Raw genomic sequence first — 144,179 nt, 5'->3', positions numbered from 1 at the left:
CTAGGTGTCCTAGGATTCCTTGGTCAGTGGGCCTTATTAGGGTACAGGGAAAAAGCTTGGATTCAAAATGGAGGTGACTGTCATGGGTTCCCATCATAAACTTAAAGGTCCACTGCAAGTGTTAGAGGAGGGCTCAGTTTGCCTGGGAGTTAGAGAGCCAATCAGCAAGCCCAAGCCATGCTGGGTCGAAGGGAGAAGGGATCTGCTGCTCTACTCATAATATCCTTGGATACAGACAGGCTGAAATCCACAAATACTATTTGTCGTGCACTGAGATATTTGGCTTTTTCAAGGAAAAAACAGATGATGTACACACTTTCTAAACACAATTGAAATCACAGAAACAAATTAAGCAGTTTCCTAAACACAGTCTGGTTAGCCACTGAAGTGTGTGTAGCCTTTTTTCTTAAAAAAAGAGGGGGGCTTGGATTTATGCAGTCTTTTTCCACAAACTAGGAGGGAAATTTCAAACATTCATGGCTAAAGAATAGCAGTTTACAATGACCAAGCTGCATGAAACTCAGGGAGCCTACAGTAAATAGCACAGGAAGCAGTACAAAATACTTTTTAACAAATAACAAGATTTCCCAGAAAGTCTGGGGCTCCTTACCTAGGTGTCCTAGGATTCCTTGGTCAGTGGGCCTTATTAGGGTACAGGGAAAAAGCTTGGATTCAAAATGGAGGTGACTGTCATGGGTTCCCATCATAAACTTAAAGGTCCACTGCAAGTGTTAGAGGAGGGCTCAGTTTGCCTGGGAGTTAGAGAGCCAATCAGCAAGCCCAAGCCATGCTGGGTCGAAGGGAGAAGGGATCTGCTGCTCTACTCATAATATCCTTGGATACAGACAGGCTGAAATCCACAAATACTATTTGTCGTGCACTGAGATATTTGGCTTTTTCAAGGAATAAACAGGTGATGCACACACTTTCTAAACACAATTTAATTAACAGAAACAGATTAAGGAGTCTCCTAACCACTCTCTTGTTAGCCACAGAGGTGTATGTAGCCTTTTAACATAAAAAAGAAGGGGGTTGGCTTTATGCAGTCTTTTGCCACAAACTAGAAGGGAAATTTCAATTGGCTACAATAAACAGCATTTGAAAAGGGTCAAGCTGCCTGAAACACAGGGAGCCTACAGTAAACAGGGATGGGAAGCAGTACAAATCACTTTTAGCAACTACAAAGATTTCCCAAAACATCTGTTGCTCCTCACCTAGGTCTCCTAGATCACTGGGCTGCATTAGGAAGCAGGGAAAAAGCTGGGCTCACAAAACGGAGGTGGCTGTCTTTGGGGTTCACTCCACAAACTTGAAGGCCCAGTGCAGGTAATAGAGGAGGACTCAGGTTGCCTGGGAGTTAGAGAGCCAATCAGCAAGTCCAGCCCCTTTAGGAAGGATAGGGCTGCCTCTCTATTTAGAATTTCCTTAGATACAGACAGGCTGAATCCACACTTCCAAGCTACTAGAGTCTACTTTCCAGGTAAGGGAGAGATTGTAGAACACTCAAATACTGCTTGTCGCACACTCAGATATTTGGCTTTATGAAGGCAAAAATAGGTGATGCACATACTTTCTTAACACAATTCAAATCACAGAAACAGATTAAGCTGTCTTCTAAACACACTCTGGTTAGCCACTGAGGTGTATGTAGGTTTTTTTCTTTAAAAAAACAGGGGGGAGGTTGGCTTTATACAGTCTTTTGCCACAAATTAGGAAGGAAATTTTAAACAGTCACAGCTAAAAAATGTTTTTAAAAGGCCAAGCTCCCTGAAACAGTAGACTCCCTGTATTTCAGGCAGCTTGTAGATTGGAATCTGAGGCTTAAGTATAGAATTGGTGTTGTAGGTGTTTGGTAGAGGATAATAAGGACTTTGTTTGGCTAAGTGTTTTTTTCTTTTTTAAACAATTCAAAGATAAACCTTCGGGCTGCTGCTTTAAAGGTATATGTAATAGTTGGGGAGTTATATTAGAATCTGTTAACTGTAAAAGAAATCCTCAGCAAAAGAAGCAAATGACGTAGAAAAAACTGGATCAAGTGAAAGTGAGTTATTAAATCGCCATCTATTTGACTTGGGATGCGCTGGAATTAAATATACATCTGCATTAACTAGAGCCTGGTCTGAAATAACAATTGATTTGATAGTAGAGTAAATGAGATTATGTGTTAATGAGTTACTAAGAAAGATGTGATCTAGGCGTGAAAGGAAATTGTGTGAAGAAAATAAAAATAAAACTCTTTTGTAATAGGATTACATAGTCCTCATGTGTCCACTAGTTGATTTTGGGAAATAGTAGAGTTACATTGTTTTTGAGTTCTATGTGGAATAAATCAGACTTCACATTTATATATTGAAGGCACTTCTTTGAAAGATTAGGCCAGAATGGATAAACAGTTACGTGAATGGCATTTATAATTAACCCAACAAGCAATCATCTACCGTCAGAGACTATTTCTTGAGTAATGACAATGCATTTCAACTTTTTGTGACATGAAATATAATTACGCCATTTTTTTAATTTGATGTAGGAGAAATATGAACCAAACCCACTGAATTTCGTTTAAGCTTTACGGCATTCTTCTCCGTAAGGTGAGTCTATGGTAGAAGTACTCAATCTGGATTACAGGAAGCGGAATTTAATATACAATAAAATAATCACAGAACAATATGGAGAAAAGGGAGTAAACGGAGATAATAGATGCATGAGATAATAATCAAAGGGAAAAAGAAGGGTAAGGGGATGGATGAATTAAGAAAAAGAAAAAGTAGCAAATAGAAGAAGAGAACAGGAAGGAAGAAGAGGGTGGTGACGCACAGGTGAAGACCCCACAACCAACAAAGGGCAATGCATGAAACCGGAGCATTACAAAGAATAAAATTAAGCAGGTACGGATGGAGTCACGATGACCTGCAGGGGGAGTAAAGAAAAAAACATTATGTACATATAATGAACAATCAAATTAAATAACTTGTGTATAAGTCAGTAAAGAATTGGAGATCCAATAAAGCACTGCATAAAACATCAAAGTGAGTAAGAAGAACCAGCAATGTCCATGGAGGACACCTACTAAGAATTAATAAACTCTCTAAGTTCAGCTGGGCCTTCAAAAAAGGATGTGTTGTTCTGAAACATGCCTTTGAATGTAGATGGATGAAATAAGCTGTAGCGGGCACCTGAAGATTGCAATGCAACAGGAAGATCAAGAAAGTCCTTCCATCTTTTCGCTGTAGCCATAGATACATCCTGAGAAACAAACATTTTTGCATCAGGCCACATTACTTGTTTTTTAGATTTGGATGCATTCAAAACTTTCAAGAGGTCTGTGAATTCTAAGAATAAAATGATTACTTCTCGAGGTTTGGTTAGAGCAGTTGAACGTTTAGAATGGTGGACGAAGACAAGTCTAGAAGTTTCAACAGAATCGAGGTGAAGAAAGAAACACATGATTATCACCTTCAATACTTTCTGGAAGACCATATAGGTGTCAATTATTGCACCTATTTCTGTTCTCAAGATCTTCTCTATGCTTTTTCAACAAAATGACCTCTTTTCCCAGAACTGCTATTTTGGTGGATTTATCCTATCGCTAACTCAATGCTGTACCACTGTAATCCTAGACTCCGTATGTAACCATTTCTCATCAAGGGCTTGATTAGGGCTGTTAGTTTCCTCAATAAATGGTCTTAAGGCACAAATTTCCTCCAATACTGTTTCCAAAATAATTGGCGACATAGGCCCTCATTATGACCTTGCCGCCCGCCAAGATCTGACCACCGGGCGGCCGCCAAAGTGGGCGCACTCCCGCCGCAGTCATTTTGAGATCCCCTCTGGGCCGGCAGGCGGAAACCTGGTTTCCACCCGGCGGCCCAGCGGGGATCTCGGCCGCAACACAGGAGCCGGCTCCAAATGGAGCCGGCGGTGTTGTGGCCGTGCGACGGGTGCAGTTGCACCCGTCGCACTTTTCACTGTCTGCTATGCAGACAGTGAAAAGCTGCATAGGGCTCTGTCAGGGGGCCCCTGCACTGCTCATGCCAGTGGCATGGGCAATGCAGGGGCCCCCAGGGGCCCCGCGACTCCCCGTACCTCCAGCCTTTTCCTGGTGGCTCAAACCGCCAGGAAAAGGCTGGCGGTACGGGGACTCGTAATCCCCTGGGCAGCGTTGCAAGCAGCACTGCCCTGGCGGATTATCACCGCTGGGGCAAATGTGGCGGGAAACCGCCAGCCCCGGCGGTGCGACCGAGGCGGTTTGCCGCGGTCGTAATGACCTTTGAAGCACCGCCAGCCTGTTGGCGGTGCTTCCGTCAAAACAGCCCTGGCGGTCTTGGACCGCCAGGGTTGTAATGATCCCCATAGATTCTTCAGGAGAAGGAGGGTACCAGAGTGAGCCATGCTGAAAAAAGCTCCTGAACGATCCATTAAGAGTACTGTAGAACATAAACTAGACTCCAGGTTGGCAGTATGATGTGCCTAAGTTGATTGGAAATATTTTTTAGTTCTACCCATATAGAGTTTGACCCTCTAAAGGAAGCAGGGTAGAAAGAATTCAGCAAATAAAGTTAGCAGCTCCTTTTGGGTAAAGTTTGGAAAACAACAATTGTAGAAAGTTGTCACATGTTGCAAAATTAACAACAATGTGCACCCATAGGATAGCCGCAGAAAATATAAGTGGCAATAGAGGAGAACAATACAATTTCCCAAAATTGAGAGTCATATTAAAGAAATAGTACAGGAAAATTATTTATGATCATGCCATGTGTATACTTCAAATTTCCTTGAAACGCTGAGGAGAAATTCTTAAATGCAGTAAATTCAAAATGACAGAACAGCTGTGAGGGTGACAGAACTTGCTTGTAATGTGGGCAAAACCCATCTGTCCAGGCTTAAAGCAATGTCAAGAAAGTGCAGTTAGCTTAAGAAAGCACGGCGGGAAATGCACTTATTAATATGGTGATTCCAGCACAGCACAGAGCTCTGATACTATGTGTCCATCTTGAGTGGTGTCCTTGCTACACCTCCTAAGCCAAAAACTTTGCCATACATTTTCACAGATGAACTGCAGCTTGGGAAAAAATTAATGCTTTTTCCTCAGTAACATAGGGCAAAACTTAAAAGAGAAAATCATAGCGCAATGATATGTATGCATGCATGCATACATATGTGTCATGATTGTATGGATCATGTTTCAGTGGCACAATGCCACTGAAACAAAAGAAAAAGATAGTACTCTGAATGTGAGCCACTGAATGGTAACAGTTATCCACTCAAAATGATAGTAAAGAGGCTGGGCTCCAGTGGAGGAACAAACACAAGAAGAGGAAGGAAAGCCATTTAATAGAAAGCAAGCAAATGACAGTGGCAAGACAGCTAACAAATAGTAATAGTAAGCAATGTGGAACCTAAACCCACTGTAAGCTTTTGGTACGGTCCCCAAGAGTTATTTGCAGAGAAATAAAAGGTACTATGAAACAAGACCTACAACAGTAGCTACTCGAAGAGTGAAATCACTAAGCTAATAGGTTCAGAGTCAACTCCAGGGTCACTTATTTCTGTTGGCACTCTCATCCAGGTTTAGATAATTAATACTCTAGATAGTGAAGGCCCTATACATCACCTATAGGGGTTTATTTACAAGGCCTTTGCGCTACCAGAGTGTCACTTTTTGTGGCAGGCCAGCGGCGCTGTGCTCCTCTCCATATTTACAATGGGTGTTAAGCCATTTCTCATGGCTTAACACGGCTTTGTAAGTACGGCCCTCCTGATGCAGTTTTCTGTGGCAAAGGGGTGAGCAATGGTTATTGCTCTAGGCATGCACATGCAACACTCATTGCTTTTTGACACTGCCACAAATTTACAAGGAAACATAAATCTGAGGCAGCGCCAAAAACTCATGCCTCCCCACGGGTGGCGATAGAATAATGCAACAAGAACAAACACTTTTATTTCTCCTCGTTTTTGGCTCTTTCTATTTGTGCTGCATTCTGCAGCACACATAGAAGGAGCAAAATGCCATCAATGATTTTTTGTGTGCAGGAAGGTGTCCCTACCTGCACAAAAACAATCACCCCCTCAATGCAGGCATCCTTGAACTGTAGTGCAAGGGTGTCTGCATTGCATTGTATTGTATTGTAATCGTATTTATATAGCGCTTGCTACCCCTGACGAGGCGTCGAAGCGATTTTCGATGAGTAGCACGCTACTCCGGAACCCAACAAGAATTAGTGATGGATTAGTATCGTTAAATAATGAGTATAGTTTTAGTATTATTATGAGTTAATTTGAGCCGCGGAAATGAGAGTTTGTTAGTTAGATTGACTGGAGTAATGGAGGGGTGGAGGAGGAAAGAAATCCAGAAGTGTTAATTGGGAGTATATCCTTCATTTACTCAACCCAAAGGCTTGGGATGAGTAAAGGGGGGAGGGGGAAGAGTATGTGGAAGGGTTAGGGAGAGCATAGTAGCAGGGTGAGATGAATGCAGGAGAATTTAGAAGGGTTGTGTGGGAGGTCACAGAGGTAGAGTGAGGTTTGGTGAGTTAGATGTGGAAGTGGAGGGAAGAGCTTAGGCAGAGATATTTAGGAGATGAAAGTGGTAGAAGGGATTTGGGATGAGTCAGAGTGAGAATGGAGGATAGTTTGATAGAGACATGACATAAGAGTGGTGAGTAAATAAGTGTGATAAGATGAGAGCAGGAATTCATAGATATCTAGTATAACATCCCACCCAGCAGCCATGCAATGATCCACGAACATGCCAGGCATAGAAACAACATATACACATACATACATGTATATATATATATACACACACACACACACACATGAATACACACACATATGCACATACAATACATAATTATAATCATGGGTAAAAAATACTTAGTCAGACAGGTTTAAAGAGTGTGTGTGTATTTTATTGTTATGACATAGTAGCAATACATATTTTCCAAAGAAACTATAAATAAATAGAAATATACATATAATCTGAAAAAACATTTATCCACATAGGCATATGCAGTTCATAGTTGTTTGAAAAAGGTGGTTATGAAGGAAAGAGGCAACTCTTGAGTAGTTTTCTGAAGACAAGAAAGTTATCTGAGGCTCTTATAGTTAGGGGTAATGAATAAAGCCATAGTTTGGCTGCTTGGACGGAGAAGGATGTACCACCTATAGTCTTTTTCTTGTATGGTGGTGTTCTAAGGCGGGGTGCAAATCTTGAGCGGAGGGTTCTTTGGTGGATGTATTTGGTAATTTTCTTTCTGATAAAAAGCAGTCCTGTTCCATATATAGATTTGTGGGTGATACAAAGCAGCTTGAAAGTGCATCTTCTGGCAACGGGTAACAAGTGTAGTGCTCTCAAGGCAGGGGAGATGTGGGCTTGCAGCTTTATATGTAATAGTAGCCTGGCTGCGGAATTCTGGATACGTTGTCGTTTTTTCATAACAGATAGCTATGATCCATGGTAGAGGCTATTGGCATAATCCAGTTTGGATAGTACAAGCGAGATAGTAGCTTGCACCTTGTGTGGAAATCCGAGGTGGGGGAAGATGTGTTGTAAGTCTTTAAGGTGATGAAGCTTGTGCGTGCTAATTTGTCTACTTGGGCATTCATAGTTAACTTGGAATCCATGGTGATTCCTAGGTTTTTAATTTCCTTGGATAATTGAGGAGGTGGTCCGAGATCGTCAGGCCAGACGCACAGAGGGTCATAATGTTTCCAGTCACCACATATGAGTATTTCTGTTTTGGAGGTATTTAGTTTGAGGTGGCTCCAGGTCATCCACTGATCAACGGCTTTGAGGCAACTGAAGATTTGTGAGTTTTCAATGTTTTTGGGGCCTTCATATTAAAGTAGTATTTGTGTGTCATCTGCATAGTTGTAGCATGTGAGATGGAAATCATTGATCAGTTCTGGTAAAGATATCATGTAGATGTCGAAAAGCAAAGGTGAGATGATTGACCCTGGGGGACCCCTGCTTTTGTGAGGTAGGGTTCGGACAAGAAGGGGGGCGAGTGGATGATATTCGCTCTTTTTTGAAGATAGGAAGTAATCCAGTCGAGAGCAATCCCTTGTTGCCGGCTTCGTGGAGTCTTTGAGTTAGGGTGTCATGGTCAACCGTATCAAAGGCAGCTGAAAGGTCCAAGAGAAGTAGTGCAGCAACTCCATTTTTGTCGACTGTGTTTTTAAGATCGTCCCAGATTGCCATGAATGCCGATTCAGTGCTTCTTCCTGGGCGGAATCCAGTTTGGAAGTCTGAAAGTATAGAATTGTCTTCAATGAATTGTGACATCTGGGCGAATGCTGCTCTTTCTATCAATTTTCCCAGGAAAGATCCATTTGTGATTGGTCTGTAGTTGTTGGGGTCTTGCGGGTCTAGGTTTGTTTTCTTTAATAAAGGTTGTATGTATGCCTTTTTCAGGTCTGCAGGAAAGGTACCTGAAGTTAAAGAGTTGTTGATGATTCTTCTTACAGGTGTGGTAGCAGAAGTAGATAGCAGGATGTTCTTGAAGATTTGTGGTGGGCAAGGGTCAGAAGGGCAACCAGAAGGTCTGCTTGCTTTGACCAAATCCATAAATTCATCCTGGGATATTTGTTTGAAGGACTGCAGAGGTTGGGATGGTTTATTCTTAAAGGGTATTTTAGGAAAGAGGTTGGTGCTGATGGTTTTCTTCTGTTTTAAATAGGAGTCCAATGTGTCTGCCTTGGTTGTGTAGTGAGTTGCCAATTTGTTTGTGAAATCTTGAGTGGTGGGATGACTTCCATGCATGTAGGTTTTCGAAATTCATTGAGAATTTTATAAAATTGCTTGGTTGTAGATTGAGCATTTTGAATTCTGTCTGAGTAGTATCTTTTTTTAGCTTTTTTGATTGATGATTTGTATATCCTGTTAAGTTTGTGTAGCTGCAGTTTGTCTTGACTGTTGTTTGTTTTGAGCCAGGTCCGCTGCAACTTTCTGATTTGTTGCTTTATCTTTTTAAGTTCTGTGTTTCTCCAAGGTGATGGTTTTCTTTTGTTGTGTTTAGTTTTTCTGAGTGGTATTAGGACATAAAAAGCTTTCTGTAGCCACTCATAAAGTTTTGGTACAGAATGAATTGTATCTAGATCTGTGTTTGCTGTTAGTTGTGTTTCTAAGTGATCCAAATTGAGTTTGCTCCATGGTCGATAGGTGTATGTATGTAAGTAGTTGTGGGGTGTGTTGATTTCTGGAGTTGTATGTTGGAAAGTTATCATCTGGTGGTCTGACCAGGTGGTTGGTGTGATGCTATGTATAGTAACGAGTTCAGGCTTAGCAAAAATGACATCTAGGATGTGACCAGCGATGTCGGTGGGATTGTGTACAATCTGATGCAGGTTCAATGCGAGTAGGCCAGTGGTGATAGCTTTTGGATGGGGCATATTGGGTTTGTCAAACCAAATGTTTAGATCCCCAAGAAAGCATAGATTGGAGTATAGCGTAATAAGGTTTGAGACTGTGTCAAGAAAAGCACCTGGGAAAGTAGAGTTGTTAGGTGGAGGTCTGTAAAGGAGGAGAAAGTTACAGGAGGAAGTTGGAGTAGGGTGGCATCTGGTAAGGAGGACTTCACAACCTTGTATGGAGATGTCTGTTTTACTGAGGTTCATTGCCTGTTTGAATATAATAGCTAGTCCACCTCCTCTCTTGCCTCTACGGTTTTGTGTGATGGTTTGATAGCCTGGAGGAACGGCTTCGTGCAACACTGGTGCCATGTCATCTCCCAACCAGGATTCAGTAATGAATAGTAAGTCAGGTTGTGTGTCTGTGAGCATGTAGATGTGGTGCTTGTTTTTTGAGAGTGATTGAGCATTTATGAGCTGGCAGTTTAGAAAAGGTGTGTTAGTGGTAGTGTTGTTTTGTTTAGTAGAAGGGTAAGTAGTGTAATGTGAGCTTGAAGCAGGAGTGTTGCTAGTTGTGATAACTGTTTGAGGCTCACAATAGTCTTGCTTTTCAATATAGTGTTCCTCGTCCAGCAGGTTAAGGAGGCATTTTGTTGGGTCTGTGTGTGTGGGTGGTGGACTTGGTGGCTGAGAGAGCCATGAGGAGTGTAGTGTTTTTTGTAGGGTAGTTTTATTATGTAACAGACAAGGGGATACGAGGCTGCTATGAGTGGCATGTTTATTATTTTGTTTGTATTTGTTTAGTGTGGAGGGAGTATGGGTTAGGGGTGGTGGAGGAGCATGTGGATCATGATGTAAGGCTCTAAATTGTACAATGGAGGAGAGGCGAGTGAATGAAAGTTGCTGGGTTGGGGTGTTTGTGGTAGGTTTTTGTGAAGAGTGGGGGGGTAGGGGTGGAGATAGGATGGAATTTGTATTCTTTGTGCAGTCCTGGGGGTGGGAGTGGGTATGACGATGAGTGTAATGTAAGTTTGTGTTGCTTTGATGTGCTAATGTTTGTGGTCAGTATTGTTTTTGTGGAATAATGAGAGGGGATATTGGTGTAGTTGTTTTTGGTGAGGGATTTGTATGTGAGTTAGTGCTGCTAAGTGGAATTTGAGTGTTAGATGGGGTGTTGATGTGTTTTGGAGATGAATGTATGAGGTGTGTAAGAGGTGATGGGTGTGTGTCAGGGAAGTAAGTATTAGTTGTGATGACTGGAAGAGGTAATATGTGTGGTGGAATGAAATGTGGGGATTGTATGGTTGTGTGTAATTGGTGAAGAGAGGGGAAGAGTGTTTGTAGATGATGTGTTTGAAGGCAGGGTTTGGGCATCGTTGTGATGACAGGTGGTCTGTGTGGAGCGAACAGCGGATAGTGTTGTTGGTTATTATCAGCAGGGAGTGTGTATCTGGGATACTGAAACTGAGAGAAATGTATGTTGTAGTTTTGTATTGTCTGCATGGTGGCAGGTTGTGTTAGTGGGAGTGGACAGAGTAGTGTTTGCTGTGAGAATGAAGGTGTTTGACTGTAGTAGTTGTGGGGGGTATGTGTATATGTGTTGTATGTAGGGTATTGTGTTGGGTGATGGGGCAATGCATAATGTCTGTGGTCAGTTTGTGATGCATGAGTTGGATACCTTTGTAGAATATGTGTTTGCATGTTGAGGGATGTGTAGGGGCTGACACCATTCATGGTCATATGTGAATTATGTGAATTGGGCAGCATTTCTGGCCCTAGTCCCTACCTGTCCCGAACAGGCCCAAACAGACAACTGCCCTTGTCCTCTCTGCCCTTACAGGCCCAAACAGACAACTGCCCTTGTCCTCTCTGCCCTTACAGGCCCAAACAGACAACTGCCCTTGTCCTCTCCGCCCTTGCAGGTCCAAACAGACAACTTCCCTTGTCCTCTCCGCCCTTTGCATCGACGCCCCGGCTGAGACGCCCTGAATCCTAGCCTTTTATAGCCCTACTGGCCTATATGAAGCCAGTCCTAACCCTAGCCAATCCAATTTCAATCTTTAATTTAGCCAACTAATGGGAGACCCAGCCCTAATCACCAGTCATAGCCCTATTCCTGACCACCAATCACAGCCCCAGCCCTAAAACCAACAGCCAATCAGAATCCCAGCCCTATTTACCAATCACAGCCCTAGATCCAACAGCCAATCAGAATCTCAGCCCTATCCACCATTCATAACTGCATCCCTGGAGCTAGCAACCAATGAAACCCTGTCTCCCAACAACCTATCACAACAGCATATGCAACAACCAAAAGGAACTTATATAAGGAGCAAGTTAACTGAACTCCAGTCCCTGTGGGCAGGGGGAAAGGCAACTGCTGCTCTATTCAGAATCTCCTTGGATACAGACAGGCTGAATCCACACTTCCAAGCTAGCAGAGTCTACTTTCCAGGTAAGGGTGAGATTGTTTAAGAGACAAACACTGCAATAGTGCTGGGCGCACACTCTAAAATCGGGCTTCTTTAAAGGCAAAAATACAGGGGGGCAGACAGTTTTTAAGCACAATTTAAATCACACAAACAGATTAAAACAGTCTCCTAAAACCACACTCTGCAAGATGTATGTAGCCTTTTTACTTAGAAGAGGGGGAAAAAAAGGGGGCGGAGAGGGTGGTGCCACAAACTAGCAAGGGAATTCACACAGTCACGGCAAAAATGATTTTTTTTAAAACACCACTTTAAAAGAGGCCAGGCTGCCTGAAACACAGAGAGTCCACTGTAAAACAAACACTTTTGAACAAATAATAATATTTACCCAGAAAATTCTTTGGGCTCCTTACCTAGGTCTTTTTACAATCCTTGAACACTGGGCTGTATCAGGACACAGGGGAGATGCACAGAGGAACACAAAATGGAGGTGCCTGTCTTGGCCTTCCCTCCACAAACTTAAGGAGCCAGAGCAGGTGGGGGGGGCGGGTCTCAGGTGCAGCAGAGACTCAGGGAGCCAATCAGCTAAGTCCAGTCCCTGTGGGCAGGGGGAAAGGCAACTGCTGCTCTATTCAGAATCTCCCTGGATACAGACAGGCTGAATCCACACTTCCAAGCTAGCAGAGTCTACTTTCCAGGTAAGGGGGAGATGGTTTAAGAGACAAACACTGCAATAGTGCTGGGTGCACACATGTTCCACTTAGGTTTCATAAGGTTGCAGAGGATTAACAGTCACAAAACAACAACAATGGAATGCAATAGCATTGTTTTACATATCGGAATTAAAGGCTTAGACTTAAACATGTATTTCTACATCAATGGATCTATTAAAGATACCAAAGCAGGAGAACATAATTACAAGCAAGAAACCTTTTCCTAGTATTAGGTGTGGGTCACAAGGAAGGTTAAAAAAAATCCATACTCTTTTACATCTCACCTTTTGTTCATGAGGCAGCAGAGAATTCATGATAAGTGGGGTTCCATTCAGGTAACTGTCAAACACAAGCACTAGGCATTGCCACTAGGCAGCTGATTTAGCACCAACGCTGGGGAAAACACAGGAAAGTACCATATTCTGGTAAATTTGGTGCATCACTGTGTTTTGGAAATGATGCAGCTCGGCGCAGCAAAATTGCTTGTGGTGTCACACTATGCCATTTAGTCGTAGATGAGGCCCATAGTTTGAAACCCAAAAGATTTTTTTTTTTTTTTATCACACATGTACGTTCCTCCTGCTAGGAAGCATCGTGAGGTAGGACTACTCATTGATCATGCTTCATGAGTTGTTCTTTCATTCATTCACACATGCATTTGTTGCACTAATCACAAACCACATCTAATGCCAAGGTGTGTTGACGTTTGCACTCGATCACTTAAAAATAAAAACCTGTTACTGAATATTCTTCCTTCATACATTTTGTTTTGTTCCATTTTACATCATTTTCAGCCAATAACCAATAGATCGCTAAACGTTGTAGTATGGGGTCACCTTCAATAATAATATATGTTCCCAAATTTTGGCACACAGATATATAAATAAACTCTCTTATTCATGCAGTTTGTCTATAAAACTGCTTGAAAGAAAACACATCAAAGCCCTCACACTGCTGCCTCTTTAAGATTTGTACAATAGGCTACCAATTAGTCTGAACTTGAGCTGACCCAAGAGCCAGGGGCCAGGTATGACACTTTGTTAAAGATATTATGGTAGGGTTACATTTTTATCTCAGAAGAACACCCTTTGAAATAAAATGCTTTATCTAAAATTATACTTTGCAACCAAAGTTTCTCAAATGAACAGTTCAATAATTGCATTAAATTAGCATTGCATTTCTAGAATGCTTATGTACTTAACTAATTGCATTTAGAAAGGTAACAGCGACAGCGCCTGCTAGTGAGCAAATGTTGGCACAGAATTCCTTCTATAATGTGTCCTGTGCAGTTGTGAGGTATTTGTTCAAGGACATATTATTTAATAAAATAAAAATAAAAAAACAGTTTGAAATATTTTGAGATTCCTGAACTGTTTTTTGTTTGAAACTGAGGATAAATGAAAGATAAGAAGTCACTATACTGAAGTAAATATAAATGCTCCACAATGCGACAACGAAAGTGGATTGTGCTCGCACAGAATAAGTAGAGAATATTGTTAAACGTTTCATAATGCACCATGTTCCCCGGTAATCAAAATGATGCATAAAGATTCAAAGGGATGAAATGGTTGAGGTCCATGCTTCTCGTTTTTTTGTTTGTGGCAATTACATTGAATTGTAAAGAAATGGTAAAATACCCAAACACTGGGGGGGGGGGGGTCTTAAGCATTGAACGTGCTATAATATTCCCCTCTCAAATACAACAAAAATCTTTGTTTTAGGTTCAAAACATTAGCCACATCCATCAATGATGATGCACTCTCTTCTCTACAATTAAGCTGTCATTTACAGTGTCCTGCAATATCATGGTCGTATCTTGATGCAGTAATTATGGGCCGGATGTTTTTTTCATATGTACTAATCCTATGTTAAGACTCTGAAAAACTTTTCAGGTTTTCAAAATGGCTTTTCCAACCCAACCCTAATCAAAATCTGGAAGGGGTGCTTCCAAGACATTTCCAATGGATAATATAGACAGGTTTTTTGCTACCCCAGCGGCTCCCTATTTTGCAAACAAATCTATTAGAACTTACATCAGTTGGCAAAGTTTGATTCAGGTCACAAAATGTTGGTGCTCATTTTGCAACCACTGTTTTGGAAACAAATCTTAGTACATCTAGCTGTCATTTGTCTGATACAGGATCATCAGTGTGACAGTTATGTAGTGTTTTCTTCAATTAACTTCAGAATAACATGTGTAAATTATGTTTACCCCAGGTTTTATGTATTTGAGTGCAAATTGACTACATGAAGTTTTCTATTATTATTTAGGAAACCTTTTGTGTGATGGAATGTGGCATGACCAATTTTAGCTGGGCTGTAATAGGCAATATTGTAAAGAATGCTGTAATTATGTTGTGGTCTGATTGCAGCATTGTCGGTCATATTTTGAATCTTTCTCGGAGCACTTAAAATGCACAATTATCTGTTAAAGAAAATAAGCACCATCACATAAAGATAGCACTGAATGTGCTAATTTAAGACTGGTCCATGCTACATGAGTGGGACTCTGTGAAAGACTAATCAACTCCTTCCTCATCAAAACATAAGAAGAGATGAGTACAAAGATTAAACTAAACCCTCAGCCCGAGAACTGTTTCAGTGATGTTGTGAAGTTGCTAACCCGTACAACTGACTCATGGGATTGGTGGGTGTTTCTATTTGTCTTTTTATTCATCTAACAGCACAACCAACTTGTGAGTGAACAGCTGTTCTCGTGAACTGCAAAACAATTGCAAAACAGCTTCTTAAGCTCTTAGTACTTGTTTTGTCCTCCCAATCCATCACTACTGAATGCGGGTGGAACCAAGTAGTGGAAGCTGCTGTTAGGGCAAAGTGGTGAGGTGGGGGTCACAAAACAAAAGTGCAACAAAAATAGGAATTAAAAAACAAAACAAAGAAAACTTAACTCTCGCATGCAGCCGAGTCGCACTGCATCATAGTCTATTGCACTCACTGCAGGCTCCCAGCCTGTCATGCTGTCAATCCTAACACTGCTTTCATGCTACTGGCCGCATGAGAGCAGCATTAGGATTGGCCTGAGTGCCCTTGCTTTGAGCTCCCAGGCAGACTGGGAGTCTGTGCCTGATGTCTCCAACCCAGCAACACAGCTCGGGTGGGAGAGAGCTCAGTATGCATGTGTGTTTGGCCATCCTGAGACGGCCAGCCAAAAACATGTGAACCAAGGGGAGTGCACATCACTCCCCCTTCCTGCTTGTCATCCCCAAAGGCCCTGCTCCTTCAAAAACAAAACGATAATAAATGTTGTTTATTTTCATTTTATTTTTCAATTTGCATCTGCTGCGGCTGGTGGTGTGGGAGAAGTGCTCCTCTGCCGTAGCAGATGAGCTGCCGCTGGAAACAAGAGGCACCAATAGATCAGCAATGTAAGTTTTTATTAATGTACTGGGTATTCACTATATTGTTTAAAATGCATCCTTTTGCATGAACTGTTTTTACATAATATAAGTTAAGTATATTAATTGGGGTACCATTTCCAGAATGTTTTTCCAGTGTGGTCTTTCCCCATATTATCGTGTGCAGCTACCGGGCAAATATTAATTTTCCCTCACAAGAAAAAGAGATCCGTGTTTTATTCCCCGGTGATTGTCTGGTTTGATTTCTGTCTGGCCACCAGCACCACTTCAGCAGAACAATGCAGGGCACTGGCTCTCCCCTCACCTTGACCTACCTGTAAATCCTGTCTGTGTGAGTGCAACGGACTCGCCTTGACCAGCTATTGCTAACAGTTACATAAACTACAAATAACGGTTTCAACTACTTAGCTCTGGCCATAACTCTTGCGATGGACTGCTGCAGAGAGGAAATCAGGTCCTTTCTCTATCAGGGAGCTGTGTTACATCAACGCCGTTTGTCTCTGTGTTCTCTGCCAGTGGGTGTTCTGGTCCATGTTTTTCCTGTATTTCCTGTGCCTCTTCTTTGATTGGTCTCACTCCCCCACCATGCTACATCTATCTCGCTCTGGTCATTGTTATTGCTGACTCTTCTATCACTGGAATCTCCTTGATCTTTTCCTCCTCAACTCTGTGTTTCTCCTCTTTCTTTGTTGCAACAACATCCTTCTCACACTCCCCGAGCTTAGAACTTTCCATCTGGGTTCTGTCTGAATACAAGACCTTGAAATATGTTCTACATCCTCCACTAGATCACGACCCTTGGCTCATGCATGGGACTCTCCAGCAGCCATCTCAGTCTTTTTGGGAATGTGTCAGATTTCCTGTTATGAGAAAGTGTTTTACTAGCTGGGGTAGATTGAGTTCCATTGTAAATAACAAAGGCACTGTCTTGTTAGGTCCATTTAAAGGTTTCAGTAATTTAAACCTGAGCTCAACTCCGGGAAGCTATGGCACAGAACAGGCGGGCTTAACTTACAGAACATCAGTAGATCATATAGAAGTGTTAAAATACATAAAATGTTAAAAGCCCAACGCAATAAAAATTCTGCTTCAATTTATAAAATTAGTGTAATAATAAATGATTTAAATGATACTAATATGACAAAAATCCTATAAGGGGAACCGGACAGATGAACGTTTAAATTTTCAAGTGAAAATAGCACCAGAAAGTGCACAGCGCCAACACTAGACAATGGTCGCAGTAGAATGTGGCCTAGATTTGTGGTCAACCGTGATGGAGTCTGGGTCAGATACACCAGCCTGATTTAGCCTTGTCTGATGTTTTACCTAGGACTTAGGGCCTGATTTGCACTTTGGAGGGGAGGGTACTGCATTTCAATGATGATGGAATAGCCTCTCCACCAAAGCAAAGTTGCAGTGCTTAATTTAGAGTCATAAGGAATGTCAGTATATAGATGTGAGAGACTACTTTGTATTTTCTTGCCTACGTACACCTCTGATGGCCCAACGGAGTAAGGACTTCCAGATGTTTGGATATGTGTTCACCTGCCCTATTTAGAGTGAGCGAACACATGGCCAGTTTTCTCTGGCTTTAAGAGCCGACCTAGCTATGGTTGTGCATATTTTTCCTTGTTTACATTTTAAGAAGATTGCAGTGTTGTGCATCCATAACACAGTATGTTAGCATGGTTGGGATTTGCCTGCCCAAGTGAAATTGTAAATAGAAGTGAGGATAACCTTGTGCTTTTGCACTTCCTGGGCCCTACTGATCTGTGTGTACCTTACATGAGAGTATGGCCTACAACACCATGCCCGCCATCAAATACAAACCACTGACAAAATGTTGGTCCTGTTATATTGGTGATAATTCTTGCCATAACATTGACATCCATTATATTGAGGTGTTCATCCTTGGCTTACTCCAGCCCCGCATAATATGTGGAGTTCATGGCATGTTGTAGACCTCTGTGGCATGAGAAGGAATGGTCTGTTATAATGCTTGCCCCTGACATAACTGTTAACTAAGTATGTTTCATTAGTTTATTATTTTTAAATTATTTCTATACAATCTCCCAATTGTCACTTAACATTATTCAACCAAGTCAAATACTATGTTAAAAGATCACACAATTGTCCACATAATACATATTACCATGTTTCCTTATATGTCTCATCGTTTCTTTGTGCAAATATGACTATTTATAAAAATTGGTGGTAACATTTATCCATGCTCCTTGGCCAGAGCAGTAAAAATGAAATATATTGTGGACACCAGTTTGAACTATTTATATGGAAATTCGGAATGGCCTCTAATGTTAAGAAATATTTATCTAAAAGATCAGCTTCCCTACTACAATTCCTTGTCCATAATTTTATCTATATCTTACAACCTTGGTTGCCCATGATTATTTGCCTATTATTATTCCCATTTGGTTCAGGATTCAAACTTCAGTTGAAAATAACATGCCATGTGACTCCTCATCAAGAGAGTTTTTAGTGGTGTGTCTTATTGTTTCTGTGAACAGGCGGGCAGAAGTAAGGTTTTGGAGGCTTATCTGCGGCTGATTTGCGGATGACATTTTATTGAAAACAACTTGAGTAAAGAGAACAGCAAAAACAATACAGAAGTCTCTGGTTGCAGTCTTCAGCTTGTATACAGATGTTCTTTATTGATGAATGAGTCATCCCATAAATCGTATATTTTATCTTCCCTTTTCAGGCTTCCCTAGATCGTGCCATCAACTCTTCTCGGGAAAAAAGAACACCCAAGAAGGTGATTGGTATTTCATTTATATTCGCTCTGGTTTAACCTTTCTGATGTCAGCACCGTAAGTAGATGAAGTGTTCCATCCACTGTGCTTCACCTTTGAAGTAAGGAGAGGCCTCTTTAGTATTTCCACCACATATCGAGAGCCTCATTCCTCTCTGCCTTAACTCGGTTGTATTTGTCAATGGCATACTCTTGTTGTTCTACTAAGTTACAAAAACTTGTGACTCTAGTTTGCATGACATTCCTCCATCATCACCCCAGTGCACAATGATGGCAATTACAGCGGTGTTTCCTACTTAGAATGTAAAACAAGGGAGATATGAAGGAAGAATAAGAAAGAGAGAGAAAAAATAAAAAATCACATGTCCACAATCCAAAGCCCTAGGTGGTCTCACCCAGGCAGATACAACCCTCCTGGGTTGTGGCAGGCTATTCAGCATTTGTTGGTGGCAACTACCACTCCGCTGTCAAAGTTTCTTCCTCCTTCTCCTCTCCAACATTTTTTTCTATTTCATCTGGTGCCTGGTCTCTTAGTCTCCTCTGAGGTGCTGACTAATGGCTTACTGCCTCCTCCGCTGCTTCTCCCCATTCCACTGACTCTAACTTTCTCCTGTCTCTTGCTCTTTCTCTCCACATTCTTCCTACTCTGTCCTCTCTTTTTTCTCATGTTTTTTTCAATTTTTGGCACTGCCTCCTTCTGTTGTGACAAAGCCTTCCTTCATTTCCATCTTTTTTCCGACTCCACCCTGTCTCCACCCCTCTTTTTAACCCAAGTCCTTCTTCCCTTTCTAAGACTTCCTGCTCCCTTTCGGAGCTCAACATCATGGGACTCCCTACTCATGTCCAGATAAGTCAATTATTTTTCCTTTTTTCTTACCGTTCCCTATTCTGCCCAGTCAGCTTGGTGTAGGTAAGAGAAAAACCTTGCATTTTATTTACACCTAATTATTATTATTCATAGCTCTAATCTGAATGACGAGTTTGGAAACACCTTGCATAGTAATAACCACATTTTCCAAATGGACATGTCTGCTACCTCAAGACTTTCAGGTCTCCAAGCCAAAGTTTAGAGCCACAAAGCAGGAGGCTCACGAGGTTGAGTTAATGTGTAGGTAATAATGGTACAACTGATCTTCGAAGAGCTTCAACTAATAATTTATTTTAAGCAGACAACCACCTCTTTGATATGGCCCATCACAAATAGATTGCTTGCAAAGTTTACCCTCAGACATGTAGAGTTGAGTAGAATTACCAATTCTTTACAATCTAACCCTTTTACATTCTTCAGATTAAATATACCTCTTCCTAAATGTCATGCCTTTGTATTTTCTTAGGTTTTCTTGGCGGTAATGATGCAATCAACTCAACGATATCTGGTCAGATCAAATATTATAGGACCATCTTTGCAGTAGCTACAAAGTATCACTTCCTGTTCCAACCTTTGTTAGCAGCTTCTCACTTTACTAAGATTACTTCAGCATCAGCAATATAGACTGTGCCAAAATGCACCACTTAAAAAGCCCATCTGGATTTAATATTTTAATACCAAGTCTCTATTTTCCACAGCTTTATCCTAGCCCATGATTCTTCATTGTTAGAAGGTGTATTATTAGTAGGGGTAAGTACACACCTACAACTAGAATTAAGGCCACCAATCCTATGTCAGGTGCAGGCAAATACTCAAATCATGAGCCCCTTGCACCACCCCTTGCACCACCCCTGATTGCCTGATGGCAATGAGCAGGGAGGCTTATCTTAGGAGACAGGTATGTAAACCATTTAAATACACCAATACAGTAAATATGTAAAGCATAACACACAATCAAAATCCCACACCAATTTAGAAAAATAGGAAATATTTCAATCTTTACAATGACACCACAACAACAAACTTCCAATATAGGGAACCGGAGCTATGAACTTAAAAAAAAACCAAAAAAAAAAAGTTATCTAAAGTGCTTAGAAATCAATACCTCCAAATGGGAACATCTGGTCATGCTAGACCTGGACCAAGTCACAATTTGAGGCTGACCATGGTTGAGCCCTGCTCAGATTTACTGGGTGGTTGGTCTCGGCCAAAATTTTACGATCGCACTTAGTAAATTTTCTGGAGCTTTGCTCTCTCAACGTTGGGCAGTCCTCTCCAGCATGCCAATTTTCATGCAAGGTCATCAGATTGCTTTTTTGCTAGGCCCCACTCAAATACTGGAAGTCTGGAGCACCAGAGCTTTCAGAGGAATGAACCTGAAATTCAGGCCTGTTTGCGGTTGAATGTAGTTGGCTTGACTCACGATGTTGGGTCGGTCTACTTATGGAGCTTTTTACCAAAGTTGTTCCATATGTCTCCAAACTTCTGGAACTTCTTCCTTACATCCAAAGTGTCCCAAATACAAATCCAAGGGTCTAGCAACTCTGAGATGGTCCTTGGAAGTTTAGGGCAACAATTCTCACAAGGCACCTGGCCAAATCCTTAAGAGTCCACAGGACGCACTCCAGGCTGGGGGCTTTTGTGACAGTTGGTGTAGGCAAGCTCTGTTAACCTGTTGCTTTCATGGTGTTCAGTCAGTCCTTTTTAAAGCAAGTCATAGTCCTTAGGGTGTTTGTTCCAGTGTGTCCTTCTGAGTGCAGTCCTTTGGGTTGCAGACCACAGTTCCAGCAGGGCCGTCTGCCTTCTTCATGTTATTTTAAGCAGCAGATCTTAGTTACAATGCAGCTAAGCCAAATTTTTCCAATAATCTTGGGTGATCAGCAGAGAGACACCCCTGTCCAATGAGATGCAGGGTAACACCCAAAAGCATTATAGTTTCCTACAAAGTGTAGCATTTTCTTGTTCCACAAAGCACTGAACTGTAAAATCCAAGATGGGCAACTTGTCCTAGAGAACTAAGACCTAGCTAAACTACCCTACTGGTGTTGCTCATTTCCATTAACACTCCCACTCTAGACTATCTTCAAATTCCTTTCATGGACCTGCTATCTGTTTGTGGAGTCCAGGGTGAGAGGATAGGCCAGGCTGGCTTCACTTTCTGTCCTGCTTCCTTTGAAGCCCATTTTGATTTACCCATCCCCTTCCTGGACTGGCCTCTGTAGCTGCAGAACTCCCCCCTCCCCATCAAAGCAGCCTTGCTAATCCAAGGCTGACCAATCAGGAGAAGTCACTAAAAGGCTGGACTTTTGCTTTCAGAAACGAAAGTCATGTAACTTATTTTCAGTATTAATTATGATAAATTCAACAGTGGTAGGTTGTGGATTTATCATTACCAAACTTTTGAGTCCTTTCATAATACACTTACCTCCTTCCTAGCAATATTTATCCTTATGTGAAATAGTCCCATGTTAGCCTATGAAGCTAAGTGCCATAAATGGGGAACATAATAAAACATATTTTATAATGACCCTCCTTATAGTTACATGGCACCCCACACCCTAGGGCATCTAGTGGAGACCTTAGGAGTAACGTATATGTAAAAATAAGGTTGGTTATTACGTTGGAAGTACCTTTAATTCCACAGATGAATTTGCACATATTTTACTTTTTAAAGACAGTCTGCAAGGCAGGGTGGCCTTTAGAAATGGCAGCAGTCAACACAACAGTGCACACTCCAGTGCAGGAATTCTATTGCAATTCTAAACTTCCCTGCCCTAATATATACTAGCGACTTATAGGAAGTCTGAATCCCCCTTGTCCTATTATATACCAGGGACTTACAGGAGTCTGTCATTGTCGATTGTAACTATACCACACTACCATATACCTTTTGAACAAAACACTGGCTCTGGGCCTGGTTAACAGAGCCCAGGGCACAGTCAGGGTCAGTTATCACCAAGATCAGTCAGAAAAATGGAGGCGAACATGCTAAAAGGATGATACTCTCACATTCATCATATCTCATGATTAAGATACAATCTAGGGATTTCCCACGCAGGTATCTTTGAATCTAACCATTCTCTATTGATCAAGTCAGTAGTGATTGTTATATGCTAAATACAATGGAGCCTTTTTTGCGAACAACATATATTCCACAACCTATGCAGCAGCATACAACCATCAGTAAGTGAGCAATTATTCTTGAGTACTGTGTGTTTCTTCAGGGCAACATGGTTTTCCACAACCTATGTTTTAAGGAAGCTCAGATATTCATCAGGTCAATCATTCTATAGTTTTGGGGTTATCCATTTTCCCTTTGTATAGATAGAAATTCTGATGACTACTTTCCAAGAAGCTGGAACAATTCCCTAGTTCATAATACTTTTAAAACATTGTTCCTATAGAGTGGTTCATTGGCTTGGATTTTCCCAAACCTCCAAATGTCCATAAGCTTTCAAAGGACTACCACCTGGATTTATGGTATTTTCCAATTGAAAATTCATTTCTTCTCATGGAGGTTAAGCATCCATAATTGTCATGTCCCAGAGGTATTAGTTTTGTAACTTCAATATTTATTTTATTTTGCATATCTCACATTTGTTAAACCATCAACATTTGCAGGGCATAGCTGAACCAAATCCCGCTGATTTATAATTTGACAATGGTTGTGCTCTCATTTGCTGTGTAGTTGTGATTACACAGTTACCTTCATCCTCAAATCCAGCTTGCATGATACTTTTAATTGCTTGCCCTATTCCTGGGAGGATATCTATGCCATAATATTAAATGATGGGAACTGAACAAATAAACACTGTAGTTACCTCTTCAGGATAAAACTATTCTATTGTTTTGAGTTTGCGTCTTGTGGAGTAGTTTTAGTGAATATCCCTATTCTTTAATATCAGTATTGATAATATCTATGTGTAAAGTGTCAAGCATTCTTTTCTTCAGAGAGGTGCATTAAACTCCATTTCAGTTGATGTTCTTGAGCAGCAGTCAAAGGGTTGTAAGCTGTTGTGTTTGATGAGGAATAATTTTCCACCTTTTCCCTTCCCTCATTTTCTTCTTTTTTTTTGCATTCTCACGATCCCCAAGAGTAAGTTGTCTGTTATCTCCTGTTGTAGATTATGTGGTGCTGCATGTGTTGCTTTCATGCTGTGTTGTTAGGTTACTTACAGCTCTAGGCAGTGGCAGTGCTAATAAATATTTAATTCTTGGTATTCTCTTACGGAAATCTACTTTCACATTAGTATTTCCAAATCTACAGTGGATTACAGAGCTGATGAGTTCATCATCTGTACCATTCTAGTGTGTTTTATTTATTTATTGATGACTGTATGCCTAAGTAGATCTTCACCTTCTACCTCATACCCTACTTTCAGAAACATACCCAATGTTTATGATAGATTGATGTTTTGTGTCACCCCTTGTTCCACCCTTTGGGGAAGCTTTAATGCCATTTTTCTTCCTACATAAGAGTCCTGTCAATCTATAAAGTGCCTAATTCATAGGTCACCATGATGGTTTTTAATGAATTAATTTCGGAAGCATAGTGATTAATTTTAACTATTTCTTGAACTTTCATAGGTGTACATGTAGTGTAGTCCTTTTTTGATCCTTCGTTTTTGGTGTTTCCTCTAATTCATTATCAGCTCATAATATGATAACTTTTGAAGTCTTTTGAGCCTTTCATTATCCTTTTTATTTTTACATTATTGTTGAGTGTGGATTTAGTTAAATCATTGCTTAGCTTGTTTATTTGTGCATTTTCATACTCAAGATCCCATCTTCACTTTCCTTCTAGTCCCGATGTCCCCTCCCATCTACTAGAATGAATATAAACTGTTGGTAGATACATAAAGAGTACTGTGTCAGCCCCTGGACAATATTTGATTACACATCTATCACTGCAAAGCCTTTAGAGACAGCTTAACCTACTTTGTTCATCAGTACATTATTACTTGATGTTTCTAAAACATGATAGAAATAGCATCAAACTTGTTCAAAAGCCCTTACTATATTGTCACTGACCTGTTGAAGTATATAAAGAAGACAAAACTAATAAACTACACTGCTGCTAAATTCAATGCCATAGCCCTTCTACAGGACACGTCAATTCCCCATTAGAATCTAAAAAAGAGAGGAGAGAATAAATTGGGAAGGTGATCAGTAACAGCAGAACATCTTCAAAATAACCTTTCCCTCCAATTGCTACTATGTGATACAAGAAATGTGGGGTTGCATTCCTTTCCCAAAATGTGTACACTGTAAGAATTTTAAAAACTTGGACTGATCCAGAAAGCAGTATGCATTTTCAAACCACAACGTTCTAGACTGATGTTGACTTTACTACATGCAGTAAATGGCACATATTCTATCTTTTATGTTCCATGGTCAAGACTGTTTAATGAACTCAGCAGATCATGCATCATTGTTGATGTAAACTGGAATATTGCTTTATACGGATTTAAGGCTCAGTCAGGAAAACCAGACACCGCTACAGCTGAGAGGGCTTTGCTGAAAGACGTGATGGAGGACCAGGTTTTGTTTAAACCCTGGAGATTGCACACCTGTGTTTTAAGCACTACACATTTGTTTAATGTGTATACTAAACTTACTTATAAGGATAAACTTATTTGTACACTTGAGACCTTTGTTGTCTGGCATATCCTATGGCTCAATAATTGAAGTCGTGATATCTGACTACTCCCTGATTCAGCTAGATTTTGATCAGGATCATGTGTCGCTTGATAAATAGATGGATGTTGACTTCATCTCTCAACTAACTGCTTGTAGAGAAAGGGGCTATATAAACTATTATAAAGTTGTATCGTGATAGAAATGGAAGGTATATGGATTTGCACACAACAATGTAGGTGCATGGCAAGTTCTTCCTAAGACATAGGGGGTTATTCTGACCCTGGCGGTCATGGACCGCCAGGGCCAACGACCGCGGAAGCACCGCCAACAGGCTGGCGGTGCTTCCGGGGGCATTCTGACCGCGGCGGTAAAGCTGCGGTCACAAAAGGGAAGCCGGCGGTTTCCCGCCGGCTTCCCGCTGCCCCAGGGAATCCTCCACGGCGGCGCTGAGCCGCCATCGGGATTCCGACCCCCTTCCCGCCAGCCTGGTTCTGGCGGTTTTCACCACCAGAACCTGGCTGGCGGGAACGGGTGTCGTGGGGCCCCCTAACAGGGCCCCACATTGATTTTCAGTGTCTGCGTGGCAGACACTGAAAACGCGACGGGTGCAACTGCACCCGTCGCACACCAGCAACTCCGCCGGCTCCATTCGGAGCCGGCATCCTCGTTGCTGGTGCTTTCCCGCTGGGCGGGCGGGCGGCCTTTTGGCAGTCGCCCGCCCGCCCAGCGGGAAAGCCAGAATTACCGCGGCGGTCATTTGACCGCGCAGCGGTATTCTGCCGGGGGAACTTTGGCGGGCGGCCTACGCCGCCCGCCAAAGTTAGAATGACCCCCATAGTATGGTGAGGAACACAGTCGTACCCCAGAAAGAACAAATTGATAAACTAAAACAGTTTTCAAGACACTATGACATACGCTGGAGGTGGGCAAATTAGATTCAATGATTTACTAATTTTGCTGACTCAATGTGGAGACACAATGAGCATGACAAAAGGCAGAACATCATTTGCTGACCGCTTTCAATGAGAAGTCATTTTGGCATATCCTACAGTACAAGACAAACGAGGGACAAGACAAACTACATTTCCCAGAGTGCATTCATTGACCTCTCAAGATTTGCAATGATGGTGGCCTTATTATGTAGATGGTGACTCCACATCATGCCATGGGATGAGTGCTGCCTCAGAGAAATGTAATCACAGGATGGGTACACCTTGTGGTATATTTTTCCAGGACCTTTCCACCAGTGGGTTTGAATTGCACTATTACAAGGAACCTTACACATTCTAGAAATCTTTTGAAGAAGAGAGATATGATTTATTACTAGGCAAGTATACAATAGAGGTATACTTACCACTGCACTTAATGATTTTGAAGTACACCAGAGCACTTTCTTTTTCATTGTTAGGATGGTCATCACTTTTATTGATTCTGTTTTTTTGATTTATTATAAACCTTGTCCCCAGAATGATAAGCTGTGTAGGAAAGTCTTCCTTTTTGCCCTGGTCACCCCCACACTTTTTGGACAGGTACTGGTGGTTACTGACTCTTGGCTGTGCCCTGGGTACTGCTTATCAGTCCTAGGGGCAGTGCTCTGTATAAAATGGATATGCAAATTAGGCTAATTATAATTGGCTAAGTTAACCTACCTATAAGTCCCTAGTATATGGTAGGGCATGTAGGTTTAGGGACCACAGCATAGGTACACTAGTCGCCAAAAAGGAGTTTGCGCCAGGTGCTTTCTGGGATTTGTAGTCTGTACCCCCAAGGATCATCTCAGAGCTTCTGGGCCCTTGGGGTGAGCTGTGGACCCCCAAAGAACCTTAAAAGAACATCTGGGAGAAGCCCCAGAAGTTTTGAGAACTTTTGAAAAAAAGCTCCATAGAGGGACCGACCCGCAACCCGGCCTGATTTGCAGGTTCGTCCCGGTAAAGAAAATCTCCAAAAAAGAGACTAAGTGGGTCATTCTGACCTTGGCGGTCCATGACCGCCATGGCGGAGTGCAGCGGAAGCACCGCCAACAGGCTGGCGGTGCTTCCTGGGCGATTCTGACCGCGGCGGTAAAGCCGCGGTCGGAAAAGGGGAGCCAGCAGTTTCCCGCCGGTTTCCCGCTGGCCCAGGGAACCCGCCATGGCGGCGCTGCTTGCAGCACCGCCATAGGGATTCCGACCCCCTTACCGCCAGCCTGTTTCTGGCGGTGTCCACCGCCGGAACCAGGATGGCGGGAACGGGTGCCGTGGGGCCCCTGGGGGCCCCTGCACTGCCCATGCCACTGGCCCTAACAGGGCCCCACAAAGATTGAAAATCGCGACGGGTGCCACTGCACCCGTCGCACCCCTTCAACTCCGCCGGCTCCATTCCGAGCCGGCTTCATTGTTGAAGGGGCTGTCCCGCTGGGCCGGCCGGCGGTCTTCTGACAGTAGCCCGCCGGCCCAGCGGGAAAGCCGGAATGACCGCCACGGTCTATTGACCGCGGTGCGGTCTTTCGGCGGGAACCGCTTGGCGGGCGGCGACCGCCGACCGCCGCGGTCAGAATGACCGCCTAAGTCCTAAGGTAAAAAGTTGACCGGGACCTCCCAGCCAGCGTATCCGAGGAGGGTCCAGGGATGTCAGATCAAGATCCAGGTTTACCCCGGTCGAAGGATTTTCACATCGAAAAAACAACTAAGTCTGAAGGTAAAAATCCCCACCGAGGGTTCCCGCGATGCGTATCCGGAGAAGGGCTCCAGGAGGTCAGATTGGAAGGGCAGGTTCGTCCCACTGAAGAAAATCTTCAGAAAAACAACTAAGTGTGAAGGTAAACTTTTGACCGAGGCCTTCCGCGGCCTGTAGCTGAGCCGGGCTCCATCACGGTCGGCCTGAAACGTTGACTTTGCCCCGGTCGAGGTGCAACCAGTTGACCCGATTGCCGCTTTTTGTTTCTAGGCGCTAAAAAAACAATAATTCTTTAAAAAATCATATCTACAGTTCCCCTTATCCATTTTTTATTTGTTTTTGTGTCATTTTAAAGATAAATATATAATCTATTTTTATAAATTGGTTTTGGATTTTTAAACTGTTTCCTGTGTTTTATTTAATTACTGTTTTGTGATATTTGACTGCTTTACACTCTGTCTCCTAAGTTAAACCTTGTCGCTCATTGCCAAGCTACCAAGGTTTGAGCTGGGTTTAATTTACTGAGACCTAACTGGACCTAAGTGGAGGTTAGTGGCCTATTGCTAAGTGTAGGTACCTACCTGCCCTTACCAATAACCAATTTTCCAACAGGCTGAATACTTTATCTAGGAATAATCAAACTAAAAATAAGAATAACATTGTTTTTACCCTCACCATTTGGATCTCAGGCCAGTCATTCTATAGCCCCAATCAATGTAGATGCCATGCCGGGGTCAAAGCATGACCCACGGTTCACTCCACTGCCTCCCTAGCATCCTGCATTGTACAGTAGGAAGGACACCCTAAACACTTACCTGCAGCCTGGGGAGTGCTGCAAGGGACCACAAAGGAACATTCTTTATCTCACTTCTCAGGTGGGTTGGAGACATTCTTCTTCTTAGTGGCCATATTCTTGCTCTCTGTAGTTTCTTCTTATCAGAATTCCTTGGAAAGGGTTTTTACTTAACCACTTTATCATGAAGATTTGATTGTGTATTTCTGCCAGCATTTCCCAATACATCTTCACTCTATCTTCATTTCTGCAGGTGTACTCACTCTCCTACTGGTGTAACTCAACTCCTGCTGGTGTCTCCTTGCCCCTGCTGGTGATTCTTGCTCCTGTTGATCCTTTTTGAACCATTAAATTCTTATGGTTCCTGGCATATCTACAAGCCTTATCTGTCCCTTCCGATCCTTGTTGCAGTTCTGATCTTCTACCACCTGTACTAGTCCTCATCTGCCTTCCTAGAGTCTCCATTCACCATCAGAGGTGTTTTTTGCTTCAGGGTTTTTCTTCTCAGGGACTCCTTCTGGAGGGTACTATTCGGTTAGACGTTCCATTGTCAGTGACATTGTAGCTATCAGAAGGGGTCGTCCCTTCCTTTGGCAGACAAAGACAGTCAAAACCTGGGGTAGCAAATATTCCTACTTCCCTGAGGCTGAAAATAGAGATCTGTCCGCTGAGGAACCTGACAGATTGCAACATCCAGTTTCCAACTCGGACCCCGGAAGCATGGAAGCTTCTCAAGAATTTCCTCATTCAGGGCAGGTGAATCATGTTCAAGCTTTGTTTCAGACTGTTCAACAACAAGCTCAAGAATTGAAACAACTGTGAATTGAAAACTTGGCCCTATGTTAAGGGCTTCCTGTCAAAGCATCCAATGTTCCATACATTTCTCCAGCAAGCCTTTTATATTTTTCTAGGGATCCAAATACACTTAAAGAATTTCTAGATTCCCTGACAGTATTCTTCACCTTCCATCTTGGCCAGTTTAATTTTGGTATAGATAAAGCGAGATATCTGATAAGTGTCCTATCTGGCCTAGCATTAGCATGGGTGACCCCTATGGTAGCCACGGAAAACTGGAGCCTTTCTGACTATAAAGTATTTCACACTGCCTACAAATGGATAGTTGAAAGACCTTGTTTAGAGACTTCTACTTACTCTCTTTCATCAGGGCTTTCATGAGAAAATAAAATATGAACTGGTACATTCTCCCTGTGCAGAAACAATGGCAGCACTGAGGGATCAGGCTCTGTCCATTGAACACAGACTCAATGAACACAGATATGAAAGACTCAATGTCCAAGTTCTGCAAACCACACGGATGGCATGTCTCAGTGCACAAAAGATTGACTCTCCTATTCTTAATAATCCTTCATCTTCAGGAGAAGAGCCCATGAAGATCGGGATAGCTCACGGAGCCTTGTCTGAGGCAGAATGGGACTATGGAAGAAAGCAAAGATCATGTATGTACTGCTGCTCTTCTGGTAATTTAATCCACAATTGTCCCACACGTCCTCAGACAGTTCTGGAACTTGCCGGATCCCATCCTCTATAAGAGGGGGGTGGATAGAAAAGTCAAGAAACCCTTCAATGTGTTCCACTAGAGAACTGGTCACTTCCCTTTCCTCTTGCCAATGCTTCTGGAACTTCTTGATGGACAGAATCCAAAGGTGTTGGCCTTATTGTGCAGGGGGCAAGCGGGTTATACTTGGATGAATAATGGGCACAAGAAAAGCTAATACCTCGTGTCCCCAAGGAATCCCCTGAACAGTAGACAGAACACCATTGGTCTCTGGACCTGTTAAAGAGATGGCCTCTCCTTTGATGATGACCTTTGAAAAACATCAAGAGATCCTATCTATTTACCTTATGACCTCACCCAACTACATTATGATCTAAGAACTTCCTTGGCTGATCAGACACAAACTGTACATCAACTGAAAGGCTCAAACCATATCAATATCTTCCCAATTCATCACTAATTTTGTTATGTTATAGATAACTTCTGAACCCCTAAGAAAACTTCATAACCAAGGAAACTAAATGTGGTACCATTAGCGTCATATAGGTAGTCCCAGCTCATTATCAGAAGTGGGCATGTATATTTCAGCAACCTAAAGAAACCTCCTTAACTCCTCACTGTGAATTTGACTGTTCAATTTTCCTTAAACCCGGTACCACGGTTCCGTTTTGGAAGAATGTGTATACTATCGGAAATCAAAAAGGATACTCTAAGGCAGTATCTTGAGGAGAATCTTCAAATTGGACTCATCACATGCTCCTAATTTTATGCTGGTGCTTCTCTCTATTTTGCACCCAAGAAAACCAAAGATATATGGCCAGGTATTAATGTCAGAGGACTGAATAGTGTAACCATAAAAGACAATTATTCCTTACCATTTTTCAAGGATATTAAAGGGTCAGTCAGAGGAGTCCAAATAATAACTAAGTTAGGCTGTCAGGAAGCCTAACACCACTTTTGTATCAAAGATGAGTCGAAGACCACTTTCAGAATCCTCTACGCATTTTGAATATTGCGTTATATCTTTTTAGGTTAAGTAATGCTCCATCCACTTCCCAACACTTCATGGATCACATGTTTGCAGAGCTGTTAAACCAGAGTGTCAGATGACATCCTAGTTTATTCATCTGATCCCTCTTCTCACCGCAGTCATATTTGTAAAGCCCTTCACAGACTATGCCAGAATATAGTGTTCTGCAAGCCTGAAAAATGTGAATGTGATCAGCCTGAAGTGGAATATTTGGGTTACTGCCTAAATAAAAAAGGAATCACCATGGACCCCCAGGAAGTTTCTGCCATTCTTGAATTGCCTTTTTGTTTCTCTGTTAAAGAGACTCAATGCTTCATTCAGTTGGAGAATATCTATCTCTAGTTTACTAGACAGAACAAGCTAAAACAGCCTTACAAAACTTGGACATAGCCTTCACCCAGAGTCTGATTCTACATCATCCTGATACATCCTAAAAGTTTATAGTCAAGATCGACACCACAGATGTAGCAGTTGGGGCAGTCTTACTTAAACAACAAGAGCACCCTATTTTGTACCTGTCACATAACTTATCCAATTCAGATAAGAACTACTCAGTTCTGGAATAGAAACTATTGGTCATGAAATAAGCCTTTTGTAAGTGGAGGCATTCCCTAATAGGAACAAAACAACCTTTTGAAATCAGGACTGATCAGCAGAACCTACAGTGCCTTCTCAACATACAATGTGTGAGCAGCCTCCAGACAACGTGGGCCTATTTTTTAAATGAATACATCTTCATTATAACATGTATTCCGGGATTTCAGAAAGTAGTTGCTGATGCTCTTTCCAACAATATCCAGAGAGTGCATCTAATTTTCAGCAGAATATCCTGGACCCACAACACATAATTGGAACAACTCAGTCTTTTTTTTAGATCGAATCCAGGCAGGATACACATCTCTAGCAATAAAGGACTGGAATTTGTTACTTAACCAGGTCCATAAACAAGACAAACATTACTATGAGGACAAGGCCTTATTTCTTCCAACAAAAGAATTGCAGCTTGAGGCCCTTCAGAAGTACCATGACTCACCTATAGCTGGTCAAGTCTACAATAGAGTTGATACTTTGATCTTTCTGTTGGCCATCTGTATTTGAAGGTAATGAAGTATATGTCACTTCTTGCCCAATCTGTGCTCAAGCTTAGTTTTCTCATGCCAGGACTTTAGGACTGTTGCATCACCTACTGGTTCCTCCAGCACCATTGCATTGAGTATCCACTGATTTAATTTGATCTTTACACCCTCCTGCAGGAAATTGTGTCTAAATGGTGGCTGTAGACTCTTTTTCTACCTTGGCACATTTCATCATTTTCCGAACGTTGCCTTCTGCTAAAGAATTGGGGAAGATTTTAAATAGTCCATCGGTCTTCCTCAAACCATTATCAGAACGAGATACTTAGTCCATATCCCACTTCTTGAAACATTTCTGTAAATGGTTACACATCAAGGTAGCTTTATCTTCTGGATTTCATCTGCAAACCAATGGTCAGACCAAATGCCTAAACCAAAGTCTAGAACAATACCTTTGTTGATTTTATAATTCAACCCAAAGTGACTGGACAACTTTTCTGTTGCTAGCTGAATGTTCTTATAACAATGCAGTTCACAGCACCTTAAGAACAAAACCCTTCTTTTGTATTTATACAGATAACACCCAAGAACCTTCCCATCAGGCTTACAGGACTCTACTTCAGTTCCATTTGAGTACTTTATCCTAACACCTCCGAAAGAGAAGACAAAAGTTTTCCTTAATCTACAGGGCCTTTTAAGATAGTGCACATCATAAACCCAGTGACGTTCTGATTTCAGTTGCAACATTCCTGGAATGTTCATCCTGTCTTTCATACCTCTTGATTGAAGCCATACATTTATTTTCTCTAACACTGTCTTTTCTCTCAGCCTCCACCCCTCCTGGTGGATGATGTTTCTGAATATGGGGTTCATTGTACTGTAAACTGTATATAATTTTTGATTCATTGTAATTGGAAAAGGTATACTCCTAGCAACAGTTCTTGGGACGATGCTGCCTCTGTTCATGCTCCTATCCTGGTTCAGCATTTTTTTGGCAATTCTCTGAAAAGCCCAGGGACTCAGGAGGTAGGCATACTGTCACGCTGCAGGTCACAGCATGACCAACTACTCACTCTACTTCCTCTCTGGAGTTTTGCGTCATACAGCAGGCTATGGAGGGCCATTTTTCGTCTCACTTTTTAGGTGTGCTGGAGGCGTTTCTCTTCTTGGGGGCCATATCCTTGCTCTCTGTGTTTCTTCTTTCCAGAATTCCTGGGAAAGGGTTTCTATTTATCCAACCCATCAGGGAGGTTCTAGTATGTTTTTCTGACAGCATTTCACAATCCATCATGGTGGCCTCACTTCTTACTTATGTCACTTTCTGTTTTTCGGTATATAAAGAGCAGAACATTCTTTTTCATTGCTTTGCAACAGTCCTCACCCATGCTGGTGTATTTTCACTCCTTCTTGTGTATCATTGCTCCTGCTGTTGTAGCTTCATTCTTGCTGGTGTATTCTCCCTTTTGGTGGTGCATCTTCACTTCTGCTAGTGTCTCCCTGCTCCTACTGGTGTATCTCTGCTCCTGTTGGTATCATCAGATCTTGCTGGTGATTCCTAATCCTGTTGCTTCCATTTTGAACCTTACATTCTCATCAGTCTCTTGGGAGTCTGTAATTGCCATCAGTGTTTTTTTTTTGCTTCAGGGTTCTTGCTCCGAATACATTCTGAGTCCTGTAATGGTTCAGTTAACATTGTCACTAACTAGAAAGGTTCATACTGTGTTTCATGCCTCTTCAGTAAAGTCTTGTTATGGGAAGACATGTCCTGTTCCAACTCCTGCTTCTATTCAGGTAAACATTTAAAATCAACATTGAATAGAAAGATTGTATATGCATGTATTGTTAGAAGGTGTAAGGAATCTGCCTTTCCTGTCCGGTCATTGTAAGTACTGGGCTCACTGTAGGTGCCATCTACTTTTTGCCCCCATGTAGACTACTTATGCTGTTGTTTTTGACCTGAAAGTGCACTGAGACCTGCTAATCAGACCTCAGTGCCAGTGCTCTTTCCCTTTAATTGTACTGTGATTTTGTAAACCCACTTGGCAAGGTCTTTGCCACCCCTGTTACACCTTAGTAAATGATATCAGTGGTACCCAGGTTAGGAATTGTAAAGGGGTCACCAGCACTGCTTGTGCCACCCTGCTTAACCAAGTAAAAGCAAAACCTGCAGAGTTTCCATGACAGCCTGGACAAGCAGCGTGTCTGCTCGAGATTGACTCTGCCCCCACCAAGTGCTGGCAGAGTCCCAGAACTGAACCTAGCACAGGTCAGATACCCCTAAGGCAGGTCTCCTGTAGCCCATAAGGCAGAATTCACTGTGTTATGAGTGAGGACATATATGCACGAGCATATGTGACCCTGTGATTTTAAACTTAATGCTACCGCAAGTGACCAGCAGTCCATAGGATAACATGGGCTGGCACCCAGGCAAACTCTAGTTGTCCAGCTCCATGAAGGCCCGACCAATTCCCCCCATGTTTGGTGTCAGACCGAGTGATTTTTAACCCTGAGCATGATTCTCGTGCCAAGGGTTACCTAGCATCCATCCTGGTGGTGTTCTAGAGGATGACTACCAAGATGGCAGCTTTATCTTGCATTGTGAGGCTCCTCTGATCCATTTGCTGCCAAGAAAAGAGTCTCCCTCCTGCTGGTTGAGGTAGCACTTCCCACAAGACAGAGACAAAGGACCTGGGCATAAAGGAGATCACAATTCCACCCTTCCAGGATGGCTAGTGTTTACTGTAATCAAGGTGGTGAGCCTCAAAGGCTTTGACCATCCTTGATATGTAATCTGTTGTCCCCCATTCAAGGACAATGCCCTTCCAGCCCTGTCCAGGCTGACAGGCAGGCAAATTAGTTATGTAGGAGGCTTACACCTCCAAGAGGCTAGCCACATCCATATGATGAGTTAGGAGGTCTGAACATCCAAGGAAAGGTCCTGCCATCTTGGCAAACCCTGAATTACTGGGTTCTGGGAAGAAAAGTGATGTGGTCCCACAGGAAGTGATCACCTCAGGGGTAGACTAGCTGCTGGGACCAGCCGCCCATTGGCCACTGTCCTTACACCCTTAACGCCTACCAAACTAGGATTTAATGGGCTTCCTTGCCACCAAACCTCAGTTCTGACTTTGAATCTGAGAATAGGTACACATAAGACACAATCACCGACAACAGGAGTTTAGACTGCACAACAGCTCAAAGAGAGGACACTTAAGTGCCCTGAGGAGACCATATACTTGAACTGTGTGTTTGACCTGTGCTCCTTGCCACCAGCCAGAAGGACTCCATTGGACACCAAAAACTGAAGCAGACTCCCCTGCCTAGTGGCATCAGCCAACTGCAACCTGCAGAAGAATCCTTGTGCTGAGTCACAAGAAGTGTAACATGTCAGGCCCCTTTTGAGTGAGCCCAAAGAAAATCAGTGACCTGCACCCAGGGAGTGGTAGTGAGGATCACACCAAGTTTCGAGCCACTACACTGCTCCAATCGACCTCTAGCCAACAAAGTACCCGTGGATTTATTTTGCCACTGCCAAGGCATGGTGGTCACCAGCACGGTAACCAACCATACTGCTGAGATCCTGCACCCTGAGAAGGTGACTTCAACTAAGTGGCAAAACATCTTTGGCATGACCATTCCGTGATTGACAGCTGCAAGTCTACCGCTACAGACTTTGGACATGGTGGCGGAGTGAGAGCTCTGAAATCCAGGTCCTGGGACCTCAAAGGCCTCTACTGTCTGAGGGTAAAGTGTAACTCCATCTACAATTGTGGGTTTGCAGAGTGTTGCAGAGTGTTGCATCTTTGATTGACAACACTCACAGTTACCAGTCTTTTCTCAAGACAGCAAGGCTACCTCTGCACCAAGACTCCCTGTGTAAGGTAAAATGGTACTGTCTATGGAAATATGGTCTAGGGGCCCCTCAGACCTTAACTCCAGGTGGCTTCCACAGGACTCACTCCATAAGTAACTGATTACACAGTGTGCTTCCTCCTTCCAACTTCAATAATATTTGTTTGACAACTAAATGTGCTTCTGTTTTGAAACGCTTCAAAAATCCACAATTCCAGTTGTGCGTAAGATACAAAGTTCATTTTGGTGTTTAAATTAAGAAAAATATCTAGTTTATTTTTCTAAATTGGTGTTGGATTTCTTTCAAGTTGTGTCAATTACTTATCGCCCATATTGGTGTTGTGAAATGCTTTACACATGTTCCTCTGAGTAGCCTGAATGCTCTTTGCCACTGTTAGAAATGGGGTCAGTTGACACCCTGTCCAAGTAGGGACGCTCACCCTAGTCTGGGTAACGGAGTCGCACATCTATTAAAACCCCTTGGTAGCTTGGTACAAGCAGTCAGGCTTATCTCAGAGGCAATGTGTAAAATATTTGTACATAAACCAAGTAACACAGTGACAACATCACAAAAGCACTCAACACCAGATTCGAAGAATAGCCAATATTTATCTGAGTGAAACAAGATCAAAACAACAAAAATCAAACATACACAAGCAAAGAGATCACTTTTTAAAAGATTTAAAAGAGCCTTAATCCTGAAAAATCAGTGGTTGTATCCTTATAATACACAGTACCTTGGATGCATCAAAATAAAGATGATGATGGCCACAAAGGAGGAGATGCATTGGGAAAGCAAGTGGTGCATTGATTATTTTCATGCTGGACAGGTGATGAGTGGATTATTTTCCAGCCCGGCTGGTGATGCATCGATTCTTTTCCCACCCAGCTGGCAATGTATGGATTCTCTTCCCACTGGACTAGCGAGGCATCGACTCCAGGTTGTGGAACAACTTTGATGAAAAAAATGACGCTCAGGCATGAAGTGTGGAAAATCTGGACAAACAGCGATGATGGATCCACACTGAAGCTGACACGAAGCTGATTTTTGAGCCGTGGTGCAGGCAATGTGTTGATTTTTCTACCACAATGGCCTCAGTGAATGGATTTTCACTCAGGTGACCAGCTTCCATTTCTAAGGGCTCAGGGACTGGATTTGGCACCACTTAGCAAGAAGTTAGGACTCTCAGCAGAAGAGGCTAGGCACTTGCTGATGAAGTCTTTGATGTCCCTGAAACTTCACAACAGGAGGCAAGCTCAGTTCAAGCCCTTGGAGAACCTTGGAAAGTAGGATGTGGAAAGAAAGTTCAGTCCTTTCACTGTCTGGACAGAAGCAGCGAACAGCAGACCAGTAAAGCAAGGCAACATGCAGACTAGCATTTCCTCCTACAGCATCCAGCTCTTCTCCTTGGCAGAATATTCACAGTCCAGACGTGTTCTAAAGATGTGAGTCAGCAGTCTAATACCTATACTCATTTCTGCCTTTAAAGTGGCAACTTCAAAGGGAAGCCTTTGTAGTGCACAAGACCCTGCCTCTCCCTGTCCTAGCCTCAGGCACACTCCACAGGTTTGAAGACTTCTCTGTGGTAGGACAGGCAAAGCCCTATTCCTGTGCAAGTGTCAACTCCTCCTTCCGCTCTAGCCTGGGAAGACTCATCAGGATATGCAGGACACACCTCAGCTCCCTTTGTGTGACTGTCCAAAGTGACTTCACAAACAGCCCAACTGTCACTCTGACCCACAAGTGTATTCAGCAGCCAGGAAGAGACAGAGAAGGCTAAGCAAGAAAATGCACACTTTCTAAAAGTGGCATTTTCAAACTCACAATTTAAAAAAACATCCTCAACAAAACATGTACTTTTAAGTTATGAGTTCAGTGGCCCCAAACTCCAAATCTCTATCTGTTCCCAATGGGAAACTGCACTTAAAAGATACTTCAAGGCAATCCTCATTTTACCCTATGAGAGAGATAGGCCTTGCAATTGTTAAAACCAAATTTTGCAGTATTTCACTATCAGGATAGTAAACCATACTAGTACATGCCCTACCAATTAAACATACTGCACCCTGTCCATTGGGGCTGCATTGGGCTTACCTTAGAGGTGACCTATCTTTAGTAAAAGGGTAGGATTGGGCCTAGAAGTGTTTCCACTTGCCAGGTTGAACTAACAGTTGACAGCCCAAACATACACTGCAATGGGAAGTCTGAGACATGTTTACAGAGCTACTCAAGTAGGTGGCACAATTAGTGATGCAGGCCCACTAGTCACATTTGATTTACAGGTCCTCGGAATACATAGTGCACTTTACTGGAGTCTTATCAGTAAATCAAATATGCTAATCATTGATAAACCAATCACCAATCCAATATAAACAGAGAGCATTTGCACTTTACCACCAGTCAGCAGGGGTAAAGTGCCCAGAGTCTTAAAACCAGCAAAAACAGAGAAAATAGGAGGCAGAAGGCAAAATGTTTGTGGATAACCCTGCAAAAAGGACCATTTCCAATAGCCACTGTACCAGGACTGAGCTAAGGTTTGCTGGTGTGAACCCAAGTCCACTTCTGGGTTAATATGTTAGTATTACATGGTAAGATCCTCCAGTCATACCACGTAATACTGCCACCTGGCTGCCAGATATCCAGTTTTTTTCACATTTTGTTGGACCCTATATGTTTGCTGGATTTAGAACTTTGTGCATCTTATCCCTACTACCCTTTAGTAATGTGCCTGTGCTCCCTGTCTAAGCATGGTTGAATTGGCATATTTCTATTTGGTTTATGTATGTTACCTATGGGTCCCTAGTATATAGTACAAAGTGTAACACGGGCAAAGAATTTAAAAGCCACTGGTGTACTGCAGCAACACCTATTGTGCCATCCACTACAGTGGTATTGTAAACATGGCTTTAGGCCTACCCTGTTTCACTTGAATGTTGCATGCAAAAAGTGTAATTCTGTCTGTCAAAATAAACCATTTTGAAAGGTCAAATTCTCTGTTTTAAATTATAATAAGCAACCCCCTATGTAGTCCATAAAGCAGGGTACATTGTATTTAAAAGTAGGACATGTAGAAATTTAAAGTTAACATGTCCTTACACAGAGTAGCACCAAAAATCGAACTAGCTAGAAAAATTATTAAAGTACTATTTTAAGAGTTATCAAACATCCAATTCAATTGTGAAGTTGTATTTTTAATAAATATTAAGGGAAAGCAATTTTTAGAACCAGTCCCTTTCTTTGCCTGAAGTTTACTGAATACTAATTTGCACTTTGTCATCCTACTTCGGCCAGCCGTAATTAGCATTTAAATATATGTGAATGGGTGTGAAATATCTCCCAAGAGCAAACAATAAGATGAGATGAGTGGACAGGGACAACTTCTCTGAACCTCAAGTCATATGCAGGACAGCGGACAGGGCTATGGGCATCTTTTTGATATCACAGTGGCAAATCCCACTTGACAGGTCTGCTGTGGCAAATATAACACTTGAAATGGGGAGCATGCCAAGGCAATTCTAGTCTATCCAGTGTCTTGTTGCTGAAAGATCCTGATTTGTCCTACTAGTTTTCTTTTATGGATGTATTGCTGGCACATTGGCTGATTCAAACTGAATTTAGTGTTAGATATAAGAAGACAATAAGATTACCACAACACACTCTCCACACACAAACCAGCACTCAGAGCCCAAGTGTGGTTTGACTGAAGACTTTTGCCATCTTGACAATGCCTAAAGTATATAGAGGTGGTGTTGGGAAATGACCCACACTGAGGGGTCAGTCCAAACTCTTTTGCCTACCTCCTCCTCTTGTTATGACCCCGTTTTTATAGGCTTTAGGTCTTGGGCACTATACCACTGCTAAAGTGCATGTGCTCTCACCTTAAAACATGGTAACATTGTCTCATACCCAATTGGCAACTGCAATTTACTTGTAGGTCCCTAGTAACATGCACTACATGTCCCTGCGGCCTGTAAATTAAATACTATACAGGGCCTGCAGCATTGATTGTGCCACCCACATAAGTAGCCCGTTAACCATGTCTCGGGCCTGCCATTGCAAGGTTTGTGTGTGCAGTTTCAACACCACTTTGACTATGCATTTAAAACTACTTGTCAAACCTTAAACTCTCCTTTTATTACATGTAGGTATCCCCTAAGGTACATCCTAGGTAGCCTACAGGGCAGAGTGCTATGTAAGTAAAAGGCAGGACATGTACTTGTAAGTTTTACATGTCCTCATTGTGAAAAACTCCCAAAGCCATTTTTCACTACTATATAGCCCCCTCCTCTCATAAGCCACAATGAAATATTCCTTTATATACTTTTATGTGATAATTTCTGATCTGAAAGGAGTGGCATTGTCATGTTTGGTATGGTTGGAATGTTAGTGATAAATCTTCCTTACGGGTAAAGTTGGATTTAACATTAGTATTTTAGAAATGCCACTTTTTAGAAAGTAGGCACTTATCTGCACTTACTGCTTTCTGTGCCTCACAGCCTGTCTCCAATCCATGGCTTGCCTATGCTGGTTGACACCTCCCCTTGTGCATTCCATCCAGACAGACATAAACATGAGGCACTCAGCCGCATCTGCATTCATCTGTATACTGATGGGTCTTCCTGGGTCGGAAAGGTGGAGAGGCTCTCACTTACACTTCAAAGGCAAGTAGCCTGTCCTCATACAGAGGGCTGAAAATCCCCTCCCCACCAACTCAGGGCTCCTGGCAGAGAGGACTGGGTTAAAAGGAGAACATGTGCACCTCAAGACCCCTCTTTGAAGTTTCCCTCACTTCAAAGGCACTTTTGGGTGTATATATACTGGGTCTATGACTCACCAAATGAGACACTCCTAGACCTACAACTGGACTCTGTCAGACAGAGTGCCATGCTGCCCAAAGGACTCATCTGGACTGCTTTGCTGAAAGGACTGCTGACATGCATGTTGACCTACTGCCTGATGGCTCCTGACTCTGGTGGAAGGATTCTGCCTTCCCCCAAAAGTGCTCTCCAAAGGCTTGGACTGAGTTTGCCTTCTGTTCTGAAGTCACAGGGCCTTTAAAGACTTCACGAAAGAGAAAAAAATCCAGCATGTCAGGCAATTGACGCAATGCCTGCAAACTTTGATGCAACGCCTGCTGGATTGATGCAGCGGCTATCTCATGGCTTTAGAATCGCTGCATCATCTTCCGGATCAATGTGGCACCTGTTGCCTCTACACAGCATGTTCTGAATTTTCCATGCATTCTCCCTGGACATCAAAATGTCCACGCACCACAGTGAGGAACCAAGGCTTCACTCCCAGAAACTGATGCATCATCTTGTCTCATGGAAAGAAACAATGCATCACCTTTGCTGTGCCAGAAAAACTGACGTATCGCTCAACTTTCTAATGCATGTTCTCCTCTGTGGACTTCTGCATCATTATTTTTGACACATTACAGGTGCAGTGTTAAAAGGATAAAACAACTGATTCTTAAGGATTGAGATTCATCTAATTATTTAAAAAGTGATATCTTGACTTGTACATATTGGATTTTTGCTGTTTTGGTCTTATTTTAATCAATTAATATTATCTATTTTTCTAAACTGATCTGGAAATTTTTTGTGGTGTTTTTCTTGTGTTACTCTATGAGTTAGTGCACACATTCTTTACACATTGCATTCTAAGTTATGCTTGATCTGTGCCAAGCTACCAGAGTGTGAGCAAAGGATATTTTAGGTTGTGTTTTGACATACCCTGCTTACTTCTGCCAACTAGAGCCCAATTTCTAAAAGATGGCTACCTTAACTTTTACCCTATTGGTTAGGATATACCCAGGTGCCATTCCCAGTAATGCTGACCTCCTAAACAGGCTATAGGAATGCAACAAACAGCAAGAGGTCTTTCGCACAACTACCCAGTTGACCACTCACAACTGGAGATGGAATTGACCCTGCTGTTGGCTTCTGCCTGAAACCCTGTGTGTCATGCCTCCCTTAAGGTCCAAAGGGCTTTAGAAGTGTACTCCTCTGTCGTATAGGGACTTAAAGGACTAAGGGCCAGATGTAGCAAAAATCCAATTTGCGAGTTGCAGATTGGGAGTCCTTCCGACTCGCAATTTGCAACTCGCAAATTGGTATGCAGAACGGTGTCTCAGACACCGTCTGCGAGTCGCTATGGGGTCGCAAAGACCCACCTCATTAATATTAATGAGGTGGGTCGCAATTTGCAGCCCCATAGCGACTATGGGCACTCGCAAACATGGAGGCCTGCTGTAGTCAGCAGACCTCCATGTTCGTGACTGCTTTTAAATAAAGCAGTTTTTTTTTTTTAAGTGTAGCCCGTTTTCCTTAAAGGAAAACGAGCTGCACTTAAAAAAAATCCGAAACCTTTAGTTTCGGTATTTTTTCAGGGCAGGTAGTGGTCCCTTGGACCACTACCTGCCCTGAAAAAATTATTTGTGGTCCATTCACAAAGGGGAAGGGGTCCCATGGGGACCCCTTCCCATTTCGAGTGGGTTACCATCCACTTCAAGTGGATGGTAACTGCGACACCATTTGCGACCGCATATGCGGTCGCAAATGGTATTGCATACCACTGCGAATCGCAAATAGGAAGGGAACACCCCTTCCTATTTGCGATTCGGAAATGCATTTTGCGAGTCGGTCCCGACTCGCAAAATGCATTTCTGCATAGGAAACACGCATTTGCGAGTCGCAAACGGCAAATTTTGCCGTTTGCGAGTCGCAAAGTGTTTCCTGCATCTGACCCTAAGCAGCTTATTTATATGTTGGCAGTGGCCTGTTCATCAGCCAGTGGGATGGAGTAACTTACTCAGTTACCTCATGGCATTGATACACTTTGCATGGTTGTCAGCAGGTTCAGAGCAATGAGCATTGCTCATTTTGCATCTAGACAGCCAGGTTAGTGCAACTTTAACAATTTGTTTCTCTTTGAACTGTTTAAATTTGAGTGAACAGAACAATCTTCCACACTGTGAAAGGCATTGAAGGACACAAAACCAGAGGTAAAATCAGCTTCAAGTTTAGTAAGGCTATAACATTTGCCATGGTCAATGATCTACTACAATGCACTAGCTACAAAACAACATCATTTATCAACACTGACATAAATATGTTGACAGGGACTCTGTACAGTAACACTAAGACAAGCATATGAATGACAGGAAGCATTTGTCCATGGCTGATCACCCACAAACCTTCACAGCCTTCTACCTATGTTGTGGTAGGTAAAGGACGACGCAGATGAGAAGGTGGCTCTATCACAAAATGGGGAAAGCCGTCAATACATTGAGAGGAGACCCATTTTCTTAACACTTCTTCATGCTGGCTTGGAACCCAACTGTATTTCTAAAAGTGAAATGAAAGTGGTATTATCATATATCCCAAATTACATATGATCATTGTTTGGTGAAAAAGCAGAAAACAAGGTGGCTACCTTTCTCCCCTCTTTTTATTCCTCACATTGAAACTATTGGTGGCTTATATAGGAGCCCACAGCTATTAAAAGGATAGATACTTTGTTTAGGGATCTGAAGTTAATGCAGTTAGTTGACTAAATTCTACTTACAATAAATGACCCTCTCCTTCCTTTCTTGGTCTACCTTCTCAGGCAACAGGGTAAGTTAAAAGAATAGCAAGAGACGACCTATGATGCGTCCTAACAGGAATGCTGTTATACCAGGAGAGTGATTTTCCTGCAGGACTCCTTTGTCTCTTTCAATTAAAAAAAGTATGAAGTTTAAAAGCACAGAAGTGTTAGTATCCTATCTGCCTCCTGTAGGCAGACATATTTCCATTCTTCATGTTATGTTCACTGTCTGTCTAATATTGGTGCTTACAAGGGAAGCTAAAATGTCTTTAAAAATATTACTTTTTAAAATATACAGGTTAACAAACTTCCCTTTTACAGAAGAGTAACAAAAATCACTTCATCGTATGCCATAAAATTGAAATATCTTGATAAAATCTGATGATATAGTTGAGAATTGCATTCCGCTTATGTTCCTCCTTTTCAGACCTCACTTCATCATCTCCTAGTGTGCCTAGACCCCAGATGTTCTTCCGTCACAACGTCGGTGGCATAACCTCCCAATAGTTATCTAACCTTTCATGACATTACACAATGTCCCATAGCCAACATTTGGTGTGGGGTGCAGGTCGTCTTTCCCAGTGCATTGCAATTTGTGTTTTTTCAAAAATGAGGAAGGAGCCTGCTAAGCATCATATTTCCTTCAGGAAAGCCTTATACTATCACAGTTGTGCCACCAGTGGTCATCTGCTCCACCAGCGGTCAGTAATACTTCTAAAATGTCGAACACTGATACCAAAAGTCATCTATCTCAGGACATCTCCATGACAGATGCATTAAGTCAGCATCCATCGTACCACATCTCGAACAGCGAGCAGCATCAGTCAACCCCATGTTAAATAGCCAAGTGAGAATGTAATACATCCTTTAGAGATACCTTAGGTGAACCAATTGCAGATGGTAATTGGGTGAGAGAACTACAGCAATACAACCATTATTCTTCCTTTAGTTCTGTGCAGTGCTTAATTTGTGAATAAAAACGTGCCTGTGCTCAAAGCTGTTCTGTGAAACATGCGGCTGCTGCAATTAATTATGTCGAACACAGAACATCGAGGCAGCGTAATCCTAAAGCTATCTTGGGCCCTTTAAATCCATTCACAGCCACTCCCTGCCCCTTCAGCTCACTCTTGCAGCCTTCTGCTCTCTTCCTTTGTGACGCTTTTTCATTTTTCTCTTCTTCCGCCTTTCCAATATGTGTCTTTTGCTCGCTGTAAATGCCTGTTGTAGAAAACTAAGGTCCATATTTATACTTGCTTTGTGTTGAATTAGCGTAATTTTTTAGAGCTAATTCAGCACAAACTTATCTCCATATTTATACTTTGAAGCTAGACCCATCTAGAGCCAAAATATTGGAGTTAACATAATTTTTTGGATGTGTGAAACCACCTTGCGTCAATGAGATGCAAGGTAGGCGTTCCTGTCCAAAAAATCACTCTAAACCCCTAGCACCATATTTATCCACCATGCAAAAATGACGCACGTATGGGAGGCGGACCCAAAAAATTATGTTAACCCTGATTTGCATCAAATGTTAACACCTGGGTCTGACCAGGCATTACAATGAGTCCCACACACCACTACTTAAGGAAAACACACAGAAGCAACATTGGCAACCCAGAGGACAAGATGGAAGTGTTACTGCACCAGCTTGGGAGATGATGCAGAGGACAACAACCACAACATAACCACCACCCCTACTGTAGCAACCACAACCACTACTACGGCACCTACAAAGGCAACCCAGAAGGCAGGAGAGGATATACCCTCCTTAGCCTCAGGGAACATGACCTCATTAATACGTACCGTCTCAACCAACAAGCCATACTATACCTGCTGCACCACATTGAGCCACTGATCACAGTCAGCCTGCAGACACCACATAATATATCATCTATCAAAAAGCTGCTAGCTGTCCTGCATATGCTGGCAAGTGGCTCATTCCAGACAACGGGTGCACTGGTTGATTGTGTTTCACAACCATCTTTCTCAGTCTTCCTGCCGGAGGTATTAAACGCAATCACCTTTGGCCACCCTGCCACATGTACTTCCCCGACAACCAGCAAATGGAGCTGGAGATAAAACAGGGCTTTTAACAATTTGCTGGCTTTCCTCATGTGCTGGGTGAAATGGACTGCACCCATGTCCGACTTATCTCACCTGCAGCAACAGAACATTTATACAGGAACCACAAACATACGCATTCCATAAATGTGCAGGCCATAGTGGACCACCGTGGACTATTTACAAACATTTTAGCCAAGTATCCGAGTAGCGTCCATGATGCCTACATATTCAGGCACAGCTGGATCAAAGAACATTTCCAGGATGGCCAATATGGTAATGACCTACTTGTGGGTAAGTCAACAAACCTAGCAATATACACACAACACACCAAACATGTAGGACCCACAAGACAAACACCACTCCAAAAACACGTGGCCACAGTAATACAGAGGTAATAATACATTTGCACCATACTGCAGTACAGCACAATAAGTGCACAGCACAAGCACACACATGTATGTAACACACCCACAACTTGACAGGCACAGCACATAAAGGACAGGTGGAGATATGTAACGTTTGCTAGCAGAAGATGTCCACAAACCACTAAAAGTGCCCACAGGTTGGCTACTATGTACACTTCACACACATATTCCAGCAAATAAAGAATAGCACAGCAATGTCAATGGCATGCACCATGCTCATGGAATGAAAGACACACATAGGCACAGGCCTCTTAAATCATGCTGTGCAAGTCTCTGCCAGAACAAACATCAAATGCCAGACAACTGGTGCCAATACCAACTAAATCTCATCAACACATACCTTACTTACCTTAAGTGTGAATAAACATCTGCCTGACACTTTGGGACACTCACATAGGAATACAAAATTAATGGCCATCACATACCATGTGCCAGATTTGTGAGAAGTGGCACCCCACCTATTGTAGTGCCACCTCATATGCACCACTTACTGACACACAACACCATCATGTCTGTCCCGTAAATAAGAAATGGCCCACCATCGGGAACAGTCACTGTTAGACAGTGCAGATCATATATGCCATAGTGGGACCATGTAGGATTTTGTAGGACATATTGACCTTACATGCACTATGCTAAGGGACTCATTTGCTAAGTAGCTGAACCCCATCTCATAGCCTGCACTGTGCATGTGTTTTCAGTATAAATGGTGATTCATGTATTGGAAGATAGGAGAGACACTGGTAGTAATGTTGATCATCCTGAAACTATGGGATACACACACTTGGACACCTGATGACTGGCACAAACCTCAGCTGCCACTCAAGATCACTAAGGGATATATGTAGGAGCCCCCGTGCCATTGTCATGGCCTGCATTGCATGTACAAGTTGGCAGATGACCACTCTTTTGTGACTTGAAGCCACATTGTAAATCAGGCCCCCTCCCACGCAGCACTTAGCATGGATGAGGCGTACAATGTGTGCTGCCGTAGGTGTGTCACCATAAGATACATAGCATGATGACGCTGACTCACATGTAGGTGTCACCTAAAACCTGAGGCAGTGCCAACATCAAACACCACTCCAGGAATGCCGTTTGCAGGTTGCAATAAGGAAATAGACTGTGATTTGACAACATATGAATGTGTCACCTATGCATGCTGCACATTGCTGCACACACAGAAAGAGCTAATTGCCCATGAAAATAGTATATGCATAGCAAGGTGTCCATTCCTGCACAGATATATCCACCTCCACAGGGCAGCTAGCCAAGCACCCTGGTGCAAGGTTAGCAGTGTTGAGGCATGGCTGCATATTAGGTGCCAGTGCAGGGGACAACAAAAGGTTTCCTTGTAACATATTATACATGGTGCATTCCTGCACAGTGAAAATGATGCAGCACAGTGCTGCCAATGTTGGAGCTGTGTAGTGCACTGTCACTTACTCATTAAAATGGGCCTAAGTGTTGCACTTCATCTGTACTGACACATGTCAAAATGGCTGGGATGTCCAGGTCTTGTAGAGCACCATGTTGTCCCCACATCTCACCCGCTCTGTTGCGAGGATGTGTCATGTCCCCTCTAGAGAGAGCATACTGCAACAAAGCTGCACTACACAACACATGATGCACACATACTAAGCATCAGTTAGGAATCAAAATTATATGTCCCAGGTCCTTGAGCTAATACCCAAGATTGTCATGTCCAACAACACAGTACTAGTAAAACTTATCACAAGGCCAGAAACTCACACCATAACCACAAACATGCATGAGTCACAACCAAGTCAAACTGCCATGCTATATAAAATACCTGTTGCAAGCTTTAACAACAACTTACATCTTTTATCTTTTGCAGCAGATCAGGGTTATGGCATACAGCTGTGGCTGATGACCCCATTTGCAAACCCAAACACAGCAGCAGAGCATGCCTACAATGAGGGACACCGCCAGACACGCAAAGTGGTGGAAAGGACATTTGGCATCTGAAATCCAGATTCAGGTGCCAGGACCTGACAGGAGGCAGCCTCCTTTATGCTCCACACATGGTGTGTAAAATAATCCTCACATGTGCCATCCTGCACAACATATGTGTGCAAATGAATGTGCCAATGTTGACCAGGTTGCTAACCTGCCTGAGGAGGTGTAGGAGGATGGTGTTGTTGATATGGAGGGGGAACAGCACAACACAGCTGCTGAGGGAAAGCCGGAGACAGCATATCGTTGACAACTTTTACACATACGAATCACTCAATTCACCATGTTAAATTTGTAAATAATCCCTTCACATATACAACCAATCCTGCTTTTGTCTATTCAATCTCCACCACATAGTACCGTAGGAATGTGAGTCTAACCTCAGGGAGCATGTAACAACTACTAATCTGACAAGTAATGTTGCAACATCATATATGACGTGTTTGATTGAACTGCCACCATCACACTCATCACTTACAATCTTATCACTGATATGTGACAACTGAAGGGCACAATCCATGGACCACAACATATTTTGTACATTCACGTTGCCAAATTGGTAATCAATAGCTCATCACACCCAACTACATCATGTCCTAATAGGATGTATGCAAGGGGCCAACACATGAGGTAGGGAGTGTCAAATAATGAGAAATTAAGTCATGTTGGAACTGAACACTGTCACAACTCAGGGTGAGAGTTTCAATGGCTGCATAGAACATGTATGACGGGGGAGGTTTCATTGGTAACTATGGTAATCATGATTTGACCAGGGATATCAACCAATGGAAGAAGTTGAACCTGCACAGTCTATCCATGGTAATTTGTCGGGCCACTGCCATGGGGCACAAACTTGACACAGGGTAAACATGAATTCACACATTGCACGGTCACGTCTGTGGAGTGCACATTAGTATGGATGAGAACATATGCAGCTAGGACTGGGGGTACACCATACAAAAACAACAGCCATTGATAAATGCAATGAGTTAAATCAAACCATATTCTGGGTGGAATGTAGCCAGAGTGTGTCATACACATTATGTACCAAAGATTTATATGTCAGACAAATATGCTGTCTTCACACAGGTCTCCATAAACTCCAAATCTAAATACAGAGCCAGATGTTGGGTCATATTTCTTAGATGGCAAAAGTTTGCCCATCATCAGCAATGCCTGACCTGTGTATGCAGCATTAAATAGTATGCTCTGCATGACAACATCAGACATCACACACCAAAACACAATACCCAATCACAATTCAGTACTATTGCATTTTAACGAATGCCAAACATATGTGAACACACTGTTGTCACACATGCACAGATATGCATGACATGCAAAAAATTGCATGCTGTTGACTCCATACCACACGTGTTGGAGGAACTGACCAATCGCACTCTTACCACATTGCTGCATAGAGTACCACATGTGCCCATACCCCATATGCTACATTGCAGTATATCCCATGTCATATGTATTGTGAATCAGAGTGTATCTAAGGACAATGCAAAAAAAACATGCAATCAGGAAATGAGTAAAATATTGACGCAAATGCGTAAAAAACATCTGCAAATGTTAAGAAAATGACACATGGGCCCTTAGCGTGAATTCTATGTTCACATTCCTCTTAATGAAGCCTTCTGTAAAATTGATGCATGACCATCATGCGTCAATGTAAATGACGCACATGTGTTATGCGCCTAAAAAAAGAATGCAAATGTCAACTATGTCAAATAAAAACATGTATAACTGGAAAACGTGATGCAAGTCCACAGGAAATGATGCAATAGGAAATCCTGTCTACAAGCATGGTACAGTGGGCGTAGTTTCACTTTCTCTTTACAGTCTGTGCCTTTGTGACTGTATGGTTGAGTGTAGGAGCTGGTGGTTGATTGTAGGTTGTGTTTGGAAGTTTGTAGTGTCCCTTGTGCCATGTCCTTTTGAACTTTGTGTGCTTTTTGTCCCAGAATATGTGTTTTTGTGCAGTTTTTGTCCAGTTTTGTACTTGTACTGTAGGTGTCTGTCCGGGGTTGCTAGGTATTTGGGATAGTTGGGCTAAGTTAGTGGGTTAAGTTTCCTTCTATTTTGTGTCACTACTTATTGGTGTCAACTCTGACCATCAGTCGACACGTCTGGCAAGGGGAGGATGTCCAGAATGTCTGCAGATGAGCTTGGTTGCTTTATTTGACTGATTCAATACTGCCTGCCAATAATGCTCGAAATGGGTGGCCAGGTGATCCTTGGCTACCAGACCGAGGCCAGGCGGCTGCGGTGGGGCAAGGTGCTCCACCACCTGAAGCATATTTACAAAACTGGCAGGGATGAGCATCAGCTGAAGCATCGCTCAGCAGATCTGGTGGCCAGGGAACAGGATCTACTAGATCACCTGGGGATCAAGCTCGACGGAACTGTTGGTGAGTTTCCCATTAGCATACTATTGACTGCTCACTGCTTTTGAATGACAGTAGCAAATAAGTTGGTGTGCTGCATGCAATGCTTGTGGACAGGTTGTATGCAACCAGAATGAAGAGTATATGTGCCAGTTCAGGCCTGGAGTTCACATGTTCAACAATAATACCAATGCAGGTCAGATGTCCGATGAGTCCTGCACAAACATCACGAAGGCACACATTTCAGAGCCCATAGCGTCATCTGTGCCCGGCATAGTGTCATGTATGAAACGTCAAGGCACAGCCACCCTATATATTCCCAGGATTGTGTCAACAAAGTGGCGCAATGCATGCATAGTGCAACTTTGTCAACTTAACACACACATGACCCCTGCCCCATTCATTATGTTTGCAAAGGGAGTTTACCCGCCTTAGATGGCAAAGTATATGGGGCATTTGATACATTGAGACAACTTTGCCACAATAGTCATGAATTAATCAACGCATGATCATTGAAGACTTTCAATTGAGCTACATGTCTATCACAAAGCCTCTGCAGGACAAGCTTGAATACTTGAGTTGTAAATCTTGAAAAGCGCCAGGGTAGTGTCATGTCTATACTACACAACTCCCTCTTACACCATGTTGTTCCATTTTGTGTAGACAGCCCACACATGGTGATGTCAGGGGTGTGCTAAGGGGCACACATCATGTGAGGCAGCAGTAGGGGCCGGAATCATGAGAGGCTAGAACTGCCCGTGCATCATTGTGTGATGGATTAGCAGCACAAAATTAACCACAAATGCATGATTTGTAATTTAGCATTGCTAATGTTTTGTAAAATGACGTAAAGGTGGCGCTTGCTTTTCATTACTCAAGTACCATGTGCTGCACCAAATGTTGTCCTATTGGCCCTGTTGTGTCATTGGGCAAGGCCATGTAAGGGAGATTGAACATTAATTGGGAAGAGACTACTGGCAGTTCCATGTTCCAGTTAATTTTCTGTGACAGACAGCCTCTACCACCCCCATACCACACACATGTGCAGAGTCTGTTCCACTGGCCTAAAACTCCTCACTGACAGTATTATGCTGCAATGCATCAGCTCCATCCCTGCCACATCACTCACTAACCTGCGACTCCAGGTGCATCCTCTGACCACAGAGCAAGTGTGTCTGTGTTGAACGGTATGTCTATGCCCATGTACTTCTCCCTCAATGGATTGACAATAGTGCACAATTTCAACAATGGCAGGTCAACCACTATTTGCAATATATACATGTCACAATGCAGTCATTGTGCAGGTAGACAAAGCAGCTGCACGAGTTCACATCCAAGGCAATTCTTTAAGCATGTCTGCCTTGTAATGGCACACACATTTATCTCTATTCATTGCAGGTTGTGTAATGCAAATCGACAATACCTTGCAATCCAGTCCAAGGGTAGTAGCATGTCTGTGAGCTATGATGGTGAAATAGTTGTTACCTACATCTGTTGCAGTCAGAAATGCCGTGGGTGTGACAATGGTCCTGCCACTGCTAGAACCACAGCATGGCACTCAGGCGCAAAATACATGATCAAACAGTCCCATTTGGCAATGGAGATGTAGCACCACAGGAGTCTCTGGCCCATTGCTAGTAGTCAGATGTGTGGCTCTAACTCACATAAGTGTTGGTGTCATTGTATGATCATAGTGGTGTGTCTGTTGCACTGATTTCCATTAGGATGACTAGCTCACTCCTCTGTGTTACAGGTGGTCCAGCCCCATATACGATTAGTGAAGTGGCGCGTGTTGAACACCCAGATGTGTCCAGTAAGTGTGATAATGTATCTCCTGTGAAGTAATGCAGGGTTTGGTGTGAGTGAGTCATGTGTGTTGAATACAATGCTAGATGTGATAAGCTGTCCAATGATTAGATATCAAAGTAGGCTGGACGGTGACATCATGGCCCATTTTAAAGAGCCCCAAGCACCACAAGAGGTTCACGTCTTGTGAGGCTTCTGGTGCGCAATAACCAGCATTGTGTATACAAGGTGGTGACAAGCCACCCGTAGGACCATATGTTACTAAGAGTGCAAGACTGTGAGAAAATTGGCAGTGGTGCACCCATCATTCTCACAACACAGGGATGCACCATATTGATCCTAATTTGGTGCATCCCTTTATTGTTATGAAGGTGGAGGACTGGGCTGGCAATTTTCCCCCAGCATGGCACTCCGTCTTTTGCACTCCATGTATGTTTCACTTTTGTGGAATGTAATTGGCTTGCATGCAAGTCTAGGCCCAACGTGTGCTGGCATGGAAGTGTGTGTCAAAGGAATAGTTGTTGCAGATCCTGCATTGATGGGTGTCCACACCTGGACACATGAATGTAGATGTGATTGACCTATGGATACCAGCTTCGTTTTTGGCAGCCCTCCTACCATATGGTCCACTCCTTGATTCCATGTATGAGTGGTCAGGCCTTGGTGGATGACCAGGGCTGTTGAGATGATGAATAGCATGGCCATACCACTTAGGCACAGGCAGAGATGAATACCAAATTTGTAGGTAAATGTGATGTTCACAGTGTAGGTGACAGTCATGTTGATCAGGCTTGCATGTGTACTTAACAGCACTGATCCATCATGGTTAACTACAGCATCCCTTTCTCCCAATGACATGCCCAAGTTACTGGTGATGTATGGTTGGAAATAGACATAGAAGAGGAGGAAATTTGGGCCTGATCTGTGTAAAGTTAACGCCACCTTTGCATCATGTTACTACACAAAAGCAGTGCACACTTCCAAAATATTGGTTTATTTTGTAGGTTTGCGTCACTTTGGCATGGAAAATATGATGCAAAGGCAGCGTTGACATTACATTTATCAGGGCCTTTGTCTTTTCTGGAATGTGAGTTGGAGTGCATGTGTAATTAGATGTAGCAGTGTAAGCTGGTAATCTGCACAGACTCCACACAATGCTAACACAGATGGATGCTTGTCTCCATATTACAGCTGCCAACATGACCAATGATGAGCGGCATGATTTTCAGAAGAGGGAAGTGAGGTTCCACCACATCCTGGCAGTGGAGTCTGGGTACAGACACATGGGTCGCCACTTCTGTGCAGAGAAGGCAACAGGGGAATGGCGGGCGTTCTCATATGGGGCCCCCACAATGCCTAAAAAGTTCCAGCAAGCTCCATGATCATCAGCAGTGCAGGGGGCATAGTTGGCACCACCCCAACAACATCAGCTGCAATAGTCACCACTGCAGTGCAACAACCCACACTACCTGCTGCCATTGCGATACAGTTGCTGCAGGATCTGCAGAGGGACGTGTCCCTCATACTCAAACGTCTGGACAGATTGGAGGAAGAGGTTTCCGGAAATAAGAAGATGTTACAATACATTTATAGAAAACAAAAAAAGGCAAAACTGTGACTTTCTTCTGATCAGCCACCTCCAAGTTTGGTCCCCTCCCTTATGATGTTCTGATATATTTTATTGTGGGTTTTAGTGGGTTACTGTTAGGTTAGTGTAGGTATATAGATTAGATAGGATAAGTGTAGTTAGGGGATGGGTTTTCTACTTATTTTATGTTAATTTGTTTGGGTTGTCATATTGGGATAGCTATGTGTTTTCTTTAATAAATAATTAAAAATTAAAATTAAAACAAATTAAAAAATATTTCACAAATATGGATTAGTTAGTATATGTGTTATATTAGTATTAGTTGTCCTGCCTGTGTCTTAAGAGGATGTGGGGCAATGTTTAGATTGTGGTGTTTAATGTGTTAGTTAAGTTTAGCATAGGGTAGATAGCTTTAGTTGTTGGTTAGTATAGTTAGAATAGGTTAGTTTAGGATAGGGTAGGTTTTAGTTATTTTTTATGTTAGTTGAAATTTTAGTAAACATTTTTGCATATTCCCATACATTTTGTGTTATGTTCTTGTGTCTCAGGGTCTTCCCATGAATGCACAGTGCAAATTGGGGGGTTGGCCTAGGGATTCCGTCCTTCCTCTGAATACCTCTCTTGCCATGTGCATCACCTATCGACAACTGAGCTGTCACATTGGCAGCAACAACACATCTACTAGTCCATGCATCTGCCATCCAGTGTCCCCACATTCAAGATGACTATGTTTATTTTGTATTGGACAGGTAGGTGTGGTACTACAGCTGTCAGTGTTGGGGTCCTGTATTGGAATGTCAGGAACTGTGGCATATCTGACAACAGCCTGAATTGGAACTCTGTCCTGCAAAACTGACTGGTGGTAGTCACTAACGAGGTTAGGTACCTCTGTATCACACCAATGTGTTCTACTGGTACTCCAAGCTGATATTGCCCTAGACTTGCTTAACAGCCTTTTATTGCTGTATATCGTGAGGAAGGCATACATGTGTTCTTCATTTGTGACCTACTCTGTCAATTGTTTGTAAGGGATGAGACCAGCATTAACATTTGTCATATTAGGGACCTTATGTGTAGCTTTGTGCCCCCACAGTCCTGCACTCTTGTACTGATATTTTGTGATCAATGACATAGATACACACATCACAATGACTCAGCATAGTAGATGGATCACAATACACAAAGACATGCTGATTGTGAAGTAGGTGTTTATTTACAAGTGATGTAGTGCGATATTTACAATGTCCAGGGAAGTGACCCCATTTATGAAATCCATACAACACATATGACACAAGTTCAATGTTCAGGGATATATCATGGGACATGCTTGAGATAAGTGTTAACTGTGGAGGAACAACATTTGCCAATTGGTGAGTGAGAGACAATGACAGTCCATAGCTGTGAGGTCAACAGTGTGTGGGTGAAGAGTGCACATATCCAACTGCGCTAACACTGGCATGATCTCAACCACAGGACAAAGGAGAACACTGCCTGTGCGGCATGGGCTGGTGCTACGGGGAACTCTTACGAGTGAAGCTGATCTGTTCCACATCTTCATCCTCCAATGTGTGTGGTGTCTCCTCTGCCCATGATGGTGGCGGTGGGGAGGCAGAGGGGGGCACACACACTTCAGTTGTTGAACATGTGGAATTCCAATTCACAACAGCTGTCATTTGTGGAACAACATGTGGCATCACTGCAGCAAACAGGAGCTGCTGATTTCTCAGGATAGCAGCAACATTCCGGTGGCAGACAGCCATGTCTGCCCTGAGTGAGGCTGCTTCCTGGTGCATGGAGTCCAGCTTGTTCTCAATCATCCTGCTGCCAGTTTGGGAAAGCAGTTGTTGTGGCCTCCCCTTCATGGCAGCAGCTATGTCCCTCAGACCTGCTGGACTTCATGCAGTGGGGACTGTGTGCCTTGTTTGGCTGCTGTATGTTCATTGGCCATAATGAGGCATGTGCGCATTCCCTCTAGGCTGGCTGCCACAGTCTCCATCCACACCAGCACCTGCTTGGCCAGCTCCCACTAGACGCCTACCACTGTCTTCTCAAAGCCGGTCCTCGGAGCCCTCAGCTGTGTGGGTGCTGGCAGGTTGTACTATTGGGGTGTTGGGTGAGGCATCTGGGATAGCTCCTACATTATTTGTCCTCCTTGCAACTGGAGATGGTGTATAGAGGGATACCAGGACTTCTTGGGGGGTCTCTTGGCTGATGGTTGTCAGCTGGTCATTCAGCTCATTAGGCTACTCTAGGACACGCAGATCATCATCCTCTGCAATGAGATGGTATAAAATCAAACTTTCAATGTTGTGGCAGTTGACATGTCACGTCACTGACTTGCTATTGGTGGCTCATTGTTAACTTACTTCCCAAACATTGTTCCTATATATCATGGCTGCAGTCTATCAGCCCTTTGCCCCACATGAATGTCACATGAAGAGAAGCTCAGGTGGCACAATTGGCTGTGTCATATTTATTAGGTGTGATGCAAATCCTTTTGGTGGCTTGACACAATCTTGTTATTGTGAACGTTTCCTATGCATCCATTTGCATGGTAGGGCCTTACAATGGGTGTTGCAGTGGTCAAGCCACAGCAACACACATTTCAATATGCTATCCGTTCCAGTTTTACATGTTTCACATACACCAGGGTGGTACTGATACCTTACACCACCCCAGTGAAGGCATTACCAAGACGCTATGCTGTTGTTTCCTTTGATTGTTCCTCATCTTGATGTATGTGTATGTGTTCTACGTTGCACAGCACACATGGACCTAGCAGATTTCCATTTCAGTTTCTGTCTGTGCTGGAAGGTGCTCCTTCCTACACAACTATGATCTACCCCTCAGTGCAGCCATCCTTGCATTATGATGCAAGAGATGCAGCATTGTTGTAGTGCAGCTAATTTGACACAGGCACAGTGGTGGACCCAGGGATGGCCAGCATGGGTATCATTTGTTGCTGTGTACATCATTTTCTACATGACAGTGCCTGATGCAAAATAATTGATGGATATTGCCAGTTGACTAATTTTTAACTTAGGTCATGGCCTCAAGCTAGTTTGATGGTGACTTTGCAGGTAGTTATACTGGTGCATACATGGACCCTTATTGCAAGTATGGCAGTCCTATGACCACTTGACTACCATTGTCAATATGACCACCGCCAACAGCGCAGGTGGTATTGGCACATGTTGTCCATGGGGAATGCCCCATGGGCCAATGGTCTGTCACTGGCAGGTTAACGGCAGCTTACAGACTGGTAATGCTACCTGTCTTGTGACACCAGACCAGTATCACGATCAGCGCTACCTTCCAGGTATATTCCCGCTTATCCACCAGCCTTTGCATGGTGGTGAAACCCCCATGCAAAGGTTTGTGGTGATGTGGTGTGGTGTGCCCCTAGACACCCCTCCACAGCCCATGCTCCTGGCATGGGCTGTGCAGACGGTCTAATGCCCAGCACCTTCGCGCTTTCCACCGCCTGATTTGCAGGACTAAGAGGCATCGTGTCCTGTCACACCCACTGCACCCCAAGACTTTCACTGACTCTATTTGATCCATCAACAATATAGTGGTAACTGCCCCACAGAGTTACCATGAGGATACAGATGTTCACCCTCCATCCCAGCGTGTAACTCATACTGCCAACCACAAAGGGTACACTCCACTAGCAGTCCTACCAACACCAGACTTACCCATGCACCATCTCCGTCAACGTGATATTGTACACCATTATGTTCACAAACATACAACATGTGTTATATTTGTGTGGTTATTTCCCCATTCCTATGTGTTTCATGTGGTTGTGTCAGAGTAGTTGTGGGGTAAGATTGTATTTGTTGTGACCTACAGATTGCAATTTGTAGTCAGTGTTTTCTCTAGTGGAACAGTTATGATCAGTGTCAAAATGTGTAGATCCAAACTATACCAGTTTATATACACTGGGTAGTGGCATGTTTCCTGTGATGCATGACCACCCTGTTGTTCCCCCAGTGTCTGCTCATATTACTTTTCCCTGCACCCATCCTTACTGCATGATAGAGTAGTGGCTGCCTTATGAGGATGTGGTGTTTATGTGGAGGGTGGTAGTGCTTCCGGCACATTTCTGGGTACTGTTGGGAAAGGTTTCAATGTATTGTGTGCTGTCAGATGCAGCCCACATGTGTTTTGGCAATGAGACAAGGCAGTTGTAAGGTGTTTCTGCAAGGGACACCACCATGACATAATCCCAGAAATGGTATTAACTGACTTCCTAGTCTCCGATGTCTTGGTTGTGTTGGTAGGGTTAGTTTAACTACATACGAGGGATGTTGTGATGACACAACCAGGGGCACAATCATTAAACATGCCTTCCATCTTATGTGCTGCATATATACATGTAGGTGTTTAGCCCTGGTGATTACCAAGGTGTATGTACATATGTGGCTTAAGTTTGAATGGTGCTACTTGATTCATGTTCAATATGTCTCTCTGTGCTCCTTTGACATGTACTGAGTGTGTCTTATGTGCTTTCCCCTTATTGCACTTGACAATTTTGCATTTATTTCTCCTATGCAACTTACCCTGCATTTGTGGTGTTTCCTGGTAGTCTGCGCTGTCCTGCATTCCAGTGACTAGTTCCTCTGGGATGACCGCTGCAACCATCTCCTCGATCTCTTCCAGGTCCTCTTGTGGTGCTGGACTTCCACCTTCAGTTTGCAGTTGCCTTCCTGTTCGTTGCCATGTTCTCATTTGTCCTTCTCTTGCAATCATGCCAGTGTTTCTTGCACTGAGTTACCGTTCTCCAAACCTCTGCCACACTGTTGATCTTGTCAACTATCTGCTGCAAAATTGCCTCTCTCCTGCCAATTGGCAATTGGAGGTGTTTTTTCTTCTCCCTCCCCAGAAACTTGTGTGTGTCCTCCTAGCTGGTTCCTGGTTGAATGGGGTTACCCTGATGTCTCTCCAGGCTTTCTGTCCATTTTGCCTCTCCTTTTCACTGTTTTATGCACTGGAGTCTGAAGTTGATGCTAATATGTTTTAAAATTGTGCATATCCGTTTTGCGACATATTTACGTTCTGTAAATCAGGATAGAGTCATTTATGCAGAGTTAACATCATTTTGCCTTACGACAAGGCGCAATGGTTAACATCAAAGATTTTGATTCTAACCAGTTTTTAGTGCAGTCGTGCGTCATGGTATAAATATCACACCCAGACGGTGCTAAAAAATGGCACTAGCCACTGCTAAGCTTTTGACGCAAAACTGTGTTTGCACAGTTTTGTGTCAAAAAGTATAAATCTGGGCCTAAGTGCCGGCCCTCAAAAACAAGTACCGGTTTCCCACACCAGAAACCACCGGCTCAAATTAAGCACTGGTTCTGTGTCTAGATTCAGTTTCCACGAGGCTCCTATTTGCGGCTTACCTACTGGGGCTTTTTTTCTGCATAATGGCATAAAGCTGAGTTCAAGGCGCTGTGAGGATGGTGCATCTAACGTTATTGTCAGTGCATGGAATGTCTAGGTAGGAATGTGAGGTATGTGTTGTGTAATGGTTTGCAAGTAGCTCGTAGTTTATGGATCATGAAAACTTCTAAAGGTATGCTATTTGGATAATCTTTTATGGTATGTCTAGTTAGAAAAGTACCATCCAGGAATAACTTCGACATTATCATCAGTTGGAGCTATCAGAGTTGGCTGCAGATTTTGGGAACTGTGTCAATGGTAGGGCCATTTTCTGCAACATGGTGATCAAGCTGGCATGTATGCAATTCAGTTTTCCCTGCTGCTTGAGGCGGTTCATGGCCCACACCGTGCATCACACACGGTCTACCTTAGTCTGCATATGCAGTCGTTAGGGAGCTGTGGTATCTATCTTTATATCCATAAGTGGCTACAACAGAGTTGGATGATGCCAAGTACGCACAAACTGTGACTGGGCCCAGTAATAATATAGTTATATGTCCAGCGGACACATCCTGCGCTTCTTGCACAAAGCGTAAGCATATCTCATGTGACTCTAGGCAGTTTTCCTGCTCATGTTGAGCTAATTAGGTATGGGAAGATATAAAGGAACTTAGGGAGATTCACCAATTTGGCAACTGTAACTTTACTCACCATAGATAGCTGTAGTTTGTTCCATACTAGCACTCTCTCCTTCAGCCACGTTGATGTCCTTAAATAGTTATCTCGAAGTATCTCATATAAGTGCCTACTGATCCATATGCCCAAATTCTAACTGCATTGTCCTTCAAGCACAGTGGAAACCTGGGAGTGACCCTATTAGTATTTTGCATGGGGGGAACATGACCAATTTGGATTAGTTTATAATGATCCCCACAATACCGAAAAACTTAATGAATTATTGAGGTATTGAGGAGACGGTTATGGGGTCTTGCAGAGTGAAATCACCCACGTACATTGATACAATCAGACATCTAGTAGTGAAGTCCAATAATGAGCAATGTTAGTTTAGTTGAGCCCCCATAGGCTCTGTAGCTTTCACAGGGGAATACAGGGGAAAGCCCTGTCTAGTGCCTCTGTTAATGGTGAAGGAGTGGGCTCCTCATATTTGAAATGGCAACTTAAGCCTAGGCATTCCACAAGCACCAACCAATATTTCCATTTGAATGAATCAAACACCTTAGTGATGTCAAAAAATATTGTGACAGCCTGCAACTGTGGGTTTAGTGTGAGTAGTTGAGCAAATGTGGTGCACAAGTTATGGGCCATGGATCTCCCTGGAACAAATCCTGACATCTTACCCTGATAATGACCCTGACAATGTCCTGCAGCGGGGGGAATCAACCTATTAGCTATCAACTTGGCTAGTATCTTATTATACACGTTGATAATGGATAAGAGTCCATAGGAGCCACATCTTTAAGAAGCTTTGTTGGCCTTCAGTATAGTGACAATTAAAGACTACCAGAGAGAGGCTTTAGCCTAACAATTCGAAAGGCTTCCTTATATATGGCCAGCAAATGGAGGGTCGGTATCTGTGCATGCTCCTTGCAAAATGAAGTTACTCGCCATTTAGCCCAGGTGCCTTATTCCCCAAGCATCCTACTATTTAACTGTTCAATGTCTTTCTGTGTGAAAGAGACACTCAGTTTTTGCCTACGGACATCTTCTAATCAAAAGAGGTGTATGGAATCAAAGTAACTATTAATATGTTCCGAGTTGGGACTTGCTAGGGTTTGATATAATTTATCATAAAAGCAGAGGAATGTCTGTGAAGTGTCGACAGAGCTGTTGTGCACCTCTCCCTGTTCATCCACTATCTGTGTGAAATAAGCACTGGCCCAAGGCTTGTGGATCAATTTCACTAGCGTTTTACCGGCCCTGATACATTAATCATATTTCCAGCATTTCATGACTTTAATAGTTAAGTTCTCTAGTAGTCATCTCGTTGTAATAAGTGCGTTTTTGTCTGCTAATATTTGAATGTCACAAGTTGCAAAGCACTGTAGTTCCAGTGTGCTAATGTCTGACACCACGAAGGTCAGCGGTGTCTGCAGCGACTTTGGAATTCTCCAGCTGCATGGACATGCACGCCCCCTGTACAACGACCTTAAAGCTCCCCTTTAGGATGCCTGCCGAAGGCACCGACTGCGAGTTGAAAGTGGAATGTTCACACATCGCAGTCCAAATGTGATCTCTGAATTGCCGATCTCAGAGAGCTCCTGGTAGAAGCCACCAAGCAAAGCCAAATGCTCCCACTCGGTCTTTCACCAGTGCCAATTACAGAAATATTGGTGCATGGTCGGTGAGCGTTCCCAGTAAGTGCTCCACTCACACAGCGCTAGTACAAATATCTCTAAAGCTAGCCAATCGCCTATCAGAAACCACATACTGTATGTCTGTGTGATGTCCTCACTGACATCTTCATGTCTGAGCCTCCATAGGTCAATCAGGTCCTTGTCAAGAAATATATTATGTAACTGAAGGGCTGCCTGCAGATGTCGGCACCTATTAGTGCTGAATCTCTCTTAGGTCGCATTCAGTAACACTCTGAAATCACCCCCACACTATAGCACACGATAATCCATGTTAGGCTCATACACAATATTCACATTTTATCTGTGAATCACAGCGCACAATATCACATATCTGCCCTCCCTGTTACAGATTACTTTACTAGTGTACCTTTGGGGACCCTCGGCCGATCACCACTGTCACCCTTTGGGCGTAGTTCCAGCTCAAAATGTATGCTGCGTGTGTGTTAAGTGAAGCTCCTGGAGAAGTACTGTAGTGTGGTCAGTTTTAAGTATCCTTTGCACATTAGCTTCAGGCTTTAGGCCTTTGTGCATTTTGCCCTGGATGTATTTTATTCATTTGCTCGCAGCTTAGAGCCTCTGTGCTCTTTGCTCTAAATGCTTTTTATTTGGCTTCGTACTGTTATTTTTCAAATAGCCAGTTCTACGGTCTTGTTTTATATTTCATATCACACTGTTTAGCCTACTTCAGCACTGGAGTTCTCCATAACACATTCTTGTTCACTCTGTGCTTCAGTCAAGAATACAGTCTGGTACATTGCCGATAGACGTGGTAGGAGTTTAGTCTTTGGCATTCCTGCGTAGGGACATTTTGTGATCACGCTGACATGTTAGTTATAAAAACACTTCCTTGTCCCAATACACGCGAGAGGGAGATTCCGACCAGGGAACCACAACTAGACGCTGACTGCCTCGTTGCAGATGCTGAACCAGATCACAGGCCTTTGCTCAGGTATGAGGGCTTATGTCTCCCAGGGGATTCAGAAAGGCAAGTTAGAAGCTTAACATGCAGTGCTCGAAATAGAACTAGCAGAGGGAGAGTAGAAATTGTTAAACACCATGATAGCGTTATTCTTATGTTTTACTCTCCTGGTGACTATTTCAATCTTACTGTGTTGTATGGTTCTGGTTATTGCGGCTCACGCCTTATTATCTAAAATGCAGTCGTTTTATTAAAACATTATATAAAACGTATACTGCCTTTGTCATTTGTATATGAGATCATGCTCTAAATGAGAGAGTTGGTTTGGATCTGAGTGACCACGACTTCCCTGAGAAGTTCCAAAGATGTCATGCGCTCGGCTGCCTAATCATCTCTTCCCTTTTGGAGAAATGAGGCACTGCTAGTTAGGCGGAGCAAAACCGGGTTTAGGGTGACAGAGGTCCTTCCAAGTGGGTCCGACTCAGTCCCCCACACCGTGAACGATCCTGCTGCCTAGAAATCCAGTAGTCTCATTTAGGAGAATGAGAGCCCACGTGACAGTACTACATAACATTGGTGTTGGTTTAACTAGACAAATAGTTGCCTTGCCATTCATGCATCATTCAGCCCATGAATTCTCCAATATAAGAATGTTATTGTGGGCATCTAGTCAACGGTGAGGTGTATCTCATCGTCACCCCAGGTGGTGGACACAGAGCTACGGGGGCTCTAGTGTTTAGCATTGAAATATGTCATTTCTGAGCCATGCATTCAACAACTTTAGCAGTGCACCTTCTTTAATGTGACTTCTTCCCCCCACCTACTCCAATAACCCAGTTTTGTGAGAGAATAGAACCCCAACCCATACCAACAGCCCTTGTAAAGAAACAAACAAACAAAGCCAATAAACAAACATTAAGATATATCCTTGGGGAATACAGTTAGGCGAGCAGGCTCCCCTTCACAACAGGGAAGGGTGGCAGAGGCGATCATGGCCATGTTGCGTCACATGCCTCATGATAGTGTACCCAATAGATATGAGTTGATTTTCCATTTCAAATAGCAGGGATACCTGATAAAGAGGGGGTCTATGGGTTAACGAGTGGCCTTGCAGCTGTGGTCCAGCCTCACCTCAGAAGCCCCATGGGCATAAGCAGATGTGGGGCCCCATGGTCCTCCTGTGAAGCCTCACAGGGTTTATGCCCCCTCAGTGGTCAGTTGAGGCCATTCAAAGCCTTGTCTCTGCAGCTCAGGGAAGCCAACCCAGCATCTGTGGTTTCCATATATCTGGTGCAGTGGCCACCTGGGTCCACCAGGTCTGGCAGGTTTCTGCTGCTTCACTCGTTCCATACAATGGAGGGAATCAATGGCTCTCTGTCTTTGGATGAACCTGCATTGGCTGCTGCCGCTACCCTCTCCTAGTTTGAGGGCCCGCATTGTTTTTCCTGGTCAGGCTCATGGAGCACAATATAAACAGAGGCATTGGCAAGTCTCACCACCTTAGCTACCAGTCACTGCCCAGCACCAGAGCCAGGCATATAGCACGTCTGATGGTCGAGTCCTCCTCCTGCCGCATTGCAATGTATGCCTCAAGCAACCGCATCAGCACAGCACAACTTGCCCAATCCAGCTCCTGGCTGCCACCTCACTTCCGCCCTAGCTAATGGTGTGCCACAACAGGCTGCCCAGGTTCTATCTAGTCCCACTGTGTACAGCTCACCTCCAAATAAGCCAAAAGCTTGGGTGAGACCCACCCCCATCAGCTTCCACCAGTGGTAGTATTTCAGAATAGATGGCCATTTTCAGCTCAGAAAAATAGTGGACTAAGGCCTCAGACAGCAGAGCTTTATATAAGTGTGGCCATCTTGTAGTGTGCTCCCTGGCACACCAGGTGTCTAAAATGTCTGCATATGAATCAAGATGATGCATTTATCACAATCCTTATTATGTCTTGTTGAGACTTTAGTGTTGCCAAACTTTTAAACATGGAATAAAATCAATTGCTAGGTCATAAAAAATCCCTGTATTTGGCAACAGGTTGAGAGGTTTCACAAAGAAACTATCAGCAAGAAGTCATGCCAGTTTGCTGTCAGATGAGCAGGCTTCACTGAAGCTTTGTGTTGGCAGTCTTCCATCATGAGCTGTGGAGTCTAGGCACAAACAGGCCTGTTTGCAGTCTTGAGGATCCCAAACTTCAGATTTTTCACCCTTGCCCTCCTTCTTTCACCTCCTTGCTCTTGCTTCTCCCTGCTGTTTCTTTGCCGCTTTTCCTCTCTGCCTCTCTTTACTTTCTCTGCTGTTTCAGCCTCTTTAGCTTATATCATTCTTTCTTTGCCTTTTTAGCTAACATACTTTTTTCTGCTGTTTCTGTGCATCTTTTCACTTTCTCTGCTGTTTCTTTGCCTCTCTTCACTTTCTCCTTTGCCTAATTGCCCACTCTCATGCACACTTCCCACCAGCCCGCCTGCTTCCCGCTCTTTCCTTGCACTGCCTCCTGCTACCCTGTGTCGCTCCCTCCCCCAGGATATACTCAATGGCAGGCGCAGCATGACCCCATTGAGCCGGTCCTCGCACCAGCTCTCTGGCGACAGGTCTCTTGACACTGCCGCAGCTGCCTCCATTTCTTCTCTTGACTTTTCCTTCTCCCCGCTGTTTCTTTGCGCTTCGCCTCTTTAGCTACATTACTTTTTCTGCTGTTTCTCTGCCTCTCTTCCCTTTCGCCGCTGTTTCTTTGCCTCTTTAGCTTACATCACTGTTTCTTTGCCTGTTTAGCTTACATTACTTCTTCCACAGTTTTTTTGCTCCTTTTTTCCTTTCTTTACTGTTTCTCTGTCTCTTTTCATTTTCTCCTTTGCCTCAATCACCCACTCTCCCACACGCTTCCCACCTGCCCGCTTCCCGCTCTTTCCCTGCTCTGCCTCCTGCTACCCAGCACACATCCCTCCCGAAGGACCTACTTAAAGGATGCCACAGTGTGGGCGTGCATTGAGCGCACCACCAGTGCATCAAAGGTACGCCAAAGACAAGACTGTCTGCTCCCACCTGTGCGTGGACTGTGTCCAACACCAGGAACCCTGTCTCCCCACAAGCAACCAAAGGACCATTCACCTGCCATTAATGCCGCTTTTCCTGCAACACTGGGCCGCTAGTACACACAGGCTCCGCACAACACCCTCCCATAAGATGTCAAATTATGTGAAAACACTGCATTGCATCCTGCTCAACGCCTGATTCCTCTGCAAGCACACCACAGAAATCTGGGACACCATCACCACCCTCTCCCTGACATAGCCTTCATCATCGAGACCTGGCTCACCTCCTCCTTTAATCCTTACATAGCTACCTCAACACCTGACGGCAACAAGATGGTACACAGAGCCCACACCAACAAACACCGAGGGGGCATCGCTATCATCATCAAGGATACCATTCGGTGCACCACCACCAACAAAGACCACACACCCCTCATGGAGCACCTCAACTTCCATCTACAGACCAATGCCACCCCCCCAGACTGGCTTTCTGCAATGCCATCCCCAAACTCATCGCCCTGCTAGCCATCAACTCCAGCTACTACATCCTGCTCGGTGATCTCAGTTTCCACATCAACAGCCACAACAACGCTAACTCTTCCTTTCTCTTGGAAACAGGAAGAACATCAGCCCTCCAAACTGGCCACAGAACCCAAGCACAATGCTGGACGCACCCTCGACCCCATCTTCACCTTCAGTGACAGTGTCCTATTCAGCCACGTCACTGAACTCACCTGATCCAATCACATCATCATCCACTTCACCAACTCCGGTACACAGATCACCATTCCCAGGCAGCACAGCTACTCTCACCACAGCTGGGAAAAGGTAACAGTGACCCAGTGGACTTTGGCCCACGATGAGTCCCAAACAAAAGCATCTACAAACCTGGAACAGGCTGCCCAGAACTTCCCTGCCAGGAGCAACAATGCACCTGCAGAGCAGCCCTGATGAGCCGGAAAGAACCAACAAAACCTCAAGACAAGCCTGTTGGTACACCCCTGAGCTCAAGGCACCAAGAGCATCTGATACAAACTCAAGAAATGAAGGTAATCCACCAGGAAATGCTCTGACAGAGCCACCCACAAATATCTTGCAGCAACTACCATCAGCAAATAAAGGAAGCCAAAAAAGCAGCCATCACAGCACGCTTCAGCATAGAAGCCAACCATATGAAAAGGTTGTTCCAAATTGTCAAGGAACACTCCAACCCAGCAGCCCCAGAAAACACCATCCACCCCATCCAAAAACTCTACAACACCATCTCGGGCTTCTTCCACAGCAGATTTTGATGATATACAACAACTTGGGGGGGGGGAGTAAGTCTACTAGATGGCATGGAATAAAAAAAAAATAGTGAGGTGATGGCTTTCAACCGGTATGGGCCTGGTTATGCCCCCACCCCAACTGAAGGGGGTAACAGTCATTCAGCTCTCCCCCACACACTAAAACATCTTATCCCATGGCAAGCAAGAGGACATTTGATTATTTTGGGTTTTGGTTTTACGTTTGGGTCATGAGAGCTTGGTAACTCTCAAAATCGCCCCACTTGGAATGGGGAGGCCTGCACTTTTTTGACTTTGGGACGCTGCCATGTAGAAAAATCCACAAGACCCAGACACATCTGAAAACTAAACATCTGGTTGATTCCAGTGTGGTGTGCTTCACATGCACCCTGCACCATTTTCTTACCCACAATGCCCTGCAAACCTTCAACTTTGCTGGGAATCACACATTTTTCCCACATTTTTGTGATGGAACCTTCCAGAATCTGCAGGAATCTACAAAATTCCTGCCACTCAACATTGTCTCATCTATACCGATAAAAATTATGCTGCACTTGTCAACCCAAATAATGTTTTTTTCAAACTGCCCTTTTGAACACGCTTTGGTTCCCCCTCAATTTCAATATGTTTTGGCACTTGGCCCACCTACACAAGTGAGGTATCATTTTTACCGGGAGACTGAGGGGAACGTTGGGTGGTAGGAGATTTGTCCCGTTGCGGTGATCCCACACAGAAATGTGGGAAAAAGTGATTTTTTTGCTAAATTTGAGGTTTGATTCTGGGTAAGAAAACATTGGGGAATCCACGCAAGTCACACCTCCCTGGACTGCTTTGGGAGTCTAGTTTTCAGAAATGTCTGGGTTTGGTAGGTTTCCTTAGATGGCTGCTGAGCCCAGGACAAAAAATGCAGGTGACCCCAGCAAAAACAGGTAGTTTTGTATTTGGTAATTTTGATGTGTCCAGATAGTGTTTTGGGGCATTTCCTTTTGCGGGCACTAGGCCTAACCACATAAGTGAGGTACGATTTTTATCTGGAGACATGGGGGAATGCTAGGTGGAAGGAAATTTGTTGCTCCTCTCAGATTCCAGAACTTTCTGTCACCGAAATGAGGGGAAAAAGTATTTTTTTGGCCACATTTTGAGGTCTGCAAAGGATTCTGGGTAACATAATCTGGTCAGAGCCCCACAAGTCACCCCATCTTGAATTCCCCAAGGTGTCTAGTTTTAGAAAATGTGCAGGTTTGCTAGATTTCCCTATGTGCCGGCTGAGCTAGAGGCCAACATCTACAGCTAGGTACTTTGCCAAAAACACCTCTGTTGCTTTGGGAAAATGTGATGTGTCCACGTTCTGTTATGGGCATTTCCTGTCGCGGGCGCTAGGTCTACCCACACAAGTGAGGTACCATTTTTATCGTGAGACATGGGGGAATGCTGGGTGGAAGGAAATTTGTGGCTCCTCTCAGATTCCAGAACTTTCTGTCACCGAAATGAGAGGAAAAAGTGTTTTTTTTGGCCAAATTTTGAGGATTGCAAAGGATTCTGGGTAACAGAACCTGGTCAGAGTCCCACAAGTCACCCCATCGTCGATTCCCCAAGGTGTCTAGTTTTAAAATATGTGCAGGTTTGCTAGGTTTCCCTAGGTGCCGGCTGAGCTATAGTCCGAAATCTGCAGCTGGGCACTTTGCAAAAAACAGCTCTGTTTCTTTGAGAAAATGTGATGTGTCCACGTTGTGTTTTGGGCATTTCCTGTCACAGGCGCTAGGCCTACCCACACAAGTGAGGTACCATATTCATGGGGAAACTTGGGGGAATTCTGGTTGGAAGGAAATGTGTGGCTTCTCTCAGATTCCAGAACTTTCTGTCACCGAAATGAGAGGAAAAAGTGTTTTTTTTGGCCACATTTTGAGGTTTGCAAAGGATTCTGTGTAACAGAACCTGGTCAGAGCCCCACAAGTCACCCCATCTTGGATTCCCCTAGGTGTCTAGTTTTTAAAAAGTTTTGCTAGGTTGGACAGGTTTGTTAGGTTTCCCTAGGTGCCGGCTGAGATAGAGACCAAAATCTACAGCTAGGCACTTTGCAAAAAACAGCTCTGTTTTCTTTGGGAAAATGTGATGTGTCCACATTGTGTTTTGGGGCATTTCCTGTTGCGGGCGCTAGGCCTACCCAGACAAGTGAGGTACAAATTTTATCGCAAGACTTGGGGGGACGCTGGGTGGAAGGTAATTTGTGGCTCCTCTCAGATTCCATAACTTTCTGTCACCGAAATGAGAGGAAAAACTTTTTTTTTCAGCCAAATGTTGAGGTTTGCAAAGAATTCTGGGTAACAGAACCTGGTCAGAGTCCCACAAGTCACCCCATCTTGGATTTCCCTAGGTGTCTATTTTAAAAAATGTGCAGGTTTTGTAGGTTTCCCTAGGTGCCGGCTGAGCTAGAGGCCAAAATCTACAGCTAGGCACTTTGCAAAAAACATGTCAGATTTCAATACAAAAATGTGATGTGTCCATGTTGTGTTTCCTGTCGCGAGCATTAGGCCTACCTATGCAAGTGAGTTACCATTTTTATCGGGAGAGTTGGGGAAACACAGAATAGCAAAACAAGTGTTATTGCCCCTTGTCTTTCTCTACATTTTTTCCTTCCAAATGTAAGACAATGTGTAAAAAAGACGTCAATTTGAGAAATGCCCTGTAATTCACGTGCTAGTATGGGCACCCCGGCATTCAGAGATATGCAAATAGCCACTGCTTCTCATCACCTTATCTTGTGCCCATTTTGGAAATACAGAGGTTTTCTTGATACCTGTTTTTCACTTTTTATATTTCAGCAAATTAATTGTTGTATACCCGGTATAGAATGAAAACCCATTGCAAGGTGCAGCTTATTTATTCGCTCTGGGTACCTAGGGTTCTTGATGAACCTACAAGCCCTATATATCCCCGCAACCAGAAGAGTCTAGCAGACGTAACGGTATATTGCTTTAAAAAATCTGACATCACAAGAAAATGTTACTGAGTAAAACGCGGAGAAAAATGGCTGTTTTTTTCACCCCATTTTCAATATTCTTTTATTTCAACTGTTATTTTCTGTAGGAACCACTTGTAGGATCTACACAAATTCCACCTTGCTGAATTCAGAATTTTGTCTACTTTTCAGAAATGTTTAGATCCCTGGGATCGAGCATTGGTTTCATACCCATTTCTGTCACTAAGTGGAAGGAGGCTGAAAGCACAAGAAATAGTAAAAATTGGGTATGTCCCAGTAAAATGCCAAACTTATGTTGAAAAATCTGGTTTTCTGATTCAAGTCTGCCTGTTCCTGAAAGCTGGAAAGATGGTGATTTTAGCACCGCAAACCCTTTGTTGATACCCTTTTCAGAGACAAAAAACCACAAGCCTTCTTCTGCAGCCCTTTTTCCCATTTAAAAACAAAACAAAATGTTTGCTGTATTTTGTCTAATTTCTTTGTCTCCTTCAGGGGAACCGACAAAGTCTGAGTACCTCTAAAATCCCTCGGATGTTGGAAAAAAAAGGACGCAGATTTGACGAGGGTAGCTTATGTGTACAAAAAGTTATGAGGGCCTAAGTGCGAACTGCCCCAATAGCCAATAAAAGTCTTGGCACCTGAGGGGGAAAAGGCCTAGCAGCGAAGGGGTTAATATATGCATCCTTACTTTTGAGGGAAAATCCATCAGATTTTCAAATTATTTGGAAGATCAGGTAAATATAATGAAAACAATAACAAAGCAGGTAAAAAAAACCTTGCTTCAATACACTATTTGTTTTAATCACCTGTGTCAACTCTTTCGTCTCCCAATAGTACCTTACACCATGATGAAGTGCATAATGCAATTATCAACTGAAGTAAATTGAGAGCAATGGAAAATGTTGTAAACTTTCTCGAAAGTGTGGGTCTATCAATGCAGTCAAATGCTGAGGAGAAATTGATCAATACAGCATAAAGAATCTGGGGGTCACTACAAGTTTGGTGGTACCAGGACCCTCATGTTGGTGGTGGCGGTTGTACCGCCAATGGGCCGGCGGAGAAGACCGCCAAATTATGACAATGGCAATCTTCCGATCAGAAGACAGCCAAACCACTTCTAGTACCGCCAATGTGGTCACGCCTCCACAGACGATGGTAGCTACCTTCAGGCCAGCAGATACCATGTTCCCGCCGGACATATTATGAGGCTGTACACTGCCAAGGTTTCCGCTGTGGTTGCACCACCATGGAAACCCTGGCGGAAACAAACTCTATAAAAGGAGACACTCACCCTCTGGAACACATACCTGGCTGGAGCCACCATGGAATCTGAACTCCACGTCCTCCCACTGCTCCTGCTCGCGCAATGACTCCAGAACCAGCAACGACAACAACAATCATGAGAACATACAGCCCCGTTACACTCTTTGGAAAACCCAAGTATACACGCACACACAAAATGCACATCCGGGACGGCTGGCGACACACACCTGTAACCACACACCCGTACGCATATACACACACAAAGACATACATACAAGCACACCCATACTACACACCACAGCCAACACACATGTACAATACACACACTAACCTGCATACATACAGCACCGGCACAGTCCAACACAACAGCACACAACACCATTGATTCACACATCTACACAACAACTGCTACAATACACTTTGGCAAGCAAAGCCATTACTCAAGTCCACATGACACTACTTACCTACAACAATACGTAACAACACCTGATAACCAATAAACACAATAACACAGCCATACAACGAAGCATATGTCATACCAAGCTAACACAACACACAACACTTCTGACATACCCATCACATCACACAGACAGGCACACACAACAACCACACAAGGACACACAACGCCACCATTACACCTGTCAACACAAACAATCCACAAATTATCAACATACATGCATGTACCAAACACAAACATATTCTACACAAAATACACAGCCATCAAAGTGGGACAAATGCCAGGGCCACACCCACACATGCTGCCCTGTCACAACAGGTAGCACAACCAACAAATACACATATGTAACACACACACAATCCAAAGCAGCCAAAAACACTACAGCCAAGTGGAAATAAAGGCAGGACAAGTATGTTACCATCAAACCAACAACTGGTTGGCCCAGATGTATTAAAATATATAAATATATATGGCAATAAATAAATATGTATGAAGAGAAGGCCATTGGCCAGCCCAAGGTTCAAACTGCCAAAGGCACAAATGGCACTTCTTAGTGCCTCTACATGACTCCTGACTTCTATATGACCGCCACATGGTAGGGGTGTCAAGGGGGCAGGCAGGCTCCTCAGGGATTAGGAGGGGTGAAGTGGGGGGTTTAGGCTTGGATTTGGGAGGGGAATTTTTGGATTTGGGCTTAGGACGAGGTTTAGTGAAGGGCAGGGAACACTTGGGAGGGGTTGACTTCTTGGCAGAGGGAGGGCCATGGCTCCTAGAAGGGGCAGGGGAGGACTTGGAAGTGGAAGGGCTGGACATGGGGAGGGACTCAGACCATTCAAGGGTATCACAGGGTGAGAGAGGAGTAGGGAACAGGGAAAACTCTGAGAGGAACACCTTCTTAGACAGACAGGCGGTCATGGCAAAAGGGTTTGGGAGTAGAGAGACTTGTTGTAGGAGGGGTCTTGGTGGATGGCTTGGGTGCATGTGCGTGTGAGGAATGCTTGTGGGTGCTGGGTGTCTGTTGACTGGGTGAGTGTGGGTATTTATGTGTCTTGGGAGGAGGGGGAAGGTGCTGGGAGATGCCATGCTGGATGGGTGACTGTCTGTTGGGGGTGGTCTCTGCAGGTATGGAAGATGGTCTGCATGTGGGTGTGTTGGTGGTTGTGGTGTCTGCGGGTGTTGTGACTGGGGTGGATGCCTGCGGGTCTGATATTGTGCTGACTGTAGGTGAGATAGGAGTTGTGGCTGGATCCGTGAATGTTGGTGTGGTAGCTTCAGGTGTGTCTAGTGTAGTGTCTGTAAAGGTGGGGAAGGTGGGGGAGTCTGTGCAGATAGTGGATGTTAGTGTGTCTGCAAGTGGGTGTTGCTTGTGTACATGCCGGTGGTGGGTCTTGTGGGGCTTGTGTTTGTTTAAGCTACCCTTGGATGTTGAGGTGGATGCATGCTTGTCTGTCTGTGTACTTTGGGTGGGTTTGGGGAAAGGGGTTTGGGATTGGGAAGAGGTAAGTGGAGGGAGATGGTAGACAAAGGGTGACTGGCTGCCGTCAGTGTGAAAGCCAGAGCCTGAAAGGATCTCTGTAGGCTAGTCAGTGCACTTTGAATGCCCTCCAGGAATGCATTGGTCTGCTGGACTTGAGCTGCCAGTCCCTAGATGGCATTCACAATGGTCAATTGACCCACATGGGGAGCTACAGGGAGAACGGTGGTAGTAAGGGAGATGGCGGACTGAGATGGTGCTGGGGTGGTCCCAGAAGGGTCTGCCACTGCCAGGGAGTGTCCACTGTATGTGGACTCTGAAAATGAAGTGCAAGATTTGGTCTCCCCGTGGCACTAACCTCGCCCTCCATACCACTGGGTCCCTCGCTGTCACTGGTAGCAGCACTCCGGATCCTGTGGCCAGCAGCCCCAGTCATCTGTGCCCCTTCTCCTTCACCTGCCGATGCTGATGCACACAACTTGAGAGAGAGAAGGAGGGAGAGAGAAAGAGAGATAGGGAGAGAGAGGGTTAACATATACTTCACATAGACACATGTAAACATGCACATCTGTGACAATACATATCCTAACTACCCTCACACCTACATCTAAATCCAAGTAAGTCATCATGAATAGAGTCACCTACATGATAACCACCAAAGCCATGTATGCATGCACATCATGCCCTGGATGAAGTACAAATGACTCCCTGATTTCAAATAAGACCTCTCTATACTCCTATCACCTATTGGAAGTGCAGCTGACTGAACAAAACACATCAGGCCTGTACAGTTACACCAGCTGATAAGTCAATTTCCTTTGTTAAAAAATATCCATGACAGTGATAACTACTCCACTCACACACCACACAGCATCTGCCTGTCAGATTACATGGCTGACATAACACTCTTTAGAACAATGCCAATATAGATATAAAAAACAACTTAGCCACTACAATTTAGACACCCATACAGGTGACATCTGATGTGTAGAACACAGGTCTTGGGTACAGGCATGTGATTAGTCTGATCCAATCACCAAACACATATATATCACAACTATGCATACACCTAACTGCATCCACAATGGCCCATATTGCACATAATACAAATCCATACATGATCACTGTGTACAGTGTCACAACTGATGAACTTCAAGAGCACACATATGACATCATGGTCCTCATACAATACTAGCAGACATGCAGTTTCACCAGTAGGACATCACAACATGATAATTACACCAACTCTCACATCATTCCAGAATAGTAAATACCTGTACCTAAGCCCAGACAACACACATCTCAGACTGTAAATACATGTAAGCAATATGCACACATGGACCAACACCACTGCCTTTACACTGACAACACATTCCACTACTACATAAGGCAGCCTTAGGAGAGAAAATACATCATTCATTTCATATCAACATCTCATAAGTCATATAATACCGACTCTTGTCCTAATCACCCACTTCAACTAGGCCAAGGGTAGTAGACATTTTCCCACTCAATCAGGTGTGCCCCCAAGTAACCAGTGAGACACCAACTAAGCTATTTTGCACTGTAATTGCTAAAGCATTGGCATATATGGCGTGTACATTACATATTGACAATGACAAGGTCTGCTAAGCTCTTACCACTTCTAGTACTATCCCATTGGGTTTGCGGTTTCATCCTCTCAAGTCTAGCACTTAGAAATGCATGATGATTGCAATCAGACCTAATTAAACATAAATGTCAATGTTTTCTGCTTTAGCAACCTTCACATACCCTATAGATAGCAGATGACCATCATATGGGGATACAAGTATCAAGCCATTAGTCCAGTCCTACACAGGCCATATCTGTAGTGGAAATGTAATGGCTGCCTCACATGGAGTCAATGCCATTACCAGTACTTGATCTATATAGTCCCTGTGATAAATCTGAAGTCACACAGTTACTTATACAGGTGTGCTAAACAGATTGGAGTGGACTGACACCTTAGAGCCACTAATGCTCAAATTCGGATGGCTGGAGCAGGTCAAACTCAGTGGGTAGGGTGATACACTAGCTCACATCCAACAGAATAGGCAGGATGGAGTCACACATGTGCCAATGTCATTAGACCATCCCCACAATACAGACAAGGAGATGTCTTGATATGGGAGATGTACATCCACTGACAGCAAACCATCAAAATACATCTACAACTGATACTCAGGCCAGGGGGTTACTCCCCATTCCCCCTAGTAAACATAGATGTTGAATTGAGTACATTGTCAAATAAACTACAGTGAGGCAGCTAATCCCATACAACCCAAGACAAGTCCCAGGATACAGTTCTTGAAGCAGAGACATCAGGAAACGCTGTCCGAGGTGCTGATATCAGGTTCATACTCTGTGAGCCCGATCTGTAGCTGACTGATTGATGACCTGAAGATGAAGACTGACTTGTTGCTGGTCCATTTTCGATAGGTAGCTAGGAAAATGTGACTGACGATTTTGTGCCTTTTCTTCTAGGAACCAACTGTGCTGTTTTATAGAGATTCTCACTTAGGTAGAATTTTTCCAAATTGATGTTTTTCTCTAAATTGTTTTCGCATGAAGACCCCCATGCTAATGTTAATCTTCGATAGGTAGGCTGTTGGGGATGATGCTGACAGTGACAAATGACTGACAAACTTAATTGCTGAATTACATTATCAATGCTAGTATTCAAAGCTTATGGTATTACATTGTCGCATATGTTTTCTTTAAGAATAATGTCTTTCTATTAATGGATTAATAAAGATTGATTAATGAAGATTGAGTTAACGGATGATTTAGAATTGTAATCAATAGGGAATAATAATTGTTAACTCTTTCCCTGAGTAGTGGTTATTCTTGAGAATTATGGTTTAGAGTTGTTTTACATAGAATGTTTTTCGATTATTGATGTTACCTATTGTTCCAGTGGTCACTGCATGACTAGGATACTCCATGTGATTCAAAAGATTAATCGACCTATACGCGTCCCCTTGTAAATTTACTTATTAAGGACCAGGCGTGCTTACACAGTCAATACTCACCCCTTGTGGCTGCTGTGCTGCCCTCAAACACCCATTCACCTCAGGTTACGCCACTGCCAAAATGCGGTCCATTAGGGAAGTTGGGGACTGACGGGCACACCACCCTCATTGGGAGGACACCCCCAGCTGGGTTTCTGCAGTGTTTGGGCCCAGTGTCTCACGTCCACCCACTGCTTGCACCAATGGTTGCTCCGCCAGCTGTGGACCCCCAGGCTCTGCACTTGCTTGGCGATGGCACACCAGATTCCTTTCTTCTGATGGACATTCACCTGCATGGATGACACTAACAAAAGGATCTAATAATGTACACTGGCACAATACCAACAGCAGCAGCCTATACAAATCTGGCTCACCAAGGGGCATATTTGTAGGCCCCTAGCACCACCTTGGATCACATTAACGTAATTTATTTTGACTTTAATATGGCACAACGAGGCCAAAATCCCAGCGCCATATTTACGGAGTGGCGCAGTGCATGCTGGGGCCCTATTAACTGCAGGTCGTGGCGTGATGGCTCCAGGAGACAGCATAGAACAGCTCAGGTCACGGAGGTCTTGCTAGCAACAGTATAAGGGATCAAGTGAGCTAGGCTGCATAAAATGCCAGCCACGGCTGCCACGTTGAGGACTGTTACCGCCGTCGGTCATCGCCATTGGCCCCAGTCCGCCACAGGCAGCAATGTTAACCAATGACAAGTAGCAAACCACTATGACGACAGATGCCAGCGGACATAGGTCACTTACATCTGTCCAATGCAGCAAAACAGGTGAATGCCATTTTGTGCACATATAATGCATTAATATGCAAAAATTAAGTGTGCCATACACAAATTCACCCAAATGGCGAAGTAAGCCTGTGTTGTGCCATCATGATAGTTAAAAGAAATGCCACATGTATGACAAATGGACATGATATGGCAATATATCAGATGATGGCCGTGTTTAGATACACGGAGGCACATAGGTGATTGGTATATCCAAATACTATTTTTTTGATCAGTGCCGGACAGCTCAATCTGCCAAATATGTTACATTACACATGTGATATGTGTCCTATATGACTTACATGTACAACAATGTGCTGCAAGGATGATGTCCAAAGCACTTCTGCATGGCTGTAATAGTGTATGTCGGCAGTGCAACGCATGTCCTACAGTGTTAGGGGTGTGCTATTTTGACATGTTCTACTTTTATGTGTCAAATGCTTTGCTCAATGTACATTCTGTCCTGTCTACGTGTCACTCTTACGATGGAGTAGCCCATCCTCAGATTTCTAAATCAGGCCCATTTTCTCATCAGGATAGTATACAGTCCCAACAACCAATTGACATTATTATTTCCATGATATTTGCTGTATATAATTCTGAGCTATATTCAGACCAAACAAGTGGAGGAATAGGGATCACAGTAATATTAACCTTTGTCCCAGAACATGGGTCTACAGTATGCCAAACATGTCTTGAATTTCTTGCCAGTACTGCTTGACTCAGGTCATATCAGTTCTGATCCACATGATTCCTCTTTTGCAGTTTACGATATCTGATTAGTTTTTTGCTCAAGGTCTCAATTTGTTTTGGGTGACTTAGAAATTACTGTAGTGACTTAAACTCAGTAAATACTTTACCACTAGCAGCAGTTGAAAGATCTACACATTATATTACCATTTCAATAAATGCTCTTATTTTAAAAGGATTCTACTGTATTCAGATATTTTATGATTCAACATCAAAATGACCATTGCCAAGACCAATCTGAGGTTGATTGCAGTAGAAGATCTAAATTAATTTGCAACAATGCATGATCCCTTAATATTTAATCAAACATACATTCTTCAGAAAATAAACTGGGTGACTCATAGGTAGCAGCTACATAATCAATTATCGAAGCCCCACAGTTACATTTTTGTTAGATAAGTGAGCTGGTATATCATGCATTCACAACCAGTAATTACTATATCACCCAATTCCCCTGGCTGACTTAACAAGTGTACTTCCGGTTTACCTGTCTGATACTTGGAAACAATGCTTTGGGATATTGCAGGCTTCTTTTAATTCTACATTTCTGTACACTTGTATGATATGATTTGAGAACTTTACAACCACCTATGATTAATACCCACTAAAGTATTTGCCTTTTCAATAACATCACTTATTTAAAAAAAAAAACTAAAACCTGTGCCTGTCAGGGTCAGAAATGAGGGTAGGTGCATAGCACACACATTAGCAGAAATAACATTATCAGCAAACAATGAATAACAAGTTACAAAAATAATGCTAGGGTAAAGGTTCAGTTAAAAAAAAAAAAAACATTTTATAGAAAAATTAGATAATTATCTCAAAACATATATTTAAGCCCAGAGCTTGCCTCCTATTTGCAATGCCAAATACAGCCTCCTCAGGAAGGGGCATCTATTGGGCAGAGAGCAGGTACCTCACTGATCTTTCTTGGGAGGGTCTTTGGGTTTGGGAGTGGTGGGCTTGGTTTTGGGAGTGGTGGGGCTGGTTTTGGGAGGGTTGGGTTTGAATTTGGGAGGGGTGGGTTGGGATGTGGGAAGGATGGCATTATGTTTGGGAGGGGTGGTGTGGAATGTGGAAGGGGCATAGGCCAGAGCAAATAAAAGGTCACCTTTAGGAAAATGGGTAGGACGGTTGGCAGCGAGTTGGGTTTGTGAGGTAGACAGAGTGGCAGTGGGTGGTATGGGTGTGTCTGTTGATAGTGTAGTTGCTTGTGGGTCTGGAGTTTTGGCTTATGTTTATTTCTGGGTTTCTATTGTTTGGGTGAGTGTGGATGTTTGTGTACAGTGTGTGTCATGTTTAATGTATGTCTGTGTGAAAGGGTATGCTATGGAGGTGCTGTGTGTGGTTTTAGTGCCTGCAAATGTGCTGGAGCGGGTGGGTGTGATGTATGCGGGTGTGGTGGGTGTACATGTCTGTGTGGTGGTGGGTGTAGTATGTGTGAATGTGGTGGCTGTGCATGTGGGCGTGGTGGTGGATGTGGTGTCTGTGGTTATGCTTGTGATGGTGGTAAAGGATGTGGTGTCTGTATGTGTGTATGCGTGTTTCTTGCTGTGTCTGTATTTATTTGTGGATGTGCCAGTTGTGTGTGTTTGATTGGGTACTTGCAAAGGGGAGAGTGATTTGGATGGGATTGGGAATAGGGATTTGGGATGGGGAAGAGGTGGGAGTTGGGGCAAAAGGTTGGGATGGGTGGGAGGCTGTGGTCAGTGAGGAGGCCAGACCTCGGAATAACCTCTGTAGTCCAGACATGGAACTGTGAATGCCATTCAGGTAAGCTAACATTTATAAACGGCCACTAAGCCCCTGGATAGCATTCAGTAGTGCACTCTAGCCTATTGAGATAGTCTGCAAGAGGTCAATAACCTCCTCACTGAGCACAGCCTGGGAGACGGTGGCAGGGAGAGCTGGCTGCAGCAATGGTGATACCACCCCTTTAGCGGGCAGGTACGGCTAACTGGGGAGGAGCAAGAGGGAGGATGGAGTTGGGATTGTGAGTGGTGGACAACAATGCAGGTGATAATGTGGCAGTAGGGTCCACACCAACTGGTCCACTGTGGTGGCCTTCAAAGATCATGATGTATCACTGGTAGCCTCTGTGCCAGTCCCCTCACCCTCTGTGCCACTGTGTCCCTCAGTGGTGTCTGCACCTCAACTACAGTGGCCAGCTTCTTCTCTAGTTACATGGCCAATGCCACCTTTGCCTTGCCCAGATGATACTGAAAATGCAGATCCAACAGTTTGAGAGTATCTGTGTAAATAGAACTGAACATTAACTTTTCCCACAAAACATATTCCAAGTCTCCATATTTACCCAGCTTCAAGGCTCTCAAACGTGACTTCTTTATCATCAGTATCTCATGCATGTATAAAAGAATTCCACAAACCTTTTGCTCACAGTCTAGAGATTCCCCATGGTATTTCCTATACCATGTATGCCCTTGTCTCTCATTCACTTTTATTTCTCTGCATTAACGGTTTCAAGTATTTGATTGCTAGGGCTTTGTTGTTTAGAAACTGAATGTATGTCCCCAAAACTCACAGTAACCAGAAATACACCAGTACATTATGGCCCTCATTCTGACCTTGGCGGGCGGCGGAGGCCGCCCGCCAAAGTCCCGCCGTCAGATTACCGTTCCGCGGTCGAAAGACCGCGGCGGTAATTCTGACTTTCCCGCTGGGCTGGCGGGCGGTCGCCTTCAGGCCGCCCGCCAGCCCAGCGGGAAAGAGGCTTCCACGATGAAGCCGGCTCGGAATCGAGCCGGCGGAGTGGAAGCTGTGCGACGGGTGCAGTTGCACCCGTCGCGTATTTCACTGTCTGCGCAGCAGACAGTGAAATACATGTAGGGGCCCTCTTACGGGGGCCCCTGCAATGCCCATGCCAGTGGCATGGGCACTGCAGGGGCCCCCAGGGGCCCCGCGACCCCCCCTACCGCCATCCGGATCCCAGCGGTCGGACCGCCGGGATCTGGATGGCGGTAGGGGGGGTCGGAATCCCCGCGGCGGTGCAGCAAGCTGCGCCGCCGTGGAGGATTCAATGGGGCGGCGGTACACTGGCGGGAGTAAAGCCGCGGTCGGAATCCCCATTGGAGCACCGCCGGCCTGTCGGCGGTGCTCCCGCGGTCCTCCGCCCTCCTCCGCCCTCCGCGGTCCTCCGCCCTGGCGGTCAAAGACCGCCAGGGTCAGAATGAGGGCCTATGATTGCAAAGTCAAATAATCTGCATCATGTGCATTCACTAAAAGTTACATATGTATCAATGTGTGTCCACAAATACTGCAATGTTGTAGCAAAATGTCTATGAATTGAAAGCATGTTTCCTTTGTATGACCATTTCACAATGGTAACACTTACTTTAATTAACTAAAGTCAATTTCAATTGTACCACATATCATGTGGACTCTGTAATGAACTGGGTTAGCAATGTATTACACACTATGTGCATACCTTTGCTGTTGAAGATATTCACTAAAATATTTTTGTGGTGAATTGACAAATGGCTTCAAGAGCATGAGTAAATACAGAGGCCTGTATACATTTCCAACCCACTTTAGTACAGATCAAAAACATATTCACATTTACAAAAGAGTTATGTTTTGGGCCCGATATTGACTTTTCAAGATGACTTACTCCAACATCTATGTGATGTACCCTTAAATCTGCAAATGTCCCTTGAACTATCACATTTCTCACCATCATTCATTTCTCCTCTGGACATGCCTAAGGACACTAAAATGTTGTTTGGTGTACTTGTAACTCTGTCGCCAGTGAGGACACATTTCTGTATGTTTCAATCAATACAATTTAGAATAAGAATTCATGTTGGTTGACACAGACTGGCTGACATGCACGTTTGTGAAGGACTTAGGCTTCGTGCAAATCTGCTACTGTCTAAATGAACTGACTTGATTCTTGCTGTGAAAACATATTTCTAACATGTTTCAGATCGGGAATGATACCATTGTACATGTTTCCAGTCCTTTAGATGCTCATTCTCATTTTGTCATTGTACCAACTTACTCATGTAAAGTCTGAAGCATCAACGGTATCATAAGTTGGTATGCCATTTCACCAGTAGTAGGGCCTACATTACCTACTCACGTTTGTAATGGAGCATCACACCTGACCCAATCCTCAAATGGGGCATATTTGGTACAACTGTCCCTCATAACATTGAAAAAATCCAGGTGCCTCTTTTTTCACATGCAGCTATGTGTCTGCTCAAAACATTATTTGGCTTGTGATGAGGAATCTAGTGGCAACTTTTAGCACAAATAAGTATACCAAACTCAGCGTCAGACATGTCTGAAAAATGTAAACCTCAAGAAATTCTCTTGTACATTTGTTGTGTGTCAACCATCATGTTGATGCCTACAACATTGCTATGAATAAGAAAAGGTTAAACAACAAGAAAAGCTGTAAACAATAACTCACCCCTTTGATGCTGATTGTTGGAAAATGGCACTCTCTGAAGGGTCACCCCAAACGTTTTGCCTTTCTCCTCCTCTTTTTCTGACCTCATTTTTTTTGGATTTAGGACACTGGATACTTTACCACTGCTAACCAGTGCTAAAGTGCATGTGCTTTCTCCCTAAATCATGGTAACATTGGCTCATACTCAATTGGTATATGTAATTTACTTGTAAGTCCCTAGTAAAGTGCACTACATGTGCTTAGGGTTTGTAAATTAAATGCCACTAGTGGGTCTACAGCACTGATTGTGCCACCCACATAAGTAGCCCCTTAAACATGTTTCTGGCCTTCCATTGCAAGGCCTGTGTGCACAGTTTCACTGCTACCTCGACTTGGCATTTATAACTACATGCTATGCCTTAAACTCCCCTTTTTCTACATATAGGTCACCCCTAAGGTATGCCCTAGGTAACCCAGAGGGCAGGGTACTATGCAAGTAAAAGGCAGGACATGTACTTATGTGTTTTACATGTCCTGTAGTGAAAAACTCATAAATTAGTTTTCCACTACTGTGAGGCCAACTCCTCTCATATACTAGCATTAGAACTGCTCGCATATACTTTTAAGTGGTAGATTCTGATCTGGAAGGAGTAGCCCTGTCATGTTTGTTATGGCGAGAATGGTAATAAAAAATCCTGCTTCCTGGTGAAGTTGGATTTAATATTACTATATTAGAAAGTGGGCATTACTCTGTACTTACAGCCATTTGTGCTTCACAACCTGTCTCCAATCCACATCTTGTCTGTGCTGGTTGACAGCTGCCATTGTGCTTTCCACCCAAACAGTAATAAACACAGGACACTCAGTCACATCTGCATTCATCTGCAATGGGTCTCCCTGGGCAGTAAGGGTGGAGGGGCTCTCTCTTATACTTTAAAGGTCAGTGGCCGGCCGTCACACAAAGGACTGATAACCCCCACAGGGATCCTGGCAGAAAAGACTGGGCTAAAAGGGGAACTTGTGCACTTCAAAACCGCTCTTTGAAGTTTTCCCCACTTCAAAGTCACTTTTTGGTATATATATATATACTGGCTCTCTGACCCCAACAAATCAGACACTTGTGAATCTTCACCTGGACTCTATCAGAGGGACTGCCTGGCTGCCCAAAGGACTAATCGGTACTGCTTTGCTGAGAAGGACTGCTACACTGCTTATTGCCCTTCTGCCAGCTGTCTGCTGGCCTCTGACTCTGCTGGAAGGACTCTGCCTCTCCCACAAGTTCTCTCCAAGGGCTTGGATTGAGCTTGCTTCCCGTTTTGAAGTCTCAGGGCCACAAAGACTTCACCTCTGAAAATAAAATCCCTGTGCATCGGAAAATCAACGCAACATCTGCAGAAATCAATGCAGCGCCTGCCCCATGGCTGAAAAATCCTTCATTGCCTACCTGATCGACACAGCGCCTGCTCCTTATTACTAGCACGTCAAGGATTTTCAATGCATTATCCCTTAGCATTAAAATATCCCTGCATCAAAGTGAAGAACCAAGGCTGCTCTCCTGGCCGCTTCATGTTGCAGGGAGGAAAGAAAGGACACATTGTCTGTGCTGTGCTGGAAAATCTGATGCAACGCCTTATTTTTCAACGCATCTCCTCCCCTGCAGCCCCTGTGGGGGATTTTTTTCATTTTGATCTTATTTTATGCATAAAATATTATCTATTTTTCTACACGTAGTGCTTTTTGTCACATTGCCTTCTAAGTTAAGCCTTCCTGCTCTGTGCCAAACTACCAGAGGGTGAGCACAGGATAATTTGGATTATGTTGTGACTTGGCCACGGTGCATAATTCGGCCAACTAGAGACCCAATTTCTAAACTGCTGTTGGGCTGTCAACTTCCCATCAAGCTCCAGGTAGGCCACTACAAAGATGCAGGCCGCTGGGGGGGTCACGTTGTGACACATGCACTTGCCTCATTTGTAGGACTGGTGAGCAGGACTTTGGCTGACTTTCAGCTCCAGTGTCATAGGTCCTCCCACTTTTTCCTGTAATACAGGCTGTGCTGCTTATGGACCCCCAGGTTCCACGCCTTCTTGGCAATAGCCTTCCAAATGTCGTGCTTTTGATGGAAGTTGACCTGTATGCATGAGAAAAAATTATAATAACAAAAAAGAATTGAGTGATTTTGTTTGTCTGTAGTGTGGGACAACATTCATTCAGTGAAGATTATTTTCAAACATATGAAAGGTCTTAGGAAATACTAATATGCAGTGATCTGTTGAGTATCCTATCACTTCATGTTACCAATCCAGGCCACAAACATCATCTAGGGCAGGGCTATGAAACCCCTGCAAGACTACTCCTGATTAGTCCAAATCATTGTGAGGTACTAAAGGCCAATGAACCAGTACATTATTTGCACATAACACCAGCACAGCTACATTGACTTCATGCCTAACTTTCTAAGAGCCAGATACTATGATTGAGAATCTGTGTCATTTAGACTTGCAGGAACTACCTTTGCCATTATGTGTCACCATGAAATGGTTGAAACATACAGATACTCTCATTTCAAAACATTGGTTGTAATTTCACTTGACAGAACAGCATCAGACAACTTCATAACTTCAATGATTCTTCTTGCACGTCACATTTCACTAATTTTGACATGGGCAGCATGATTTCACTTATACTAGTGCTACAGTTTCTACTGGCCACTGGAAGTAAGGGGCATTCAGTATGTCTAATCTGGAATTGTGAGTAACATGAACTGAAAATTCAGCTTATTCTTTCAGGTGGCTTTCCATTTCAATGTACAGATATTTTTAGCATTTTCAAACAACATTATGTGCCCAGCTAAATCATTTGGTTCACTACAGTCCAATCACAGCAATTCACTCCTGAATAAAAAGGGACAAATTAGCCAGTGTACCAAGGAGGAACATTTCATTTTGACAAACATTTTCTACTCAAACATGTACTTGTTCCTCTGGGCTCACATAGAGCTTGATGTACAGGGACGGAACCTCCCTGGTGAGAAGTTACAATTCCTCAGCGGAGAAGGCGGGGACCCTGTAAATTGCTTTGCCCAGCATCCCGACCAGTAGAGGGCGGTAGCAGCAGCAAAAGTCAAGGAGGTCTTAATGGCTGTAGTTTTAGGAGTCAGGTGAGCTTGTTTTTCAATACGCCACACACAAATACACGGAATATATGATCCGTGACAGAGAAGTACACAGCCATTGGCTTTTGTGCATAGCCGTCACACATGTTAGCCTATGAGGTGTTAATTGTAGAGTATTACACCTTTTACTCGGTCATCTTCTGCCGACCACCTTCAGACGCCCAATGTCCTGGCATCTAGGTCAAGCACCAGCCATTTTAGGATGTGAAGCTGTGTATTTTTAAATTGCTTGTGTTTCACCAGCACTCAAAATGGTGGCTATTTTGTTCACCAATGTCTCATATGAACAATGCTGTTTTGGCAAAATATAACACATTGAAAAGTGAACCATGACTGTGTTTAACATTGATAGTGCTGCAGTGTATGTTAGACCGCTGTTGAAGGTATTTGGAAAAAAAATAAAAAATAACGTGCGAGTAATACATTTCAAATGAATTATTTGCACATTATAAAAAAAAACTGACATGTAAAAAAGTTTGATTTCAAGTTGGAACAGTTTGAAACAATTATGTGTACATATATGCCACAATGAGATTACTAACCTTATCAAAACGTAAGATATGTGCTGATTATGAAAGTATTGTGTGACCATTTAGAGCTATAGTTTGTTTTCCATACATGCAGACATTTGAACACAGGGATGGGTAGAAGACAATGGCCTCAAGTCTTCAGAACATTTCCAGACCTTGCTTTCTTGCAGGAAAGGAACATCATAAAGAAATTCCGATTAAATAGACAAACTATTTAAGATTTGTGTCACAAGCTGGAGCCAGATCGCCTGACTCACAATAGGAATACAAGAGCCATAACACCAAAAGTAAACCTCATGACAGTACTTCATTTTGTGGCCACTGGATCTTTCCAATATACTGTAACAGTATCTGGAGGCATATCACAGACAACTTTCAGCGGTGTGCTACAAGAAGTCCTTGCTTCAGTAATGAGAAACATCAGCAGCTTCATCCAGTTTCCAAGACATCAGGATTTGGCTGATGTGAAGGGAGATTGTTACTCTTTAGGTGGTCTACCACATGCGGTTGGAGCAATTGATGCCACACATATTGCCTTGGTGCCACCAGACACCTGCAAACAGATCTACAGCAATCGGAAGAACTTCCATTCCATCAATGTGCAATTGTCTGCTTACCAGATGTGTACATCTTAAGTGTGTGTGCTCGCTTTCCAGGGTCAACACAAGATTCCTTTGTACTACTGAACAGCACCATACCGCTGCAAATGTCACAACTTGGACCTTGGAGGGCCTAGCTTGTTGGCAAGTATAATACGACTTGAGAATCATTTGCTTTAATCCTAGTTTATGAATGTACAATGGTTTGATATAAATTTAATCTATCAATTTATTTCTTCCATGTAGGAGACTCAGGGCCTGATTCTAACTTTGGAGGACGGTGTTAAACCGTCCCAAAAGTGGCGGATATACCACCTACCGTATTACGAGTCCATTATATCCTATGGAACTCGTAATACGGTAGGTGGTATATCCGCCACTTTTGGGACGGTTTAACACCGTCCTCCAAAGTTAGAATCAGGCCCTCAGTGTATCCTAACTGACCATGGTGGTTAGCACCGCTGAGGAATCCAACAATGCCAGGGGAAGTTTGCTTCAATGAGGCCCATGGAAGAACACTGAGGCAAGTGGAGCAGGCTTTTGGGCTCCTGAAGGCCAGATTTCGGTGTCTGAACAAAACTAGTGGTGCCCTCCTCTACTCTCCCGATAAGGTGTGCAAAATCACAGTTGTCTGCTGCACTTTGCACAACATCACCGTGCGATGGAAGATCCCAGTCATCGTAGAGATTAGAGTCTGTGAAGAGCCAGGTGGGTGAGGATGTTGAAATGCCCACTGAAGATGACAGTGGTGAAGAGGAAGTAATTGACCTATGTCAGGGGGTTATCGATCACTTCTTCACCTGAGTGTAAGGATACCTTTACATACCATGTATCATACAATGTCAGAACAACTTGTGACATACTAAACTTATCAGTCTATGATAGTAATTTAGAATGAATGGTCAATTTAGGAAAGTCCAAGGCAAGGATGTTAGTAGATCACAGTTTACTTACTTTGACTACTAAGTTTATTGACATAGATTATATTTGCTTGTGCTAAGTATATGTGTCCTTCTAACTTATCATTTGAGTCAAATTTCTTATATGAAATAATTCATTTTCCCTTGTTATTCTGTTTTAGGATCCTTCACCATGTCCATGTTATCTTCATTTGAACATATCAAAGTTATGAAATTTGTGGTGCTATGTTGCTGTTGGAAATTACAAAGGAAACATGGGTTGATCCTTGGAGAGACTCACTTTGGATGTATAAATCTTGTACAGAGACAATTTGCACCATGATTGAATGGAAGTTCTTGAGACTGCATCAGACCTTTTTGCTGTTGAATGTTGCCACCAAGGTAATATGTGCTGCTTAATTTGCTCTAACCATATGTATGTGTCACGCTATTGCATACTGATCTCCCTTCACAGTGGCTACAGCTTAAATTTGTGTTCAGTGTATGAAGCTGTTGATGTGTCTTCTAATAGTGGTAAGAAACATTTTGTAGCACACCATTGAACTGCTGTTGTGACATTGCACCAGATACTGCCACATTGTACTGAAATGGCCATGTGGATTCACATGTTGTTACTGCTATGATGTAAACTATTGGTGTTATTGATGTAGGATTTCTATTGTGAGGGCAAGATGCCTGGCTCCAGCTGTGGTCATGATACAATAATAGTTTGCCCATTCAAGTTGGTGTTAAGATATATTCCCTTTCTTCCAGGGTGTCAAGGTTGTGGTGTGCCAACTTCTGAATGGCACAGATAGTTTGGGATATGCATGGCTTGTGAAAATCATATTTGATTTTTCTCAAATACTTGTTACCTACAAATGTATGACACCCATACAGTGTGACTTCATTGTTTCTTGTTCCATTTTTTAAAATGGGAAACACATAACCAAGTTGGTATCTATTATTTGTTTTTAATGATATTGGTTGACAGGTTTACACCATGTTGATGTATGAAAGACATAGAAAAGGAACTTCCACAATAAATGCTACACGAGCCTTTGACTTTGTGTTATGTATATTTATTTGGAAATAATTAGTGCAATATGTTTGAAACCGAAATGAGAAAGAACAAGAACATAAAACTAAAGTCCTCAAAAAAGGTGTGTTTGTCCATGAAATAGTCCACAGAGTGAATGGTAGACACACACTGGAGTAAAGTAGGTTCAGGTTCTCTCGGAGGTGGAGGAGGTCTTTCAATCATATCCTGGTAGACCAGATGAACGTTTCCTCCTGTGGGGGTACAGGTGAAGGGACTGGGGTGTGTTGAGCAGTCTCCTGTTGTGGCAGGTCCTCCATGTCTGTGACTGAGGTAGGTGTATTTTGTCCTGATTTTGATGGACCACAGACAGGGGTTGATGGTACAGGAAAGGCCATGCACATACGATGATAGCTGTCAAACATCACCTCAGTCAAGGAGCACAAAATGAAGTTGTGATTCGGCATCTCAACATTGTGCTTCCTATACACTTGCTTAATGTCCCAGATCTCTGTTAGGACCTGGTCCATCACGTCTTGGGACAGTTGTAGTGCGCCCAAGACTCAGTCAATGGTGGTCTGGGTGACAATGATTCCAGTGGTCTCACTTTTCTGGCCCACGGATTTCCTCTCATGAGCCCTATTCACACTGCCCTGTGGCCTTGAGGCAGTGTGGCCCTTCCTACTATGTCCTGTACAACTGGAGGTGGTGGTGATTGTCGCTGAACAGTAGCCAGGACTGGGAGGGTGCAAGATGGGTATTATATTCCTTTGAAAACAGAAAGTGACGCATCCTGAGCCAGAGGTGTTATAGCTGCTAGGGGGCAGTTTTAGGTGTGGGCTGAGTATGACTCACAGGAGCCATGTGTCCAGACAGACCAGATGGCCCCGGCATGTCCATGTTCCAGACTTTCAGGAGTGGTGTACTCATTGAAGGCTTGATCCAGATCTGGAGTGGAGGTGTTTTCTGTTGAGGACAGTGGTCCACTGGCCCTAGTCTTGGACCTAAGATGAACTATAAACAAAATAAAATGAAAGGTGAGTATTGTACCTCAAATATGTCTTCAGTGACAAATGAAGGAACCTAAAAAAAAAGTGAAATATAAATAATGGGATGTTTAGACCTTTGTGTGATTTTACCTTTCTACACATGCAGGTTAATTTACACCGATGCTCACTTCAGTAACAATGATGTTGAGATGTCCTAAAATGTAAAATGTTATTTAGAAAGTGTATTTTACATGTACCAGACATGCAACTCAACACAGTAGAGAGGAGATTTGAGAGCTGAGCCATTTCAAGGCTTTGCAACCCTCAATAACAAACTATGATACAAATTCTTAGCATTAATGGCAGTGGTCATGATATGAACACTGCAAAGAAGGTGACAACATACTGGATCAGCAGAGCAGATGAAATATTCATACATAGCATGAAATGGTGAATGTCAAATGTAGAAAACTTTGCCATTTGTGCATATAGGAAGAAAATGAACTTGAGCAACATCACATTGCACTATGGTTTTCCACGAACAGGGCATCAAGGAAGGTTTAGTCGTTTGTTAACACCTTTGTAAATCATTGCTAAAAAGTGGATTACACATTCCTATTTAAATCACTACAGTGAAAATGAACACACATTTCCCATATGTACACACATATGTGCATAATGTGAATAGGTGGAAATACCACTTACAAGTACTATACCTTCATGTACAAAACAATGTATTTTGAAACTTGTTTTTGGAGTACAGCAATCTATATTGATATAAAGCAGGGGACTATGCAAATGGGTGATCCACAGAAAACAACACATAGGGCCTGATTCTAACTTTGGAGGACGGTGTTAAACCGTCCCAAAAGTGGCGGATATACCACCTACCGTATTACGAGTTCCATAGGATATAATGGACTCGTAATACGGTAGGTGGTATATCCGCCACTTTTGGGACGGTTTAACACCGTCCTCCAAAGTTAGAATCAGGCCCATAATCTTACAGTCTATGGCTTATTTTTAAAAATAGAGAAACAACCATGACACTAGTAATTTGGATGAAACAAGCTATTTTGGAGACTCAATTTTAGATTCATATGTTTAGGTAATGGCCTTGAACATTCTGAACAGCTAACTTAAGTGTGAAAAGTCCATTTGTGATTAGTGAGACATTGTAAAGTTCAGCTTACCAGTCTTCCCTCTACCAGGGATTCCTGTTAACCCTTCAGGATGTAGGATCTATAAGACCTCCTCCCAAGGAAAGAGTTCTAAAGGGACTGGGAGAACTACCACCAGTCCTCTGGGCCTCCAGGTGATGCTTGGAGAACTAATTTCCTCCTGTGTGCACAGATGTTTAGCTACAGCATTCAAGGTGTTCACTATTCTGTTTACAATTTCCCTTTTCTGAGATATGGTTGTATTGTGTACTTTTGTTCCAAACAATTGTAGCTCTACTCGAATAATTTCAACCACCATGACTGACAATTCTCCCTCTGTAAAACATGGTTTCCTCCTCCCTGCCATGGTGAATGTCTAAAGAAATTAACTGGTGCCCAAAATAATGATGCTCAATAAAACAAAATTCAAAATTATGAAAAGTAAAATAAATACAGAAAAGGTCAAATAAATAAACCAAACCTGTGTCCTTTTTTGGCAAAATCTGCATCAAAATGCTCTGCTGCAGTGGAATGGCAAAGGATTATGGTCTGAAATGGAGTGTGTTTTATATTGTGTTTTGCAGGTGTTCCCAATTGCCCAATACACTTCAGATGTGGGCTACTAACATCCATCCAATAGTCACAGCCATAGTACAATGCTGAATGGGTCCCATGACTCACTCCCGCCTGGTACACCACCAGCAAGACTGTGTTATCTAAATATGGTCAGCACAATGTTGTTGTCCCGATGGCAATGAAGTAATACTCAACAGCATTAGAGTCCTCTGCACCAGCTGCAGGATACAGCTAATGAGACAGAGTACAATTCATCGCCACAGATGGCGATTGAACAGTCATAGATCTAAATACAGAGGGTCATATTAACAAAGGTAAACTTAGACCAGTCCTCTTTTATCATTTGAGATATTTTCTGCATTTCAGGTAAAGCTATTTCTTGTTTCAAACATATAATAAAGAATTGCTTCGCATTGATAGATCCTGCAGTGTCTTCAAATGGAATACCAATCCTTGTTCAATATTTTAATGTCAATAACAAGAGTACATAAATGTTGTTCTTTTCACACTGTAGTAGCAATCTTCCAAAACAGCCCATCTTTTTCATACAGGGATGCCAAAAAAAGACCCCGTACTTCCTTTCCTTACAAAACGCTGCTTTCCCACAGCAATACAAGCTCAGTGTCACAAAAATACTAGGTTGTTTATAACTTTTGTCTTGACAAAAGCTCATTCATTCTATGACAAGCCAAATGAACAACAGTCAACAGTTTTCTTAAAGTCCGTAAATTGATTGTATTTATCAGGCTTGTATAGTGGGAAAAGACAAAGAAAAAGTGGTCTGCAGTGACACATTTGGTTAAAGCGATGACCTGCTGCATGCCTGTCATCACTAACTCCTTGGCAAAGGCCGGCATAGTGGTGTTGGGGCCTTGAGCATACAATAAGGCCTCACAGTCTAAGTAGCCCATGTGTACTTCAGTGGGGCAGCACATGGCACCAGAGAATAGCGATACGGCTGCGCTTGGTTCCATTTATCTCCTTTCATTCAAAGCTCTTCCAGTCGTAGCCAAATGTTCCACTTACTCCCACCTCCACAGTCCAGATTGCAAAGCAGGAGGCCTGGTGGCACAGGCGTCCCAACTACATCCAATGAATTCACAATATCTGCAACACCAATAGCACCTCCGGAGGTCAATAGGATGGCAGAAATGCAAAACGGCAAGTAGGCAGGAAATCAAGGTGTACAGAACTGGCAGCGGATATGAAAAAAGCAGTGACAAAACATTGTGGGCAAGGGCACTGTGAGGGCATGAGCACGAATGGTGGAAGGACAACATGAGTCACTCAAATCAGGCATGCCTTCGTCAAGAGGCCAGCTGTGGACCATCTCTCTATGAAATTAATTCCCAAGTCTGTAGCCTCGTTCTCTGACACACAAAAAAAGAAAACACTCTGGGGCACATTTACTAAAAAAATAGCTCAATGCAGCTGAGCAAAGAAACATGCTGTGCTGCGTTGAACTAGTGAGACAGATCAGCACACAGCCATATATACTGGTATACCTCTGCTGCTCAATTTCCCAGGACAGGGGCACAGTCTGCCTAGTGCCAATTATTCTCTAATAAGGGCAGTTGCTAACTCGTCATTTGTGGACTACAAAATGTCCTACACATTTGAGTAGAAAAGACCCGTACAAACATGCTGCATGCATGTTTGTTGGCATCAAGCATAATCCAATGCTATGGCAATGCTGATATCCTGCACTAAAAGTACAAATGCTAAAGTAGATGCATCGAAACATATGTTATATCGATTCACAGCAAGAATATTCTAAGCAGTTCTCAGCACATCCACAGGTGACAAAAACAAGAAAGTCAGCCCTCAATCTGCAAGTCATATGCAGAAGATAATGCAAGAAGATAGCTATACATTTTAAGACGTATTTTGGCAGTCTTGTGTTTATGTACTAAAGTCAGATGAAGCAATCTGGTATTCTCAAAGAATTATATTGAATTTAGCATCAACGCTTTTGACATTATCATAAGTAGAAGGAAGGGATGCCCTCATGCAGAAGACTTGGGGGCTGATTTAAGAGCCCCTAGCTCCTCCTTTCGCCACATTGGCATAATTTTTTATGACGCTAATGTGGCCCAAAGAGGCCAAAATCGCCACACCAGATGTACAAAGTGGCGCAATGCAGGCATTGTGCCACATTGTAACCATTTGTGTTACATGATGCCTGTGCCACGCATGATGTATGCAAAGGGGGCGTTCCCCCCTTGGGGGGGGGAATGGTGCAAAAACATCTAAGAGATTTCTTTGCTTCATTTTTTTCAGCACTTTTAACGCCTGCTCAGAGCAGGTGTTAAAAGGAGGCTCACCATTGTTTTCAATGGGCCTCAAATGCCTTTGCAGGATTAGCATCAACATTTTTTTACGCTAGTCCTGCAAAGCTCTGAACTAGTGTCAAAAATGTTGATGCTAGTTTCCCCATTGCTGCCATGGTGCACCATATATTAGATGTTAGGAGGGTGTTAAGGGGTGCAAGGAAAGTGGCGCTTCACTGGGTGCAGGGCCACTTTCCTTCAATCAGGACCCTGGATTATTTCGAATCACACTAGTTTCCATATTTCTCATGAATTGAGGTGTTATTTACAGCACCAGTATAACCCCACCTAGGGTGAACCGCACACTTAAAAAATACGAAATTTAAACTAACGTGAATCTCATAATATTCTAATAAATGTCTCAGCACAGAGCACAACTCTTTAACATCACAGTTATATGGATACCTTAGGATAAACAAATGTGTGCTATGGATTAAAAATAGAATCTTAAATGAAGAATGATTGTGGAGTTATGATTTTCAAACATGAATGATTTGGAACATTTAATAGCTTAGTGGAACTCAAGCATATATTGCAAGAACTGATGTTTCACCTGTTGGTCACAGGATCGTATCACTGTTGGACCACTCAGAATTTTTATTTTCCAGAGATCAATCAAATGAATAACTTTGAGTTGGATAACAATATGCATCTTGTTAGACTTTTTATCCTTGGTGTGGTCTCCCTTAACTTTTTGCCTCTGGTTCCTAGGTTGTCGATGTGTGCGGGACTCTGTTTTTGTAGTTTTTGTTACTCTGGGCACTTTACCACTGCTAACCAGTGCTGAAGTGCAAGTGTCCCTATACAAAATGTGTATGTCATTGGTTCATCCATGATTGGCATTTTTGATTTACTAGTAAGTCCCAATACAGTACACTACAGATGCCCAGGGCCTATAAATGAAATGCTGCTAGTGGGTCTGCAGCACTGGTTGTGCCACCCACATTTGTAGCCCTGTAAACATGGCTCAGACCTGCTGCTGCAGTGTCTTTATGTGCAGTTTTAAACTGTAAATTCGACTTGGCAAGTGTACCCATTTTCCAAGCCTAAACCTTCCCTTTTCTCACATGTAAGGCACCCCTAAGGTAGGCCCTACGTAGCCTCAAGGGCAGGGTGCAGTGTATGGTTAAGGTATGACATATAGTAATGTGTTTGTATTTTATGTGTCCTGACAGTGAAGTACTGCTAAATTGTTTTTCACTGTTGCAAGGCCTGTCCCTCTCATAAGTTAACATGGGGGCTACCTTTAAATATGATTAAAGTGTAGATTCCCTTTGGGAGCTGATAGATATGTGGAGTTTGGGGTCTCTGAGCTCACAATTTAAAAATACATCTTTTAGTAAAGTTGATTATAAGATTGCATGTTTGAAAATGCCACTTTTAGAAAGTGGGCATTTTCTTTCTTAAACCATTTCTGTGACTGCCTGTTTGTGGATTCCCTGTCTAGGTCAGTTTGACAGTTGGGCTGGTTACACCTCTCACTAGACAGTGACACAAAAGGAGCTGGGGTGTAGTCTGCATTTCCTGATAAGTCATCTGTGCTAGGAGGGAGGGGAGGAGTGGTCACTTACACCTGAAAGGGCTGTGGCTGCCCTCACACAATGCAGTCTCCAATCCCCTGGTGTGTGTCTGGGGACTGACCTGGGCAAAGCAGGATTTCACAAACAAGAGAGACTTTGCTTTGAAGTAAGCCTACTTCAAAGGGCAAAATGATATAAGAAGGGCACCCAAAACCACAGACTTTAGAACACTTTAGAACCTCTGCCTGGAGAAGAGCTGAAGATCTGAGGAAGAAGAGCTGCCCTGCCTGTGATTTTGCTTTGTGGAGGTATCCTGCAGTTGCTGCTTCTGCCTGTGCTAGAGGACAAAGACTGGGCTTTGTGTAACCTTCCTTCTTTTGAAAATCAAAATCCTTCTTTTGAAAATCACCAAGGGCTTGATTTAGAGCAAGGTCTCACTCATGAGTGAAATAGACGCATCGCATCGCAAGCCCTTTTTGACACACACTCGCCCGTGTGGGGTTATTTTTGACACAATCAAGGTATATTTCCACGCTAACAGCGTTAGAGTTGTGTTTAAAATTGCATGAAGACTCTTTTTGCATTTCTAGTGATAACTTAACTTGTGTATTGTGGATTTTTGTAATTTTGGTCTTGTTTTGTTTAGATCAATATTTTAAATTTTTCTAAACCTGTGTTGTGTCATTTTGTAGTGTTTTGGTTAAGTTACTGTGTGTGTTGGTACAAATACTTTACACATAGCACTCTAAAGTTAAGCCTACTGCTCGTGCCAAGCTACCAAGTGGGTAAGCAGGGGTTAGCTGAGGGTGATTCTCTTTTACCCTGACTAGAGTGAGGGTCCTTGCTTAGACAGGGGGTAACCTGACTGCCAGCCAAAGACCTCATTTCTAATACATTTGTTATTCAGTGAAACCGTTCCCTCAGAACGAAAATGTGCTTAGCAGGTATAAATCTGTTTTGTCACGTTATGTAGCTTTCATAACTAAGAAAACATAATAGAGGAAATATATTTTGCACTGAATAGAACTCTACTTAGTATCCTCAATTAATTTAAGACAAAATTACACATATTATGAAAATTGGTCATGCCTGATATCTATGTGCACTTCTATACAACGTTGTTACATCTGTCAGCCTCAGGGTGGTCTTCCTCCAAACATTTGCCTTCCTCCTCCATTTTTGCTGATCTCATTTTTGCTGCCCTTAATACTCTGCGCATGGTACTACTTCTTAAAAGTGCCTAAGTGCATTTGCTCATTCCTTAAAGCATGGTAACATTGGCTTATTCACAGTTGGCATATTTAATTTACTTTTAAGTCCCTGGTAAAGTAGTACTACATGTATCCACAGCCTGGAAATAAAATGCTAACAGGGGGCCTGCAGCAATTATTGTGCCAACCACTTAAGTAGACCTTTAAATATGTCTCAGGTCTCTTCCATTGCAGCCTGTGTGTGCACTTTTTAACTGTCATTTTGACCTGTCAAAATCAACCTTTTGCCAGGCTCAAACCTTCATTTTAAATACAAATAAGTCACCCCTAGGGTAGGCCCTCGACCACACAGAGGGCAGGGTGAGGTGTATTTAAAAAGTAGGACATGTAATTCTTAGTTTAATATGTCCTGCTATTGAAAAACTCAACTACTTTTTTCACTACTGCAAGGCCTATATCTCCTATTAGATAATATTGGGGCTACCTTATTAAGTTTAATACGCTTTGGAATTTCCAAATGGTAAAAGGTCAGCAGTTCATGCTTGTTTTAGGAATTGTAATAAAAAATCCTAAATTATGGTGAAGTCAGATTTGAATTTAGCAATTTGAAAAATGAAATTTTTACAAAGTTGGCACTTTTCTGCCTTAGCCATTTAGTGCCTGTAGCCTGCCCCTGGTCACATGACTGGGTGTAGCTGACAGTTGAGCTTTTTGTTTTTCTCCTAGACAGCCACACACAACTAGAGCTTAGGCGCTCCGGGACGGGCCATTACTGGCAGGATGACAGGGCATAGGTGAGCCCAGCTGTACTTACACTTGAATAGGCTGTTTCTTGCTTCCACCCACAGGGTTGCATACTCCCTGTAGTTAGTCTGGAGCCAGGACAGGAAAGGTAAGACTCCTGGATACTTCAATGAGAAACCTATAGAAGTTTCTCTCTCACTTAAAAGATCCACATGGGTAGAAATAATAGACTTCAGACACCAACTCTTCAGTACACTTATAGACATGTGGATACTCTGCCAGGAAGAAGGACTTCATAAAAGGACTGACACTCTGCTGGACTGCTGATCGGAGGGATTGCTGCCCTGCTGTGCAGACCTGCTGCCCCTAGCCTGGGTGAGAAGGACTGAACCTGCATCTGTTGAACCCAGGACCCCAAGTGACTCCAAGGGCTAGTTGGCGGGCCTGCTGCCTAGAGCCTTAGGGACGGAAGGCTCCAACAACTATGAACCCAGCAGCCGGACTCTGCTATGTGTGAATCTACCCAGCCAATGGTGTCACCCAGTCCTGGATCCTTGGAAGAGGGGCTAAGGCACTTTACCAGCCTCTGTGATTCCAGCAGAACCAAGGCATCTCTTCTGCTGTGCAGTGCAACTCTGAGCAGAACCAATGTATTCTCTCAGCTGTGAGGAACAGGACCATCGTAATGACCTGTATTGCACCATAGTCTCTTGCCTACAGGAATGGCTGCTGCATGTTTAGTCTTCAGCACATGCACTCGAGTCTCTCATCGACAGCAGCCTCGATGACGAGGGACTTAGCATCACAGCCTTGCAGTTCCTTAGAACTGACACATCGCTCCAACTACACAATGAATCCTCGATGCTGGACTTTGCCTCGTCAGCTCTCATTGACAGGATCCTCAACAATGAGGCAGATCCTCACACTGCAATCTCGCTGCATCTCAGAACTCATGCATTGCTTTGGCAATGCAATGCAACTTTGCAATGCTCATCAAACCACAATTTAAGGTACTTTGTTCAGCAGCCCTACCTGGGTCCCTGTTGTCCTGTGGCTGGCCTGCTCTCCATCACAGTCATCTGAACTTGTGAATTTGTTACGGTCCAGAGCAAAGATAGATATCCAAAGTTGGAGCTTTGTGCTTCTGGTGCTATTTTTAGTAACATTTTAAAATTGAATATGTCTAGTTCTACTGATTTGATTTTTGTCATTTTGGTTTTGTTTTATTTATTAACAATACTCTATTTTTAAAATCCAGTCTGGGAATCTCATATGGTGTGTTTTCACTGTGTCACTGTTGGAATGTAGCATGAAACTTTACACATTGCCTCTGGGTTGAGCCTGACTGCTGGGTGCCAAGCTACTCAAGGGTTGAACACAGGTGCATTTGGGGTTTGCTTATGACTTCACCTTAAGAAGAATTTTGGTTGAGCTTGAGAAGGGTTTAACCCACCCAAACCGGTACCCCAATTTCTTACAATCTTAAATAGGAGATATTTTTTCATGAATTGCTCCAAGAGTCATGAATGGTTTAAAAACATAAATCTGGAAATCACAATACATGCAGTTTCCAACACATTTACTGGGACAACTGGAACACTTGATTTTCCAATTGCGGTGCACACTTTGTGTGTCATATAAATTGATCTGAATAGTGTTCTGTTTTCTCATTCCAGCATTTCAAAATGTTTTTTTTGCACTAAAGTCCTTTTTCCTAATAATACTTCTGTTACTCACAAATGATCAGGGGCCCAGATAAAGATCTCTTGTTCTGGTGCAAGGCTTATCAACTCAATGAACACAACAAGTGTTTGGGATGTGCATTAAAAAGCTCTCTTTTAGCTTTCTGAATGTTCTTGCTTGTGACCTACATGTAATTTACTTTTCTATGTCAACCTCATGCTAATGGTCATGTATTTTGTAGGTCTCTTTGGTATACTTTTTTCTTCTACGTACACTTTCCCCATAGTCCCTTTTTATTATTTTTCATTTCTTCTCTGTCTTTCCATATACAAATGATGTTCCTTATGTAATAATGTTGCTAGGGCAAATACATGACTGACCAATTTTGTGATTTGAACTAAAGTAATTCATTGTAGTCTTTAGGCCTGAGTTCAGTGGGAGGACCACCAGCCCCCTCTACTTCAAGCTGAAAGTGGAGGACATTAGGCCAATTTAGAGATCCCAGCTAGGCAGGTGAGAATCTCTGGGCCTTCTGCAGATGCACCACAGCTATGCACTAATTGAAGGCACTGTGTCTTTACAGAGAGGACAATTTGTTTAGAGGGCCTGTTCTGCATTCTTTTTTGCATTTCCATAACCCCTAAAGCTAGAGGTTGTTATTGTAGAGTTTTCTTCCAGCACATGAGGTTAATTTATTTTATTTCCTGTTCAGGATATCCAGGATTTTACTAGTGGCCCTCAACTGGAATATGTACATGAAAATGAAAGCCCTGACTAAGGGGATGTTCTGATGCACTTTGATCACCAATTAAAGGTTTCTGCTAGAAGAGACAGTGGAGGCTCCTCCAGAGAAATTGTGGTGCACTGTCCACCTTTAAAGGGGTAAGGGGAAACAGGATTTTTACAGACACATCACTTGTCACTTATTGGCAGATGCTCTGCATTTGGCAAGCTCTAAATGCCCCTATGTGTTTTTCCCAAGGTATTTAATGTATGCATTTGTAAGCAATGTATAAGTGTCTGCCTGACATTCAATATAAATCTCACAAATATAGAAGGATGTGTTACAAGAAACCTTAATAATAACTAATGTATTTTTCAAATGTAGCTTAATCCTACTCCGTGAAGCCCTGCCACAAAGGAATAACTTTCAAGAAAGACTACATTTGACTCCCAATTGTACACACTCAAAAAAGACCTTGATAACTTTTGTGAAAACTTTATCAAATAGAATCCCTTTCCAAGAAACTGCTGGTCATTTGACCACACTAAATGAAACCCCTCACCAATCCTTTTGGTACAATATTGTAACATAGTAACAGATTTAAAGAAACAACTATTACTTATTAAGTTTGAAAATATATCATATAGGAATCATTTTAAACACAGCTATTTACAACAAGGTTTAACTATACTCTTAAAAGGCCTTTAATCTTCTGAACTCATTTTTAAAAATTAACTACTTTAAAGAAATAGCTGTTTAGAGCTGAACCCCATTCCACTAGATGTTAGACCTGACATCCATTGGGTGGTCATCCCCCAATTTTTTGCCGGCCTCCCACCATTTTTCTGACCATGTTTTGGCTGGTTTTAGGACTTTGCACACTTTACCACTGCTGAGCAGTGCTAAAGTAACATGGTTCCTCCCCAATTGGCATATTCCTAGTAAAGTGCACTACATGTGTCCAGGGCCTGTAAATTAAATGCTACTAGTGGGCCTGCTGTACTGATTGTGCCACCCACATAAGTAGCCCCTTAACCATAGCTCAGGCCTGCTATTGGAAGGCCTGTGTGTGCAGTTTCACTGCCACTCCAACTTCAAAACTACTTGCCAAGCCTTAAACTCCCCTTTTTCTACATATAAGTCACACCTTAGGTCGGCCCCCTGTAACCCATAGGTCAGGGTGCTATGTATGTAAAACACAGGACATGGACCTATGTGTTTTACATGTCCTGGAAGTGAAAAACGAAAAACTCACAAATTCTTTTTTTCACTACTGTGAGATTTGATCCTCTCGCAGACTAGGATTAGATCTGCACTCATATAGTTTTAAGTATGGCCAGAAGGGTAACAGAAAATTCTGCTTACTGGTGAAATTCGATTTAATATTACTTTTCTAGAAATGCCACTTTTAGAAAGTAGGCATTTCTCTGCACTTACTGCTATCTGTGCCTTTCAGCCTGTCTCCAAACCACGTCTGGCCTGTGAAGGTTGACAGTTCCCTTTGTGTATTCCTCCCAGACACCCATAAACACAGGACACTCAGTCACATCTGCATTAATCTGCATACTGAATGGTTCTCCCTTGGCAATAAGGGAGGAGGGGCTCTCTCTTACACTTCAAAGGCCAGTGGCTGCCCTCTCACAAAGGACCGATAACCCCCCCACCGGGATCCTGACAGACAGGACTGGGCTGAAAGGTAACTTGTGCACTTCCAAAAAACTCTTTGAAGTATCCCCCACTTCAAAGTCATTTTGGGGTATGTAAACTTGGTCGCTGACCCCACCAAATCATACACTTCTGGATCTGCACTTGAAATCTGTCAGAGAAACTGCCTGCCTGCCCAAAGGACTCATCTGGCCTCCTTTGCTGAGAAGGACTGCTGCCCTGCTTGTTGCCTTGTTGCCCATGGGCCAAGGCATTGCTGGAAGGACTCTGCTTTTCCCAAAAGTGCATTCCAAGGTCTTGGATTTTGCTTGCCTCCTGTTCTGAAGTCTCAGGGCCTAAAAAGACTTCACATACTAGCTTCTAGCTAGTTCACTGTCTTCAGCAACTCCAGTACCGACTTCAGGGCTCCAGCACCGCTGCCCAACGCCACACCGCTGTCTGCTCTGGCTCCATGGTCCTCTCTGTATGCAACAACCCTGCCTGCAATGCAAGTCTTACATCGCCGTGACACCGCTGACATCCCACAGCGACACTGTGATGTCAACACATCACTTCTTTACTGACTGGATCCATCAACCCCACCAGGTCATATTGAACCAACACCGCACCACTGATGCCACACCAGCTCCCAATGCATCCAGATGGAAATGACGCCTTTCCTCCCCTGCATCGTAGTGTGAACCAAAGCCTCACCCCCCGGGACGCTGTAAGGGACTGAAGCCGTCTCACCTCCACGACTCCATGCAACATCTTTGTTTCTTCGTTACTGTGCCTGGGGGTCCGTGCGACTCTGTGACCAGCGACTTTGGCACCAACAATGCCGTGGTGGCACCATTCGGAGCTATTGTGTGTGGAAGTGTTTTAGTGGGATTTAAAATATAAAAATTCACAACTTTGCTTGTGTACAATGGATTTTCACAAATTTGACATTATTTTATTCTGATAAATATTATCTATTTTTCTAAACCTGTGTTTTGTATTTTTGTGGTGTCTTCACTGTGTTACTGTATGAGTTATTGCACAAATACTTTATACATTGCCTTCTAAGTTAAGCCTGCTTGCTGAGTGCCAAGCTACCAGAGGGAAAGCACAGGATAATTTGTGTTGTGTTGTGACTTACCGTGACTGGGATTGTGGTCCCTAGTTGGACAAGGGTGTATACCTCTGCCAACAAGAGACCTCATTTCTAACACTAGACTATTCGTAATTTGATAGTTCGCACAAGAAGGCCATTTTTAAAATGGGTTCCTGATGCTATTCCACCTATACCCACAATTTCTAGGGTGAAAAGATTACATTTAGCTTCAAAATTACCCAGTTTTATAGGAAACTACATGGGAAGACTATTCAAGAATCTACTACTGAAATGGAGACAATATCTTACACTAAAATACAAAGACCCATACTGAATATTGCACCAGTGCAAGCAGCCATTTCTGGTATGCTACCAGTAGCAATGTTTTTGTAAAGACTATTAAACAGGTTAAACACTCTTCTATGTCATTGGTTGAAGCTGAACCATCTAGCCAGTGCTGAAATAAGTACTTCCCCACGGCACCCCCTTTTCATAGAGAGCTAATGGGAAATATTGACACTCAAAAAAGCCCAAGCAAGAGAGAACCTTCCTTAGATGAGCTACATTTGATGATAGACCCCCTCAGAAAAGAACTTAAAAAGTGAAAGAGCTGGTAAAAACCTTAATGCAGCAATTAGGGTGACCACAGAGAGAGGAGGGAAAGGTGGCAAGGATGAAAACCTCATAGAACAACTAAGCAAAGTCGTAGATAATGAGGAGGGATCAAGGTAAGCCATTTTTGAGAACCACTAGGGGGGATAATTCTCCATTATGCAACCTGAATATTTCAATTACTAGAGAATATTTATTTGGTGACTAAGGTAGTCTAACAGCAGTAAGAGTATTACTCCCCATAGTCGCAAATTGGGTCCTATGGGTGGTAATAAACCAATAAATATGCTTCCTCTCTACCACAACATTGTTCCAACCTGAAACTTTGATAGTGGGGCTCCAGCGAGAGCTTACCTTCTAGAATCACAGCCATCTATATATTAACACACTAGATCACATCAGTACTTTAACGAACACCTTAATCGGAGAATCAACAATCACATAGTAGGAATAGTCCATATGAGGAAAATCCCTAAGAAGTGTGGAGGAGGATGGTGAAACCCTAGCAAATAAAATCATGCATTGGCTCAGGCATGAACGCCAGTGTCTTTCACTAGATGAAAAAATAAGATACTATCTGATTAACTTTAAAGGATCAAATAATAGTGGATGGACTGATCTCCCTGAATCCTTAGATGTCTTCACCAGATGGATCAGCAATACAATTATCAATATAGCAATTGCCTCCTACCCAAATCTCAGGGTTCTCACAGACACAACATCACTTGTAAAGTCTTTGCCAATAAATCCCCCTGGGAGCATAGTTCATCCTTCACACAGAGATTTGGGGAAAACACAAGTAGTCAAGGAATCCCTCCTAATTTAGTCCCCATATCTAGCAACCTGGCCAGTTTTGACTGACTGGCATCTCCAGTGAGTTCACATCTAGCCACATTGGTACAACATGTGGACCCTGTATCAACTCCAACAATGGTTTTGTGTCCTCCATTTTATGATCCTCCTATCACCAAAACTAATGAGGTCACGGGAGGCATTTCTCCAGAATATGCTGATGCTAATGGCACTTTATTGCCTCTTAGACAGGAAGGTATTATTGGCAACATTCCCTTTCATCTACTTTCATGGAATGTTGCCAGCCTTAGATTGAAACTTTGTGATCCTGACTGGCTGGAATCCATTGACCAGATCCACCTATGTATGTTCCAGAAACTCTGGTCAACTTGCCCCCACTCATATACTAGGCTATAAAACATATTTTGTCAGCACAATTCTGTCTCTAACATGTAAACTCTCAGGAGGTCTTGTAATTCAGATTAAAATATCTTTAGATCATCATGTTAACATTTTATTTTCAGACATCTTGGGACTTAAAATAACTACTCCTAGGGTCTGATAAATCGGGCACCTGTCTCTTCACTAAAGGGGACTGCAGGTCCAAAATTGATTATCTCATGATTGATGTCTTTTTATGGGACAAAATGCAGGATTTTAAGATAGATACCAGGACAGACAGTGACCACTTCCCATTACATCTTAAGATGTCAACTTCCCTAATACAGAGACCTGTTGCCCCTCTGACCTTTCTACCATAGCCATGATCGTTGAGAACAATCGCAAGACTGTTAAATAGCCAAAAATATTAGGCAATACAGCCATCCTCTGAAAGAACTGTAGTGGATATTCTAAAGCTTTAGTACCATATGCTGATCTTCTATTAGGGGATATTCTCATTGTTGCCATTGACAGCACCTTTGTTAATGTTACAAAAATCGATGTTGATGTACCCCATGATACATTTACATATAATAACAAAATTGCCTCACTATTGTCGAATTTACCCATCATGAACTCTCCATCAACCCAGACTCCAAAGTAAGTTGTCAGGCAGGCTCTGAGACGTAGGCCTAAGACTACTAATTGACCGGTCACAGGTGGGGCAGCAGGTAGCCAGGAGACAAACATGAGACCTTGAAATTAAAGTCATTCATACAGATAGGCACAGCAACACCATATGGTCTCAAGAGATTGGTCCCAATAAAGCACACATGGCCGCATTCCCAAACACCATAGAGTCAGATGACATATGTAGTTAGGACCACTCAGCCAGTCACACACAGCACACACAATACATGCAGTGATCACGTGCCCCTGAGGATGGAAATCTGGACACAGTATCAACTGGCCTTCATTGTGTCCACGCAAGGTTGAGACCCATGGTACTCAGAAAAATGTGTAAAATACTGCTCAGAATAATTATACTTTGAGACAGTCCTCAGACACCAGTTCTGTAACTGTTCTCCCTGCCATAATGTTTAATTAAACAAACTGTTCCTGCTTGGCCAAGCACCTCTTGTTTTTTGTTATTTAAAGGTAAAGTCACATTTGAGAAACACTTTATTTGCAGATCTAAAGCAACTCTTTACCAAGGCTCCACAAAGAACCTCTGATAGAGAAGCGAATGTGAGGCAGAGAAATCCTTGGTACTCAGGGGATGCTGCATATCCAGAAAAGCATTGGTAAAAGCATAAAAAACATTACAATCCTGATCATCATCCATAATGTGATGCCAGGGCTCAATAAAAGAGAGTGCTGGTAACTGCTAAGCGGAACTGAGTTGATGCAAATTGGACTGACCTGATTGAGGTGTCAAGGACAGGAGATTCTATGACTTTCTGGAAAATTATAGCACACAGAAGCAAAGATTGTCACATGCAGGCGATCATCATGTGCATCTTGCAGAGTGGGTTGAACACTTTTTCTCATCTACACCCACATGTTCTGGAGACTGATCAGCATACATCGTAACTTCCCTTCAAATCAAGGACTAGTGGCATAACACCCAGCGTAGATGACTAATTAAATTTCTCCATGGAAGAGATTAAGGGCCTTATTTACAGGGCCCCGTGGCACAAGGCGGTGCAGCAAGTATGCTGCTGTGCCACCAGTCGCCACTAGGAAAGCACAAAAATACATAGGGGGTCATTCCGACCTCGGTGGTCTTTTCAATAGACCGCCGAGGGACCGCCGTACGGAAGACCGCCAGTGCTGGCGGTCTTCCGCATGGGCCATTCTGACTGTTGGCAGCGCTCCACCCGTTTCTGGACGAACAGCCGCCAACAGCCATACTGGCGGCAGGCGGGGAAGTGGAGGTAGCTCCACCTCCACCGCCACGCCAACAGAACACCGCCCAGCAAATCACGACCTGTGATTCGCTGTGGCGGTGTTCTGTTGGCGTGTCGGTGTAGGCGGAGCTGCCTGTTCCCTCCCGGAGGATCACCAGGAACAGGTAAGGTGATCGTCCGCTAGGGAAGGGGGGTAGGGGGGTGTTGTGAGTTGTGTGCGTGCATGGGGGTGTGCATGTGTGTATATTGAGGGGGCGTGTGAATGCGTGCATGAATGCGGGGGGTGTGTGTATGTGCATGAATGCGTGCATGAATGCGGGGGGTGTGTGTATGTGCATGAATGCGTGCCTGTATGTGTGTATGTGTGTGTATATGTTGGGGATCGGGGTGGGGGACGGGGGTCCTGCAACCTTTTGGGGGTGGCAGGGGTGGTGGGGGGGTAGTGGAGGGAGTCGGGTGGTGGTTGGGGGTGGGGGAGACCCCTATCAGTGCCAGGGAAGGGATTCCCTGGCACTGATAGTGCTTACCGCCATTGATTGCATGGCGGTCCCCAACCGGATGAAATCCATGGCGGTAAGCCGGGGTCAGGCGGGTTGGAATACCGCCGGCGGTATGTGACGACCGCCGGCCTGGAGACCCAGGTCTCCAGCCTGGCGGTCGTTACCGCCGTGGCGGTCGGAACGGTGAAGCAGCGGCTGACCATGGCAGTAACCGCCATGGTCAGAATACATGAAAAAAGACCGCCAGCCTGTTGGCGGTCTTACCGCCGCTTCACCGCCGACCGCCAGGGTCAGAATGACCCCCATAGTATCTACATGATATGGCACATTTCTGTCCTTTCCTCCTGCGCTGGTGCTAAAATTAGCTGCCTAGCGCCAACGCAGACACCCTTGCTTTATGGTGTTAGAGTGCCTGCATCACAGGGAATTATTGTTCATGTGCAGGTAGGTGTCCCTTCCTACACATAAACAATCAATAATAGCGATTTATTACTTCTATGTGTGCTCCAGAATGCAGCACACATAGAATTAGCAAATCATCAATATTTAATGAGTGTTTATGTGCAGGAAGGGACAACTTGCACATAAACAATCATTGATGGTGTTTTGCTTTTTCTATGTGTGCTGCATTTCGCAGCACACATAGAAAAAGCAAAAACATGGAGAAATAAAAATATTTCTCCTCATCGTCTCCTGGGGTGGCATTAGTTTTTGGTGCTGCTCAGATTTATGATTTCTTGGGAATCTGGGGCAGTGTCAAAATTAATGGGTGTTGCGTGGAAACACCCACAGCAACACCCATTGCACACCGCACTGCTGCAGAAAGCTCAGTTGGGGGGCCATATTTACAAGATGGTATTAAGCCATGCAACTTGGCTTAGCGTCACCTTGTAAATGTGGAAATGGGCACAGCACTACAGGATTCTCCGGTGGCACTAGGGACTTGTAAATAAGCCCCTAGATTTGTTATTGAGTCTATTAAAAAAGGCAAGGCACCTGGTCCAGATAAAATTCTGTGGGATCTCTTTCAGTATGATTCTTCAATTTGGGTGTCTTACATTAACTTGTTTTCCAGTTCAGTAGCCCCTGGAGTGGCGATTCCCCAAACGTGGAAGGGGAGAGGAAAATATTCAGATTTTTAAAAAGGCAGATAAAAATGCACCTAATAATTATAGACCAACTAGCCTAGGACCCACACCTGTCACACCTAGACAGTCTGCAAAAGGTTTCGCAAAGCAGATTTTAAATAAACTGGAGGAATAAATGGAAGATACTAAGGTACTCTGAACATACCAAGCAAGCTTTAGATTAAAGGCAGTACAGTAGACCAGGTGCTTAGTCTCGCCATTATCATTTGAAAATAAATAATACTAGGAATGGCAGCTCTATATAGTGTTTGTTCATCTGATGGCAGAATTTGATCTAGTCCCAAGACATTTGTTGTGGGGTTACTTCACGTGGGCAGGTGTCCCAGACGCTATCCTCTCACAGATAATAAGCCTGCATGCAAAGAATTATGCACAGTTGTATTGGGGAGCTCAGGGCAAGCTCACTAACAGCACTCCAGTACAAAGGGGGGTTAGAGACGACTGTGAACTTGTACCCACACTCTTCTCTTTCATGTGAACAATGTCATTAAGTCCTTGTTAGAGTGTCCAAATGATTCCACACAACTAGAAGATGTCCTTTTCTGGGCTTTGGTATTTATGGGCCATACCTTCTTGTTGTCACGAACACCCATAGGGCTACAGCTTTTATAGGACAATTGTATGACCTATTGAGAGAAGAAAGCTTCAGGGATCAGTGTATCTGAAACTAAATACGTGGCTGTAAGAACGCTTAAGTCCTTCAAAGGCAACATATATCTATGACAAAAGAGATTGAACGTGCATACAAGTTTGAGTATTTGGGTATTACGCTTGACAGCAAGATGTCATGGAATCCACTCATCCAGAAATGTAGAGCCATTTTCCAACATAGAGATGCTGCATAGTTAATGTAAACTCAATGACATTAGGGGAGAACTTTTTTACAAGATCACTATTACTCTTTCCATAAAATGCACTCCTTACCCCTCTGTTCGTTGATATATGTATAAAAAGGATAAAGCATTTGGAAGAAGACCCTTATTTTACTGGACCAGGATTTCAACAGTACAAGAGCTATAACCCTATAAGCAGAGACTCAAGGTGTTGATGAGGATAGATAATGATATCTCATTGCCTTGGTTTCACAGTACAAAATCGTAGTTTAGCATCTTAGATGTAGAAACCCATCATCCTTAACAATGTCATCTAAACAGACACTGAAGATCATTTATTGAACATACATTACATCTAGTCTTCAGAGGTGCCCTAAGATTGGGAGGCTGGCTGAAATATTTTTAGATATTAAAACCACACCATCACGTGAAGGTTTTTCAGATGGTGTACAGCTGCCATTAGCTAAAACACTTTGGGGGTCGGAGGACCGCGGGAGCACCGCCGACAGGCCGGCGGTGCTCCCAAGGGCATTCCGACCGCGGCGGTAAAGCCGCGGTCGGACCGGCAACACTGGCAGTCTCCCGCCAGTGTACCGCCGCCCTTTGGAATCCTCCAAGGCGGCGCAGCTAGCTGCACCGCCGAGGGGATTCCGACCCCCCCTACCGCCATCCAGTTCCCGGCGGTCCACCCGCCGGGAACCGGATGGCGGAAGGGGGGGTCGCGGGGCCCCTGGGGGCCCCTACAAGTATTTCACTGTCTGCTTGGCAGACAGTGAAATACGCAACGGGTGCAACAGCACCCGTCGCACCTTCCCACTCCGCCGGCTCGATTACGAGCCGGCATCCTCGTGGGAAGGGAGTTTTTCCCTGGGCTGGCGGGCGGTCTTTTGGCGACCGCCCGCCAGCCCAGGGAAAAACTTAGAATACCCTCCGCGGTCTTTCGACCGCGGAGCGGTATTTCGGAGGGGGGAAGTCTGGCGGGCGGCCTCCGCCGCCCGCCAGACTTGGAATGACCCCCTTTATGTAGAATTCCGCTTTGCTTTCCTAGAAATTAGATCCTTCACATCAAATTGGGAAAAACGTGACAATTAACAACATGACTCTAACTGCCCTTTGTGCTCCTCATCTACTACGGAGAATGAGGCGCACATCCTCTTCTTCTGCTCAGCTCTATGGAAGCCCAGAAGGAAATGGATATGCCCACTGGTTCTCAACTTCAGTTTTAGACAATATTCGCATGCCCTAATCTCATTGAAAAGCGACACATTTACACTTCCCGTTTGGCTAATGCGAATGCGCAGTGGCTTGAGCTTTTCACTAATACTATTACTATGCAGGGGCTGGCAACGGAAAGGATAAGAAATATAACGAGATAAGATGAGCCATAATTTCCAGATTAAGCTTGTTGATGGCCCCATATGAAGGACACCTCAACTTGCTCTTGGTAGAGATTCTAGAGAATAAAAAGCCTAGTCCCCAACTTGTATAAGTGTTGATCATTATCCTCAGGCAATATCGAAAATGTATAGATCACCTTATCTAATGAGCTGCAATTATAGTTACTGAACTTGATAGACACTTTTTATGGTTTTTGTAAGCAAGCTATATATATCCCGCTCATTACTGTGGTGTTTTTCCATTTAATTCCTGAGTCATAAATGGGTAATCATTGTTTAAGCCTTCTATCTTTGTTTATCGTGTTTTAATTGGCGTCTAGGAGCAAAGCATTGGTCAGCTGATTAACGACAAATATTGTAATGTTTTTAGCCATTTGTACATATTACATTTTATTCTATGTATATCATGTTGTTTTATTTTGTATTGTAAATGCACTTTAATGGTTCTGCACTGAGCCGAATAAAGTATTTGACTACATTTAGGAATTACTTGTAACAAAACTGTTCAGGAGTTTGAATCCGCTCCACAAAAAGTGCCACATTTCCTAGTGCAACAGTGCTACGAAATAAAAAAAAGTGTTTTCTCCACAGCGTGTTCCTGTTCCTCATAAGGCTACATTGCTATGGTGAAAACCCTGCCACCTACGGATTACACTCGAGAAGCACTGGTTCCCCTGGTGTTTTGCCTGGCTACATGAAACTCTCTCATTACCATTGAAAAGATGCTGTCATTTTAGTATTACTTCAAAACAGCTGTTTCTTCCAATTAAAAAGTCCCCAACATTCCTAAGAAAGAAACACACATATTTGCTCGCCAATCCTTAACAGGGTGACCTTCTACACATATGTTTTATCAACCATCCATCATTGTGATGCCATTCTAGGTAACTGCCGTTTTCGTGACTGTCATGAATGAGTATTATGGACGATATTTATCATTATTTCACGCATAACCTGCAACATCTGGCTACACTGCCCTGCTCTCTGCCTGGCTGACGCACAAACTGCTGCCTAGCACCAATGCAGGCACTTTTGCATCATGATACAAGTTCAAGCAGTTCAAGTCCCTTACTGCTGTTATATCTAATGCAAGTTTCTCTTTATAATATTTTTTTTTTTCGAAATAAATGAAAGAAAAGATATGTGTTCTATGTACAAATCGCTTTCAATACACTTATGTGGGTGGCTCATCTCTAATTACCAAACACTCTTTGCCATCTCTGCAAGCGTCCTTCTGATCACTGTGATGCTCCTGAAAGAATCTCATTCTATAGCCTGATGAAGACTGTCTCCCCATCACAGACTGATTATCCTTAATTATGCATATTGTTCGGAGATTCAAGCATTAATTTGCCCGAAACTATATATTGCTAAGTTAAAATCTCACTCTTCTTTATCATCAACTTTATACTTTTTTGTAAGCGTAGCTCTAGGAACCAAATATTCCCCCATATTCTCCAGGGAGCTCACATAAAAAGTTGATTTGCATAGTTGACTCATAAGGTATTTTTTCAAGGTATTATAGTCTCTCAAGTTTCAAGATAGCAACATTATAATACAATTAATGCACCTGTAACAGTTGTTTGACAGATACACTGTGTACGGAAATAATTCCTTCTAATAGGTGTGATTTTCAGTAAAAAAAGACTTCTGAAATTTTGTTGTCGACAGACTACACAGATGCATGTATGTTGTTCTGAATTTATCAGTTAGTGGGTAACGACTGTTAAATGATATGATCTTTTAACAGCGTGCATTGGCGCCTTCTGTTGACTTCCACTGACTTTGTAAGGTAGCTGTTATATGCCCATCATTCTGGAAGGATGATCTGATTCTACCACAAAATCCCTTGCACAGTGCATTCCATTAATTACTCGAGTTGGCCAAGGGAGTTAAATAATGATGCTGTATTTTAGTTTCAAATATGTTATTGAGGGATATATTACAGAACCCCTAGTGCCATATTTACACAGTGGCATTGTTGTGTAGCCATTTTAGTTATAGCTCCATGCACCTTATTTTAGCAAAACTAGGCCTGCAGATGTGCATTTAAACCTAGATATATTTTATTCAGTTTCGTTAATTATTTTAACAATAGCCACATTTGCTGTCTTGTTTTATTTCTCTCGATCTAGCTGTTCTTTGCCTAGGCCAGGTCTGCGTTCTTAAACAAGACATTTCTTTCACTCTGTGCTTTTCTCAAGGCTGCAGTAAGATAGGTTGCCGGTAAAAGTGGTAACGCTTTGTCTCTGGTAATCATAGAAACATACACATTCTTATGTAGGAACATTTTCCCAGAACATCAGCTGTTTTATTATATAAACACTTTCCTGTATATAAACACTTTCCTGTACCATACACGTTAGAGGGAGATTCCAGCAAGATGACCACAACTGTATGCTGATTGCTGAACCCTTCGCTACAGCTGCTTTTGCAGACTTCAGGCTCTTGCTCAGGTATGGGGGATGAGGTCTTCCCAGGGGAACCTTAAAGGCAGAACTAGAGCTTAACATGCTGTGCTCTAACATAGCCTAGATAGGAATTTGTCTATTGACTCTAGTGACAATATGGTAGCGTTATTTCTATGCTTTACTCTCCTTGTCACAGTTTTAATCCTGTCATGCTTTATCGTCCTGGCTATTGCAGTACATGTTTTATTTTCTAATATGCAGTTGCTTCATTAAACCTTTATTGAAACGTATACTGCCTCTGCTCTTGGGTAGAGATGAGGTACTGCTAGTTAGCCGGAGCAAGACCCGGTTGGGGCGACAGGTATCACCTGTAGTGGATAGGCTCAGTCTCCACACCGCAGGCAATTCTACAGCTCAAACCAGTAGTCTCATTAGAAAAATGAGAGCTTACGCGACAACATTAAGCCACTTTTAGTGGCATAACGCCACCTTGTAAGTACGGCCCCTTCACATGCAGCACTTTGCATGGAAGGAGTGTGCGATGGGTATTGCTTTGGGAATGGCACAGCAAAACCCATTGCATTTTGACGCTGCCTTGGATTTACAAGTTTTCGTAAACCTGAGGCATCGCCCAAATCTAATGCCACCCCAGGGGTGGCTTTAGCAAGGTGCAACGAGAAGGAATACTTTAATTCCACCTCGTTTTTTGCTTTTTCAATGTGTGCTGCATTCTGCAGCACACATGGAAAGAGCAAAATGCCAGAAATCCTTTTTTATGTGCGGGAAGGTGTCCCTTCCTGCACATAAACAATAATTTTAAAATGATTCTTTGGCACTTCTGTATGTGCTGCATTCTACACACAGAAGTGCCAAATCGCCATTAGTGATTGTTTATGTGCAGGAAGGGACACCAATCAAATCAAATCCATCAACACAGACATCCTTGCACGATGGTGCAAGGATGCCTGCGTTGGTGCTAGGCAGGTCAATTTAGCGCCCGTGCAGAGGGAAATGCAGGGGTGCTGCCACCTTTTTGTAAATCTGGCCATGAGTGTTTTGCAAATACGAGCTCACTCACCTACAAACACCACCTGGTAAGGTGTGTATCTACTAATTTTGACATCCAGCTAACTCCTTTCCCTCCCCTCAACAAGGCGACATTCTGAAGACAGCCTAGTGTCTGCCAGGTAGGTGTCATTGATCATAGAGCACTGGGGGTCTATTGTGAGAGTGTAATAGGTGAGGGACATATATTCTCAACATCAACTGAGTGTGCCCTTCCTGCAGATCAGAGGACCAAAGGTATATAGGTTGTCAATGTTCCCAATATTCAGGTGAAATGACTGATAGAGTAATTTAGAGGCAGGGTACATCAGGTGTTCCCAATGTTCAGAAATGGTTGATTTTCAGTTGTACATGCTTTTCATCTGGTAGGAAGGGAGGCATTGATGAAGTACAGGGTTGAGCAGCTCTACAAAGAGCAAATTATATGAAGTGTATTTCTAGTCTACTGCATTTGGTTCTGGGAATCAGTAGAAAGATGCCCTAGTTGGAGCACAAAGGGTGGGAGAGGAAGGGATAACTATTTGCCCTATTCAGACTCATTGGTTTAAAGAGCCTGATTAAAAAAGATTTTGACATGAGGAGGTGTTAGGCTATGTTACAATACATTGATTAGTAGACCAGTCTAATTACCCATCAAGGTATCCAGTTTCTGAGAAGATGTAAGGGCTCTCGCAGGATTATTCTGACAAAAAGCCATTCAGGTCCAAGTCCATTTTGAATTGTACCTGACATCATCCCAGGTAATAGGACTCACCACATTTTCACTCTTATGCAGAATCATTGTCATGTCTGCCACTGTTGTAGATGACATCTGATCTTATCTTTCTATGAACCATGAAAGTGTCAAGTTATGCAGCTAATGACATAAAAATAACATATGATGCAACATCAGTCTGGGCAAGTGTCTACTTATCACTACAACAACGTCAAATATGAACAAATACAGACAGATAGCCAAACTAATGTAGTCTGAATTGACATCCTTTCACTTTATATGTTTGTAAGGAAACATCAAGAATGTACACCTTGATGCACATAATCTGCGCCTGACATTCCTAAATTTAGTTCAGGAATTCCAAAATCTGGCAATATTTAGTATGTAAATACTGACACTGGACTACTTGAGAGGAGAGGTCTTTCGCACAGATTATCACACACTTCCAGATGCAGTCTCACCTACTGCAAATGCAGTTTGAACATGCTGCATCTTGCCTGATGCTAAAAAGGCTGAGTCCTGGAGGAAGGCCACCACTGCACTGCATGGTTGCCTTTCATAGGGAGCATTGCCTTCATGCCTTTGTTGATAACAACAGCTTCTGCTGTTAAAGTAAGCAGTGTGTTGCATCTCCCTAGAAAAACTACAGACTTCAAGTAATTCTACTCTCTATTTTCTGCTAGCATAGAACGCAGAAGTAGATTTTAAGGTGTTAGGCTTTAGTTCACATTTTAACAATGTTAGAAATGTTCACTTTGGTCTTATTGTTCACTAAGTGCCCTCTTGCTATTTTCATGATATAATATGTAGTTATTTTTGATGTGCTAAAAACAGGTTTGCTATGTTGTAATAAATGCATTTAGTGTCTTCTTTTTTAGTGTATTGTGTGATATTGTCAATAATGAAATAGGTTTGTTTGTTACCACGGCGCAGCTGGTCCCATTGCAGGGATTGTTAGTAACCCAAAAGTAATAGCTCTACTTCAGCTTTGTAATTGTGGAGTTCTGTGGGGCTAAAATAAGCTGTCTTTCACATTCAGAGCTAGAGCATTGAACAAGGTTCAACTTTGTCCCCCGTTGGTGGGAAAGCAAAACTTGAGAAATTATACCAAGACATAGTTTACACAACAATTCAAAGGGCTAGGTCTTCAGCTTCTCGGGAAACTCAAATAGCGAGGAGGAGTCTCTAATGTATTATGGGGGGGTGTTCCATGTTTTAGGTGCAAAGTAGGCATAGGAGCTACCTCCTGTTTTTCTTTTGTGGATGTGGGGTATGTGTGCTAGTTAGAGTGAGGCTGGGCGTAGGTGTCAGGGTTGTGTGTGCAAGTGTAGGAGGCTGCTGAGGTATGCAGTCCAAAGTTGTGTAGTGCTTTGTAGATGTGCATGAGTAATTTGAACTGGCTGTGTTTGTGGATAGGGAGCTAGTGGAGCTCCCTGAGGTGAGGTGAGATGTGGATGCTGCAAGGTAGGTTGAGTATGAGTCTAGTGGCGACATTCTGAATGGTCTGTAATCTGTCCAGGAGCTGACTGAAGAATACAGCATACAGTGAGTTGCCATATTCAAATCTGCTTGTGGTGAGCGCTTGCGTGACGACTCATCTGGTGTTCTGTGGTAGCCAGTCGAAGATTTTGCACAGCATCCACAGGTTGTGGAAGCAGGCAGAGCTCACTGCATTGGCTTGTGCTGTCATTTTGAGTTTTTCATCCATGATGATTCCCAAATTTTTGGCATGGTCACTGTGCACATGTGTGGGTCCCAGTTTTCTGTCATCCACCCACTCAATACGCCCAAATATTTTACTACGAGTAAAGTTAGACTTTTTGTCTAAGTTTAGACTTTCATTCTAAACTTTGAATTTTGGTCTGTTTACCTTTGTGCATTGGGCCCTGTAGGTGTCATCCAGAATTGTGATATTTCTCTGGTTCAGCTCAGGATCAGAGTCCAGGCCCTTTATCATTATGCTGATCAAAGTTATATACATTTCTCCCCAGCAGATGGAATAAAGGCCATGTTAGAAATAGGGTCTTTGGTTGAAAGTCAGGTTACCCCTTGTCCAAGCAAGGACTCTCACTAGAGAATCACCCTGAGCAAACCCCTGCCTACCCCCTTGGTAGCTTTGCACGAGCACTAGGCTTAACTTCAGAGTGCTAGGTGTAAAGTATTTGTACCAACACATACAGTAACTTAATGAAAACACTACAAAATGACACCACAATGCTGTGCATTCTTTCTCTGGCTCCGGGTGTCGATCTTTGGGTTGCGTTGCAGGCGAGCATTGATGTTCAGCTGCAAAGCCAGCGGCATGACAATTTTTCAGCTGCAAATCGGAGTCGTGTCGATCTTTTCCCCGCACAGCGGTCTGTGCGTAGATTTCTCAGTCTTGGGCTGCCAGCTTCTCCTTTCAGGGTGCCAGAAACTAGATGGGCACCACTTGGCAGGGTAGGAGTCTCTCCAGGGACTCCAAGTGCTGGCAGAGAGAAGTCTCTGTTGTCCCTGAGACTTCAAAAACAGGAGGCAAGCTCTAAATCAAGCCCTTGGAGATCTTCACAAGAAGGAAGGCAACACAAAGTTCAGTCTTTGTCCTCTAGCACAGTCAAAAAGAGCAATTGCAGGATAACTCTACAAAGCACAGTCACAGACAGGGCAGCTATTCTTCCTCAGCTCTTCAGCTTTTCTCCAGGCAGAGGTTCCTCGTGGTTTCCAGAAGTGTTCTACAGCCTGTAGTTTGGGGTGTCCCTCTTATACCCATTTTGCCCTTTGAAGTAGGCTTACTTCAAAGCAAAGTCTCTCTTGTTTGTGAAATCCTGCCTTGCCCAGGCCAGGCCACAGACACACACTAGGGTGTTTGAGAATGCATTGCGTGAGGGCAGGCACAGCCCTTTCAGGTGTAAGTGACCACACCACCCCTCCCTCCTTGCACAGATGGCTCATCAGGAAATGCAGACTATACCCCAGCTCCCTTTGTGTCACTGTCTAGTGAGAGGTGCAACCAGTCCAACTGTCAAACTGACCCAGACAGAGAATCCACAAACACACAGAGTCACAGAAATGGTTTAAGCAAGAAAATGCCCACTTTCTAAAAGTGGCATTTTCCAACACACAATCTTGAAATCAACTTTACTAAAAGATGTACTTTAAAATTGTGAGCTCAGAGACCCCAAACTCCAAATGTCTATCTGCTCCTAAAGGGAATCTACACTCTAATCATATTGAAAGGAAGCCCCCATGTTAACTTATGAAAGGGACAGGCCTTGCAACAGTGAAAAACAAATTTAGCAATATTTCACTGTGGAACCTCATCAACTCAACGAACCCTGACATCGCCTTCCTCACCGAGACCTGGATGAACCCCTCCTCGGCACCCGACATCGCCATAGCCATCCCCGACGGCTACAAAATCATCCGGAAAGACCGCACCAACCGCATCGGAGGAGGCATCGCCATCGCACACAAAAGCTCCATCGCATCTCGACCCACACCGACGACTCACTCCCCGACGCCGAATATCTCCACTTCACGATCCACAGCGACCCCAAGACCACCCTCAGAGGCACCCTCATGTACAGACCACCAGGACCTCGCACCAAGTTCAGCGAAGACATCGCAGACTTCGTCAACCCTCACGCACTCTCATCCACCGACTACATCCTCCTAGGAGACCTCAACTTTCACCTGGAGAACCTCACCGACAACAACTCCACCGCCTTACTGGACAACCTCGCCAACCTGGGACTGAAACAGCTAGTCAACACCCCCACCCACTACGCCGGACACACGCTCGACCCCATCTTCTCCTCCAGCAAACACATCACCTTCAGCCACGCCACCGAACTCACCTGGTCGGACCACAGCTGTGTCCACTTCAGCTTCAAGAAGACCACCATGCATCACCACACCCAGCAACCACCAAGAAGACACTGGAATCGTATCACCACTGAACAGCTCGCATCAACCCTCTCCCAGAACCAACCCACCAACACCACCGACCCCAACGAAGCCGCCAACAACCTCACAAGCTGGATCTCCGACTGCGCCAACCTGCTGGCCCCCCTGAAGACTCAAGCTAACACCAACAACCACAAGAAAAACTCCTGGTTCACCCCCGACCTCAAGGACTCCAAGAAAGAATGCCGCGCCCGCGAGAAGAAGTGGCGCCTCAACCAGACCAAGGAGAACATGTCAGCTCTCAAGGACGCCACCCGCCAACACCACCAACACCCCCGCGCCGCACGAAAAACAGCCTACCGGAACAGACTTGACAACAACGCCCACAACAGCAAGGAACTATTTGGCATCGTCAAAGAGCTCTCCAACCCGGACGCAGAAAACAACTCCATCCCTCCCTCACAAGACCTCTGCGACTCCCTCGCAACCTTCTTCCACCACAAGATCACCGATATATACAACAGCTTCACGACCACCAACGCGAACCCCCCCCCCGGAACCCGCCACCGACATCACCACCATCCTCACCTGGAGCCCAGCCACCACGGAGGAGACCACCCGCGTCATGAACTCGATCCACTCCGGATCCCCATCGGACCCCTGCCCGCACCACATCTACAACAAGGCGACAACATCATCGCACCGCACCTCCGAGACGTCATCAACGCCTCCCTCACCACCGCCACCTTCCCGGAGAGCTGGAAACACGCAGAGCTCAACGCCCTCTTAAAGAAACCCACAGCATACCCCACCGAACTCAAAAACTTCCGACCCATCTCTCTCCTACCGTTCCCCGCCAAAGTGATTGAGAAAATCGTCAACGCTCAACTCACCACCGCCCTGGAAACCAATGACTCCCTCGACCCCACACAGTTCGGTTTCAGGGCCAACCACAGCACCGAAACCGCCCTCATCGCAGCCACGGACGACATCAGAGCCCTGACCGATAAGGGAGAAACCGTGGCCCTCATACTCCTGGACCTCTCTGCAGCCTTCGACACGGTCTGCCACCGCACCCTGATACGCCGCCTCAGCAACGCAGGCATCAGAGGCAAGGCCCTGGAATGGATCGTCTCCTTCCTCTCCGGAAGGACTCAGAGAATCCGCCTCCCCCCCTTCAGATCCACAGCCACGGAGATCATCTGCGGCGTACCCCAAGGATCCTCCCTCAGCCCCACTCTCTTCAACGTCTACATGACCCCCCTGGCGAACATCGTACGCAAACACGGACTCAACCTCATATCCTACGCCGACGACACCCAGCTCATCATATCCCTCACCAACAACCCCACCTCAGCAAGGACCAGACTACATGACGGCATGAAGGAAGTAGCGAACTGGATGACAGACAGCCGGCTGAAACTGAACACAGATAAGACGGAGGTCCTCATCCTCGGCCCTACTCCCACTGCATGGGACGACTCCTGGTGGCCCCCCGCCCTAGGCAGCACTCCCCAACCCACCGACCACGCACGCAACCTCGGCTTCATCCTGGACTCATCCCTCTCCATGACCAGACAGGTTAACTCGGTGACCTCGGCATGCTTCAACACCCTCCGAATGCTCCGCAAAATCTTCCGCTGGATCCCCACCGACACCAGGAAGACCGTCACCCACGCCCTCGTCACTAGCCGCTTGGACTACGGGAACACTCTGTACGCCGGCATCACCACCAAGCTGCAGAGGAAACTCCAACAGATCCAGAACGCTGCCGCACGACTCATCCTGGACATACCCCGCCACCACCACATCTTCGTACACCTAAAGAGACTCCATTGGCTCCCAGTCAACAAGAGGATCACCTTCAGACTCCTCACCCACGCACACAAAGCCCTTCACAACCTCGGACCCAAACTCAACAACAACCGCGTCTCCTTCTACACTCCTCCGCGCACTCTACGCTCGACCGGACAGGCCCTGGCAGCCGTACCCCGCATCCGCAAAGCCACCGCCGGAGGAAGATCCTTCTCTTTCCTGGCAGCGAAGACCTGGAACTCTCTGCCCAGCCACCTTCGCGCCATACCTGATCACCTCTCCTTCAGAAAGCAGCTCAAGACCTGGCTCTTCAGCACTGACCCCCCCCCCGCCCACCAGCGCCTTGAGACCCTTTATGGGTGAGTAGCGCGCTTTATAAATACAAATGATTGATTGATTGATCACTGTCAGGACAAATAAAATACATTACTATATGCCCTACCTTAACCATACACAGCACCCTGCCCTTGGGGCTACCGAGGGCCTACGTTCGGGGTGCCTTACATGTAAGAAAAGGGAAGCTTTAGACCTGGCGAGTGGGTACACTTGCCAAGTCGAATTTACAGTTTAAAACTGCACACACAGACACTGCAGTGGCAGGTCTGAGGCATGATTACAGAGCTACTTGTGGGTGGCACAACCAGGCCCTAGGTACCTCTAGTGCCTTACTAGTAAATCAAATATGCCAATCATGGATAAGCCAATTACATACTCATTTTGTAAAGGAGCACTTGCACTTTAGCACTGGTTAGCAGTGATAAAGTGACCAAAGTAACAAAAACAGCAAAATCAGAGTTCAGCACATATCAACAACCTGGGGAATAGAGGCAAAAAGTTAAGGGAGACCACGCCAAGGATGAAAAGTCTAACATGCATACTCTAGGGGTTGGCTCTATAGCTGCATTTTATGTAATCTTATAATGCATAAATAACCCACATGTAGTGTCGCACTTTCTTAAATGTGGTTCTATGGTTGCATTCTTAAATAGCATGAAAATGTTGTTCTCTAGGGGTTGTTTTTTGCAATTTTATCTGGCCTGAACATAAATAAAAAGTGTCCAGGCACATGTTATGTTTCATTTTAAAATGCTTTATTGCTATAATAATATTTACATTGATTACTGATCAAGGTTGATATGCTGTATTGACATTAATAATTGCATTTACCCATAGTTATTATTGAACATCATATTTATGCATAAATCAATGTTGTTTTTAACGTGTGGTTTGTTACTTTTGGAATATGGTGAAACCTTGATAGGTCTGTTTTTTCTTAAGTGATACGTCCCGATATTGTAATCTGTTATGCGGGCACAGTGATTTTGAGGGTCATGACCCTTTAAGGTAGAATGTGATTAAGGATTACTACCTTATTTATATATTTGTGAATTAATGCATAGTATTTAGAAGCATGTGTATAATAAATGTATTTTTCCTTTTATGAAGAACATGCACTGAATGGACAATCAGTTATTAAGCATTGTTATTGCGTGCCTGGGAATGGTGACTACTAGTCCACAACACCTTCCTTGAGTAGGCCTTGGACTGCTCTGCTTCACTATCCTGAGAGACTCAAGCACTACAATCGGGTGCTTGGTACCCACTAAGGGGAAATTGTGGACATATTACTTGTGCAGGCCTCTCATCCTGCATAACTAATAATTCAGTTTCCTACATTGGTGGCAGCGGTGGGATAATAGTAACCAGTTCCATGGCACATTGAGAACATTTGATAAGTTCTGTTTTTCCCCTCATTACCTATGCATTAATGCACAAATATCAGAGCGCAAGGCTCAGCAAGGGCTTCAAATGTTGGTTGTGTGAACTCCAGATGTGGTAAAGGAAAGCCCCCAAACACAAATGTCTGGTGAAAACATTGACGGTTGGTTAATGTGTTAACTATGTTTATTATGACAGTGTGCATTTTTTTAAATGATGTGATTATGGGTTGGGCTGTCATACACAGTGTTCCCATTGAAGTGTTCCAGGGCATAGTGTCCTTTGAACCCCAGCACTAAACACTATGCCTGTATGAGGAGAATTACAACAGGTACCCACACCATAGATAGGAGGTAAAGGGGTTGGCCCTGCTTTTGGGGGTGTAAGAAGTGTTTGGGGGCACCAGCAAATTCTTGTGCATGTCATAAGCAGGGAAGATTTCCAGCTAGGAAGCACATATTGAGTAATTTTTTGTAATGTTGTTTTCCCACCATTAGCACAGGCCAGAAACCACTCAAAAAGTGGGGCAGGGAGGTACCCATAAGTATTTGAGCCTCCCTTGGGGTTTTCCATCAGGAAGTTGCGGTCCCGAGATATGTTTCAATGGTAGATAGTGTGAGAAAATTGTGCCTCCCCTAGTCCTCATAGGTCATCTGGTGAGGTGGAGGAGTCATCCAAGTGTGGCCCATAGCAGTGAGTGGCCCTGTGGAGGGTACGGTTCCAGAGACTGAAGGTGTACTGGCTGACCCTGAGGAGATCAGAGGTGGGTAGGACTCCATAGATTTGTGGGATGGGTTAGTGGTAGACCTTGATATGTAGAGGTAGTGTGGGCAAGTGACTGTGAAGAGTGAAGGATGTCATCTGGGGACAATTTCTACCTGTAACTGAGGTGGTGGCTGTGGTGATGTTCAGCTGGATGTCCTGTCAGATAGGTACTGTGGGCTCAAACCCAGGCTCAGGGTAGAGGTCCTAGAGCTGGAAGGTACATAGGATGCTCTGCCTAAAGCTCTGCCCTAAGCAAACCCCTGGCTGGCGCGCTGATAGTGTATTAGCCTTTGGGTGCAAACGTGAGGCCCCTCGAATTCCTGGCTTTCCAGGCTCTGCTTTGATGGTGGTGTGATTGTGCAGAAGGTGGGTGCATCTGCAGTGGTAGTACCAGGTGAGACCTATCATAGGGGAATGGATCCTGTGCTGGTCACTTCTGGCTGGCAGGTTGCTTCTCACAGTTGATAAAGACTGTACAAGGGCAGACGTCTTATGGGTGTCCTTCAGGTGTACCCGTGGAGTGGATGGCAATGGTGAGAGTGTGTGGAAGATGAGTGTACCTGCAGTGGTAGTACCAGTGGCCAAGTGAGACCTATCTATAGGTCAGGGACCCTGTGCTTCAGTCTGGGATAGTATTGACAGTTCTGTATGGGAGGTTTGCTTTCGGCTGTCAAAGGAACAGCTGTCAAGGACTGTACCTGGCAGACTCCAGTGTGGTGCACTTCAAGTATACCGGTCTTAGGGTGCTACCTTAAGACCCCTCGGAAGTCCTAGCTAGGACTAAGCAGGTGGGGCAGCCCTCCACTGAGTGAGATCAAAGGAGGCAGTGTGAGGCTCAAGGTGACCTTTGAAACTTTCAATGGAGGATCTTTGTGGTTCCTGGTTAGTCTTCCTGTACAGCAAGGAGGCTGGGGAGTGGTTTTAAGTGACCTGAGTGAGACACATTCCACTGGGTACCCAGCATCTGTTCCTGTTGACTTGGTGGGGCTGTAGGGAATCCAGGGCTGAGGGGTTTTGTAGTGGGAACTAACTAGGGTGACCCTTTTCTGGAAGCGCTCTGTGATTGGGCTGGAGTCCCCTTAGGAGATTCTGTCAACCCTAGAAGGTGTGGTGGCAGTGTAAACCCCTGAGTAACTAGTATGGGTGAGGGTCAATGGTACTGTGAAAAGGCCTGTGTCTGTATCTTTATGGAGTAGTGATTCCATTGAGTGTGGGTACCAGGTTTTATGTTCTACAGATGGGGAAAAACCAGTGAACTTTGAGACAGGTCCCAGACCTGTCTGTGGTGTTGGCATCAGTGCAAAGGCACTAAACCCTTCCCAGGAATGGTGTGCTTAATGCAGAGTTGGCATGGCACAGGACAAGGTTGAGCATCAACCTACTCAGACCATTTAGGTGGTTAGTGTCCCAGACGCATCCCAACTGGAGCCAGAAGTGTTTTTAGTGCAGTGTGGATTCCCTGCAGGGAAAGGTGGCCACAAGAGTGAGTTAAGTGGGTGGTCTTAGCATTGAAAAACCAGTGGGAGGTCTCAGTGGTAGTGGACAACTGGCAAATAGTGTGTCTGGTCAGAACCCATTGGCACTTGTTATCATTGATGAGGTAAGAGTACCCATGGGTGATAGCTATCTCTTTCCTAGATTCAGGTGACAGTGCATGTGTTGCAAAATGGTTCCTGTCCATTTAATATGGCCAGATGTTTTACTTTTTAGATCACCCGATTTAGGACTTTTTAATTTGAATGAGTCCACTACGTGCATCTCACCCATGGTAGTCACATGGCAAATCAAAAGTGCGTGTTTACTTCCAGTGTCCACCTTTTAAGATAAGGCCACTGCAATGCAGCTAGGGTTAGAGGCTATTGGCTGTTTACATGTGAACACATGTGTGCACTCATGTGCAGGCTGAGCATGTAAGACTACAGTCATGCGCATCTTGGAAACTGGGTCCAGGTAGGCTGGAACAGAGTAGACTATGCAGTTTTAGATATTGACCTGGGATAGGCCTTATAATATTAATGGGCACTTATAGGACAAGTTAGTGTGATTTAGGTTCTGATTTAGATGTTGGTGGTAATGGTGCCGCAGCTGACTTTTCAACCGGAACACGCCCCTCCTGCCATGATGTTCTACCCGCCATATTTAGAAGTCAGCAGGAGCATAGGTGAAAGACCACTGAAATACTGCTGTCTTTGCCAAGAATTTTCTCTTGCGTCAAAGGCGCCAAAGGCAAAAGTGGCTGACAACAGGACTCTAGCCCCTTTTATCGGTGAGCCAATCATGATGTGCAGTCCCACTGACGCAACAGTGGGAGATAAACCACCACACATGAGTTTTCAGATTGGTAGCTATATACATTAAACCCACTATTTGAATGCTGTTTAAGTATCCTGTTGCCATGAGCCTTCTGCTACCAGTTCTCAGGTTACTTCTGGGCCAGGTCCAAGACGGAAATCAATCCAGTTGTTGCTGGAACAGAAGGTAAGTCCTAGGAATTCCTGTTACTCTCAGAGTTGTAGCTGCATAGTGACACTGGACTTGCATGGCTCAATAATTTGAGTACACACCACCATACTATGGCGCAATGCTGAAGTGTGTAGTGTGGAAGCCTGAAAATGTATCTGAGCAGACCTCGAGATATAGGTAGCACCCACCAATAGTCTATGCACTGCCTACATGGCAATGGACATCTACATGAAAAATCTCAACAATCACAAATAGAAATGTGTCCATAAAGGTGTGCACAGAACTGTAACAGTATCCCTAATTTGAACCAAACAATTCTATGTTAATGTAGCAATTACACTACAACATGCTAGGGATGGGTGTACACAGAATGTAACACAATATTCACTGGTGACCTGCAAACATGTCGGAGACGTATGAAGGTCTCATGTCCCATTGGTGTGTGCAACATATCACACACACAAGATCAAATTCAACTGTAAAGTGCCAGGTCATCTGTATAATCATGTGCATATTATTGACACATCATTTCAAAATATACACACATGCATTCTCCACTCACAAAAAACAGAAACAGATTTTGGTGTAAATATCTAGAATCTACTTGAATGCTTGCACCAAAATTAATATGTCCATCACTAATATACAACACTAATGCATGAATTTAGAAAAAAAATACTTAATATACAACCTGTGTTTGTCACTATCACAGCTGAGAGAAACTGCATGGCTCACACAAATGCAGAAATAACATCACTAAACAGTTTGTAACAATTAAATACTAAGGCCTCCACAAAGGTATACTCAAAATAAAATACTTGGCACAATGATGAGTTTAGACACTCAATGAAATGTCATAAGTCCATCCAATGTGGAAAGTTAATGTCACAGCCGATGTGGGCCACAATGGCTTTCATGCCCATCACTTGCCTCCTAAATTCACTGCGAGAATAAAACTCCTCTGAAAAGGGCATTCATGGGGCAGAGTGCAGGCACCTCAATGATTTTAGTGAGGGGGTGAGTCCTAAGGTTTGGGAGGGGTGGGTTTGATAGGGATGGTTTGAGATTTGGAAGGGGTGGTTTGGGATGTGGAAGGGGTCAGGGTCAGGGCAAAAAGAAGGTCTTCTTTGGGAAAATGGTAGGGTGGTTTAGAGGGAGCCCCGTTTGGGAGGTAGAGGAAGTGGATGAGTCTGTTGTGCATGTGTCTGTTGAAAGTGCGGGTGCTTAAGGGTCTGGTGTATGTGCTGTATCTTTAGATTTGTGTTTTTACTGATTGTCTGTTGGGTGGGTCATTGTGGGCATTTGTGTAGAGTGTGTGTTTGTGTGTGGATGTGTTTGTTGTGGTGTTTATTGCTGTGTGTGTCTGGGGGTGTGCTGGCACATGCATGTGTGGTGGTGGGAGTGATGACTGGGGTGAGCTTGTGGCATGTGTGGGTGTTTCTGTAGTGGTGGGTGTTGTATCTGTGCGCATGTTTGTGCATGCATGTTTGGTGGTGGGTGTGATGAATGGGGTGTGTTTGTGGTGCGTGTGGGAATTGTATTAGTGGTGGGTATGTTGGTGGGGGGGTGTGCCTGTCTAGTGGTAGGTATACTTACTGTGGGTGTGGCTGTGATGGTAGTGTGTGTGGTGTCTGCATGCGTATGTCTGTGCTTATGTTTTCTCATGTATCTCTGTTGTGATGTGCTGATTGTGGGTGTTCTGGGTAAGTGTATATGTTTCTCTATGCTTTGGACAGGGCTGAGTGGAGGGGTTTGGGTTGTGAAGGGGTGGAAGTCTTGGCATGAGGTTGGGTGGAAGGCTGCAGCCAATGAGGAGACCATACCATGGAATGACTGTTGTGGGCCAGACAGGGCACTGTGAATGCCATCCAGGTAAGACAGCACCTGGGTCTTCCGGCCAGCCAGCCTCTAGATGGCAATCAATAGTGCAGTCTAGCCTACAGCAATCACCCTTAAAAGATCAACAACTTCATGAATCCCCTGAAACAAGACAAAGGCTCCAGTCCTGTCAAATGTCAATGCCCATAGTTGTCGCAAACATCAGCCAATATCATCAACAGTAGGAGCTACACAGCACTAAGGTAACACCCATGCTGCATATGTCAGGGTCCATCCTGTGCCTGGGTCACAATGTCATACTGCTCAGACAACAACATTGAGGGGGAGGACACATGAAACTGGTCACTGAAATACACCTGCACAGTCAGAGGAGGAAATAGGACACTGCTAAGACTATCAGGGCAATCTGATGTACTACACATTCCCCAACATCAGCTGTACACATTACCAATGCCAAACATCCACATCGTGTCATAACACTGCTATGCATAGGATATGCTACATGTCAACTACATATAAGTGGATGTGAAAGATCAGAGACTGGGGCAGGTCCAGATTGTTAAGTTTGTTGCCAATGCCATCAGAACACCCACAGCCAGTTAAAGGTCTCACCATGAGAATGGATGTACACGGAGGCCTGAGTAGGACAAGAAGGTGGCAATTCACTATTCTGCCTAAAACAAGACTAGAGGAAATGATGCTGTAAAGTCCAATAACTTAATACTCAATGTGACATGAAGGTGGGCCATAGGCCTGGGAGAATGCCCATCTGAAAGACTGGAGCAATGAACAGGAAACAAGATCACAATGTGAAATAATCACAAGGCAGGCATGTCACATCACAAATGCCACAACACTCACACACTAATTGTACCCCATTTCATTTCAGAGGACGATGGATCTCCTGCGGATATGCCTGTCCCGGAATACCCTGATGACATGGATGACGAGCTGACAAACATTCCCCAGCAGACCATCCAAGATGTCCTTGGAACCCTCCAGACCCCACCTTCAGTCATAAGGAGGAGCACTGAACAAGCAGCCATCGCAGAGGATCCACCCACCACCCCAATTGTAAGACATGCCAGGCCCAATGCAGCTGAGGACTCAGACGACACAGGCACCAGCTTTGAGAGAACTGTAGTTGGGGTACAGCGGGAGCTGGCCAATGAGGTGCAGGTGGGGATGCAAACTATGGCAGCCAGCCTAGAGGGGGTGCGTTCGTGCATGATGTCATCTGCAGATCAGGCAGCAGCTATGCAAGCCCTAACATCCATCCTGCAAGGACTACAAGAAACTGTCAAGGAATTCACCACTGCAGTAAGGGAGGTGCCACAACACCTCGCACCCCAAACCTCCCACTGCATGCACGAATGCAATCATGACCCCCTCAGGGCCGACCTGGCTGCCTACCATCGTGATGTGGCTGCTATTCTTAAGAATCAGCATATCCTCCTTGCTGCAGTACTGCCCTTAAGACCTTCACAGGTAGCAGTGACCGGGATGTCTGACTCCACGTCTTCTTACACTGAGGTGTGTGTTGCCCCTTCACAACCACCAAGGACAGAGGAGGCAACACACACATCAGAAGAAGAAGACATGGAACAGATCACATTCACACAGAAAAGTACCTGGAAGCACTAGTCCCTGCCACATGGCCAACTATTACCAAGGTCCAGCGCTTTGTAACATGCCAGTCTTACAACAACTGTACTCAATGACTGTTCTGCAAACCACTGTCTATCTTGTCATCCTATCCAGTGCTTGTCTCTCTCTTACTCATTGGGAAATCCTGTCCCTCTGCACTGTCTGACACATCACCCCAGCATGTCAAAAGCATTTACCTTTACCACTTGTGTAGGATCAGAATGGAAGATGTCACTATAATGGACTCACAATCATGGACAATGTACATATACCACTACAGCACTTTTCAATAAATAGCACTTACACAACCACTTTGTCTCTGTGTAATGTGACACATCAACTGTGCAGTAGATAACTGAAATGTGCCTCCTGTCAAATTACGTAGCTTGTCAATACAACTGTCCTGAAATTATGTAGTCAGATACATTTGCACACTGGCCAGGATTGCATCATACTCTGCCCTGACTGAGGGTAATATCTGATAAAGTGAGAAACCATACACCATCATGCTGTGTTGGACTGAATAATGCTTCCTCAAGGGATATCTACGTCATCAAATAGTGGCAGCAAAATGTTGTCACCATGCAATACTAACACATATAACAGTGCACACAAATCCAAGCAAACACTCCAAAAACTGCATGAATGAAGGTGTCTGAGTTTACATCCAAATAGGTAATCATGCTAAACAGTGTCACAAATGATGTATGTGAGTCATGAAGATGATACTACAAGAGTGCTTAGGACAACTCAAGGGTGTCCTTGAACATCACACTGCAGTCAGACCCAAAACAGTTCCCTCAATACCAAATCTGGAAACACAGTTTGTGACTTTGAAAACATTCTTATTGACAAAAACACGTTGGGATCCATATGAACTGTGATTGGTGATTGGTGGTTGCAACGAATGGTGGAATCTTTGCAAGGTAGCTCTGGGGTAGCTGCCAATCTTACAGCTCAGTTGGGATTTGTTTGTAGCATAGGACACAAATGAAATAGAACAAAATTCATGTACACTAATGCCAAGGCCCTGATCAACAAGCATTTAACACATACTGTAAAGGGTTCACTATATATTTATTAAACGGTAATCACAGAAGAGGAAACTGAGGGAAAAGTCTTACCTACCCTAATCTACCCTAACTACTCATTACCCACAACTGTCCCTAACTAACCTAAGCTAAACTTACTTATCACATGTAGCGAAACATTCTAAACATCAACCCCCCAACCCCCTTATTAGACGGGACACATGGAGGACAGCAGATACTAACCTAAACACATACTATACTATCCTAAACAAATATATATTTTTTTGTATTTTTTTATATATATATTTTTTCTTTTTTTTTTAAACACACAAGCACCCCAACATAGCCCAACACCCACTTAATAAGTAAAAATAGAAAGATCCAGGACCCCCCACCCACTAACACTAACTAAACTAACAGCCTCTAATAACCTAACACTAAGCCCGCTAAGTATGAGAACAAGGAAAGAGGAGGAAAGGGAGGGAAGGGAGGGAATCATGTCCATATCCAAAAGTCTAGAGGTTGGCCCTCCGGAGGGTCCGCTTTATGGACTGCACACGTCTGTTCATATGTCGAACATCACGCTGCAGGTGACTGACTCTCCGTAGCACGCGGTCCATTTTACGTTCCATTGCCTGAAAAGCTGCAGGGTCAACTTTAGCAGCTGGGGCAGTTTGGGTACCGGTGGAGGATGTGTGTGGGCGTGTAGAGCCAATGCCTGTGGGCTGCCCTGAAGGTGTTCCACTGCTGGGGCCTGGAGCAATTGCAGGCGTTGGGATAACAGTCCCAGCTGTGGGTGTTGCCACCTGTGTGGAAGTGGTGGTTGTGCTGGTGGTGGCTGTGGTGGGCAAAGTAGCGCCACCCTCCATGCTCCGGAAGCTCGCTCATTCCGGTATCTTCGGGCCATCCGTCGGAACCCTGACTCTACCAGCAGGATATGTTGGTACCTCATAGCCCGCCTCTGGAACTCATGGACCTGCATGGGTGTCATATTTGCAGCTGTGAAGACAAAGGCAAACAATTTACATTAGGAACTGCATTGTGTGAAATGGCACAAGAAGTAAATCAGACAGTACATCTACTGTACTTGTAACAGCTCATATCACCATACAGATCATTGAATGTCCCTGAGGAAGTACATGGCAGGCCAGCTTACAAAGGTCATATCACACACAGCACATCCAAACCCTACAAGATGGGTAACAACTGGCATTAACTTGCATCTGAGTTCGGCCAGTTGTCAGCTAACAATCATGCTGCACATCTTCCGCCAATGCCTGGGCTACAGATGTCAGTGTACGGGATGGTAATCTAAAGCCACATAGTCTGCAAGTTGTAATTGGACTTGCCAGTATAGTACTCATGTGCCATACCTGAGTGTGTATACTAGGTTCCGACCAAACATTCACTTATTCACATGTATGTGTAAGATACTGGTAGCATCAGTCCTAGGTACCCTATTCACAAACCCATGCCTGTGTTTGAGGGTGGGTGGGTGGAGCAACAACTAACAATTCCAAACAACATAGACACCCCGGAGTTTATAGAAAACTCGTCATGTGTTTGGATCTATACACACACCACAGGTAAGGTCTAACAACAATTAGGAGACAGCAAATCCTTGACCAATCCTAGCGCCAGACATGTCAGGAAATGCAGACCTTTGTCCACATCATATACTTCCAGTAAGGCATGACTTACAACAGACACAGAGTTGCAAGAACACCCATGATCATGATTTGCATGCACACCTAGGCCATTGCACTCAAGTGCCACATACTTGTAGCACTACATGTGGAACTACATGCTGCTAGGAAGTTCTACCTACATTTTAATAAGTACTTTGGTGAATAGGGAAACAGAAGTCAGTTGGAAAGCGATTTGCAGTCCAAATCTGGGAGAATGTGGGTCTGACAGGCAGAGTAAATCTGAAATGAGTTCCGGTGCGACTATTGTTGATACAAGTGTTATCCACATGACTCACCCCAGTTCTCATTGCAGGGCCTACAGGAATGACCTACAATCCCTAGATAATACAATAGGATAAGCTTTGGCCAACTCAAAAATGGTGAGAAACTGACATCCCACTCATGGAACAAGACAAATGATTGGCCAGCGCATCACACCTTGCTATGTGTTCAACACACAGGAGTCCATCATACATCACCAGCAAACACAACACATAACAGACATATCAACACTTACTGGAGTGGTCGGGGTCCTCAAATGTAGCCACCTATCCCACAGTGCAGGGTGCCGGTCCACCTGTAAGGCATGGAAGGAAGAAATGTGCTCAAAATCTGTGCACTGACAAACAATTCCAAAGACAAAAACAATGTGTAAGATGACATAAGTAATGAAAGCCATTCAGACATGATGATACTACATCTGATATATCACGACCAACATGTACATAGCATGGGTCTCCTGTGACAATTACATACATATATGCACACATGCAGTGGCCCTAACTATCATGTGGTGGCAAACATGCTCCTTCATTAGTGAGCAGAAATAATAATGGTATGTAATCATCTCATCATGTGCATCAAAGAGAGACATCCAAAGCCTGGTTACTTGAGGACTGCATCACCAGTGTGACCATGACACATTTATGACACATAGGTACAATGTAAAGAGGGGAAGGGACTTTTGTAAGTTCTCATGTTGTTACAGTTTCTTCATTTGATGTGGCCCAGCAATGGTGATTTGCACCAACCATAGATATAAGAACCCATGTGCATACCTTTGGACTGCCATCCCTAATTGGAATGTGGCACAACAAACTCCAAATACCAGTCTAAGATGTTAGCTGAGGGCACCTTACACCTTTTCCCACTGTTTTCAAATCCAGATCTGACATGTATCCAAAAAGATGAAGGACCACAATAATCCCTAACATTCATAGAACTTCCAAAAATGCTTTCCTTACACACTCACCAGACACACATGAGACAAATGTCTGGGCCACATTGCTATCATCAATTGACATGAAGCCAGCACTCATTTTCTGCATCCTGTAGTGTTTCTAAAGTCAGTCTAGCTATTGCGTCAACAAAGGTTGCCAATATTTTAGTAAATCTATACTTCACTGGCAAATGTAACCTATATAGACATGATTGGCTCCAATTTTGTGTTGCTGTCTGACACAAAGGCGTAACCAAATTACATTAAGCAAAAGTATTCTGTAAGTTTGCAGAGCACGTGCTTCCTGACAGCTACCAATTGTGGTCCTTCACATAGTCCATCAATGACCCTGTATGTTTCTGCAACATTCCACAAAGTTAGCAACTTAGCCGGCAGATATTGTACAAATCATCTGATGTCACTACAGAGCTTTTAATTGTGCAGATTTACATGATTTGTACTAACCAACAGGGCTACCAATCACTAATCCCAGGTGGTCCAGCAGATTTTGCTCCCTGGTGATGAGGTCAGCCCAGCGGTGCTTCAGCTGGTGGTCATTCCTCTGGCTCCCATACATGTGCTGCAAGTGATGCAGCACCCTTACCCACCGGATTCTTCGCACCTCAGTGCTGTATCACCCTGCCCCCTGCTCGATCATGAGTGGGAGGAAATGGCTCACCAGCCATATAACCCCCCCAAGCTCCTCCTCACAAATCCTGCCAAGATGTGGCATACCCAACATCTCAGCACTGAAAAGGGGAATAGGGGATAAAGAAGAAGAAAGGAAAAAAGGGGGAAAGTAGGAGTACAAAAAAGAAGTAAATTTAACAACTAAAAGAGCCCAACTATCCCCAAACTAGCACTACCCACAACAGACTCCCACAAACAACAAATATACTACAATACCGGACAATTGCAAACAAAACACACTCAGACAGTATACAACAACAACATTTATTTCACAAAGTAACAAGTAATAGCACACAGGACACAAAAGCACAAAATCACTAGACAACACTCTGAACACAGCCACACAGTCTAGACAGACTGCAAAGTGAAAGTGAAAGTACACCCACTGTACATATTCTGTAAACAGGATATCCTATAACATCACTTCCTGCATAAAATGTCCGCAGTTTTTTATCGTTATGCGTCATATTTTTTCACGCATACAGATTGTGCGTCATATTTTTCGACTCACAGGAGTGAAAATTAGGCCGCATCCAAATAATAGTAAATAGTCTTTACAATTATTTGGATGCGGCCTAATTTTCACACCTGGGCGTCGAAAAATATGACGCACAATCTGTATTGGTGAAAAAAATATGATGCATAACGCTGAAAACGTCAAAATTTCAGGGCATGAACTGGTTTTGGGGATTTTTTTCATTTTAATGTTACATTACATTTGGGACACAACTGAGATAGGATTATTGCACCCACTTTGGTGTTAATAGTGTTTGTTCACATGTGAGACATCATACAACAGCGGACCATGACCCGCTACTTCCTTAACAGGATTTTGATGCACTAGATGGCCATATGTGTGGACTACATATATGTATAGCAAAATTTGGTCATGTTTGGCATCAGGAGATGATAGCAAGGTGACGCATATGAGTACAATACCTCAGTGCCTATGGCTCAATGTGTGTGCAGTGGCTACTAATGTAGTTGTTGACCCAGTGTGTGTGCATCACAAGATGTATTATTGCAAATATGCTTGTATGAATGTGAAGTCAATGTGTACAAACCTTAGATGCAAGTCATTGTGGAAATGAGAGAGGACATGTGTTAGTCATACATGTAGCAACATCCGTTGTGTGCACAAGATTTTGGGTAACGTAGATACCACAAATGGAAAAGCATGCACCAGATAGATGGCAGACGCTTGTTCATGTCAATGATCCACAATTTTGCCATCCCATGTCCTAGATTTTTGGTAACTGCTTCCTAGGCACTTGTTGGTGAATCCCACAGTGAGTCAGGCACATGCATAGATGAAGTGGGTTCCATGTAATTGGCCCAGACAGCCAAAGGTGAACCACAAATGTATTATGACGCCACAGTTGAGGTCATATAACTGAGCCACAACTCTCCAGTGGCTGTGGTGGACCAGCAGATGAGGGAGCACATGTTCACAATTTTCCAGTGATCAATTGCACAGAGGGGCCTTGTTCATGTGTGTGGTCCAATGTTGATCCTGTATATTTTTAGGGGTGTATGTTGTCACAGTTATGTCCAGGTCTCATCATGAGTCAGTGGTAGCTATTCCTGTATCTGCTGAGTATACTTCAGAGATCAATGTGAGTAAAGTCAATGAGGACATGAGAACCTACACGGGGATGGTCCCACCCTGTCACGGAAGACGTGTAATGAGACTGTCAACAGGGCAACCTTGGTGTGCTGAGTGAGATGATGTCTCAGGTGTCATGTTCCGTCAGGTGTCATAACAAAATTTGTACACAGGTTGGCCTCTGAAATTCCCACTGCATCTGGGAACATCATAGCCTCTGTGCTGATTATTCTCGCACCTATTCACCACACACGGCCCATCAATATGTTGTCAGCAGTGTGTTTCAGTGTGTGAACTGTCAGGTTCCTAACATGTGTGGACTTTTCATGGACATTATCAGAGGTTGCTGGTTCTGCTGGAGGCACCATACCCAATCCCTGCATACGGCCCTGGGACACTGTCACACTTTGTTGTTCATGCATACATGAGACCCAGACAAGGCATGGGCCCTGATTTTGGGGATTCAAAGACAATTTAACAAATATGCTACAATAAAAAGGCAGATGATGCTATACAATGTATTTGGGTATGCATTGATGAAGCACATGACAAAATACCCTCTGAGGAATGAGAGGTTTGTTAAAGTAGGTGTGGTACATATGTAGCCACAGGGAATCTTTAGGGTGACGCTCAGACAGGTGCCAGTCAGGCTGACAGGATGCAGGGTCAATCAGGATCCAACAATTTCACGAGTTACTTAATCAGTGGTCTGACTAAGACTGGTTGGAGGTAGAACAAGACAGTTGACATGTAAAACTTTGTATGTCCTGTGTTTTTAAAGGTGACACATGAACCCAAGGGTTGTGTTTCATGGCTTAATTACTAGCAATGCATAACGGTGTATTTGACAAAATGGCAAAATCTATGCTGTTCCAGGCATCAGCAGGGGCAGTGCATGTTGAAATGGGTGGTGTGCATGGAGGTGATCACAAGTGTGTGCTGCATCAATTTATCACAAGTCCTGTAGGTGAGATTTGCATTCAAATGGCCAACAGTACCTTTCACACGGGAAGCAATCTACAGGTGTTAACAGGGCTTAGAAACTACAAGCCAGTGTATTAATTGACCTGACGTCCATGCAGTCAGATGTACTATGACATTGGTATACCATAGGAAAGGGTGTAGCACATTGGATTACTATTGTTAGTCTGTGTGTGTAGAGGAGGGAATATCGGGGTACACATATTACCATTCCAGGGACCTCTTCAGACATGTGGGGTGAGACCATGAGCATGGGTGTGTCAGGAGTTAGGAAATGAGCTGACGGGTACTTGAATGTCATGTGCGTAATGCTTGTCATAGGTGTGGCGCTTGTGCTGTCTATGTTTTGCTTATATGGAACTTAAGTCACAGATAGTCCTTGCAAATATTGGATGCAGTTGGACTTACTGCTTTCAAGGGTCTGGTCATACATTCCTGTTACCGATGCAATAGCACATCACCTGCCTCATGTATGAGGCTTGTTTTCCCCTTATTGAGTGATGGTGTCTTAGTTGTGTGCCATATGCTGCGATGAACCATGTTGCCAACATGTATGTGTGAAATAGGTGTGGTCCTCTGCTGTTGCCCTTCAAAGGTGAAATGTACAGGACATATGTCATTTACAGTGTGTGTGTATGTGACCGTTGTATGATAAGCATCACAATTGCTCTGGGATTTTCTGTGTCCTGATCGGTATATCAGCAATGCTCCATGAGGCAACACTCTTATTCTGATAGTTAGAGATGAAGGTGTGCAAAAATGATTAGCCAGACCATGATATGGTGATTATTATCTGTGTTTATTTACATTAGTTAATAAGTGGTGACAGTGATTCTTTTTAAAATAAATTGTTCACGATATGTTGGCGCCTACGCAATCCAGCAGCCGTGTTCTGTTGTTCCCCCTCATGTTGCCGGCCACCATCCTTCTCTTCCTCCTCTTCAGGCATGTGTGGCTCTGGTTCCAAGAGGTGAATGTTCCTTCTTATGCAAATGTTGTGCAGGATGGCACATGTTAGAATGATCTTACAGACCATTTCAGGGGAATATAGGAGACTACCACCAGTGATGTTGAGGCACCTGAATCTCGACATGAGGATGCCGAAGATCATCTCGACTATGCTGCGTCTCCTCCTATGTGCGTCATTGTAGGCACGCTCTGCTGCAGTGCTTTGGTTGCCAAATGGTGTCATAATCCATGGCTGGATCCCATACCCCTGATCAGCTGAAAGAGAAAATGAATGGGATCATGTGGATGTAGCTTGCCCCATTGAAATCACCTTGCATGGCAGTAGTTGTCTTGTGTTGTCTGTGACTCTTTTGTGTTATTGTGTTGCATCCTAGCCTTGTAGGATGTACCATCTGCATTGTGTTGTTTCCTTGGCTGAACGAGTGTTTGGCTGCTGACTGGTTGTCAACAGTATGTTTTGGGATTTGCAGTACAATGTGCCCTCCCTAGCATTGTGACTTGTGACACAGGTGTCCCTGTGTCTTCACTGGGGGTGAGATGATAGTTCCATACACAGGTTCAATTTGACAGTGTTGTTAACACGTTCATATCAATGTACAGTGGACATCCCATACCTTTGGACTTATGCAATGGATTAATGTAAAAATAATTGAGACGCTTACATTTTGAAAGGTGACAATTAGGCAACCCACTCCAAACATTGTGATCATTGACGTCTTAACATTAGACTCATTTCAGATGTGTGACAGGTTCAATGGTGAACTATGAAACATGGCTAGTGATGTCACGACCTCTGTGTGTTCCTGTCGACATGTTGCTGTTGTGGTGTATGTGTTGTGTGTCCTACAGGGTTGCTGTGCAGTGTGTATATAAGTAGGTTTTTGTACTTACCAACAAGTAGTCCATTGCCATACCGTCCATCCTGGAAGTGTTGATTGATGGTGCTGTGATGGAAGATGAATGAGTCATGGACACTGCCAGGATATTTTGGCACGATGTTGGTGATCAATCCTTGGTGATCGACAATGGCCTGCACACTGATGGAATGTGTGTGCTTCCTGTTGCGGTAGAGGTGTTCAGTTGCAGCAGGTGGCACAAGGCATACATGTGTATAGTCGATTGCACCAAAGACATGTGGGAAGCCACTAATGAGGTAGAACCCCTGTTTTGTTTCCTGCTGCTTCTTCAGTGTGTTAGGGAAGCAGATGTGGCGGGGTGTGAGTCCAATGATGGCATCCAGTACTTTGGGAAAAAAGGCAGAGAATGATGGCTGTGATATTCTAGCAACCAGGGTACAAGGTGTTTGAAAAGAGCCACTTGCCAGCATGTGAATTATGGCAAGCAGCTTGGTTTCTGTTGGGTTGGTGCGGGGTGTCAGCAAGGTGGGTGCCAACTGTGGCTTTATGTTTTGCAGCAGCTGCTGAATTGCCTGCCAGCTCAACCTGTACCTCTGGATGATGTCATGTTCCCTGAGGCCAAAAGGGTTGTTCTGGTGCAGAATATCCTCTCCTGCCTTCTGCGCTGCCTTTGGGGTCCCGGCTGGTGTTGTGGTAGCTGCTGTTGTTGCTGCTGGGCTCTGCGTCTGCGTGCACGCTGGATGAGAAGCACCTCCATTTCTCCCTTTTCCTGCTCTGCTGCTCTGCTGTTGCTTCTGTGTGTTCTGATTAAATACAGGTTTGTTTGCCCCATTTTAACGCCTGCCCTGACCTAGGCGTTAATTTTGTACGCAAATCGGGCTGTGCATCATTTTCCGGCTCCGCCTCCCAGCCATGCGTCATTTTTGCCCAAAAGCATAAATACAACGCACGGTCGTTTAAGTCATTTTTTGGACAGGAACACCTACCTTGCATATGATTAACGCAATGCGGGTTGCCGCATCCAAAAAATGACGCACATGGCGGGATTTTGACGTCCGCGGGCTCAGGCGTCAAAGTTTAAATATTGGGCAAGGATTGCACTGAATGTGCGTCCAATTTTTTTATGCACATTCGGTGCAGACGGAATATAAATATGTCCCTACGTTTTTGGGGATGGAAATTATCTGCCCAAAATGGGACACCACAACATCTATGTGATATTACCTTCCACATACAAATGTCCCTTTCAGTATCACATTGTTCCCCATCATCATTTTCTCCTCTGGGCAGGAATAAGGGCACAAAAATGTTGTTAGTTGGATGCACAACTCCTTCACCACGTTCATGTTTGTTGCTTACAATCCATTTTGGCATAGAAATTCACATTGGCAACCACAGACCGGCTTAAATTCACATTTGTGAAGGCCTAAGGACTCTGGTCGACCAGCTGCTGTCCACATAAAGTGTAATATGTATTTTTGAGAAACTGTTTTCAAACATGTGTCAGATAAGGAATGATGGCAATGTACAAAGAATATCAAACCCTTTGGTGCAGATGCACATGCTCACATTGTCATTGTCCCATCTTAGCAATGTCAAGTCTGATATATCAGATGCTTTATGATTGTGCAGTTTGCCACAGTCAACAGTAATGAAGCTTATATTCACTACACATATTTGTGACATACCATCACACCTGCCCTAATCATGACATGGGATATGTTTTGTAAAACTGTCCCTCATGTCATTGTGAAAATGCTGGCAAATCCCTTTATTTGAATGCAGCCATGGCCGTCCCACAAAGCACTTGCCTTGTGAGGAGGAATATAGTGTCAGGCTAGAGCACAAAGCAATATACCACACATAGCATCAGACAGTGTCTGATGAACCTACCCCTCCAGAATTCATCAAGAGGTCAAACCACAAAAATATCTATAGACAATGGCTTACTCCTGTATTGCTGCTGTTGAGACCTCGACTGCCCATCAAGCTCCGGGTAAGCCACACAAGGATGCGAGCCATTAGTGGGCTCAGGGTACGGTGGACCTACCTGGATCACTGGGAGGACTGCCCGACTTGGCTCTATGCTGATTTTTTGGTAGCCCGATGCAGGTCCTCCCATCTCTTCTGGCAGTGCAGGCTACACCACTTGTGGACCTCCAGGGTCCGCAGCTTCTTGGGAATGGCTTTCTAGATATCCTGCTTCTGATGGACGCTGACCTGTAGAGGTGACATAAAAGAACAGGAAAAGACAATTCAGTGTCACTATTGGGCAGCACTGCTATGACATCACTGTTCATACATTTATGCATAATTTTGTAAAACAGTTGCTAGATTTTGTTTGCCATAACACTGCCATAGGTAAAGTAGAACTACCTATTTGCAGTGATCTAATGTGCACCATCAATATTTGCTAGCTTCTCATGTTACCTAATTAGATAATCTTGGCCTGAACTATGCAATCAATCCTGTTGTTAGAGCCACACTGATCACTCACAATCATTGTGAGCTACTGAAGGCCAAACAACCTGTACAATCCTTGCACATAATCATACTCACAGCTACACTGGCTTCCTGCCTAAACTTCCAAGGGTCAAATCCATAGTTTGCATCACATACAGTGACTGAGGGTAAGGAATTAGGGCTGCTATGTGTCAATGAGAGTAGGGATTTGTGGGTTGTTTGAACAAGTGTGATTTCTAATGAAACAGGTTGGGAAGGATGATGGTGAGCCAGTGCCATCTGAACTTGCTGCACCTAAAGTAAGTCTACCTATATGTGGCTCCATGACAGGATTAAGCAATACAGAGCAAATTGATAAACAATATTGTTAGAAATGTGGTCTTTGGTTGGCAGTCAGGTTATCCTCTGTCCAAGCAAGGAACCTCACTCTAGTGAGGGCAAAGGAGAAACACAACTGGTTAAACCCCGCTCACCCCCTTGGTAGCTTGGCATGAGCAGGAATGCCTAACTCAGAAGCAATTTGTAAAGTATGTGTACCAACACAGAGCAATACAGTGATAACACTACAAAATGGACACCACACCAGTTTAGAAAAATAGGCAATATGTATCTAAATCAAACAAGAACAAAATGACAAATATCCAGCATACAGAAGTCAAAATATGAATTTGCAAAAGACTAAGAGTCTTACTCCATAGGAAACAATGGAAACGTTGATTTTACACAAAGAACCCGATTTGCGTCAAAAATAAAGCTGCACCGGGAAGCGTGCATCAGAAAAGTCAGCAATGCGTTGATTCCTTACTCGCAGGTGAGGCTATGCGTCATTTCTTCTTAGTTCGGGAAGGTAATGCGTCAGTTTTCTCCCTTGCAAGAGAGTGGTGTGGCAATTTACAGACTGGCCATCGATTTTAGGCACGAAGCGGGTGGAGCATTGTTTGTCAGCCGCATTGCAGATGCTGCGTGGAACTTTTTCATGCACAGTGTTTTGTGTGTGTATTTCAGTCTTCCTTCTGCCAACTTCACCTTTCAAGGGCTCAGGGCCTGGATATGGCGCCACTTGGCAGGGCAGGAGTCTCAGCAGAGAGTCCAGGTGATGACAGTGAAAGTCTTTGATAGCCCTGAGACTTCAAAACAGGAGGCAAGCTCTGTTCAAGCCCTTGGAGATTGTTCTCAAGCAGGAATGCACAACAAAGTCCAGTCTTTGTCCCCTTTCACAGTCAGAAGCAGCAACTGCAGGATAGCCCAACAAAGAACAGTCACAGACAGGGGCAGAACTTCTCCTCAGCTCTTCAACTCTTCTCATTGGCAAGGTTCCTCTTGGTACCAGAAGTGATCAAACGTCTGGTGTTTTGGGTCCACTACTTATACCCCTTTCTGCCTTTGAAGTAGGCAAATTTAAAAGGAAAGTCTCTGTTGTTCACAAGATCTTGCCTTGCCCAGGCCAGGCCCCAGACACACACCAGGGGAGTGGAGACTCCAATGTGTGAGGACAGGCACATCCCATTCAGGTATAAGTGACCACTCCTCCCTCCACTCTAGCTCAGATGGCTAATCAGGATATGCAAGCTACACCCCAGCTCCCTTTGTGTCACTGTCTAGAGGAGATTCACAAACAGCCCAACTGTCAGTCTAACCCAGACAGGAAATCCACAAACAGGCAGAGTCAAAGAGAATATGTTAAGCAAAAAATTGCCTACTTTCTAAAAGTATATTATAAAACCACAGAGGGTAACCCTATACACCTAGGAGGGGCTGTGTAGAAATTAGCAAAAGACTACAATGCCCACTCAGGAACATATATCCTATTGTAAATATGCAGCATAATAAAATCAAACTAGAAAACACATCATTTATTAATATACAAAAGATTAAATCACATGCAAAAACTCAAAAACCCCCTATCACAACCTTAAAATACAGAGGACAGAAGAAAGTGCTCAGAAGTAAAGTGCACATGATTCTGAAAGAAAAGGACAAAGAAGTCCATCCAGTAAACAGATAAATTCACAGGAGAGGAGCCTGCTGTTACAACTGTTTACTCATTGAGTCATTCGGATAAAATCAGAGGTGATAAATCCTCATTCAAGTCCTCCCTTCATAATAAAAGAAAAACTACATCCAGGCTCAAAACACTATCGTCAACGTTTCAACGCATCCAGTTCTCGGGCTACATCCGGGCTCACATCCGGGTCTTCATCAGGACTAAAACGATAGAGGTCTATTGGAATAATCAAACAAGTAATAGTCAATCTTGATCTACTCTTATGAAAACAATTTTAATTATGCTGCTACAAACCCACTCCAATCATTACTTACACTAATTGTAATTCCATTATCACAATCTTCTTCCAAGAAAACACCTCACATCACATCTAAAAACATACAAACAACACGCTATTATGACTGAATCACTAAACTTCAACAGATGCCTAAGTCATCTTAGAACAAAGCATATTCTTACCAGGAATTACTGAAATATTACTCCTTCCATCTTCATTACAGCCAATTACTCCATGATGGCCCCTTAAAAACCAAACATAAATAAACCATAAAACTCTCCATACAATAACCAACTTCCTAACCTTTATAATTTATTAGTGCAAAAATACCATATTCATAATAATAAAAACCTACAACAACCTTATCTATTGCCAACACAGAACCATTTTGCTTCCAAAAACGACTCACCCCCCCATACCTTAAGATGTTTAAAAATTAAGGTATAAGAACACTGGCAGCCTAAATCTACGTCCAACCGTCGGTAAAAGAAAAGCGACATTGGAGTAACGCGCTTATATAGCTTGCTGCGTTTCCTTAAGTAAACACAGGTGTGGAACCCTTAACTAAGGTGTTCCACACTGGTCCGCCTTACTGAATGCGCACACTGCGCACTCTCCGGTTGGTCCGTAAATCGCCTGCTTCAATGTTAGCAAGGACAGAAGCAGCGCTCCATTCTGGTCCGAAAACGAGGAAAAAATGAATCACTCAATGCACCTCCTATAGCCCATTCCATCCTCTTTAGTAAACACAGGTGTGGAACCCTTTACTAAGGTGTTCCACTCTGGTCCGCCTTTCTGAATGCGCACACTGTGCACTCTCTGGTTTATCCGGAAATCGCCTGCTTTATTATTAGCAAGGACACGGAAATGGAACAGAAGCATTCCATTCCGATCTGAAAACAAGGAGAAAATGAATCACTCTCCGCACCTCCTGTAGGCCATTCCGTCCTCTCTAGGCAATGGCTAATTAATATTATGCCACTAACAAATCAATGCAGCGAAAAACATCATTCTATTCTAATCCAAATATACAAGCGGCTACCGTCTTCTCCACACCCTCTCTCACCTTGTACGAGAGAAATCAAGCGAGCCCAGAGCAGGAACAAACCATTATTCCACTCCGGTCCGCTTACGCATGCGACTTCCCTTAAACCTTACCACTCTCGCCATAAAGAACAATAACCAAACATCGTCCAATACCTAAGTAAACAAAAAACAGTATGTGGGATTAATAAATTCCCATTAAACCAATGCAAATAAAAAACACAAAATCCTATCTCCAAAGCATTAACACAATTAATCCTCACCTCATTAGATATAGCAATCTTTTGCCAAGTCAGATGCGGGTCAATATAACAATCAAGTACCATACTCCACAAAGGTTTATTGATCAAAAAGATATACAGCAACATTTTATCTTGTTCCCTATAATAACTAAGGGCCTTCAAGGACCTTTTGAATACTACAAACCAACCCTGTCAGATCCACTGCAACCTATAATCTAATCTACCCATTAGACAGACTAGCTGTATGCCTGGCTATCTCCTAATATTTATTCAGGCCTTGACTCACAGAATCCAAAAGGTGGATCCATTTGCATTCTCGTAAATTGAGTATATTTGTCAAATTACCCCCCGAGGGGTGACAATAATCTTATCAATCTCCCCCATTTTAGGGAATCTACTGAATGATTCAATGTAGTAAAATGTTCAACCAATGGTGCCCCTTGTACCTTACATCTGATACAACTGCAATGTTGTAAAATCTGCACCTTGATTTTCTGTTTGGTTTGGCCCACAAACAACAGATCACATAGACATTTTATCACATAGATCACATTAACACTGTTACAATTGGTGTGTTCTTTCAAGGTCACAGAAATATGCTTACATTTGAATACTTTCATCTCCAAACATTGTTTACAGACTTTACAAGATCCACATTTGAAATGGCCCACAATTTTTGGTAACCTTAGCATTGTTAAAAGAGAGGTTTTCGGGGGATCTGCTAACAACGAATTAACTACCCAATCATTTTATATTCTTAGCCCTCTTAAATGTATGCATCGCAAAATCAATTATTTCAGGTTCATCAGGAACCAAACTCCAATAATTATTAATTATCTTTTTGATTTCAGTACTCCTTGTACAGTATGTCGTAACACAAACCAGCTTATTCCTATCACTGTCTGTTTTTATCCTTGGTTCAAGTAAGTGATCTCTATGACAAAACCAAGCTCTCTTGCGTGACTTTCTAACTACACTCTTCAGATAACCTCGTGCTATGAGGCGATTCAACAAATCCTCAGATTCATCAAAGTAATCTTGTTTACGAGTACAATTCCTTCTGAGATGAAGAAATTGCCCATAAGGTAGGCTATCTCTAAGATTGCGATGGTGATGACTCGTATATTGTAGAAGAGAATTCCTCTCACTCGATTTTCTATATAGAGTGGTATAGAGTTGATTATCTTCTACTCTAATAGTTATATCCAAAAAATCAATTTCAGAAGAACTTG

This window comes from Pleurodeles waltl, chromosome 8, assembly GCF_031143425.1.
Source record: "Pleurodeles waltl isolate 20211129_DDA chromosome 8, aPleWal1.hap1.20221129, whole genome shotgun sequence".
Lineage (NCBI taxonomy): Eukaryota > Metazoa > Chordata > Amphibia > Caudata > Salamandridae > Pleurodeles > Pleurodeles waltl.
Note: the sequence above shows the minus strand (reverse complement) of the source record.